This window comes from Copadichromis virginalis, linkage group LG23 (assembly GCF_057382275.1).
Source record: "Copadichromis virginalis isolate Kocher_CV1m ecotype Utaka linkage group LG23, C_Virginalis_male_GT1.1, whole genome shotgun sequence".
NCBI classification, from domain to species: Eukaryota; Metazoa; Chordata; class Actinopteri; order Cichliformes; family Cichlidae; genus Copadichromis; species Copadichromis virginalis.
In genome coordinates, this window is record NC_140639.1 from 21,682,309 (window position 1) to 21,794,919 (window position 112,611).

Genomic DNA, 112,611 nt, shown 5'->3' on the forward strand with positions numbered 1-112,611 from the left:
AAAGTGCTGCATTTTTGTCGTCTTAATCCGGGCTGAACATCAGAGAGAAAAAATAATGAAAACTTAGCTGACTAGATGTAACTAAAGAATTGCATTTTCCAAATTTATTTATGACATGTATGATAGATTTCATGCTACTGGCGTAAATGTGGGTCTTTCTAAAAGAACTGGTCTTGCTGTCACTTCAGAGGTAAAAAGGCTGAAGTTCATCGGCTGATTCTCTTCAAAGAAGAAATAAAAGTTTAGAATTGTATTTATTGTATTCTGAAAAAGCATGGTGTACATATTAGAAAATATTTTCTGAAATCCTGATTTTGATATTTAAGAAAAGGTGAATGAAAATAATAAAATATTAACATGTTTCCTCAAACGTGTGTACAGTATATGCTTTAATGTCTGTGCCTTTGAACACTGAAAGCAAAAGAAAAGGAGAGTTTCTATTTTGTTATGTTGTAATCATTTTTTCAACTTGAAAACAGTTTAACAAAAACTCAACTGACTCGACTCGGCTTACTGGATTAATTTGCAGCTTCTAACTGTATATCATGATCATGATCAGCAGCTGCAGTTTTCTCAGTTATGTTTTTTATGACTTCTTTTCTGTGTCCGCTGAAAGGTTGAGATGATTCTGTATATGGTCCAGTTTCCACATGGTAAACTATCAGACTGACTGATTGACAGGACAGATGATCAGAGGTTTAATTTTTTTACCACAACTGTTCTCATCATCATTATCAACATTAACTTTGGGACAGAACAATGGGTAGAGTTTCTCAGTGAAGGACCAGCCAGTAAAGGAGTAGATCACATCTACATCATCTACATCATAAAAGGAGACCAGACCCTCCTCATAATCCACAAACACCCCCACCTTCTCAGAACCACGCTGAAGAGAGAGTGGGACTGTGGGATCTTCAAGAGCTCCACAAATGTTTTCATATGCTCCTACTGTCCAGAGACCATTCGCAGGACTCAGTGTGATGACTTCCTTCCTGTTGACTGACTCTCTGACCACTCCTAAAACCCAGTCAGGCTTTTCTTTAACCTGAACCTCAAAGTACAATCTGCCTGAAGAGAAACTCTGCTTTCCTAAAACAAGACGCTCCACAGAAAATCTCTCTGGGTTGTCTGGAAGATCATTCTCCTCTTCACCACAGTGTACTTGTTTTCCATCATCAGACAGGATGAGATAAGGATGTGCTGTATCAGGATCAAGAGTCACATCCACTGCATACTGCTGGACCCTCTTCAGCTCAGCCTCAAACAGCTTCTTCATGTCTTTACTGAGAGTCTCCTTCAGCCGACCCACAGCTCTCACCACAGTCCCCTCATATGATGGTGGATGGATACTGACCTCTGTCCAGTCCTTGGTGGTTGGAGCAGCTTTCAGGCATGAGAAGCCTTGGAGGAGGTGGAGGTGATCTTTAGAGCGTGAGAGCTGCTCCACCTCAGAGCTTCTCTTCATCAGCTCAGAGATTTCCTGTTCCAGATCTGTGATGAAACCTTCAGCCTGTTTCTCTGTTGTTTCCTGTTTATCTTCAATCTCCTTTATGAGCTCGTTCAGACGTCTGTCAACAGACTCCTTCAGAGCAGTGAAGACCTGAACACCTTCTGCTTTCTCTCTGTCTGCAGCATCTTTACTCATCTTCACTGACTCTTTGATCTCCTGAATCTTCAGTCGTCTCTTCTGGATCATCTGTTCAATTTCAGCCTCAGTCTCCCCCAGCTCTGCCTTCTTTCCTTCATATTCTTCTCTCAGAGGAACAAACTCATGAGTCTTGTGGTCAAAAACACAGCAGAGCATGCAGACACATGTCTGATCGTTCTTACAGAACAGCTCCAGAGGTTTATCATGCTTCATACACATCATGCCTTCCAGGTTCTCCTCAGGATCGATCAGCTGATGTCTTTTCAGCCGTGAAGCTGTCAGGTGAGGCTCCAGGTGAGTCTGACAGTAGGAGGCCAGACACACCAGACAGGACTTCAGGGCCTTCAGTTTGGTTCCAGTGCAGATGTCACAGGGAACTTCTCCTGGTTTGGCAGCTTGTTGCTCTGAGCTGCTGCTGCTGACTTTCTGCTGAGTTTCATGTCTGAACTGAGAAACCATCTCAGAGATGAAAGTGTTGATGTGCAGCTCAGGTCTGACTTCAAATGCCTTTTTACACACAGGACACTGACACCTCTCACTGATATCCCAGTGTTGACTGATGCAGATATTGCAGAAGTTGTGTCCACATGGTGTGGAGACTGGATCAGTGAAGACATTCAGACAGATGGAGCACAGAGACTGATCTTCAGATAAAAGACAGCTGGCAGCAGACATGTCTGCACTGAGTGAGAAAGAAAAGAAAATGTTTTTATTTTAAATTCAGTTTTAATCATATTTAAAGAAGACTTGTTCTGCTTTTTCTTCCTTTCTGTCTTATGTCTCCTTTTCCAGTGCTGGATAGTCAAGATAAACATGATGAAAGTTTGAAATAATAAAGTCAGTGTATGTGAAATTAATCCCTGTGATCCCAAAGTTCACATGTCACACTGCTCTAAATAAAAAGTATCACACTGTTCTTTTAGTCTTAGATCTGTTTGAAGATAGAAATCGAAGGGATGATGTTGAATGTCATCAGTGTGAATGCCCCTGAGAGCTCAAGTTAGTCTCTCTTCTGATTTCTATCCCCAGACCACCGGGCAATGGAGAAAGCTAACCAAGAGGTATAAGCTGCCCTTTGGTGTTTTGCCTCCTTTAACCAGTCCTCCTGAGCTTCAAACTGTCCTGATCAAATACACACATGACTTCCACTGCTCTCTCTACTGGTCTTTCCCCATTAAAGTCTTTACTGGGTTACCAACTACCATAAATCATCTGCTGTCAAAGATAAGATTACTGTTTCCTCACTACAACATCTTGCATGTTGGTAGTTAGGGAGGGCCACATGAGAAGGCCCTCTAAGCAAAATAGGCATCTGGCCAACCACTGGATCCCATCACCAAGATACCGTCCATGTCAGAAAGTCTGACCAAAAAGTCCACAACGTATGTGTCTTTACTATACAAGTCAAAGAAACTCTCACCCCTTAAAATTTAAAACAATGTGAATGAACAAGTTGCTGTGAAAGTGAGTGTCATGAGTTCACTTTTAGACTTTTAAACAGTTCAATCATGATCATCTGTACTCACCAGTGTTGGAGAGAAGCTCTGCTGTGCTGATATGAAAGGATCAGTGAGCTCAGTTTAATGTTCCTTTGAAAAGAAACTGATTCCGCTCAAGTGAATTTCTATTGTTACACATGCTTTTAGTTTCATCCTTCATTAACATCCAACTTTCATCAGTGGAATGTCATCCATCTAGAGTTTTGTGTCACATCTTACTACATTTATTTTAATGGTTTATTTAATTCTAATAATTTACAATACACTGTATCGGTTCACATGGTTCAACAACCAAAGAAACAACAAAGTTTATCAGTTTTCAGCCAATCACAGCTCAAGATTACCAAAGAGTTGTCCAAATAAGAAAACTCATGTTTGTCACAGAAGTGGGTGTAGGGTTGTTTTTGTATTTGATGTTTGATTCCTAAACTGTGAAAGAGGAGAGTTTAAATGTAGACATTTAAAACAGCCTGATCATGGTCACCTGTATAAGCTGTGTTGGACAGAAGCCCTGCTGTGTTGTAGCAAAAGACTCAATGAGTAAAGTTTTAGGTTCTTTTAAAGAGAAATAGATTTTTGCTCAGGTGTATCTCTCACTTTCATTTCTGAATTCTGACGCTGAATTTCTCATCCTTCAGGTTTTCCCCCACCTCTTTCAGCAGGTGAGAGACATTGTTTACCAGTAGACATTCAATTGGAAGTGAAGCTCACTGTAATGTTGTAAATATCTTTAAACTGGTGTTGTAACTGCTTTTTTTTTCAGGGTGGGGTAAACTGCACATCATGCATCTTTACTGACTTTAAAAAAAAATAAGAATTGGGTGCACAACTTTGAACTTATTTAGGTTTTTCTCTAAACGTAGTCAAGTTTACATACAGGCTCAAATATAAACATGCACGCCACTAATAAATGTCTCTTCTGGCAAGTTTCCTTTTGATCAGCAAGCTTTTGAACTCTGGCTAGATATTTGCAGAGACTCTCTTTGGTAGAAATGCAAATGCCAAGAGTTTCCTGATATGGACTTAACCCACACATTTTCAAAGAATTTCACAGCAAATCAGCCCCAGAGCATGATTTATGACAGTTCTTAGGTCCAATTGACTTTTCTCACCCAAACATACTCATCATTGTGTCCGAATAATTCCATCTTTGTCTGATCTGACCATAAAAAATTCTCCAGAAGACATTTAGCTTGTCCATGTAGTCAGCTGTAAATTTTAGTCATTGAACATTGGACACTTTTAAAACCCGTCTGAAAACCCAGTTTTAATCCTTGACTTTTAAATCAGAATGAGCTTGTATTACTTTTATTTATCTTATTTCTTACTCAAATCTTCTAATTTTATGATTCTTTTTCTTAACTCTTATCATGTCTCCCTTTGTTTTTATTTCTCTCAATTATCTTAATTGTACACCACCTTGGTCAACGGTTCTTGTTTTAAATGTGCTATATAAATACATTTATAAATCAGGTTGCTCTTCTCTCACGAACAATTGCAACAGTGCGGTAGGACGAAATCGCACCAATCACAAACTTTTGACCTATTGGATTTGACTTGACTGAACACTGACTATTAAGCCGGCAAGACTGACATATCTGAGCTGAGATAGGATTCTGACTGTTATTATTATTGCTGTCACTGTATTTTATTTTATGTTTTCATTCCTGTTCATGAAATGCTGTTAAATTGTTGCTAAATAGTTTAATACAATTCATAGCAACTTTACCTGTGGCTCCAGTCATTCTTCTCCACGCAACTCACTTTATCCCTCCTACGAATCTAGCTATTGGCCCATTCTCTCCATCTTACTTTAATTTCCCCTACCCTATCCTGTACTTGGCTACAGAAACCTCAAGGCCACTGGATGTTTGAAATTGCTACATGATGATGTGTTTCCCTCTTTATGCACTGAAGCTGGCACGTTCCCTGAGTTTTTCCAGCAAGATGGTGCACCACCACATTATGGGTGCCAGGTCTGAGCATTCCTAGATGAACAGTTTCCTGGAAAGTGGATTGGTCATGTCATGGGCCAGTTGAATGGCCCCCAAGATCTCCCGATCTGACCCCCTTAGACTTTTATCTTTGGGGTCATCTGAAGGCAATTGTCTATGGTGTGAAGATACGAGATGTGCAGCACCTGAAACTATGGATACTGGATGCCTGTGCTGGCATTTCTCCTGCGGTGTTGCTATCAGTGTGTGAAGAGTGGGAGAAGAGGGTTGCATTGACAATCCAACACAATGGGCAGCACATTAACCACTAACCCTCCTATGCAGGGAAAGACACATACACCGGTGGCGAGGCGGCCGCCGATCGACCGGTGGTGGCTAACGTGGAGCTCAATCGTGGATAAGGGAAACCGAAGGCAGGAGAAGCAGGCTGCTGCCGGTCCGAGCGTGAGGTGAACTGAATTTCAGGTAAGAAGTTACGAACTGCACTCTATTTGGGTCAGATATAAACCGAGTTTAGGTGTAGTTTATTTTCGTTGTGCTGACAGTTACAATAACTCGTTCTGCGTGCTAGCTAGCACGACAGCTGTGTGCACCTAAGTTACTGATGTTGAACTTTATGACAGCCTCCCCTGTCATTCTCTCGCCTGTTGAAACTTCAATCATGAAACTGATCAATGATCGGCTTTTCTCTCGTTTGTTCATTGCGCTAAACAACAGCAGCACGGTTAAGCTTGATCAGCTGTTGTTAGAATTCATTTAATTTTAATTTCTAGTATCAGCTGATGTTTGCTGGAGCCACAGCTGTAAAAAAGGGCTGGTCGAAACCAGGAGATGTCCTTACTGAATCATCAGAGCTGAACTGGTGATGGAGAAACAGGTTTACCTTTTAGGTGACATGAATGAGTTGAAGGAAAGTTATCAACTGTTTCTGAGAGACAAATAACACCAAGCTCCTTTTTTTGTGTAGCTGACAGCTGGTAACTGTGCAGGGGCGGATCTAGCAAAGCTTTTGCCAGGGGGCCAGGTAGGGCATTAACAGGGAGAGGGGGACACAAAGATATACTTTTCTTTCTTGCTCTCATATAAAATATTTACCTTTTATTAAATAGTTATCTGAATCTTACAACCAAAGTTTGTATAATAATACACAAGATTGGCTGTAGACCATTGTTAATCATTCAGAACACTGTGTAAAAATAACAAAAAACAAAAAGTGAATGCAAAAGTGCATAAATATTTATTTTACGTGTTTGATGTGTGTGGCAGGGCGTGGTCTGCAGTGCCGCTGCAGGGGAGGTGGACCCACGGGCGTAAAGTCTGTGCTCTCTCGGCTGGTTTTTTTTTGGTGTGTGTTGGGCTGTGAGTTGAAAAGCTACAGCCGGCTGTGTGGGTACACCAACCATGTGTGAAAAGTGGTCCATAACGTAATGCTTCAAAGCGTGTTCATGCAAACATTGTTGGGTCTGCCGTGGTACAATGGGACTTCTGCTCATGAACCTCTGTGCACAGCGTCTGCAAATCGGGGCTGTACGAAGTCACCTCATCTTTACACAAAACTGTAAGCTGTCATCTGTGAGGCGCGAGCGGTGTTTGTTTTTACCATAGTTCATGGTGGAGAATGGCTGCTCTGCTGAGTTTTGCTCTCTGTAGCCGTATGAATGGCAAACTACACTGATTAGCAGCAGCATAGGCAGACTTAAAAAATTTTCTGAAATTTTCGCTTTCTAGTATTTATTTAATATTTCTTTATGTTATAAAAATGACTTTGAATCCTGATAAAAATTCAAAATCATGGGTTAAAAATGAAAACAAGAGAACTAAGAATGTATTAATATTTGTTGACAGAAAAACAGAAACTGTATATGTGCAACCAAAGTGCCGTTTTAATTCAGATGAAAAAAAAGGGATTTATTCATTCATTGTCCATTCAGGATCTTAAAAATGTGATAATAATAATGAAATAATACAAATAATGTAATAATAAGAATGATGTAATAATAATTAATGTAAATCTAAATAATATTGTCCTTCAGAGAAATAGTTTGTAGTCCTGAAGATGGAGAAGTTTACTCCCGCAGAGCGACTGGGACTGTCTGTGGTCATGATGGTTGAACCTCCAACGACTTTCCCAGCTTAGCCTCAGAGTGCTGCTGCTACTGTAGCAGCCACTCTTCTCCTCTGTACTCGTCAGGACTTGCATTGTCACATCTGGGGAACCCAGGCCCTGCTGGAGAGGAGAGCCTAGTCTGGATGCTGACCTGCTGCCTGTAATTATTAGCCTTTTTCAGGCTCTTGTTACGTTCTGGTCCCGGCAAGTAAATAAACGTAACAAATAGTTTGCCCCACTCACTTCCCACCCACGCACAAACCCCAACAACGACACCTTTTTCAAGTATTTAAGCAGCCATTTATTTTCATTGGCAGTGAGCAATGCCAAAACAATAAACAAAACTCCCTATAAAACAATCCCTACTCTTCCCTACACCAAAATAAAAAGAAGCCAAAACAAAAGACAAGTCACTTAACTAACTATCTAACGAAAAACAGGAGAAAACTTGTTCAACAAAAGAAAACGGCTTCTCACGGCTACTAGGCTGCGACAATGAAAGTTATACAGCAAAGGAACAAAAAGTGACCGCCACTTGTTAACTTATTTACAATTATTTACATGGCAAGGCTAGAGGTACACGTGAATACTCCAGCCTGCACTACAATGACACAACACACAACTCCCTGCTCATGGCAAAAAAAACACACGCGGTTCTCAATGGATGAGGGGATGGCACGGCGGGTGCCCCTTGGAGACCATCTGGGCGGGCTACCGGAAGACGGAAAACTGTGAGCAGGAACCGAAAACACCACTTTGTGTGTCAACACAAACTCATCAGCCCGTATAGCAGCAGCGGCGAGAGTCGTAACCTTCTGTTCATTTAAGTAGGTTACCACAGTGTCTGGTAGTTGGTTTTTAAACTCTTCCAACGTCACCAACTCACCCAGGTCATTCAAGGTTTTTACTGCTGTAGCATGACACCACTTATCAAACAGAGTTTTCTTTTCTCTGGCAAACTCCACATAGGTCTGGTTGGCGGATTTTTTCCCATTCCTAAATCTCTGCCTGTAAGCCTCTGGCACAAGCTCGTAAGCACGCAGGACAGCAGCCTTCACCATATCATAGTCAAAACTGTCCTCCAGAGAAAGAGCGGTGCACACCTCTTGAGCTTTCCCCACCAATCTACATTGGAGTAGAAGAGACCACACATCTTTTGGCCAGTGCAGCGCACCTGCGATACGCTCAAACACTGTGAAATACGAATCCACCTCAGTTTCCCGAAACGCCGGCACCATTTTGATGTGTTTACTCGCATCAAAGCCACCACCTGGCATCAAGGCCGGTGGCTGCGGAGATGGCGACTGCGGGGATAATGACTCCGGGGAGGGTGCCTGCGGGGATGGTGACTGGATGGTGAGCCCTGATCCTCAAGTGCATAGCTTCCACCTCCAACTGCTGTTTCTTTAGCTCCACCTCCTTAATGCGCAGCGTTACCCGCAGCTCCTCCGCAGAAGGGCTAGGTGGAGAAGGGAGATTTTTCAGTGGGGCAAAAACACCAGCAACAGACACACACACAGCCTGCACTACAATGACACAACACACAACTGACCGAGTCAACGGGGTTCCAAAAAGCACTCCCAGGTGACTGTCATCCGGACGTTAAGTACTGGAGGTGGTCCATCAATTATCCAGTCCGAAGATATGTAGAGACTCCACCCAGATACCTAGCAGCCACGCCCAGGTGTCCACCTCCTAGGAGAGAAAAAAGGGAAAATACCGCCAGCCATCCTCCGGTGGGAGGCACAACACCAACAAACACATCACTGGGTCATAACAGTTTCCCCCACCCAAAAAAAATCAAACATCCAACCCCACACAAAGATGTTTGATTTACGACCTAGAGAGGGCATCAGCCATAACATTCTCTAAGCTCTTATATATCGGATCTCAATGTTGAAATCCTGTAGGAGTAAGGACCAACGCATGAGGCGCTGGTTGCTGTTTTAGAAATTTTCTAGAAAAGAAACAGACTGGGTGGTCAATGCCATTTTCATCCTCCTGCACGAGCACTGCACCCGCCCCCAAAACACTGGCGTCCACCTCTGAATCCTTGGCCCCTCAGGAACCGCCCAGGGACACCAAAAGTCTCCAGATTGCGCTTTCGCTCCTCTGCCCACGTCAGTCTGAGCCCATTATCAGATGAGATGTTGTCAAAGAAAGACTTTGCTTTGTCATAGTAGCACTTTGGACCAAAATGATCCTCCCCCGAACTCAGCTGCAACCCCACCTTTTCTCTTCCCTCAGAATTCCCATCTTTTAGATTCAGCCCCTCCTGTAACTTCTTCTCAAGCGCCTCCTTAATGAATTGCGCGTTGGAGGAATCAAAATCAAAGTCTGTGTCAAATTTAAGGGGTGGGAGATGGAGCATTAGCCACCATCAGCTGGCCTCTTCTGCGGTTCCTGTGCCGTCGAGGTCCTTGTCTTTTTCTAGCAGGTGGCCTGGTTTCAGCATTTTGCTGCTGACTGTCCTGAAAAGTGACTCTACTTGGGTCTGATTGCATGGTGGCTTCAGTGACCCTTGTGGTTTGAATATTTGCTCTTCTCGTCCCCTTGGGCTGCCTCCTATTCTGCTGCTGCTGTTGCTGGGATCCACTCGCACCTCTCCTCTGCCTAAATGTCTTTACACTGACGGTTTGAACAGCCTTTGATGTGGCACGATCGAAACCACTGTTATCTGTAAGTGGTATATCAACTACTTCTGGCGACGGAAAAACTGTGCCGCCAGCTAGATCGTTTCCCAAGATGATGTCAATACCTGCAACCGGTAACTGGGGTCGCACCCCAAGCTTAACCTCACCAGACAAAAACTGAGATGAAAGCTGCACCAAGTGTAAAGGAACCCGTATTACACACATCCTAACTCCCCAGGCTAACACATCCGCCCCACAACAGGATTGAGCTGAAAACGGTAAGACCCCCTCACGAATGAGCGACTGTTTCGCACCAGTGTCTCGCAAAATACTGACAGGAGTCCGCCGATCTTCTCCTATCAAGGAAACAAAGCCGTTTGACACAAACGGCTTAAACTCCTTATCTACTTTATCATTTTCGGGTGCCATCACCTCCCCCCAGGTAGGAGAGTTTGTCTGTAGAAGGATTATTGGGGAAGGAGATGTACCCTCCCTGGTCATTTCTTTTCTCTTCAGAGCAGGGCAAACCGCAATAAGGTGTAAGGCAGAAACACCAGCAACAGCCCCCAGCTCAACCTCCCCCGCAGGACCCGGCTCACCAAACAACCCCTTGTCCGTCAACTGGACACACAGGAACTCCCTAAGCTCTTTCTTCTTCGCAGGACGCCTGTCTTTTTCAGGCTGTTCTCCACAGGACGCCTGTCTTTTTCAGGCTCTTCTCCACAGGACGCCTGTCTTTTTCAGGCTCTTCTCCACAGGACGCCTGTCTTTTTCAGGGACAATCTTCACCCACAAATTCATAAAGTCCTTGTGAAGGGTCAGTTTCTCAATGATTGTTCGCCCATGGTACCTGTGGAAGATTACAGTTGTCATTAATTTTCATTAATTGTGTAAACTCACAGAAAATAAAACATTGATGCACTTCAAACCCATTTAAAAGTACCCACCTGGCTTCAGGTGCAGCATCCCCTGCCATTCTAGAGGCAGCAATTAGAAATCTTTCAGTGAAGGTTCCTGTTTTCAGGGTGACGGCTGCTCCAAGTTTGTCAGCCAGCTGGTGCAGGTGTTGAGCCGTGCTATTCCTCACTGCAACACAGCGATGGCTGAGCAAGGACAATATTAGACACACAACTCAGTGAACATGATCTCTCTTTCATGTCTTCTAATAAAATCACTACAGCTTCTTCTCTCCTCTTACGTCAGTCCTGTGTTAAACAGAGCGCTCAGAATCCGTCCATGGCTGCAATTTTCCACCATGGCATCAAGCGCCAGATTGACCTCCTGATGTAGAAAGTTGTTGTTGGTCATTGCAAGCTTCAGCAATAGAGCTCGGCCTGTTGTTTCAACTTCTGGGTCCATTGTTCTCTGGAGCTGAATGTAGAGCTCATTGATGGCATGTATGGCCTCAAAGGCTATTGCTGAGCGTTGGTTTTTCACCTAAAATGTGAGTGAAAATCATCAGTTGAGGCTGTAGTATGCACTTGAAGGGAAACTAGCTGCATGAAACGCATATAAGAAACATAAAGTGTGCAATACCTCCTCAATGAGGACCAGACACACTTCATGTAGTTTAGTCTTCAGGATGTCCGAGTGGTGCTTTGCCAGAGACTGAATAGTTTGCAACCCCTGTCTTTATTTCTTTATTTACACAACACAACATTGAACACGACTTCAGGAACACCACAAATAACACAGCCACATTATGCAGCACTGTTTCTGTGCAGTATTTAATGTCTCCTTACTACGTTTCTTACCAGTCGTCTGAAGACAGCAGACTAAAGCTGTGGGACAGGCTCTCTACAGGTGTAGCTACAGGCGGGAGTTTGACCCTGCTCTCTCTTGGATTATTCTGACTGCACTGACTGTCTGCTTTCTTGTCTGATAATCAACGAGGTTAGTAAAAAGAAACTGTCATTTCTTCTAATTCGAAGCATGATGCAGTGATTAATTGTTCATTAAAATCTTTTTAAAAAATCTCTTAATTTAAAGTTTGATTATTCAGCATCTTCTACAGTTACTGAGGAAAACCACTTACCGTCTATAGGGACGACTTTTGCACGGCGCAGCAGCGTCCCAGGCCGAGGTCCTCGTTTTTGCGGTATGGGAGGGAACTGTTGGAGGTTTTGGAGTCAAAGGCTTTACTGCAGTAAATGTTTTGGCTGGTACTGTGTGTCCAGGTGAGGTTACAATCCCATCCTGGAAATGCTGCAGTTTTTCCAAAATAGGCCCAAATTTGTCTTTTGCTGTCAAGACTCTTATTCCACGAATGACCTTCGTGTCTGTTTAGACAAAAAAATAACTAAATAACTACAAATTGACATCTTACAAAAACAACAATAAACATTTTTCTTCCTGATTTTTTTTTCTTCAAAAAAGCATATAAAATGAATGGACAGCAAGAATGTGTAATTTAGCATTAAAATAGATAATCTACAGTGTCAAATTTTAAAATCTAAACTAACTGATTAACAGCAGGTGTAACCACTAAAGAAAAGCATCACCTTTGAACCGACCTGCTCCTGAATGTTTAGCAGAGAAAACATGCAATTGCGATGGACAAGCTGCTCGAGGAGGTGGAGGAACTGGAGTGAGCGGTGTCATCTCAACAGGACTAACAATGAAAGGAATGGCCCTCAGATCACTTGGTGTGTGTGTGTCTGCAGAGCTGAGGCTACTCAGACTTCTTTCAGGGTCCTCCTGATTCCAAAAGGGGTCATCCAAACAGTTCCAGCTTCCCTGGACTATCTCTGGAGAGCCTGCGCATTGCTCAGGTAAAGGTGGGAGTTGCACAGCATAACCTCTGGGTCTCTGTGCGATATGCAATGTGTCTGCCTGTTGAAAGAACACATTTGTCTTACTGCTCTGAGCTTTGTGAAAGTCCAGGATCCTGGACTCTGTGGTGAAGCGCTGACAGTTGCTCTGTCTACAGTGACTTACACAAAAATTACACTGTGCAAAGCAGCAAAATATAACACATCTCTCAGAAACATTTACATTTGATCAGCAGAGAAGTCAAGAATGAGTATGTTTAGTTACTTACATCTCCACCTGTGCGTCCCCTTGTCCGTCAACTGGACACACAGGAACTCCCTAAGCTCTTTCTTCTTCGCAGGACGCCTGTCTTTTTCAGGCTCTTCTCCACAAGACGCCTGTCTTTTTCAGGCTCTTCTCCACAGGACGCCTGTCTTTTTCAGGCTCTTCTCCACAGGACGCCTGTCTTTTTCAGGGACAATCTTCACCCACAAATTCATAAAGTCCTTGTGAAGGGTCAGTTTCTCAATGATTGTTCGCCCATGGTACCTGTGGAAGATTACAGTTGTCATTAATTTTCATTAATTGTGTAAACTCACAGAAAATAAAACATTGATGCACTTCAAACCCATTTAAAAGTACCCACCTGGCTTCAGGTGCAGCATCCCCTGCCATTCTAGAGGCAGCAATTAGAAATCTTTCAGTGAAGGTTCCTGTTTTCAGGGTGACGGCTGCTCCAAGTTTGTCAGCCAGCTGGTGCAGGTGTTGAGCCGTGCTATTCCTCACTGCAACACAGCGATGGCTGAGCAAGGACAATATTAGACACACAACTCAGTGAACATGATCTCTCTTTCATGTCTTCTAATAAAATCACTACAGCTTCTTCTCTCCTCTTACGTCAGTCCTGTGTTAAACAGAGCGCTCAGAATCCGTCCATGGCTGCAATTTTCCACCATGGCATCAAGCGCCAGATTGACCTCCTGATGTAGAAAGTTGTTGTTGGTCATTGCAAGCTTCAGCAATAGAGCTCGGCCTGTTGTTTCAACTTCTGGGTCCATTGTTCTCTGGAGCTGAATGTAGAGCTCATTGATGGCATGTATGGCCTCAAAGGCTATTGCTGAGCGTTGGTTTTTCACCTAAAATGTGAGTGAAAATCATCAGTTGAGGCTGTAGTATGCACTTGAAGGGAAACTAGCTGCATGAAACGCATATAAGAAACATAAAGTGTGCAATACCTCCTCAATGAGGACCAGACACACTTCATGTAGTTTAGTCTTCAGGATGTCCGAGTGGTGCTTTGCCAGAGACTGAATAGTTTGCAACCCCTGTCTTTATTTCTTTATTTACACAACACAACATTGAACACGACTTCAGGAACACCACAAATAACACAGCCACATTATGCAGCACTGTTTCTGTGCAGTATTTAATGTCTCCTTACTACGTTTCTTACCAGTCGTCTGAAGACAGCAGACTAAAGCTGTGGGACAGGCTCTCTACAGGTGTAGCTACAGGCGGGAGTTTGACCCTGCTCTCTCTTGGATTATTCTGACTGCACTGACTGTCTGCTTTCTTGTCTGATAATCAACGAGGTTAGTAAAAAGAAACTGTCATTTCTTCTAATTCGAAGCATGATGCAGTGATTAATTGTTCATTAAAATCTTTTTAAAAAATCTCTTAATTTAAAGTTTGATTATTCAGCATCTTCTACAGTTACTGAGGAAAACCACTTACCGTCTATAGGGACGACTTTTGCACGGCGCAGCAGCGTCCCAGGCCGAGGTCCTCGTTTTTGCGGTATGGGAGGGAACTGTTGGAGGTTTTGGAGTCAAAGGCTTTACTGCAGTAAATGTTTTGGTTGGTACTGTGTGTCCAGGTGAGGTTACAATCCCATCCTGGAAATGCTGCAGTTTTTCCAAAATAGGCCCAAATTTGTCTTTTGCTGTCAAGACTCTTATTCCACGAATGACCTTCGTGTCTGTTTAGACAAAAAAATAACTAAATAACTACAAATTGACATCTTACAAAAACAACAATAAACATTTTTCTTCCTGATTTTTTTTTCTTCAAAAAAGCATATAAAATGAATGGACAGCAAGAATGTGTAATTTAGCATTAAAATAGATAATCTACAGTGTCAAATTTTAAAATCTAAACTAACTGATTAACAGCAGGTGTAACCACTAAAGAAAAGCATCACCTTTGAACCGACCTGCTCCTGAATGTTTAGCAGAGAAAACAGGCAATTGCGATGGACAAGCTGCTCGAGGAGGTGGAGGAACTGGAGTGAGCGGTGTCATCTCAACAGGACTAACAATGAAAGGAATGGCCCTCAGATTACTTGGTGTGTGTGTGTCTGCAGAGCTGAGGCTACTCAGACTTCTTTCAGGGTCCTCCTGATTCCAAAAGGGGTCATCCAAACAGTTCCAGCTTCCCTGGACTATCTCTGGAGAGCCTGCGCATTGCTCAGGTAAAGGTGGGAGTTGCACAGCATAACCTCTGGGTCTCTGTGCGATATGCAATGTGTCTGCCTGTTGAAAGAACACATTTGTCTTACTGCTCTGAGCTTTGTGAAAGTCCAGGATCCTGGACTCTGTGGTGAAGCGCTGACAGTTGCTCTGTCTACAGTGACTTACACAAAAATTACACTGTGCAAAGCAGCAAAATATAACACATCTCTCAGAAACATTTACATTTGATCAGCAGAGAAGTCAAGAATGAGTATGTTTAGTTACTTACATCTCCACCTGTGCGCTTTCTCTGAATCAAATCTTCAAAGCGATGGAAAAAGTTATCTGATGTCTTTTCAGACATGCCTGAGATAAAAAGTGAACAAATTGTTTAGAAATAGAAAGTTAGTGAGTGCTGCTCAGTGTGTGAGTGGCAAGTTCTAACTGAGCTGCTCAGTAAATAACTGTTATGATGTGGAACTCACAGAGCATTTTTTGAAAATATTCATATATATACACTATTTTGTGATTACAAAAATATCAGACATGTCTAAATCAAAGGCAGCTTATGATCTCTAATTATGATCTTTAATCAACAAATTTAAATAGACGTCCTAATCACAGCTTCTAAAACTAGACAACACTATACTGATAAATTCATATAAAACAGCAAAAAGGAGATAAAAGCACTGTCATAAATAGAGAAATAAGTACAGTAAATAAATAAATACAGTTTTTTAAAAATACAGAAAAAAAACATGTGTCATTTGTTACAACGACAACAAAATAGCAGCTTGGACAAAGCTGTTTCTTCAAGCTTCGCCTGCATTTAGGGGCTGCAAACCTCTGTCCCACAGGAAGAAGCTGAAATCCTCCAATAAGGGGTGGGAGTCATTTAAAGTAGAGTAACTCATCCTCTACAACTGCCTAGTATTCAAGGACTCTATGTTAAGATGCTCTAACATGGTACAGTACCTTCAGAAACGCCTCAAATTTCTTAGATACTGAAAATTAAATCTCTTCTCAGGAACCTTTTCTCCATTCAGTAGAAGTAGATCTAGTATTCATTTTAAAGTTCTAATGAAGACAGCAGACTAAAGCTGTGGGACAGGCTCTCTACAGGTGTAGCTACAGGCGGGAGTTTGACCCTGCTCTCTCTTGGATTATTCTGACTGCACTGACTGTCTGCTTTCTTGTCTGATAATCAACGAGGTTAGTAAAAAGAAACTGTCATTTCTTCTAATTCGAAGCATGATGCAGTGATTAATTGTTCATTAAAATCTTTTTAAAAAATCTCTTAATTTAAAGTTTGATTATTCAGCATCTTCTACAGTTACTGAGGAAAACCACTTACTGTCTATAGGGACGACTTTTGCACGGGGCAGCAGCGTCCCAGGCCGAGGTCCTCATTTTTGCGGTATGGGAACTGTTGGAGGTTTTGGAGTCAAAATAGGCCCAAATTTGTCTTTTGCTGTCAAGACTCTTATTCCACGAATGAACTTCGTGTCTGTTTAGACAAAAAATAACTAAATAACTACAAATTGACATCTTACAAAAACAACAATAAACATTTTTCTTCCTGATTTTTTTTTTCTTCAAAAAAGCATATAAAATGAATGGACAGCAAGAATGTGTAATTTAGCATTAAAATAGATAATCTACAGTGTCAAATTTTAAAATCTAAACTAACTGATTAACAGCAGGTGTAACCACTAAAGAAAAGCATCACCTTTGAACCGCAATTGCGATGGACAAGCTGCTCGAGGAGGTGGAGGAACTGGAGTGAGCGGTGTCATCTCAACAGGACTAACAATGAAAGGAATGGCCCTCAGATCACTTGGTGTGTGTGTGTCTGCAGAGCTGAGGCTACTCAGACTTCTTTCAGGGTCCTCCTGATTCCAAAAGGGGTCATCCAAACAGTTCCAGCTTCTCTGGACTCTCTGTGGAGAGCCTGCGCATTGCTCAGGTAAAGGTGGGAGTTGCACAGCATAATCTCTGGGTCTCTGTGCGATATGCAATGTGTCTGCCTGTTGAAAGAACACATTTGTCTTACTGCTCTGAGCTTTGTGAAAGTCCAGGATCCTGGACTCTGTGGTGAAGCGCTGACAGTTGCTCTGTCTACAGTGACTTACACAAAAATTACACTGTGCAAAGCAGCAAAATATAACACATCTCTCAGAAACATTTACATTTGATCAGCAGAGAAGTCAAGAATGAGTATGTTTAGTTACTTACATCTCCACCTGTGCGCTTTCTCTGAATCAAATCTTCAAAGCGATGGAAAAAGTTATCTGATGTCTTTTCAGACATGCCTGAGATAAAAAGTGAACAAATTGTTTAGAAATAGAAAGTTAGTGAGTGCTGCTCAGTGTGTGAGTGGCAAGTTCTAACTGAGCTGCTCAGTAAATAACTGTTATGATGTGGAACTCACAGAGCATTTTTTGAAAATATTCATATATATACACTATTTTGTGTTTACAAAAATATCAGACATGTCTAAATCAAAGGCAGGTTATGATCTCTAATTATGATCTTTAATCAACAAATTTAAATAGACGTCCTAATCACAGCTTCTAAAACTAGACAACACTATACTGATAAATTCATATAAAACAGCAAAAAGGAGATAAAAGCACTGTCATAAATAGAGAAATAAGTACAGTAAATAAATAAATACAGTTTTTAAAAAATACAGAAAAAAAACATGTGTCATTTGTTACAACGACAACAAAATAGCAGCTTGGACAAAGCTGTTTCTTCAAGCTTCGCCTGCATTTAGGGGCTGCAAACCTCTGTCCCACAGGAAGAAGCTGAAATCCTCCAATAAGGGGTGGGAGTCATTTAAAGTAGAGTAACTCATCCTCTACAACTGCCTAGTATTCAAGGACTCTATGTTAAGATGCTCTAACATGGTACAGTACCTTCAGAAACGCCTCAAATTTCTTAGATACTGAAAATTAAATCTCTTCTCAGGAACCTTTTCTCCATTCAGTAGAAGTAGATCTAGTATTCACTGGAGGTACCCAGGTCCAAGAAAAAGCTCAGAGGGGTCAGGGCCCTCTCTATTGCTGCTCCTAATCTCTGGAACAATCTGCCCCAGCACATTAGGCCCCTTCACTGTCCACTTTTAAAATGCGTCTTAAAACCCATTTTGACTCCTTGGCATATGACACTGTATGACCCTGAGTTTATTGTTTTTAATCTATTGTACTCATTTTATTGTTTTTAATTCTAATGATCATTTTATACTTTTTATTTTGGGCTATTTGTGCTCATTTTATTATTTGCTGTCACTCTTATTTATTTATTTTGGGTAAATCTTTTTATTCATGTATCATTTTTGGCATGCCAAGTGTACAGCACTTTGTGTTCAGCTGTGTTGTTCTGAAAGTGCTATATAAATAAATTGCTTGCTTGCTACAGTGACACATGCTGGGCAGTTTTGTGGTTAAGCCTTTCTCAACCCCGAGGCAAGTTATTGAAATGGCAACGGGAGGAAACAACCCGGCAAAATAACACATGACAGCGAGATAAATTTATATTGGCATGTGTATTCAGAGTGTTACCACTATTCTAGGATTTCTATTGTCAGAATAATATTTGTGACTTTAGACCTTTATTTAAACTGTAGACTTGCTTGAACTTAAGAAAGTAGAAGGTTGGTTTGTTATGCTTCAAGGTTGGATTTTATTAATGAAAACATTAAAGGGAAAAATGTTAACAAGCAAACAAACCTTACTAAAAATGTTCATGTTATTCATTGCATTATACAACATAGTGAAGAAAGCTGCAAGCTTGACTAAAATTCAAGTATTAGAGAGCTCCATTAGCATCTAGTCTGGCTTCACTCTACAAGCCAGGACAGGTTTGCGTGACTGGAGGCTCAGACTGTGTATGCAACCCATAAAACTGGATGGAGCATTGTTTGACATATAATATTAATTCAGCAGTGGAGTTCTCTGCCAGGGCATGACTGACATTTATGAACATCGCTGTGAGGCATTTTATCACTCTTGGAGCCATATAGAAAATATTGCAGCTCCTCTCCCTGTCAGATAATGGCACTAATTTCACCAGCATGGTTTAAACCTCTGTGACTGCTGAAGGGCAAGAATTACTGGTTCTTTGTGCGTCTTAATCCTTACCAAATAATGAGAAAAAGTCTGTCATTTTTCACGGCTTATAATTCAAAAGGTGGGCTTTTTCAAACCCCACATTAAAACAAATGTTTCTTTTTTTGGCATGTATTCATTTATTTATTTATTTTTGATGCATCATTCCAAAGTAGTTATGCAATATAGAAAAACATCTGCAATGAGGTAACCAAGAAGGTCACCAAGGGACAGTCGCCATGGCATTTTGTCCTGATTGTGTCAAGAGCGTGGCTGTAAGCATAAAGGAAGAAAAATTCCATCCATCCATTCGCTTCCGCTTATCCTTTTCAGGGTCGCGGGGGTCACTGGAGCCTATCCCAGCTGTCATAGGGCAAGAGGCAGGGTACACCCTGGACAGGTCGCCAGTCTATCGCAGGGCCAACACATAGGGACAGACAACCATTCGCACTCACATTCATTTGCACATTCACACCTAGTGACAATTTGGATTATCCAATTAGAGGCTTGTTGCTACCTAGTTAGCGATGCTACACACCTGTTACTGTGTATTTTTCAATGATTCAGCACTCCTTGGATTTTTAGACAGTAATGAGATCATGTGCACACTCCACAGAGGTCCAGAGTCCAAATGTGACCTCTAGCACCAAACGCTTGCTGCAGCTGTTGGTGTCAGAGGTGACGCACAAGGTATCAGGTTTTCTGTGTGATTACTTTTTCATATAGGACCAAGTATGTTTGGATAGCGTTTTGCCCTTGAAAACTGCCGTTGAATATTAGACATTGTTGTCTAATGTTATAAATGTATTGATGTGAAAGGTGTAAGTGTGACAAATATGGAATAAGATAGGAAATGAGAAAGGAGGCAAATACTTGTTCACAGGGCTATAGTCTGTAAATGGTCTTCTTTTGGCTATAGTAGATCTTTTACTTGTTCCTTTTTTAATTGTTTGCTAAAATAGTTTTTTCCATCATATTGAGTATAGAGGAATGCAACTGTGAGCTTTAGCAATTAGCCCGTTTCAACAGGACCGTGATCCCGATGTGTGAGACAGCAGGGTGCTGCCACTGGTGTTGTAATGTGTGATTTAGTTCCTCCTAACATTTCAGGTTGCTTCCAGTATCTATCCTCTGTGATTACTGGCTCTTTAGACAGATTTAATAGAAGTGTGTGAGCTATTGGCTCAGTATAAAGGGTCAGTAGTGTTTTCATGTCACCTATCCATCCTCCATTTAGTCACCCAAAGCATGTAGTAAATACTGCTCACTTTTATTCACCTTCTCTTAAATCCAGAAAAATTCCCACTTGTTAACGTTGAGTGTGTGTGTGTGTGTGCGTGTGTGTGTGTGTGCGTGTGTGCGTGTGCGTGTGTGTGTGTGCGTGTGTGTGTGTGTGTGTGCCAGTTGCAGCCTCCAAGTTGAACACCATCACCAAATCCAACCTGGGTCAGTGTGTCAGCAAGTACGACCTGCTGGTCTGGTTTGAGATCAGCGAGCTGGAGCCCACTGGAGAGTGAGTATCCATCTGGAGTGTTATATTCACGCACAAGCTTTAAAGGAACCATAAAAATGATCTCCAGGAAGAATATTATAAGTTGGGATGTTGTGTCACCTCCTCCCTCCATGCACAGGTACATCCCAGCCATCGTGGATCACAGTGGAGGCCTGCCCTGTCATGGTACCTACCTGCTGCACCAGGTACAGGATTGGTGCACATGTTGTTTCCTTATTACTCACACAGTGGTAACTGCTTCCTTTGTACACAGTTGAATATCTTCTTTTAAAGCGTAATGTTGCTCTAGCTGTGCTCACTGTGATCCTGAGCTCCTGTTATGTTTGCTGCAGGGGATCCAGCGGAGGATCACAGTGACCCTCATCCACGAGAAAGGCAGCGAGCTCCATTGGAAAGATGTTCGTGAGCTGGTTGTAGGTGAGCAGCCTGCCTTTAGGGTCTAGTCGTGCTATACCTCTGTGTAGAAAACAAAACCCCAAAGCACCGAAACAATGTTTTATAGTGTTTGTGTGCTTTTGATAGAGGAAGACAGGACAGAACATCATTAAAGGGATTTGACTTTGTGAGATCACCCTGAAAACGCACCACTCGGTTCACTCTGAGATATTTTCAGTCTGGAAAGATGAATCTGTCGGGCTTCAGGCTGCTTCTCACTTTAAGCAGTTCATGCTGTAGCTGATGGACCAAAAATGACATTTGATATTTTAGACATTCAGCTGCTGACTCTGAAGCCAACAGGCTCTTGAGTGTGGATGATTGTTTTGGTACTGGATGCTGTGATCAAACAGCTGTTCTGATCTGTCTTCATTCATGCCTGTTGTTATTAAGCCTCCTAAGCTCCAAACCAGTAAAAGCAATCTTTGGAGGCAACACCCTTTTTAGTACTTTGCTGTATTTGTTTGTGATTGTGTGACACTGAACCACAGTGCTATGTATATCCTCTGTAACACTCAGACGTTTCCAGATCAGTGTTTCCCCCTCAGCTGTTTCTCACTATAGAGTCTTTCCTCTGTAACAATGAGGCACCAGCAGAGCATATCTGGCTCCCAGTCTGTGGCTGATAGTGCCCCCTGCTGTTAATAACAGGAACAGTGTAACCTTGTATGGAGCTCATAGTGATGGTCTGAAGATTGCTGCTGCAAGGCAGTAATTTGTATCCATGTGTGCTGTCTATTCTGAGCATATGCAGTTATGTGAGCTCTCAGGTTTTATGTATCAGGACATAATTAAAAACAATCAGGTCCTTAGTAGGTCTTAATATGAGGTAAATGCAACCTCAGATGAACAGCACAGAACACATTATACCAGGTCATTATTTATTTAACACACACTGAGCCGAAATTCAGATGTTTCAAAAACTAAGACATCCAAGACTATTTCCATAATTATTTAAGAGGGTCAGTATTAGCCAAGTGCTAATCAAGTGCACTAGATCATCAGTAAGTGTAACCACTACTGTCAGTTTGCTGGTGTGGCGTATTCAGGTAAGTGGTAACATACTGAGGAGGAGAGAAGCAGTTGTTGATACCCATGAATGTGGGAAGGCTTTGAAGTCGATCATTTTACAGCAAGAAAGATTATTCGCAAGTTAAAAAATCAAAAATTATCTTATATCTTATCTAACTATGAAGATGATGTTCTGGATAATCTCTACATGGACTTTTGGTATGTGTTTTACTATAGAAGATGATCAGTAATCTGTCTCATTCTCAGGTTTTGCAGCTAAACTCATCTGATTTATAACTAATTTACAGATAATCTGGGATGGAACAGATGTTGACCTGGATCCTCAAACTCCTGGAAAGCCACTGACAGGTCAAAATAAGTAAGCATATAAAACATGAAGTGTTTGTGAGGTTCATCTGCAGCACCTTTGTCTCTGTGAAATGTTTGCTAATTTAACATTTTCCCTCCTAAACAGGAAGGAGTTTGTGGAGGCCTATGTGAATCATGCCTTCAACACATCAGTGGAGAATCTGTTCCAGGAGTTCAAGCGAGGCTTCTTCCTGGTGTGTGAGCAGGATTTGGTGAGGCTGTTTCGACCAGAGGAGCTGCAGGGAGTGCTGGTCGGCCAGGACGTGCATGACTGGGAAAAGTTCAAACAGGTACAGTCAGCCAAACAGACACAGGCTGTAGTTTCACAGCTGTCCTGTAGCACAATAACTGTGTACTGCATACTGTCAAAAGCATTCAGTCGGCTGCTTTAACACAAATATGAACTTGAGTCACATCTCAGTCTTAATCCAGACTTTTGTATGATAGTATAATATAATAGTCAGCCCACCCTTCGCAGCTATAACTGCTTCCACTCTTCTGGGAAAGCTTTCCACAAGGTTTAGGTGTGTTTATGGGAATTTTTTGACTATTCTTCCAGAGGTGCATTTGTGGTGTCAGACACTGACGTTGGAGGAGAAGGCCTGGCTCACAGTTGCTGCTCTAATTCATCCCAAAGATGTTCTATCAGGTTGAGGTCAGGACTCTGTGCAGGCTAGTCCAGTTCTTCTACACCAAACTCACTCATCCATGTCTTTATGGACCTTGTATTGTGCACTGGTGCCCAGCCATGTGCACACATGCCCACACTTTACACTTGGCACAGTGCAGTCAGACAAGTACTTCTGGCAACCACCAAACCCTGACACATCCATCGGATTGCCAGTCAGAGAAGTGTGATTCGTCACTCCAGTAAACACATCTCCACTGCTTTAGAGTCCAGTGTTGAGATGCTTAAATCACTCCATCTGACGCTTTGCATTGTGTTTGTCAGTGTAAGGCTGGGATGCAGCTGCTCAGCCATGGAAACCAATGAAGTTTGGACATCTGTAACAACAGCAGACTGCAGATATTGGTGACTTAAGTGCACTATGAGCCTTAGCATCAGCTGACTAGCTGTCATTTCCAATTACTTCCACTTTGTTATAATATCACTAACAGCTGACTATGGAATATTTAATAGCGAGGAAATTTCATGACTGGACTTGTTGCACTGGTGCATCCTATCACATTACCATGCTGGAATTCATTCAGTTCCTGAGAGCGACTCGTCCTTTCACACATGTTTGTAGAAGTAGTCTGCATGCCTAGGTGCTTGATTTAATACACCTGTGTCCATGGAAGTGATTGGAACACATTAATTGAATGATTTGGATGTGTTAGGGAATACTTTTGGCAACATAGTGTATGCCTGACCTTACAAACTCTATGATTATAACAGTCATTTTCACTGTTTTCAGAACACAAGTTATGGTTGGAGATATCATGACCGCCACCCCACCATACAGATGTTTTGGGAGGTATTTGATGAACTAACTGAAGAGCAGAGGAAAGATTTCCTTCGTAAGTACTTGCTGAAGCCTCCATTATGATATGTTACTGAAATCACACTGTATCATATAAAACATTAGATTTTTCTGCGCTTTACCAAGATACATTAGAGAGCAGCATTGTTCTGATTAATATACTGTAAAGCTGCTTCTAGCTGGTGGACTGAGCCGCCTCACCTTTCACCTGGCTCACGTCACACACCTGGAGAGACTCGACCTCCACCTGTGTTGCCTCACGCGAGATGATCTAGAGGCTCTGAGTCAGTTGCTACCAATCTCACACGCCGGACACTAATCGCATGCTCGCTGCAGCAGTCATGTGACTCGTTGTTTTTCAGTCCAGGTGCTGCCCTCTCTCACTGCACTGACCGAGCTTGATGTGTCATCCAATAAGGAAGTGGGAGGTGTGGTCCACCTGCTGGTCTCCGCCCTCCCTGCGACACAAATGAGGAGGCTGCCATTCAACAGCTGCTACATGAGCAACGAGTCCTTCACTGCTCTGGGTAACACACACACACACACACACACACACACACACACACACTTGTTTATTTATAGAAGTTTTCCTTCAAGTCATTCTCCCTGAATACCTCTTCCACCCTCTAGCCTGAAATGGTGAAAACTTTGTGTTTATGCATCAGCCCTGGCGGTGTCCTATCTGCGCACGGTATATAATTCCTGGTGTAAAGTGGTTGGCGGTCACTTGGCGCTCCTGCTGGATGCTCTGCAGCCATCAGTCGTCAGCGAGCTCCGTCTTTGCAGCTGCGAGCTCACCACTGATGACATGCAACATCTGGGTAACTAACACACAATGACATTATACTTTTTCTTTTTTGGTCTGTAGTGGATCATTAGGCTGCATAAATGTATATTAAGACAAGTAAAGCCTGAAGGAAATTGATATTTCTTTCATTTATTTCATGCTGCCAGCATCTGTAGCTGTCGTATAAAACAAAACAATGAAACTATTCGGTGTTATTTTTGTCTCCATCAGAAACATTGTGAACAAAACAGTAAAGTGAACAGGCATAAAGTGATCAGTTATCAATGGGTCCTCTTCCTCTGTGCAGCTGCCGTGTGCAGACGGGGCTGTCTCTCCTCACTCCGTGCACTGGATCTGTCCTACAACAGCTTGGTGGGAGACAACGGTTGGTGCAGTCTGTTTGCAGCAGGAGGTCTGGGCTCTCTGGAAGACGTGGATGTCAGTTTGCGACCTTCAACCTCTGCTCCGTGCTCAGCCTGGCTGCCCGCTCTGCTCCGAGCTCTGCCTCAAATGCCGGCGCTGGCTCGACTGGCCATGCAGAGGTGGACAGCTGACTGTCAGGAGAGAGAGCAGCTGAGGTACTGTCTGAAAAAGAGGAGCGTCCTGCTGGAAAGGGATCCAGATTTACAAGACACATCATCAACATGTAAAGGGAACAGTCAGGAGAGCCTAGAAGAGAGTCAGCCTGAGGAGATTGGAGCGGACCGCACTGGAATTTACTGTCAAAGAGCGACCCACTTTGTTGCTTTATTATTATTTTTTTAAGTCTCTGTTACCACAAGAAGGTCAGTGTTGACGTCAGCTGCATCACGTCTGATGTAAACTGTGTCACACGTGATGGTTTCAGGGAATACTGGGAACTTACAGAGTTAAGCACAGCTGGTGTGGGTTATCATATTTGTCGTCTCTCACCTTGGTTGCAGGGTCTGGGTCTTTCGAATGCAGCAGTCCTAACACTTGAGACACACATGCCGAGAAGTGGGGATACCTGGAAATGGACAAAGGCTTTCAGCAGAGTTTTAAAGCAGCTATTCAGGAAAAGAGCTGTGAATTATCTGCATACCTTGTTAGGTAATCAGCTATTTTGGGGTTCTTTAACAAATCAACCAAAAGGTCGACTGAGTATTTTCTCGTCAGAGTACCTTCACCGTTCACGATGATGTTGAGCACAAGCTGGAGCGTTTGATGGATGTTCTTTGCATCAAAGAGCTACGAGGAAATCCCAGAGAGTAGAGACAGGATATTATGTGAATCAGCATGAATGTTGTTTGTTGTTCAACAGATAAAAACAAGAAGAGAAAATAGAAACAAAGTAAAAAAGGAACAATTGTTTCTGCCGTTAAGAAAAAAAATTGAGTCATGGCAGAGACCTGCAGAAGTCTTGAGTCTCATTTGATGACATTTTGTCAGATTGCCTTGTAATTTAAAAAAAACAAAACTGTTTTTTGAGCAAAAGTTCTCCAGGTTTTTTTGGAGTTCTTTCAAAGTTTTCTTATTTTTGGACGTTAGCTGCTTTTTCACTCTTTTTCAGTCCAGTCTGTGCATCTGAACATTTACAGAAAGATTTCTTTGTTTCGTCTTTAGACACTTTGTTAAACGCAGATCCCAGCAGAGTTCACCTACCTTCTCTCCAACCTTCTCAGGTTTTGTGGATATTATACATGGTTATGCTGAGAATATGTCGGCTACTTTCCACTGGAAATGCCTTTTGGTTAAACTGTCAGCGAGGAATTTGCACTGTTACATTTTTATATAACTTTAATGCAAAAAAAACAGCTGCTTGTTTAAGTGAAAATACACTGATGGGGTTTTTTTCTATTCATGAACAGGAGTGTGATCAGTTTAATAAAAGAAAAAATAACCATAACCAAGATATGAGGGGAAATCTTGGACAAATACAAGCAGACTGGAGCAGCCAGCGTTCAAAACACCGACGTTCAAGGTAACAGAAGGTTCCCGAGCCACATCCACCCAGCTGGTTTCTGTGTTTCTTGTGTATTTGTGTACACTGTGACTTCATGGCTGTCTTGGGCTCCAGCTCTTGTTTTGGTGTCTCATTAATTTGATTTAATGTCCTGCTTAGTGATAACATCACTCTTGGCCTCCCTGCACTGGCTTCCAATTGAATTTAGGATTCATTTTAAAGTTCTTTTATTGGTTTTTAAATCTTTAAATGGTCTGGCACCTGCTGAAGCCCTATGTCCCCACTCGTTCGCTCCGGTCAGCTGAGCAGCTGTTGCTCTCAGTCCCCAAATCACGGCTGAAACTGAGAGGAGACCGAGCGTTCTCTATCGTGGCTCCTAAGCTTTGGAATAATCTTCCTCTTCACATTAGGCAATCGACATCAGTGCTGGTTTTTAAATCCAGATTGAAAAAGCATTTTTATTCACTGGCTTTTGACTCAGTGGTTGACTGACTTGTATTTTATTGTTTTTCGCTATGTTTATTATTGTATCGTATTTATTATTCTTATGGTATCTATTATGTTTCTATTGTTCAGCAGTTTGGTCAGCCTTGTGTGTTTTTAAAGTGCTATATAAATAAACAATGATGATGATGATGAACATAGTAACGTGTGTTGGGTTGCTCTGTCTTCAGACTCACTGTCAGACTGATTAGACAGTGAGTCTGAAGGTGAGAGTCCTCACTGCCCACGCATGTCTTTGGGTCTGACCAACACCGTTTCCTGTGTGTCATTCCCCCCTCGCCTTCCCCCCATCCGTCCTGTCTGCACTGACCTCTCCAATAAAGACAAAAGGCCTCATTTTCTGAAACTCTTCCTATCCCATCACCTTGCGAAGAATCACTTCACCATGTTGATTAATAAGGACGGTGGGAATGGTTTGAAGTCTCGTCACAGAAAATGTGCCAAAGGCAAAGAATCTGAGCTTGAAATAAAATGAAATGAAAGATCAGCCCCACACAGGGGTTAAATTCAGATGGAAACTCTTATCACACAAAGAGAACAAGCGAATAAATATATCTGAGTGTGGCCCCTCGACTGTCACAGTGTAGCTGACATTTGATCTTATCATGTGTTAAAGCTATTTTAATTACTGAAGAGAACCAGTGTCAAACTCAGCCCAAGTATGGTTGTACGTTAATCCTTAAAGCAACAACGTTTTTAAAGTTGCAGCGTCATTTTTACACCACACCTAAAATCCCACTAATCGTCCGGGCTCTTCACCCTATGACCACACGCTGGGGTATCTAACACCACATGACCCAAATGGAAACTATGTCAGCTGAAAGAAACCCATCGAAATGTGCAACACTTAAAACTTTGCCTGATTGGAGCATGGCTTCAAATACAGCCCTGAAAACAGACAGGCGGTCGTTGGCATTTCGCCCTCGTTCCTGAGAGACTACATCGATGTATCAGTCAACAAATGAACTACTGTGGCGTCACAGCTGGGTCCTTCTCTGTGTCGTTTATAACACAGAGAAGGACCCAGCTGTGACGCTGAAGTGGTATCTTTAAATTAGCTGTAGGTGTGAATGCTTGTCTGTCTCTCTGTTAGCTTTGCAACAGACTGGTGATATTCAGAGTGCACCATATGTCTGGTATTATTTCCCTTCCAAATTAGTGCTTCCTCTTAGTTGCTGATCTAAATTTGTTTCCTTTCATGTTCAGGCCGTGTTAGTGTTGTCTCTGTGTGTAGCAGGTTTTGTCTCCATGTTTGTTTCACTGTCTGCCTGTCTGTCTCTGTATTCTGTACTTCTGATAGACGTCTAATTTTGCCAGTCCCTCTTTTTGTGCACCTTGTACCTTGTCACTCTCTGTGACCGCGTCTCACTTTGCCAGTTCCCATGTATTTAATCAGTTAATGGTGGTCTGAGTAACCCTCACCACTTTGTTCTCCAGTGTCTTTGTTCCTGTTCATCCTACATATTTTCCCCCATTTGTTATTTATTTCTGCTGTTTGCTATTTATATTTTATTCCTGCACAGTTTGCTTGAAGCACTCATATTTTGTCTATTCTATTCATGTGGATCTTATCTTTCTATTTCCTTGCTTCCTTTTCTGTTTACTTTGCTTCTTGCCCGTGTTTCGTCCTTTTGCGGTGTCTGTGTTTTTTTTTATCCTATGGTCTCTTTTAAGTTTGTTTGTCTCTTTACTTCTTCAAACTGAATTCAAAGTGGAGCAAATGCTATATAACATTCTCATAGTCTCATTCACACTAACGTTGGTTCTGTATCTTGTAACCAAAGGAAGCTTCAGCATGCAGACTGGAGCCAGCGATCAAAACACGTGCTTCCTATTTTATTTTGTTGGTTATGTTGAGTTTTGCTGTAACTGTCTCGTTACTCCTGATTTGTCCCTGCCGTCTCCTCTTCCCTAATAACCGTCCTGTGTGTTTATTGTTTAATCTTCTCCTTTCATCACCCAGCTTCACTGGTCATGTTTCCTAGTGTTATCCCCCAGTATAGGTTTCTGAGTTTCTCAGTTCCCTGTCAGATATTTCATATCATTCTCTCCGTCCAAAATAAACAGGCTGCCTTTAGTTTATCCTTGCCAGCCTGTGAGTCTGCATTTGGGTCTTCTTTTTTCATAACAAATGATCATACTCCCCGCAGATTGTGATAGTGACACCTCCAGGCCATGCTGCAACTCTCTGGAGCTTTCCGCTCTTCAGGAACTCTCTCTGCAGGAGGGGGAGATACAGGAGAGGTGGAGGAAGATCTCAGCCTGGGAGTCTATTGTCTTATGTAGTCTGGAAGATGAGTGGATGGTGGGGTGGGTGCAGTTTTCTCTGTGGTGGGGTTGGGTGGACTGTCCCGGGCTCTGTGGGGCCGGGAGGCGCTGCTGCACTGGGCCCCGGTCTGGATGGGCCTGGGCCCCCTTTCCCTGGCGGGGCGCGGAGTATGGGGGTGTCACCAGGGTGCAGAGGAGGCTACCCCCGCTCTGTCCCCTTCTGGCTGCCTCTGCCTCAATTTTATCCCACAACTTAGACATTCACATTACTCACACTCTCATTACACATACATATAGGATCTTGGGGGTGGGCACAATACATGGATACATGGATACACGATACATGTACACCCCACCCCTGGTGTCGTTGCCCACCTCTCAATTTTAAATACACGTAGACATTGAGGGCTAGCAGGAGGGACTATGCGCTTACCTGCTGCTCCTTGGCAGGTAGCTCCATGCCCTCCTGGGTTTTAAATGCACCTTAGAACACACATGCATCAACACTACAATGAGCGGGTTGAGGGAGGTTTGGAGTCTTCTCTCACCCCCATTCTCTGCGGCCTGCTGGAGCGGGGGGGCTAGGAGGAGGAGTTGGCCGTCCGACTGCGGTCTGGAGTGTGGGGCCTCCCTGCTGCTGCGGAGTTGGGGTGGTCTGCCTCTCCCCACCGCAGGGAAAAGGGTAACACCACCTGGGTCTGGGTGCAGTTCCCCCTCCAGGGGCAAGGGTACCTAGACCCGGTTCGTAGAGTACGCTTGGGGAGTGTGATCGTGTGTACAGCGTCTCTTTATGTCTGTCTCCACGTTGGTTGAGTGTGGAGTAAGTGTATATGAGAGCATGAGGGTGGGAATGGATGTTTGTGTCTGTGTGTGCCTGTATGTCTGTGTCTATATGTCAGGTTGGGTATCAGACGCCACCTCTCTGGGGACATCTCAGGCCCTCCAAGGTTTGGAGGCCTATCTCCCCCTACCACCACTTCCCCTGCCAGTGGCGGACTCCCTCAGACATCGGTGCGTTGGTGGTTCTTTGTGTCCGGGGATGCGCGTCCAGGTACACACCGGCTCACTCCTTGGCGGCCGCTTATCGGGGCCTGGAGCCTGGGGCTCGCTCGGGCCACTTCGGAGGTGGGGGTGCCCCCGGCCTCTCGGCCTGGGGCTCGGTCACTCAGGCACGGCTGGCTGCCGGCGGAGCTCACGGGCGCGTCACTGCAACTCCCCCTGGCTTCTGCTCCGCGGCTGCTGAGTGAGCCCTCATCTGGGACTCTCCTCAGCTCTTTCCGGGACAGTGGCGCGGCTGCCCCTCTGTTGGTCTTCCTTGGTCTGTTGTGTTCTGGGGGCCTCTGGATGTCTGGAGTTTTGATCTCCTCCATACCTGCTTCATGCCCTGGAGGACGGGGCTGTGGCCCCCCCACACCCTCTAGCAGATCATTACATGAAGGAACCTTTTTAAAAAACAAGCGCGTCCATGCTCACAGGTGCTCACACACACAAACTTCACCCTTTTTGGCTCCTACCTCAAAGCACACTGTGTTCTGTTGATCTTATGTGCTGCACAATAATGTTTAATATTTAGTATTTACTGTCATATTCCCATATATCATTGTGATGTTGTTTATTCTATTACTCTTGTTCTCTTCTGCTTGTTTTCTTTTTTCTTTCTCAACAGGTGATCCAGGTGATTAATAGATGCATTTTTTTTTCTTTTTTTTTTCTATGGTTTTGTGTCCAGATATCAGCGCTCACCTGGCTGGTACCAAGAAGGTTCAGCAAGTGCTCCCCAGACCTGGAGTCCTGGACAGATTCTTCCCAGACCAGCCTCAAGCTGTGCAGCAGATCCGAGCGACATTGGCTGACCTCTACACTCTAGACATGGTGAGAAAAAGGGCACGGTTTTTTCATTGTTTGGAAAATTTGGCATTAGATAATCCTCACCTGGGTGTTGCTGTTCAGTGTAAGCAATATCATTTGCATTTTATTCCTCTGATTTATTTCTCTGTGGCGTTTATGAACTCGTATTTCTTAGGCTGGCTTTTAAGGAAGGAGAAAAGGTATGTATCAGTTGGCTGGGAAGAAAGATGGAGGTGGAAAGGATGTGCAAGCTATGGGACAAAGTTGCTGAGACTAGGTTAAAAAGAGGTGAGGATCAGTGAGCAGGAGTGTGGCTTTGTGCTGAAAAGAGCACAACAGATTGTTTGGAGAGAAGGTGAAGGAAAGTCAGCTGAAGCAAGACAGTTTGTGGAGTTTGTGTTGGACTGTATGTTATGCTGGGAGCCTGGGGATTAGTGCACTTTGATTCCAAGTTAATACTAGCTAGTGTTTCTCACTGGTTTTTGGGTGGTGGAGTAAAAGGGATTGGTTGGTGGCTGTTTCTAATGTTAGCCTTTTCTTGGTTTTCTTACAGGCAGGGTAAAGACATGGTGATGAATGAGTGTGTGGGCCGTCTGCTGAGGACCAAGAGCTCAGGACAGTCAGACGGGGGCGTCGCAGCAGGAGTCACCGTGCTCGACAACCCTCTGCTGTCCTGAGATGTCACACTCCTGCCTGCACATACAAACCACACTGAAGTCAAAGTTCCACCTGCACCTCCACCTGTTCTTGCAACAGCATGAAAACTGACAGAGGTGAGACAGCAGAAAAGTTCTTGTCTATTTTATTTTTTTTTTTACTAAGTTAAGGAATTAAGTTAAGAAGAGTGATTAAATAAATAGTTTCTTGCATTTTTGATTTAATGATTGTGTTTAGGATTATTTCAGAAACCTGTTTAGAGGATCTTTGTAAGCCTGTATTTACTTTAAAAGAAGGGAAGCACTTCTTCATCCTACAGAAAAGGTGACACATTACAGATGAGTTCATAAAAAGTGTCTCTGTCACTCTTTCAAGGCTCTGTCACTTTTTCTTTTGTACTGGAACAGCATGGTAAAGTAGGCCTAGGCTGCCATCTTGTGGCAGTGTGTTGTTACTACAACATATGAAATTGTGTTTCTATTGGAAATATAATTCAGCGCCACTGAGCCGCTCTCTCAGTTACAAACTGAACCTGTTTTGTAGACGTATAAATCACTAAGTACAGTGAAGCTTTTGGTTTTGTAAAAGTGTTTCTTATTCTAAATGCATGTTGATTTTTATCAGGGTGAAGAGCAGTTAGCAGTGCATTCATGGACATCTTTAAACTATTAATTGAAGAATCTTTGGTCATGATGGCATGAACTAGAAGCGTGAGCTCCAGGTGAGACTGCACAGAACAACAAGTGTCCTTAAACTGCATCAACTGATGACGTCTTACAATTTTATTCCACTGTGTGTTTTTATCATTGAATGTTTCTGTCTTTGTGTACATGTAACGCAGACACTAAAGCTGAGCCAGAACTTCATGCTGAAGAGAAGGATTCTTTTAAAATGCATGGGGGAGCAAGCGAGTCAGATACCAAGGGCACGAAGATGAAGCAGGTCTGATCGGAAACCGTTTATTTCCAGGCCAGGGAGCACAAATAAAAACACCCTTAAAAGGTTCCCTCCTGCTCAACGGCGTCACTCCCTACGGAGAGAAGATCTACATGACCTTATCTGCGTATCTGGAGGTCAGCCGCTGCTCCGCCGTGTTGTACCTGTTTGTACGTGTTTTTAAGTCTCTTGATGTCATCGTGTCTAACGCACACCCTTTATCTCCTCTCTGCAGCTGGACCATTGCATCCAGCCTGCCATTATCACCAAAGACATCTGCACGGTCTTTTACTCCCGAGACGCCAAGATTTCCCCACCCCGTTCTCTCAAGAACCTCTTTGGGACTGGATACTCCAAAACTGCTGACTGGTAAATCTGGGCTGCTGCACTGTGGCCATCTCTGTTTCACAATCAAAGATATCTGCCCTGTTCCAAAGTTTCCTTGTTCAAAACTTCTGCTTCATTATAGCAACCGAGTGACTGGGATCTACGAGCTGAGCTTGTGTAAGATGTCTGACACTGGAAGCCCAGGTGAGCGGCCATGAAACATGTTTAAAGAACGGCAGCTGTTTTATCATAATTCTGTGGAGAGCTTCATCCTAATGAGGGCTCATGTCCTGAGCAGGGATGCAGAGGAGGAGGAGGAAGGTCCTGGACACATCAGTGGCTTATGTGCGTGGAGAGGAGAACCTGGCCGGCTGGAGGCCCAGAGGAGATAGCCTCATCCTAGAGCACCAGTGGGAGCTGGAGAAGATGGAGCAGCTGCAGGAGGTGGGGCCTTAAAAGATTCATAAAGAAATAAATCTGTTTAATATCGTAGAGGGAAAAATGACTTTTCAGCTCAAAGACCAAAGTGCTATTCTAAAAAGTTTTTTCTTAGAGTACAGACTTTACATGACTAACCTCCCCTCTTCTCCCCACCTCACATTCGCCCCCATCTTTCGTCCAGGTGGAAAAGACCCGTCACCTTCTGGGAGTGGCGGCTCCCGTGGGAACAGCTCCCACCACCAAGTCCCTGAGTGAGTCTCTGTCCCCCAGCGTGAGCTCCAGCACTCTGTCCACATCCACCTCCGTCTCCTCGCAGATCTCCAGCACCACCTTTGAAAGCGTGAGAAGGAGCTGGCCACCAAGGTGAGAAAAACGTGGGCTTAGTGGGCGTTCTTGTTGCTGCCTTCTTCCTTCTCTGCTCGGAGCTGATCGGTCTTGTTCCTGTTGTGTTGTAGTGCCTGCGCCTTCTGACACACACCTTCAATACTGAATACAAGCAGCTGGTGAACAGCATCAGTGACTGCAAGGTGAGAAATAATATAAGGTGAAGAAATGCGACCAGGGTGAGTAATGCCATATTAACCCAAATACTGTCACTATGACATGTGTCTCACAGACCAAATGTAAGTCGACACTCATGTTCTCTAGTTCAAGCAGAAATGATGTGGATCGATTCAAATTCCTGAGCCTGGATGATTTCAGCTGGAAACAAACCAACTCTGCTTCTTCCTCAGAAAAACAAGCGCTCTCTTAAAAAATAAATAAATGAATAAAATCTCTTCTTTTCAGATCTGTTGTGTCCAAGAAGGGTTTTCTAAGCTTCGTGGAGCCTCGCTCTAACTCATGGGGGAAGCATTTTGTGGTTGTTCGCCGGCCCTACGACTTCATCTACAACAGCAACCAGGACCCCGTGGAGCGAGGCGTCCTCAACCTCTCCACAGCACAGGTGGAATACAGCGAAGACCAGCAGGCCATGCTTAAGGTTTGAGGCAGGATAGAGAAAGGCTGGATGTAACACGTTTGTCTTTAATGAGAATTCATTCAAATTGTTTTGGTGCACGTTGATTGATGAAATGGCAAATGGACTGGGATTTATCATTTGAATGAACATGAATATAATGTGATGTTTTCTTTTCAGACGCCCAACACATTTGCAGTGTGCACAAAACATGGAGGCATCCTCCTGCAGGCCACCAACGAGAACGACATGAAGGACTGGCTGTACGCTTTTAATCCTCTGCGAGCAGGAACGATAAGGTACACACACACAGACACACACGCTCCTCTCACACCACAGTCAAACGTGCAGCTTCTGCACCCTTCAAAAACATTCCCTTCTTCTCACAACGTAAAACTCTCCCTGCAGATCTAAGCTGGCGAGGCGGCGCAGCCTTCCTCCAGCAACCCCGCTGCCAGCTCAGCTTTCCTCCTCTCTATTCCCTCCCCTCAGCTTTTTGTGTTTTTGTTTCGATGACAATGTTTGGGTCTAATTTTGTTCCGCTTGGTTGTCATTCCCAAACTCGCCTAACTAAGTAGCATGTTGTAGTAGTCTGCTTGTGTGTGCACGACTCTTTAGAAACTTTCCGTTTGCCCGTCATCTGTACAAAAAAAATGTCTCTATCAGTGTTATTTGTCTCCTGAAATGAGTTTCATTCTATTTTGGGGGTTTTTGCTGTTGGTTTTTTTAATAAATTAACATGCTCGCATGATACCTGCAGCAGTCCTCAGGAGAAGACCAGGTTTGCTCAGTTTAAAACAAAAATGAACCAAATCAGCCAGCTTACATTTGAAACCATGAAGGAAAAATCTACAGTTATCTCCAAGTGACGTGTTAGTTTATGCTCTGTGTTACGACCCGGCTCTGCTAGGCGACAGCGGACGTAACATAAACGAGCCCAGAGACTAGGGGGTTAGATAAAAAGAAAAACATAAGGTTTATTAACACAACTGAAAACCGTTAGTGAAACAACTCACTAGGCAATAGAGTGATTTTAAACAAACATAACAACTCCAGTAACACCAATAACACCAGTAGAACACTACTCATCTAAACATCTCACAGGAGGCAACTCAAAACAAAGGCTCAAATGGCAGCAGTGCAAAGGCAGGAGGGACCGTCTCCACAGTCTGTTCAAATCAACAAGTCCCTCCACGAATGAAGAATCCTCAGCCTTTTATCTTCTCAGGTGATTGCAGGCAACTGTGTCATTGGTCTGTCGTACTCAAGGCTCCCTCAGCAGCCAATGGTGTGAGTGGTCTGGCACGCTCTGACCTGAATGAAGGTGGGGCGGGCATAGGTCCGGGCCAGCCAATCCCCCGTGAGTCCTGGAACACGTTGATTTCCATAGAGGAAGGCGGGGCCACCCCTCCCCTTAAAGTACCACCTATGTTGGGCAGAAGCAGACATTAAAGAGTGTGAACAAAAACAAAGAACAAACACAGCAAAACATGTTTACAAGCGGGACAGACCATCAGCTAAAACATTTTCAGACCCCTTCTTATGGTGAATACTTAAGTTGTATTCCTGCAACAACAGAGCCCAGCGCATAAGGCGCTGGTTATGATTAAACATGCGAGTAAGGAACACAAGTGGGTTGTGGTCGGTGTACACAACAAGAGGTAACATGCTGGACCCCAGGTATACGTGAAAGTGCTGAAGAGCCAACAACAAAGTCAGGGTCTCCTTTTCAATGGTGGAGTAGTTTAACTGATTTTTATTGAACTTGCGGGAAAAGTAACAAACGGGGTGGTTCAAACCCTGCAAGTCTTCTTGCAACAGCACTGCCCCAGCCCCGACAGCACTGGCATCAACCTCCAGTTTGAATGGTCGTGTCAAATCAGGTGCAGCTAACACAGGAGTGTGGCAGAGGAGGGCTTTCGCACTCTCAAAAGCATCTTGACACTCACTTGACCATATAAACTCAACTTTTGGGCTGAGTAGGTCAGTCAATGGCTTGACTACTGAGGAGAAATTTTTACAAAGGTTTCTGTAGTAGCCCACCATCCCTAGAAACCTACGCAACTCACGCCTGGTGGTAGGTGTGGGAAACTCTTTAATCACTGCCACTTTGGCATCTATGGGCCGGACCTGTCCACGTCCCACCTCCCTGCCTAAGTACATCACTATAGCTTTGGCAAACTCACACTTAGCTAAGTTGAGAGTTAGAGTAGCTTGAGCCAAACGGTGAAATACCTGCTGTAACGTTTCCAAATGATCTTGCCATGTTTCAGTATAAATTACTAGATCATCTACGTAGGCACTGCAGTTGGACAGGCCACGGAGGACTTTATTTACCAGCCTCTGGAAGGTGGCAGGAGCGTTACACATGCCGAAAGCCATGACTGCGTATTGTAGAAAATCATCAGGTGTAACAAAGGCAGAGATGTTAGAGGCACGTTCAGTTAAAGGGACCTGCCAGTAACCATTAAGAAGATCTAATTTAGTGACATACTGAGCAGTCCAATACTGTCCACACAATCCTCAACTCTTGGGAGAGGATGTGAGTCAGCCACAGTCACAGAGTTCACCTTCCGGAAGTCTGTAATAAAACGGGGTGAGCCATCTGGCTTAGATTCCACTATACAAGGCGAGCTCCAGGGGCTTTGACTGGGCTTCGCTAAGCCATGTTGCAGCAGATAGTCAGCCTCCTGTTTCATGAGCAAGCGCTTATGGGGGCTGGCTCGATAAGGATGCTGCTTAATAGGTTTAGCTCCCTGGACATCAATATCATGCTCTAGCACCGTAGTGCAAGTTGGCACATCCCCGAGTAAACAGGTGTATTCCTTAATCAAGACAGTAACACAGAGACAGAGGGGTCAGAGTCAGGAGCTGTGATAAGAGGCCTGGTGGTGCCGACCTTTTCAATAAAAGGTGATCATCATGTCTGGCGATTATACCTCAGCAGAGACTTTGTTTGGTGAATGACACAGGTCAGAAATAATAGAAACAGAAACAAACTTCAGAGTGACAGACGAGCAACCACACACAGCAGCGCCATCTTGTTACCAGTCAGGTGTGAAGAGCAGTTAGACCAAAGGTTCATTCAAGACTTTTTATGTGAAGGGAAGGATTTTAAACTGGATTCTGGATTTATCAGAAAATCAGTTCAGCTCGATCTGTTTCAGGATGGCTGAGTGGTCTAAGGTGCTGTGTTTAGTGCTCACTCTCCCCTGGAGGTGTGGGTTTGAATCCCACTCTTAGCAGTTTCTGCTTCATTGTCTTTCTCGGTGTTCACATCTCCTCATTCCTGAAATGGTCTGCTCACATTCACGTCCAGTCCAAAAAGGCTAGGCAAGCGCCTGTACCGTCTCCGACAACTCAGGAAGTTAGCAGGTTTTTCCAGTGGTCCTCAGAACTTTCTATTCAGGCGCTGTGGAGAGCATCCTCACACAGAACATCACTTCCTGGTGTGGGAATAACTGTGTCCAGGATTGAGAAGCAGAGTGATCCGTGCGTCAGAACGCTGCTGCGTTACAAATGCAAATACAGTATGATCCACAAATATAACTTCCCTACAGGACATTTACACCAGGAGATGTTGGTCCAGAGCATCTCAGATATTAAAGGACTGGTCCCATCCCAGTAACAAAATGTTTCGACTTCTGCAATCAGGCAGAAGGTTCCACACCATCGGGGCCAAAACAGACACTCGAGGAGGAGCTTCTCTCCTCAGGCCGTACGAGTCCTAAACCAGAACACGCCCCCACTCCCCTCATAGCATCAATAAGTGACTGAAACAGGACCTTATATCAATCTGTTCACACTACCCTGGTCGCATTACTGTTTACACTTCTCTGGTCACTCAGTTGAATTACTCTGTTTATATTACTCTGGTCACTTGTTTACTTGCACAGCTCTGTCAATACGTTGCTGTGCTAATATGGCACAAGACACTTTAACACTCCATTTGCACAAAGTACATTTTCAGATTTTTGATTTAAAATTTCCAGACTTTTAAAATCTATTTACTTATTGTATATAATGTCTTTTTTTGTACAGTCAAAGGAGCAGTTCAGGAGACTTTTCACTGTTTGCTTTGTAATTTAATGACTATGCATGTGACAAATAAAAAATCTTCAGTCTTGAACGTTATGCTCTCTCTTTCTAGGCCCTGCCAGTACTCTCGCTCCAGCATTTTGGATCAGCTGAAGGCTTTTGAGGGAGTTTTTATGACATCTGAAAATAGCAAATTACAGTTTCCCAGGACTTGCATGAACAGTTCAACAGCAAAGCCCCAAAAACCAAACAGGCTCATCAGGGATTTGAACCCAGGACCGCTTACACCCAAAGTGAAAAGGGAAAAGCTTCCTTAGGCATTTTCCAGGTCACAGCAGAGGTGTGCTTGCAGGCGGAGGAGGAGTGAGGTGCTGAGGCTGCTCCTGCTGCCCTCCAGCGAAGCCCAGGTGGCAGCTCTCAAACCTGCCCACAGCAAAGAGGAGCAGCTTCAATTACATGTTTCTTAGATTGTCACAAATAAGCTTTCGTCTAATTTTCAGACTTTTAATTTTAAATTAAGAACCAATTTAGGTGGGTTATTTAGAGCTTCCAATGAGGTGCATGTGTTTAGATCATGGCGGACAAAAAAAGAGTACCTGAAGAAAAACCCTGCAACATGGAGCATGCACCCACCTGCAATCAACACAGTGGCATGAGCATATAGTCATACAGATGAGCATGACAGCGTCAAGCTTCATAACCAGAAACCTTACACCACAAATTAAGTCACATTTTGACCCTAAAATCTGAATTTTGCAGTTAAAATCATCACATAATTTTCATCTGTAATATTTTATTTCACTTGGTACATAAGTTACATGTGTGCATAATGCACTGAAAGAGATTCCTTCGTGGTACTGAAGTACTGATGTTTACTGATGTTTATTTTTGGCCCTTTTGTGTATCAGTAAAACTGATGTGCGTTCTTCCACATGCATATTGTTAAAGTCGTGTGAGAGAGTTACACATTTATAATATATGATACATAACTGTGTATTGTAGTAGTTCTGTGTACAAGTTTGAATTGAATTCTCTTATTTAATCTAAAATAAAACTCTGTGTTATCTTGAATAACAAATAATTACCTTAGAAAAACTTTTTGGAGAATTTAAATGGTAAACAATAAGAACAAGGCCAACAACATCCTTCATATCAGATCTGTTAGCTGTCCCTGTATGAGGGACTATGGGAACATGTGTGCAGCTGCAGAGATTCTTTCAAATGGAGCCTAAACAGCATGTGGCAGCTGAGAGGCTCTATAGACAACACGTGGGCTCGTCCAGGATTTGAACCCGGGACCTCTCACACCCAAAGTGAGAATCATACCCCTAGACCAACGAGCCACACAAACAGTCCAGCAAGTCTTTTTTCACAAAGTCTCACATCAGAGCAACTAGATGAAGAAGAATGTGTGAAAGATTGTCTTGAACGCTCAGAGAATCATCTGTTTGTGTGCTTGATTCTAGATTTTATTCTAGGATTAATTCAGTAGAGATTTATTGGACATACTATAAGGACACATTCTATTTAACTTGAATTCTCAACAACAACAATGAGGGCTGGCCCTAAATAAATAAAGTTAAAATAAATCATATCATACTAACTGCTCTGTGTGTACTTTTTAAAAGAATCTTCTATCATTTGAATATAGCAGACATGCTTTATAAAAGCCTAGTATATATTATTTTCTTTCTTCCCTTAAACTGAAAGAATTACAAGTATGTAACTAGTATAGCAAGTTGAGAGTCATACTGTACCAAAAGAAAACAAACCTCTTCTGCCAAAGAGGAGGAGTGTAGAGATTAGAATATTATTTTACTGTTACTATTCATAACATTATCATTACTGTTGCATTACGTATCATTTATCATTATCATTTCATTAGAGCATTTATTGAAACTGTTGATGTTACATTAAAGTTTGTATTTCAGGTGTGAGCATAATTACATAATAATCTTTCATTGCAGGTGCAACTGTAACCATGTTATCCATATTGCATTTTGTGCTAATTAAAGAGTTGAAGCTCGGTCAAGTTAATTAATGGTCTGAAGCTTCGGTCAGCGCGACGTCTGGCCGATCAATAGGAAGTTAAGGTGACCTGGAGCCATGAAAGAATTGCATACATGCTTACAATACAATACACTACATATAACCTGTAAACAGAATAGAGGCCTGTGTGTGTTCAGCAGCCTGCTGCATTGGAGTTTGCCTAGTAACAGATGACTCGAACGGAGTCAGGAAGTATACTTCTAAGATGTCTTTGTTTGTCGAGTGAGGTCATGCACTGAGGTCAAGACACATAGTCTGCCTGAACACACATACACAGTATATAGACTTGTTTTGCTCGAAACTGCAAAGTTGTTTTACCTGCATACGTGACAGTTTAGTTCCACAAATAAGTGAAGTGCAGTAAGTGAAATAACAGGAAGCATCTGGCGGTGGCGGAGGAACAAAGGAAGGAACTGTTCTTTTTTAGAATATGTCCAAGGTCGGAATTACTGGAACTGATGCATGTTTCTTATCTGCTTTGACGCATGATGCTTGTCATCGACTATGTTATATATATGACTGCTCGTTTACTGTTCTGGGGAGATCGAGGCTGATGTTTTGCAGAGCTCATCTTTCCCACACACGTGTGTGCTTTAATAAAATCATTGTTTTGACGCACAATGGACCTCCAGTCGTTTGTCTCTTACCTCAAATACGAAATCAGGACACTTCTTAAACACTAATAAAAATATATAACATAATTCACAATCCACTTATGACACGTTTTATGAAGTGTCAAACTGAAAGAAAAGCGTGTTTTGTCATGGTATGTCATAACAATAGCTGATGGGCTTCTATTCCTATAAAGCAGACTAGACAAACAGAAACCATCTGTCACGGTCCCCGTGTCTCTCTGGTTGGCCCACGCTCGCTACAGGTTTTGTTGTTGTTAGTTTTGGGTTTTTTTGTCTCTCCTCCTCCTCTCTGCCTGGGTGGAGCTCATTACGGGCTCTCACTCTTGGCCCACGCACCCCTGTGGATGGTGTCCACCTGCGGCTGATCCGGCTGATTTCCCCAGCTGCTATTTAAGGCAGTGGCACAGAGCAGCTCACCGCTGGAACGTCGAACCACCTGAGTTCGTGCTCGCGGCATATTCAAAGAAGGATCGCTTACACGTGTTTTATGTTGTGGAACTAACCTTGACCTTCTGTCTGTAGATTCTGGACCGAATCACCGGACCTGATCTCAGATGCACTCCCTGATGTACCCACAGTGTCTGTGCATTTAGGATACACAGACAGCTAGTATAAATCCATGCACGCACATGCATATTCTGAATATAGTCTCTGTTTCGTTTTGTTCACTGTGGAAGGTCTTTCAAGGTCACAGTAGTTCATGTAAAAGAAGCTGATATTTTCATGTAAGCAGAACGTGACTTTTTGGAATTCAAATGAAAGAGGTGCTTTGACTCAAAACATATTGCAGGCAGATTTTCATGCAACATCTCTTAAACTTAGAAAGTTCTCTTTGTACATTTCTTTACAAATCTTTATTTCCTTAAATCCTTATTGATACTTTCTCATGTGTTTCAGAAACTTTGATGGCAGCGGCACAGTTGACCATGAGTGGTGTCACAACTACCGAAGGCTTAGTTAGGATTTTGCTGTGTCTGCTCCATCTTTCAAGTTCACTGATAAACAAGGGCGAACTGGTAAACTGACTGTTAACTTTCTTTTTGTTGTTGTTGTTTTAATAAAGAATGTAACTTTTAATTAACCACCTTTACCATTAAATCATGACCGTCCGATCACTGGTTAAGCTTTTCTCCTTACTTTTAAAATGCTCATTTTGTCCCAGTTACATGTTTCGCACGCATGTTTGTTGACGTTCTTTCTGGTTTTGCAGGAGGAGCTGAAAGGAAACGTTGAAAAATTACAAAAGGAAACAGCAAGAAGGAAGGTGAGTCTGTCAATGACATGGATGTTGACAGACTCCAAACAGAAAAACATGCTTTGCTATGACAACTAAAACAAAAAAACAATTTCCCATCATACAAAAGTCTGTTTGCACTCTTTACACTACATACTTTTGTATATTTTGTTACATTAATTTGGTTTATTTTTGTCCTCCAGGCTGAAAATAATTTAGACAAAGCCTATGTTCCTGCTGTCCTTGATGATGTTAAACGTCTCATGGATCCTTTGTACGAACTTTTGAAGTCAGTGAAACGTTTTACATCACTGCTTACACCAGTGCTGGATTTAATGGATGACCTACAGACTTTCGTGGGAGCCGGCAAGGAGTACATGAATAAGTACTTTGAGACAACAGCTGCAGAAATCAATCACAATGAAGAGAACCTACGCAGAGTTATGGCAACACTAACACAACTAGAAAAGAATAAAGATGAACTGTAGCATATTAGTCAGCGTCTGTCTCTGGTAAATGTTCTGTGAAACATCTCTTTCATACTGCGCTGCTTCTAAATCAAAGCTAACTGTACACTTGATTTATAAACTTTGATGAGAAAAAAATCTTTTCTTTCTTTCTTTCTTTCTTTTCTTTGTTATATCAGGTCTAATGCGAACACAAAACACAAAGTTGAGATTTTCTCTGTTTAGAAATCACATTAAATCTGACAGTTGTTAATGATTCATATGTAGAAACACTTTCATGTGAATAAAAACATTCAAACTGTTATTATTGCAAATTGTGACGTTTGTAAGAATAGAAGCGGTGGCTGATTGTTCTCTAGTGTTTGTGTGTGTCTCCACCGCAGCTCGATAGAGCGCACCGCTCCCTCGCAGCGAAGCCGCCCGTGGGACGCCCACCTCGCCCGGTGATCATCCGCCTGCACCGATACCAGATCAAGGACCTCATCATCCGAGAAGCTAGGAGGAGAGGGAAATTCGACTACCGAGGCGTGCCTATCCGAATTGTGGAAGACTACAGCCCCGAGGTCCTCAATCAGCGGGCGCAGTACAAGGACATTATGTCGGAGCTCTACGGGCGAGGCCTGAGGCCGGCTCTCCTCTTCCCAGCACGGCTTCGCATAACGCAGGCCAGAGGCGCCAGAAAGTTTTTCAGCTCCGTGGACCAGGCTCAACAGTACATTGAGAGGCTCCCAAAGGCTCCGGAAGCCCCGTGAAGAATTATTACTGATAAAACAATGGCACCAAATGCAGGTACCAAACATTCCATATAGGTATGGAGGCGCAGTCGGGATCCACGTAAGACGTTGCTTTTCCTCTCCGAGTGTAGCGATGTAGTCTGAGTGCTATAGCACTGAAATGCTGATTATTACTTTAATTTAACTCGATAATCTTATTTTGTTTTCTTTGTTAAATAAGGAGACAACCTCATTGACTTCTACCCGTTGGCTAATGACGTAATACCTGTTGCACGGAGACGGGGAGTTTTGTTATCTACTCGTAGCCTTCTGTCTGTTCTTATTCAATAATTCAGTTATAACAGTAGTACTTATTGAACTACATCATCTTTTTGTGTTTGGTTGTTTGTTTACATACTTGGACTCTGCTTTGAAACACTCCAGCAATTACATTTGGACTTGGTGGCTGATACAGTTTCGAAACTTAACAGTATTATAAGGGGTTTCAGCTTACTATGCTATGGCCACCGGAGCAGTGGTTCGACTGCTTCAATACCTAGGTTATTGGTATCATAGACAGGAGGAGTAACACTCTAAATATGTTAAGTTTGAAGAGCTCGCTGCTTGTTCTTGTTCTTTTTTTTGGCAGCCATTTTCTGTTGTGGGGAGGGTTTGGGGAGGGTAAGGGTCACTGCTTTGAACCTCATACACTGTTCTTTTTTTTAACCTGTTCTGAACTAATTTCCACCCACTGTAAAGTTATTCTGTTCTTATCATCTAAGGCCAGTGTGCATAGTTTCTTTGCTCTACAAATCAGATGAGTCTGCAATTGAACTTTCTAAGCTGGAATGTTAAAGGTCTAAATCATCCAGTCAAGAGACGGAGGGTTTTGTCACATGTTAAACACCGTAACACTGACGTGGCTTTCCTGCAGGAGACCCACGTCAGGGCCTCTGATAATGTCCGTCTCTTCTCCCGTTGGAGGGGCCAGTGTTTTCACTCACTTTTCCAAGCTAGGGCACGTGGGGTCTCTATATTGGTCAGGCAGAACATTCCCTTTGAGGCCCACAATGTCATAGCAGACAAATATGGTAGATATGTCATAGTCATAGTCCTCAACATGAAGAAGAAGGCTTTCAGGAGCAAAGTGAAGGAGGAGATGAAAGCAGCACAGCGGGAGGTGAAACGCTGCCTGAGGGAAGCAAAGGACACCTACAGGAGGAAGGTGGAGCAGAAGTTGGAGAGGAACAATATGAGGGAGGTCTGGAATGGTGTGAAAACCATCACAGGCCACAACACCAAGAAAAGCACAGTGGTGGTGACTGTGGAGAAGGCAAACGAACTCAACAACTTCTTCAACAGGTTTGACCAGCCCACAACCCCCCCCACCCTCACCCTCACCTTCACTACAGAGTCCTCTCCCCACTCTCCTGCCTCCCTCGCTTCCCCCCCTTCCTGACACCATGACACCCCCCTCCTCCAATCCCTCTCTCAGCAGCAAGACATCTCCCCCCCTCCCCTCCTCCCAAACACCTCCCAGTGTCACAGTGGATCAGGTCAGGAGGCAACTGAGGAAGCTTCGCCCCAGAAAGGCAGCAGGCCCAGACAAGGTGTGTCCTAGGATGCTTAAGGCGTGTGCTGCTGAACTTGGGGAGCCGCTACAACGAGTCTTCAACCTCAGTCTGTGACTGGGGAGAGTGCCCGCCCTATGGAAGACATCCTGCATCGTCCCGGTCCCCAAAAAGAACCGGCCCAATGAGCTGAATGACTTCCGACCGGTGGCACTGACGTCACATCTTATGAAGACTCTAGAGCGGCTCTTCCTCAACCTCCTCCGACCACAGGTACAACATGCCCAGGACCCACTACAGTTTGCATACAAGGCGGGTGTCGGAGTGGAGGATGCCATCCTGTACCTCCTACACAGAGCCCACTCACACCTGGATGGGGGAAAAGGCACGGTCAGGATCCTGTTTCTTGACTTTTCCAGTGCCTTTAATACCACCCAGCCCTGTCTGCTCTAGGAGAAACTGAACAGGATGGAGGTGGACCCCTGCCTGGTGGCTTGGATCTCCGACTACCTCACCGACAGACCACAGTACGTCAGGCTGAAGGACATCACGTCTGACACTGTGGTCAGCAGCACAGGAGCACCACAGGGAACTGTGCTGTCCCCTCTTCTCTTCACCCTGTACACCTCTGACTTCTGCTACAACTCAGAATTATGCCATATTCAGAAGTTTGCAGATGACACAGCCATCATGGGGTGTATCTGGGATGATCAGGAAGAGGAGTACAGAAGTCTGGTGAGGAACTTTGTCGCATGGAGTCACACAAACCACCTGCAACTCAACACCTCAAAGACTAAGGAACTGGTTGTGGACTTCGGGAGGTCCAGAGAAGGTCCACTGCCGGTTCAGATAGAGGGGGAGGAGGTGGAGGTGGTCAACAAGTACAAGTACCTCGGGCTGTGGGTGGACAATAAACTGGACTGGTCATGCAACACAGAGCACCTGTATAAAAAAGCCCAAAGCCGACTGTACTTCCTCAGGAGGCTGAGGTCTTTTAACATCTGCAGGAAGCTCCTGAGGATGTTTTACCAGTCGGTGGTTGCTGGAGTACTTTTCTATGCTGTGGTGTGCTGGGGGAGCAGCACAGCAAAGAAGGACTCATCCAGGCTGGAGAAACTGATCAGGAAGGCTAGCTCTGTGGTCGGCATGAAGCTGGACACTCTGGTGACAGTGGCAGAAAAAAGGACATTAAAGAAACTGATGGACATTATGAACAATGCTGGGCATCCTCTGCACACGGCCATAAACAATCAGAAGAGTCTGTTCAGTGACAGGTTGCTTCTCCCCAAGACAAGAACTAACAGACTTAAAAACTCCTTTGTCCCACACGCCATCAAACTGTTTAACTCCTCTCTGGAGGGGAGAGGGAGGGGAAACAGGAGGACAAAGGAGGGGGGAACAACTAAGCTGTAGTGCCTCTTCACCTCACTGTACAATACCTTGTGCAATACTTTTTGTAAATAGTCAACAGTGCAATAGACTCAATACTTGAAATGTGCAATTCACTTGTATTTTTATTTTTTATTCCTATTTATTCTATTTATCCCCTTTGTATATTTTATTTATATTTGTCTCTGTATTTATATATGTGTGTGTGTGTGTGTGTATATATATATATATATAACAATTCTGTAACTGTAACTTCGGTCGTTGCTGTGCTTTTTTTGGAAGTCGAATTTCCCAGAGGAACCCACCCGAGGGATTAATAAAGTTCTATCTTATCTTATCTTATCTTGTCAGTGGGAAACTGTATAACAGTCTTGTTGCTCTAGTAAATGTGTATGCTCCTAATACAGATGACGAGAATTTCTTTAAACAACTATTCTCCTCTTTGCCCGACTTAAATGTCTACTCTCTTTTTCTGGGGGGTGATTTTAACTGCTGGTTAGACCCAGCCCTGGATCGCTCATCCACTAAGAGCAATGTTTTAAGCAAATCTGCATCTGTCATTCATGCCTTTCTATCAGAATATGGAATGTGTGATGTTTGGCGTACTCTAAATCCTCATAAAAGAGATTACTCCTATTTTTCACATGTGCACCATACATATTCAAGAATTGATTACTTTATCATTGACACTAATTGTCTGCAGCAGGTCCACTCCTGTGCCTACCATAGCATAGTTATTTCAGATCACGCCCCTCTTACTTTGTCTCTGTCTCTTCCACATCCTCCTGTTAAAGCTGCACAATGGCGTTTCAACTCGACCCTCCTGTCGGATGAAAATTTTGTAAAGTTTATCCAGGATGAGATACGCTTTTACTTTGCCACCAACTCTTCCCCAGAGACTTCCAGCCTTGTCGTATGGGATGCCTTTAAGGCGTATATCAGAGGCCAGATTATTGCTTATTCGGCAAGAATTAAAAAACAGTCCACCCATGAAAGGAACAAGTTAATGCAACAGATTAAGGAGACTGATGAACAGTATGCTCTCAAACAGAGTCATGAAATATTTAAAAAGCGTGTAGAACTTAAAACAAGACTTGACCTACTCACAACGTACTCGACTGAACGTTTACTCTTACATGACAAATCCAAATTTTATATGCATGGTGACAAACCTGATAAATTACTGGCGAGCCTTCTAAAAGGTTCTCGGGCAAGGCAAAGTATTCTTAAAATTCGACAACAAATTCAAATTCAAATTCAAATTTTATTTGTCACACACACACAACCATACACAGTATGACATGGGGGTGAAATGCTTGTAGCTGTACAATGCCCGACCATTAAATGACAGAAGAAAAGTTTTACAATATTTACAATTTACTACAAAAATTTACAAATTAACTTAGGAATTTACAGTAAAAATGTGCAAATAGCAGAAGAGATTATAAAGATAAGGATTGTAAATTATAGGAATTATAGGATTATAGGAAATGTGTGGTGGTGCGTGTGGTGACGTGTGTGAGAGTCCAGTCTTATAGTGACGTGTTTGGGAGAGTCCAGTCCTACACCTGGTTCAGGGCCCGAATAGCCTGGGGGAAGAAGCTCCTCCTCATTCTCTCTGTTTTGGCCTTAAGGGAGCGGAAGCGCTTCCCAGACCTCAACAGTGAGAAGAGTCCATTGTTGGGATGGGAGAGGTCCATCATAATCTTCCTAGCTTTGGACTTGCACCGCTTGGTGTAGATGGACAGCAGGTCAGGGAGCTCTGATTGAATGATGCGTTCTGCCGAGCGCACCACCCTTTGCAGATCTCGTCTGTCCTGCTTGGTGCTGTTCCCAAACCAGGTGCAGATGTTTGACGTCAGGACGCTCTCGATGGTGCAGGAGTAGAAGTTCTTGAGCACAAGATGGCAACATAGTCACAGATCATGAAAAAATCAATGAAGTGTTCAGGGATTTTTACTCACAGCTTTACACCTCAGAGTCCCAAACTGACTGTAATGCAATTAATGAGTTTTTAGCTAAACTTAACATTCCTGAAATTCCAACAGAACTTAAAACAAGGCTGGATGAACCCATCTTCCAGTTAGAAGTTTCCTTGGCTATAGCTTCGATGCATTCTGGTAAGTGTCCAGGTCCGGATGGCTTTCCGTCAGAATTTTTCAAACACTTCTCTTCATTACTGTCCACGCAGCTTAGTGCAACCCTCACGGACTGCAAGGAACAAGGATCTCTTCCTCAATCATTCTATGAAGCCTGTATTACACTTATTAAAAAGAAAGGAAAAGATCCGTTGGAATGTGCCTCCTATAGACCCATTTCTCTACTGAACACAGACGCTAAAATATTAGCCAAGATACTTGCCCGTAGACTAGAAATAGTTCTTCCAAAAAATTATTTCGAAAGACCAGACAGGCTTCATTAAAGGTCGTCATTCATATTTTAACATAAGGAGGCTATTTAACATAGTCTACTCCAGCTCTACAGACTCTGATGAATGTGTGGTCTCGCTTGACGCTGAAAAGGCCTTTGATTGAGTTGAGTTTGATTATCTCTTTGCAGTCCTTGATAGATTTGGCTTTGGAGCGAAATTTACTTCATGGATCAAATTACTCTATTCTCAACCATCTGCTACAATACGAACTAACCTCCAATTGTCAAAACCCTTCAAACTTCACAGAGGCACACGCCAGGGATGTCCTCTCAGGCCCCTGCTTTTTGATCTGGCCATAGAACCCCTTGCCATTGCGTTCCGCAGTTGCAAAGAGGTACACGGCATTTGGAGAAACAATACAGAACATAAGGTCTCGCTCTATGCAGATGATCTCCTGCTCTTTATTTCTAAGCCCTTAGCCTCACTACCATCTGCATTGAATCTGCTTAGTCAATTTGGTCAGATTTCAGGGTATAAACTGAACCTTAATAAAAGTGAGCTCTTCCCGCTAAGTAGCAAAGCCAGTATGTTAGACTTCACCTGCTTGCCCTTCAGAGTTGAAAGGACAAAAATTACATATTTGGGAATCACAGTGACAAAAAAACATAAAAACCTTTTCACAGAAAATGTGAGTGCATTGCTGAACCAAGTGAAGCGGTCCCTTACCCACTGGACACCACTCTCTATGTCTCTGGTAGGACGTATCAATTCAATTAAAATGACCATTCTACCCAAATTTCTATACCTTTTCCAGGCCATACCCATTTTCATTCCCAACACTTTTTTCAATAAGCTGGACTCTGTCATCTCATCTTATCTATGGCAGGGTAAACGCCCAAGGCTCAATAAGATGCATCTTCAAAAATCTAAAATTGAGGGTGGGTTTGCACTTCCCAACTTTCGTTTTTATTATTGGGCTGCTAACATACGATGTTTGGTGTTTTGGTATTTTTACCATAATCGGAGTGGTTGTCCTGACTGGGTCACTATGGAATTGCATAGTGACAACAGTATATCCTTACTAGCTGCACTTTGTTCTCCACTCCCATCCTCTTCATTCAACTTCATTCCCAACCCTGTAGTGGTGCACTCATTAAAAATATGGGGCCAGTTTAGGAAATATTTTAAACTTTGTGACTTCTCCCTCCTCAGCCCCATTGCATCTAACCATTTCTTTAAACCTTCTACCCAGGACGGTGGGTTTGCGGAGTGGCACAGAAGTGGAATAACTTGCTTTAAGGACCTATTCATAGCCAACAAACTAGCATCATTTGAACAACTTGCTAATAAATATATTCTTCCACCATCACACTTTTTCAGATACTTGCAAGTCAGGCACTTTATTTGTTCCCAGATTTCAGGCTCAAGCCCTCCACCAGAGCCTACACTACTAGAAACTATTCTACAACTCAATCCAACCAATAGAGGGCTGATTTCCTTGCTTTACAATAAAATGTTAAATTTGACACATACCTCTTCATCCAAGCTCAAGACACTGTGGGAAGAAGACTTAAACATGACAACCTCTGATGAAACATGGGCCTCTATACTCAAACATGTCAACACTACATCACTATGTGCCCGCCATTGTTTAATCCAGTTCAAAGTGGTGCATAGAGCCCATTTCTCAAAATCCAGATTATCCCGTATCTACCCTGAAATCACTCCATACTGTGACAGATGCAAAACTGCTGAAGCCTCACTGGTCCACATGTACTGGTCTTGTCCCAATCTCACTCAGTTCTGGTCAGAGGTTTTTCGTACCCTGTCCAGAATTCTCAGTGTGACGCTGGCCCCCGGCCCCCTTCTTGCTCTGTTTGGCATCAGTGGGAATGAGGTGCTTCTACCGGCCTCTAAAAAACAGGCATTATCATTCTGTTCCCTGTTGGCCAGAAGGGCAATCCTACTGAGCTGGCGGGACGCTGCCCCTCCCACTCACAAACAGTGGTTATATGACCTCATGGCCTGTCTAAAACTGGAAAAGATAAGACACTCACTTCAGAACTCCACTGGGAAATTTCAAGACATGTGGAGACCCTTCCTTGATGCTTTTCAAAATCTATAAGAATTTTTCAGCGAACTCTCTTAAGTCAGGTGTGGAAATACAGTGTGCGGGTGCAGGCAGTGACCTGCGTGGGAATGAATGGGATTGTTTTGCAGGGATTATGTTACTTTGGGATATATTATACATTTGTTTATATTCTTTTTTTTTCTCTTTCTTTCCCTTTTTTCTTTTTCTTTTTTTTTCTTTTATTTCACAGCCGAAGATACATTTTTGGACTCATTTCACAGCTTAAATGTACTACTTAACCTTAATGTACAGACCACCTGGGTCTGGGTGCAGTTCCCCCCTCCAGGGGCAAGGGTACCTAGACCCGGTTCGTAGAGTACGCTTGGGGAGTGTGATCGTGTGTACAGCGTCTCTTTATGTCTGTCTCCACGTTGGTTGAGTGTGGAGTAAGTGCATATGAGAGCATGAGGGTGGGAATGGATGTTTGTGTCTATATGTCAGGTTGGGTATCAGACGCCACCTCTCTGGGGACATCTCAGGCCCTCCAAGGTTTGGAGGCCTATCTCCACCCACCACCACTTCCCCTGCCAGTGGCGGACTCCCTCAGGTGTCGGTGCGTTGGTGGTTCTTTGTGTCCGGGGGTGGGCGTCCGGGTACACACCGGCTCACTCCTTGGCGGCCGCTTATCGGGGCCTGGAGCCTGGGGCTCGCTCGGGCCACTTCGGAGGTGGGGTGCCCCCGGCCTCTCGGCCTGGGGCTCGGTCACTCAGACACAGCTGGCTGCCGGCGGAGCTCACGGGTGCGTCACTGCAACTCCCCCTGGCTTCTGCTCCGTGGCTGCTGAGTGAGCCCTCATCTGGGACTCTCCTCAGCTCTTACTGGGACAGTGGCGCGGCTGCCCCTCTGTTGGTCTTCCTTGGTCTGTTGTGTTCTGGGGGCCTCTGGATGTCTGGAGTTTTGATCTCCTCCATACCTGCTTCATGCCCTGGTGGATGGGGCTGTGGCCCCCCCACACCCTCTAGCAGATCATTACATGGAGAAACCTTTGGAATGCAAGCATGCTGATCCACACAGGTATGCACACAGGTGTACACACGGATATTCACAGACGCGGACTACAGCTTTCTTGGCTGCTGCCTCAAAGCACATTGTGCGCTGTCTATCTTGCGTGCTGCACAATATCGTTTATTATTTAGTATCTACTGCTAGCTAGTTTATTGTGATGGTGCCGTTTTTTTTATTATGTTGCTCTTTGTTGTTTGCTTTCTCTTCTGTTTTTTTTCTCCATACAGGTGACCCAGGTGTTTTTTTGGTTTTTTTTGTTTGTTTTTTTTCTTTCTTCCCCCCCTTCTCACCGTCTCTTCTCCCCTTTGGTTTTCTTTCTCTCCCTCTCTTTCTTTCATTCTTTCTCCCTGTCCTATCCCCCAGTCATGTCTGTCCCGTTTGTAGCAACTGTAAATAAAATAAATTCATAATTATAATAAAGGTCAATCAAATGGACCAATATCGCAAGGCCATGATGATCCACTTGGTAAAATAAATCCGCTTGGCATCTTTCTTGGCCTTAAGACAACAATTCTGATGGCTATAGATCCAAACGGGACACACAAAAAAAAAACCTTAATGTACAGATCATCTGTAATCCTTCTCTTTTCTTTCTGTCTATATGTATAATATATATGTTGATGTTTATGTGTACAAAAGGAAACCTCTTAATAAAAAAGACATTGTTTAAAAAAAAAGTGGGATACTTAGATGCCGGTTAAGTGGAGCTTCCTGTTAAGCTGCGGGAAGCGCTTATAAATTAACATAAGACTTAGAAATCGGGCCGCTGTCCTGGACAGAGAACGGTCAATTGAACAGCAAGGTGGGCAAACCTGGGCTTAGAGGCTTTTAAATCTGTCGAAAAGGTAGGATGACCGATATCGGAGGCAGAGGAAGTGACGTTGAAAATGTTTGTTTTCTCTTTGATCTTTTAGTAGAATAAGCGGTTATAATGCACACTTTCTTACACATACTGAAAAAGTGCTCATGAAGAGATGATCTGTTGTGAAAGGTGACTTAGAGTGCAGTAAAAGGTCAATGCATGCACGCTTATGGTCACAGATATTACGTAGATTTATTTCTAGGGTAGAGGTGAAACATTTTGCTTTGTCTTTGCTTAGCAAGTAGTGATGCAGAAGGTGTTAAAGATATTCATGCCATGAATAAGTCGACAGGAAACATATGGAGAGTGAGACACCTACAGTGGGGCAAAAAAGTATTTAGTCAGCCACCGATTGTGCAAGTTCCCCCACCTAAAATGATGACAGAGGTCAGTAATTTGCACCAGAGGTACACTTCAACTGTGAGAGACAGAATGTGAAAAAAAAAATCCATGAATCCACATGGTAGGATTTGTAAAGAATTTATTCGTAAATCAGGGTGGAAAATAAGTATTTGGTCAATAACAAAAATACAACTCAATACTTTGTAACATAACCTTTGTTGGCAATAACAGAGGTCAAACGTTTACTATAGGTCTTTACCAGGTTTGCACACACAGTAGCTGGTATTTTGGCCCATTCCTCCATGCAGATCTTCTCGAGAGCAGTGATGTTTTGGGGCTGTCGCCGAGCAACACGGACTTTCAACTCCCGCCACAGATTTTCTATGGGGTTGAGGTCTGGAGACTGGCTAGGCCACTCCAGGACTTTCAAATGCTTCTTACGGAGCCACTCCTTTGTTGCCCGGGCGGTGTGTTTTGGATCATTGTCATGTTGGAAGACCCAGCCTCGTTTCATCTTCAAAGTTCTCACTGATGGAAGGAGGTTTTGGCTCAAAATCTCACGATACATGGCCCCATTCATTCTGTCCTTAACACGGATCAGTCGTCCTGTCCCCTTGGCAGAAAAACAGCCCCATAGCATGATGTTTCCACCCCCATGCTTCACAGTAGGTATGGTGTTCTTGGGATGCAACTCAGTATTCTTCTTCCTCCAAACACGACGAGTTGAGTTTATACCAAAAAGTTCTACTTTGGTTTCATCTGACCACATGACATTCTCCCAATCCTCTGCTGTATCATCCATGTGCTCTCTGGCAAACTTCAGACGGGCCTGGACATGCACTGGCTTCAGCAGTGGAACACGTCTGGCACTGCGGGATTTGATTCCCTGCCGTTGTAGTGTGTTACTGATGGTGACCTTTGTTACTTTGGTCCCACCTCTCTGCAGGTCATTCACCAGGTCCCCCCGTGTGGTTCTGGGATCTTTGCTCACCGTTCTCATGATCATTTTGACCCCACGGGATGAGATCTTGCGTGGAGCCCCAGATCGAGGGAGATTATCAGTGGTCTTGTATGTCTTCCATTTTCTGATGATTGCTCCCACAGTTGATTTTTTCACACCAAGCTGCTTGCCTATTGTAGATTCACTCTTCCCAGTCTGGTGCAGGTCTACAATACTTTTCCTGGTGTCCTTCGAAAGCTCTTTGGTCTTGGCCATGGCGGAGTTTGGAGTCTGACTGTTTGAGGCTGTGGACAGGTGTCTTTTATACAGATGATGAGTTCAAACAGGTGCCATTCATACAGGTAACGAGTGGGGGACAGAAAAGCTTCTTACAGAAGACGTTACAGGTCTGTGAGAGCCAGAGATTTTCCATGTTTGAGGTGACCAAATACTTATTTTCCACCCTGATTTACGAATAAATTCTTTACAAATCCTACCATGTGGATTCATGGTTTTTTTTTTCACATTCTGTCTCTCACAGTTGAAGTGTACCTCTGGTGCAAATTACTGACCTCTGTCATCATTTTAGGTGGGGGAACTTGCACAATCGGTGGCTGACTAAATACTTTTTTGCCCCACTGTATATAGGGCAAAATGTGGTTGAGCTTGTAACTGAATGTGTGCCTGCAAAAGTAACAGTGTTGTACAAGACGTGCTCGAGATGATCAGATAAGAGAAGAAGAGAGCGAGCAACAGGAAACAGCTGGAGGGAAGACGGTGAAAGCGGCTCTTTAAGTGTGTTAAAGGTTGTCAAAAATATCGCTTACACAAATAAATAAAATTGAAGATTAAATACATAAAGGATAGAACCCAGAACATGATAAGTTGAACCAACTTTGAATAATTAAGAGAACAATTGATGAATACATTAGATTACTGAGGCGTACCAGGGGGAGGAGTTTTTTTTTATACTTTACAGCAGCGGTCCCCAACCTTTTTTGCGCCACGGACCGGTTTATGCCCAACAATATTTTCACGGACCGGCCTTTAAGGTGTTGCGGATAAATTCAACAAAATAAAACTAGTACCGGTACCGAAAAAAAGAAGATTTATTCATAACACACGTGAAAAGACCCAGGAAAACCGAGTTAACGATAAAAACACTAACAAAATAACACTGAAAACCGATAAAAACCCTGAAAACCATACATTTCACACCTGAGCCTCAACTCTCGCGGCCCAGTACCAAACGACTCACGGACCGGTACCGGTCATGTTAAAAGAATGTTGGAAATTTGATCAGAATACGGTGAAAATGAGAGAAACAGACATTTTTCTCAGATCATTGTGTTAAATTGTCAAAATCCCCGTGTTCTCTTTAAGACTATCAGCTCTACTCTAAACAACCCTGAAAGCCTCTGCTGACACGTGTCATCAGTTCCTTTCTTTCTTTGTAAACAAGGTCGAGTCTGTCAGGTCAGCAATAGAACTTCCTACAGATGACCCATCAGTGTTTATTCCATGACTGTAAACATGTTTCCATTTGTCACTTCAGTCTTTACTCTGAAATACAGGAAATGACATCATGGCTCAAAATCTTTGTCGTTCAAACAATTCTTTATTTAACATTTTTTTAACTTTATTTAACAAAATACATTCAATAAAAACTTCAACTGAAACTGATTTTTAATCCAACCACTGAAAAAAAAGGTAACGACTGAACACAAACAGAAGAACAATTTATAAAGATTAACATTGAACTATAGGAACAGTTTGATTCATAGCCTCATTAGAACTTTAACTTAAACTTAAGGAGAGCCGACCTGAACTCTGTGGAGCCTGATCTCCAGGGTTTTAAGTTGGACTCTGAAACCAGAAGAGGATGTTTCTCTCTCTTCAGATTCGCTGTCGTCCTGTGATGGGAACGGTTTCAGCCCTGCGTGATCGCGCTGATGTTTGCACAGAGCAGATGATGAAGTGAATGTTTTGGCACAGTGGTAACAGTGAAACAGTTTAGTAGTAACGTGGGATCGTTTGTGTGCAGAGTATGAACTGAGATTACTGAAGCTCTTGTCACACTGCTCACAGCTGTAGTTTCCTTCCATGTGTGTACGTTCATGCTCGTTACGACTACCTGACTGTGAGAAGCTTTTGTCACAGTGTCTGCACTTGTATGGTTTCTCTCCTGTGTGGACTCGTTTGTGTGTTTTAAGCTGACTTGCAGTGGTGAAGGATGACCCACACTGATCACAGAGGTGCTTTTTGACCCCACTGTGAAAGAGTTCATGTTGTTTTAACTCAGCTGATGTGGGGAAGCTTCTCCCACATTCTTTGCAGTATTTCAGTTTGTCTCCAGTGTGTTTACGTTGATGTATTTTTAGGCCGGCTTGCAGACTGAAAGTTTTTCCACAGATGTCACAACGAAAGTCTTTCCCACCACCACAGCGATGACAGGGTTGAGAAGTGGATCCATCTGTGTCGCTCTGCTTCTAAACAAAGACACAAAGACCGTGTAAGTCAGTCCTTCAACACTTTTATCCTGAAAGTCGCCTGAAATAAAGAGCAGACGTCCAGTTACATTTTACTGTTTCGATTAACACACTCAGTTTACTGGGCTACAATAACTACAATACTACCACCATAATACTACAGCAATACTTATTTAATATTACAGTAACCTCTGACTTACACTTAAATGAAATGAAAACCTGAATAATGGCTCAGAGCTACTCTTCGGTGCAGTAGAAGTGCTAACATGCTAACACAATTTAATGAGCAGACTTGTTCCAAACAGTCAGACTGAACTTACAAGAATAAAATAAAAATACAAACCTCACAGTAACTGCACTTGTAGAGTCTCTTTCTGGTGTGGATCTGTTGGTGTTGTCTCAGGTACTGTGGAGTTTTAAAAGTCTTCTCACACAGGTCACATTGATAAGGTCTCTCCTCAGTGTGGGTAAACATGTGGCGTTGTAACTGTGTGTCTGTTGTAAAGTATTTGCCACACTGATCACACCAGTACACATCTTCTCCAGAGTGAATGCGTAGGTGTATATTTCGGTACCCTAGCTGGCTGAACGTTTTTCCACAGATGTCACAGCTGTATGCCTTAATTCCAGAGTGGGTAACTAGATGTCTCTGTAAGTGGCTACTGTGAGTAAAAGCTCTGCCACACTGATCACAGCTGTAAGCTTTAACTCCACTGTGGACGACTTGGTGTGTTTTCAGGGAATTCTTCCAGGAAAACGACTTTCCACACAAGTCACAGCTGAACGGTCTCTCTCCAGTGTGGATGAGCTGATGTTGTTTTAGTTTAAACTTCCAGGTAAAATCCTTCCCACACTCGTCACAGGTGTTTTTTTTCTCTCTCTTTCTTCTGTGAGGTTTGTCGGCCTCCTGAGAGCGCTGACTTCTCGGTCCATGTTGGTCCTGCAGTGACAGAGATACAAACAGAGGCAGTGAGTGAAATGCAGTCATTAAACAAACTGAAGCTTCAAACTCCCTCCATTAACACTAGTTTTAAACCTGAAGGTGGAGTGTGGCACCAAACACCTTAAAGGTCTCTTATCCCCACCTACTGGTAGTAGTAACACATTACATCCAACCTGCTGTTAAAGATAATTAATCATTGTTCAAACACTCTAAAATCATGCCCAGCCCTCCTGCCTGTGCACAAATATTAATGCTAACACACTCAGAATAGTAATAAATGTTTACCAGGTCTGTACTTTTTTATATTTCCTGTTTGTTTCCTATTATATATTTCTATAATTGTATAATTTATTCGATAATAATAAATCATATGTAACAGTTACTAGCTTGGTTCAGTGAAGGATGATGTCAGAGTCTGACTGTAACCTGACGTTTTTTTTTACTTTTACTCGCTACATTAAAAAAAAAAAAATCTGTATTTTCTACTCCTTACATTTTCAACACAGGCTTGTTACTTTTGGTTTAAGTCATTTGAGGGGAGTTATTTCATCACTGCGGGCATCAAAGATCAAATTGATTTGAGCCTAAACAGTAACACATGAAATCCAATCCTGCATCATACACCAGGCTGTGTGGTAAAGTCCTATAAATGGAGCATGTAACGATCACTGTAACACAAACCGTAAATTTTATCTGAGTTTAAAGGTTTAAATCACCGTCAATTTCATCCTTCTATGATTCAGAGTTTGGCGACATCCTTATCATACAGAGTTCCGTTGGCTGAGTTGGGGAAAAGTTCTCAATAGAGTTTTTGAGCTCAGCAAAGAAATCTGTCAGTTCATGGTGTGAGATTATTATATTATCTTATGCCACGTTATACCCCTAATTAAAGATAGTGAAATTATTATGTAGTTTTAGTTTGCATTATTCTCCTGACTTTGAAGAAGGTGACAACTATTACAGTTATTAAACTGATTTGTATTACATTAGACTGCTGATTTATTGTGAATGAGTGATATTGTTTTATGATGCATTATACTGCTGAGGTATAAGAAATACTGTTTTCAGAGAGTCATGGCCTTATTTGTCTGATTAGAAGAGAACAGAGCATACCGGAGAGGTTTTCTGCCCCATCTCATCAGGAGGAGATAAAACAGGGAGCCAAGGCCGTCACTTAGGCGCCGTAAGAGAGAAAGAATGTGAATGTTTAGGTTTTATGACTAGGTGGAGGGGGGCTGAAGCTATAAGAATGTGAGAAACACTCAGACGCTTCGAGATCAGGCGGACACCCTCCCGCGCTCATCTCCCCTCCGGATGGTTTATGCTCAAAAGTGTTGAATTGTATGGAATAAAAGATTGTTGATTGAGCATTTATACACCGAGTATTGTCCTTCCTTCAGCCCAAAGATCAAAAGAATTGGGAGATTTAACAATGGACATGGCATGTATGATGCAGTGAAGGCATTTCAAGTGAAGCTGTCACAAATGCACCAGTGCAACCTGTCTCACTTTCCCTGTTGCCAAGTAATGTTGAACCAAGTCGGCGCACTTTGCTGATAAACTGAGCGCACTGAGTTCGCGGCGCTTTGGTGACTGTGAAGCACAAAAAGAGAATTTCAAGCTTCTTCTTTACGTGGAAACTGCACCTGTGCAGATTCAGATGGAGCTGCAGTGTAATGGTACACTCAAGGCAAAGTACGACACTGAATGGCCTGCACAGTTTATTAGTTCCATTCCTGCAGCAATGCCCCAGCTCCGTCTACATGCAGCTCCAACCTTGTGTATGTTTTCATTTATTTTTTCTGGGGTTTTTGCAGCATGTTCATATTTCTAACTTGCATAATTTTGACAGGATATATTTTTATGAAGATCAAAACATTTAAAGTTAAAGTTGATTTTTTAAGTTTATTTATTCTGGAATAAAATTCCTGTCTGTTTTTATTCATATTTCTGTTTAAAAAACATGGTTTTAGTGTGTTCAATAAATGTTTATCTTGTTTGGCCCGCGACCTAAAGTGTGCCTTGAGTTTTGCTCCCTGTGCAGTTGAGTTTGACACCCCTGGTGTAGAGGATGGAAATCAGCCAGGACAACTCATGAAACATCTGCAGACATCTGGTTGAATTCAGTTGTGTACATCCACAGAGAGCAGCAGGTCAGCTGATCACATCCTGTACATTAAGAGCATCGACTGGAGCTCTCAATAGAAATGATTGTGAGCTGTGACCCTTTTCCCCACACTGAGCCACTACAGCTGATTTTAGGGTTGAATCCTGCTGAATCCCACTTTAACCTCTTCCCTGCCCATTTTCCTCTTTAGAGGCAAAGTCACCCTCTACAATGTAGGCATTGTATTATTACATGAATATTACATTACATTAATATAGCACAAGGTTCAGTTAGTTTTGCATAATATATATATCAGTACTTCATCTTTTACCCCTTTAAGACCTACCATAGAACCAAGAGCTTATGTTTATATTTTTACTAGAGATGGCACGATACCACTTTTTTATGTCCGATACCATAAATTTGGATATCTGCCGATACCGATATGAATCCGTATTTTTTAATCAACAGAACTGGTTTTTTTTTAAATATCTTGCTGTTTTTGTATAAGTTCATACTCAAGTTAAAAAACAAAACACTAAAGCTATTCTGTTATACCTGTATGCAAAAAATACACAGCACCCAAATATTTCATAGTTCAGTAATAGTGATCAATCTAATACACTTAATCCTACTCCATCCTCCCTATTCTGGTATTTTAAGGAGTAAGTAACCTAAATAATAGGGCTCTAAAACTCCCAGCAAAAAAAAAAAATAGATAGGGAATCACCCACCCTCCACTTCATGATGCTTAATCAACATAATCAACTTTAATTTGATGCAGTGTGAAAAAAGATTCACAGAAATCAATTATTTTTCAAGAATAATTAAATAGATTCAACATCTTTCTTCAACAGAATTGCAGACTGCACAGATGGTACCTTCCCAAAGGAAAAAGTAGTAAAGCTTACTAGGGTATATTAGGCTTAGTTACTATATACAGTCATGGACTTCTATACATTTTACATCAGATTAAAACTTTGGGTGTAAGATTCAGATAATTATTTATTAAAATCTAGACATTTTAAATGAGAATAAGAAAGAAAAGGATGTCTTTGTGCCCCCTTTTCCCTGTTAATGCCCTATCGGCCACCCTGGCTAAACTTTGCTAGATCCGCCCCTGCACAGTTACCAGCCGTCAGCTAGAAAAGGATCCTGGTGTAGAAAGTAATATTAAATAAATTCTAACAACAGCTTATCAAGGTTAAACGTGCTGCTGTTGTTCAGCTGCTGGTTTCCTCTTTCTGGCGCGAAGTGGGCAATAAACAAACAAGAGAGACGGACTCGCGACAGAAAAGCCGATCAGCTGATCATGATTTCATGACTGAAGTAGCAGCAGGAGAGGGAGGGGGAGAGAAGAGGCAGTCGCTCCATATATGTTCCATCGCAGGAATGCTTTACAAACATTCAGAGACGAACTTACACACTTGCTTTACTTCTCTCTGGGATAACTTCCTCGGAGATGAAATGCCGGATTGGTAGCGAGGCTACAAATACACACAGCCGCTCTATCACGTGATGCATACTGCTCCGACGTGCTACGGTTATGAGCCGAGTTACGCCATGTCGCAAGTTTTGTGAGGTGCTTTTTTGAAATTTAATGGATCGGATTACATTTTTTATTTCTCTCCGATATCAGATCCAGTAATTTACGTCAGTATCGAACCGATACCGATACGTGATATCGGATCGGTCCATCTCTAATTTTTACATGCCCTTAATGCAGGGCTCTAGAGTGCGACCAATTTGGTCGCAAATGCGACCTGCGAACTTTATATGCAGAACATTGTAGAATATTTTGAAGGTTATCTGCTATAAAAAGCCAGACAAGGAAAATCTCCTTCATGTTTTTCTGTGTTTTATTCTCAGTTACTTTCACACAAAGGCATCTGCTGTGATGTTCACAATTCTGAAGAAGTCAGTACTGATAAATGATCAGAATTATAATATTTCTGACTGTCTGAGGCTAAGTTGCATCGAATCGGGACTTTGAAAACCGGAATCGAATGGATTATAGAAATCAGTGATGATACCCAGCCCTAGTGAGCAGCCTAGGCACGACAGAAGTGGATGTAGCTGTAATAGGAAAAGAACTATTGCTAACTTTTCTGTTAAGTTAAGGCCTGATCCTTCTGAAATTCATAGCCAGTGCTCTGACACGGTGTCATCAATCTTTGAATGCTGAAAAAGCACAGTGTATCCAGAAAAACACATTATATTATATAAATTATTATAAAATTTGTGTGCGCCTAACTTTTGTGCTGGTACACCTAACTTTTTAAAGTTAGGCGTACCGGCAAAAGGTTAGTCTAGAGCCCTGCCTTAATGCCATTTTGGGGAGCATTTCAAGTTGCTATACATCAATATGACCATTATATCCCAAATGTTAATAATATCTATGCATTAAGTCCATAGTAACTACATAAAGTGCAAAAAAACTGCAATAAAATACAAAAAAATTTAAATTGTTTTTGTTTTGTTTTTTATACATATTTGTAGTTAGAAAATTGTATCCCTCAAAACTGTAAATTTAAAAAAGTTGCACATTGTTTCCAACCACAGGAAATTTGTTTTTGAGCATTTTTGAGGAAAAACAAAAATAAATATTATAATGCAAATTTGCAAACAAACAGCATGTGCATCAAAATAAACTATTACCAACAGTGCAGTTTGAGTTCTAAGCATCCCAGAAACAATACAGAAAAGAATAAAGTCAAACATGACTTTTAAAAACACCAGTATAGGTGTCGCTGAAGGCAGGTTTTGGCAGGTAAAGTTGGACATGTGATAGTTCGCGCTGGCATCTATTCCAACATAGGAAGTGCTATGAACAGCAAAGCGTGTTTCTGGTATATTATGTTTTTTTGCTGCAAGTGCTTTTTATGCAATTTCTGCAAATACATATGTGGAAGGAAACGTGACCTAGGGCAAGCTGATGGCATAAGATGTAAGTACAGCTATTCCTAAATAAAATAATTGTGTTAGCTTAAGTGCAGTTCTACCGGGATTTTAAAATTGTTACGCAAAACGGAGCATTCCTGCTCCAATAGGCCTTAAAGGGTTAATGGAGTATTTCTTAACACTAGTATCTGTCACCTTCTTTGTCGAACTCATTGTTTTCTCTGCAGTGGCTGAGCTGAGTCCAAGTAGCGTAAATGTTCCCCTGCTGCTCCGTCAGACTCTTCTCCTCCTCCTGATCAGCTGGGACACAAAACAGAACTTTGTTAGGCTCCACACTGCACTGAAGAGTCAAAGTGTCTCATATGTTCATCTGAGAGCACAAACAACAAATTTTAGCTTCCCTGGGTGAGCAACTTGTTTAAAACATACACAAAAGGTTTGAGCACCGATACCAAATTCAGCAGTATGGCACACCAGTACCAGGAGAGCAATTCCTCTTTAAAAAAAGCCCTGGCAAAGAACAAAAACAGAACAATCGATGGACCTGCATAAACGAGTACAGTGTTTCCCAACCATTGTGCCGCGGCATATATACGTGTGCCGTGAGAACTGATCAGGTGTGCCGTGGAAGATTATCCTATCTGAGTGGGTGTAGAAATCTGAGCCATGATCTGAGTAACCCTCATCACTCAGTCACACTCCGATTCTCTACTTATATCAAGTCCATTGCACTACTTTCAAGCATTCTGCAACCTGTCCTCTAATTTATTCTTACTGTCTTACTATTTATATTGTTTTCCATGCACAGTTGGTGTGGAGCACCCACAATTTAGTTGAATATGTACAAAGACAATAAAAGACTATTCTATTCTATTTTAAAAACTCTGCAGTACTTTTAAAACACAGATCCCCTCTTGGGGTTCGAGGCTGTATTTGTTTTAAAAATGAATCTCTGGTATCTCTGGCCTATCATTATTATTTTGCTAACAGTTAATCAGGCTCATTTACTGAATACTGATCAGAATTTATCAAATTATCTTTGAAATGATTCTAACAACAGGCCTCTCAGAGTGAGGCCAGTTTTTACAATCACATGCCCTGTGGGCTGACACAACTTTGCGCTGATAAGACAAAGGCAGCTGTGTTTTAGTCTGGAATACATTTATTTTTTACCTTTCTTTTAAATTGATTTCATTATAGCACTTTTACCGCCAACATATTTGGATTTTTTGGCGCTGGAAGTGACCTTATATTGATGATGGCTGGCGTTAGCTAGCTAGCTAGCTAGCTTGGATAGCACGCTGCATTCAAAAACTATGCAGGTGCCACACAGTGACAGAGATGCTAACTAGCGCTTAGTAACAGACTAATAAAATAATAGAAACTCTGATTACACTTAGCTAATTTAAAAGCTTTCTTCTAATAATAACACTGTTTTCTTCTCTGTGTTTCATTAGCATTTGTTAATATTTTCTTGTAAATTAGTTTATAGCAGCTTGACTTGATGTAGAGGCTTTTTCTTTCAACTGGTTCACAAATAACTGACAACAGAGACCGAGGAGAGCAACAGAAAACTTCACTCAGGAGCTAAATTCAAGATTGACTGAACTCAGATCAAAGTTACCTTAGTGCTTCACTTTAGATGAGGAAGAAAAATAAACTAAAACACAAACACAATGAAGCGGGAACTTCGCGGCTTCTTCTTCTTTGGGGTTTTTCTTTGGCGGTTAGAGCTTTAAGGTGCATTACCGCCACCTGCTGGACTAGATGGTTCTTAAACTAAAACTAGACATTTAAAAGTATTTTAATAAACAATAAAAACAAAGACAAAATGTTTCAGTGTGTTATATTCATGAACATAAACATCAGATGGCTTCAGCTTACGCTTACCCCCATTTATTTAAGAGATTTTGCTCTCTGCAGGCGAGGATTTTTTGTTTAGAGGATCTTTGTAAGCCTGTATTTACTTTAAAAGAAGGGAAGCACTTCTTCATTCTACAGAAAAGGTGACACATTACAGATGAGTTCATAAAAAGTGTCTCTGTCACTCTTTCAAGGCTCTGTCACTTTTTCTTTTTGACTGGAACAGCATGGTAAAGTAGGCCTAGGCTGCCATCTTGTGGCAGTGTGTTGTTACTACAACATATGAAATTGTGTTTCTATTGGAAATATAATTCAGCACCACTGAGCCGCTCTCTCAGTTACAAACTGAACCTGTTTCTTAGACATATAAATCACTAAGTACAGTGAAGCTTTTGGTTTTGTAAAAGTGTTTCTTATTCTAAATGCATGTTGATTTTTATCAGGGTGAAGAGCAGTTAGCAGTGCATTCATGGACATCTTTAAACTATTATTTGAAGAATCTTTGGTGATGATGGCATGAACTAGAAGCGCGAGCTCCAGGTGAGACTGCACAGAACAACAAGTGTCCTTAAACTGCATCAACTGATGACTTCTCACAATTTTATTCCACTGTGTGTTTTTATCATTGAACGTTTCTGTCTTCAGGTTTCTCTCAGACCAAGATTGAATGTGATGACAAGGGTGATGAATGGTGTGACATGTGCTGCTGGCCCACAGAACCAGGTGAGTAAGCTGTCCATGTGCTCTGCAACAATGAGGACATCCAACACTCTCAGTTAAGATTAGTTTTCATGATTGTTGCCTCAAGGCCTGAGATCATGGTGGTGGGCTTGTGATGGACACACATGGCTGAAACCTCTCCTGTAGAGGCTAAGCCCAGGCTTGAAACCACTGGGGTGTTCGTTGGCGGGGGTGACGCGATGTCACTGGTATGCATGAATTTATTAAACTTGATACAGTCCAATAACTCCAGCCTTACTCATCTTGTCCTTCAGATTCTTTATTTCTAGGATTTAACAGCAGCGCAGCGGTCACAAACTGTTTGCTTCCTCCCGATCAACAACACAGCTGCCGCTAATTACGTGTGTCTACCTTAAATATCTTCACAAACTCAAAATGTGACCTCTAGCACCAAACGCTTGCTGCAGTTCTTGGTGTCAGAGGTGACACACAAGGTATAGCACAGATGTCGTTATACTGCTCCAGCTGTGTATTGCTAGCTGTGGGGAGGCTTTTTATCTTGTTTACAGCATCTCTCCTGAGCAGGAAGCTCTGCCAGCCCAGCTCGGCTCTGAGCCAGACGTTATAGTATGAGTGGACCAAGATGATGGTGCTTCCCATCATACTCCACTCGCCAAATACACTCTCTGATGCACCACAGCACACCGCAACCTGGTGAGGTAACAAATCACTGACAGTGAGGCAGAGACAGTGCTGATGCATTACATGACAGTGTTGGTTTACAGTCAGAACTTAGCAAAGAGTTGCTGTACGTGTGTGTGACACATACCAGAACCTCCAGCAATCTGTAGGTCCCATTTACACAATATATGACTTCATCCATGTTCTCCACTGGAGCTTTATGAAACTCCTCCACCATGAAGAGAACAACAGGTCAACAGAGTGCCAAGCACCTGGCGGTAGAGTGTTTCAGAGTTATTATGGAATTAAAAAACAAGCAAATATACATGTTTAATTATTATTGGCCTGAACTGTTTGGGTAGAGCAAGTTTAAACTATTTAATTTAATGTTTTTGCACACTGCGATGCGGTTGTGTGTTACCTGGAGAGAGGTGAGGATTGAGGAGGAGATGATGATGAGAAGCCAGAAGTCCGTGTGGAAGAACTGGCAGATCATAAAAGCCATGTACGCTGGAAAGATCAGCAGGAAGGGACAGAGAGAAACTGCACGGAAGTGCTTCCACAAACTCCTACGGGACGGGCAGCAAAACCAGCGTATGAGAAAGCAGTCAGGTTGATAACAGGCTTTGCAAACACACATTCAGTCAGATTACATTTATTGATGTCAAAAAGACAAACTGCCTGTTTAAGAATGAAGAAAGAAGGACAGTACACCGTAGTATTACTTAACTTATGATGTTAGCATGAGTTGTACTGATGACCATAAATAATGAATTCTGTGATAATTAACTAACTGCCCATAGTTATTAATAGTTGTTTATGATCAGTAAAAAATAAAACAAACAGTGGGACACAGAGTTTTCTTAAAAATAAACACATGAAAAAAGTCTTTGGTATATTATCTTAATTGCCTCTAGATGCTCCCAGGGCTAGGACTCAGCTATCTCCAGCATGGACTGCAGGATGGAAGCAACAACAATAAAGAGGATGATAGAGAGGAGGAAGGCTCTGTGGATGACCTGCAGCTCAATGAGGCCAGTTTGGACAGCAAGGATTAGCAAGGTGATCCCTTCAGTCATCCCCCTGCACAGAGAGGAAACAAATTAGAGCAACACACCACAATTATATGCCTTGGCTTTGCACTCAAGTTGGAGATCATATACACGTTTATCCAGACTTGACCTTTGGGTATACAATGTCAATTATTTTATCCTATTAGACAGTTGTGTGAAATGCAGACATCCTTAAAGAACAGTGTAGTAGCGGCCGGTAATAAACCAGTCCTCATAAAGGAACAGTGCTCTTTAATGAATTCAGCACAGACTTTACATCGTAGAGGTAACAGGGAGACACAACAAGTTATCAGTTAGCCATCTAACTATACTCTAAAACTTTTCCAACTCCACTTTACTCTTATTTCACGACACCACCCTCTAGTGGTGCAATATGGTACGATCATTACAGGACAACATCTCCTCTCTCTTTATGAAAAGAGTTCACCAAATAGCGTAGTACAGAAATAAAGTAATTCACTGTTTAGCAAGTCACACATACACTTGTGAACTTAAATGTCGCAATAGTTATACCATCAGAATACTACAACTAGCAAAGTTTAATAAGCCTGAAACTATATTGCACTCCTACGTAAAATGAAAAGAAATTATTATTCCAGTTTTTCCATGACAATTTTTTCTTAGTGCATTGGTGGCAGAAAATCAGTTCTTTTTAAACTCAAGATAGAACAAGTAATAACATTTCTCTAATGTTCTTTTTCAAGCAACCTATTATGCTACAATATAGTCTTTGTGCCAGCGAGGCTTGTACTTGACGCGTGGCAGTCTTCTGGCAGTAGGTGAGCCAGTCTGAGTGTGGTGCAGCCTAGCAGCTCAGTAGGTAGAGTGGTGGCCCCATGATCGGAAGGTCGGGGGTTCGACTCCACTGAACGGCTACCCTGAGGTACCCCTGAGCAAGGTACCGTCCCTACACACTGCTCCCCAGGCGCTGCACTGGTGGCTGCCCACTGCTTCACTGGGTGAATGGGTTAAATGCAGAGGAATTATTTCCCTATGGGGACTAACAAGCTCACTTTACACTTTACTTACTTTTACACAGTGTCAGCGTTCTTTTCAGTCACTGGGCGACAGCGTGCTAGATGAGTGGCATTCCAACTCTTTCCATCACTCAGCAAGAAGGCATTCAAGCCTTTGGCTTTTGTTACTGTTACAGGAGGGGTAAATCTGGGATGTCCTTTGGGAACATGGTGGGGTTTCCTTATCCTCACACTCTCTCCTGGTAGAAAAGAAGGTTTCCGTGCGTGACGCCTACCATCAGTGTAACGTTGCATTTTCAACTGATATTTCTGAACTGAGTGACGTGCAACGTATCCAGTGGAGACACAGCAGGAGGCAAAGGGAGTACATCCAGTATAGTACGCATCTTCCTGCCACACAGGAGTTCTTAGGGAGAGGGAAGTAGAGGGAAGTAGTTGCATGCGGTGTTGCACAGTAAACTTGAAGCCAATCCAGCACAGTCGCCTTCCATGGTTTCGACTGCTGGATTGATGTCTGGATACAGGTGCGGAGGGCACGATGAAACCGTTCGATTGCTCCGTTTGCAGCTGGGTAGTAGACAGCGTAGGCTTGAAGCCACTGAGGTGGTTGTTAGCGGGGGTGACGCGATGCTTCTGGTATGCATGAATTAATTAAACAGTCCAATAACTCCAGCAGTACTTATCTTGTCCTTTTTGGTCTTTGTTCCAAACATTTTAAGATAAAAGCGCAGCGGTCACAAACGTTTTGCCTTCTTATGATTAACAACACACCTGACGCTGATTACGTGCGTCCACCTTAAATACCTTACATAAACCTACCATACAGGAACTTAAAAAGGTGGAATCCTCAGTGGTGCTTGGTGCCACACCCTCAGGGACTTTAATGTTATATAAAAACACTGACAGCTCAATATCTGCCTCAGTCACTCTCCCTGATCCAGCTGAGTCACCAATAGGAAAAATCTGCTTTTCACAGGAACTTGGTAACAGCAATAAGAGAATACGTAGTTTATTCCAAGAAGATATCGTCTCTCTCCCATATATAACATCTTATTGGAACCGATATGTTCCAGATATCAAGTGGAAGACAGTCTGGATGGTCCCCCATAAATATTTGATTGTAAATAAGGTGAAAGAAGTCTCATTTAAAATTCTACATAAATGTTATCCAGCCAGTCACTACATGGTCAAATGTAAAAGGGACATAAATACTAATTGTACTTTCTGTGGGGATCATCCAGAAACTGTGACGCATCTTTTTTGGTACTGTTCTTTTACACAGAGATTCTGGAAGGAATTTAGCAGGTTTGTTATTGTCCATATTTTAAGGGAGTTTTCTTTACGATGGGAAAATGTTTTATTCTGTTTGTTTAAGTTCCCCAAGAAGTATGAGAAATGTTTTTTATGATGAATTTGTTCATACTTTTAGCTACATTTTTTATCCATAAATGTAAGTTTACTAACAAAACACCATATTTCTGTCATTATTTTAAGGATGTGGAAATGTACATACAATCAATATCAGACTCCACCAACACAAAGGCTCTCAAAACAATACATGTATGTGTATTCTTATAATTGTTACCTTTTTCTTTTACTCTTGGCTTTTTGTGTTCATGTTCTGTTGTTTTGTATACTTCATCTGTTCGTATGTTGTATACTCATTGTTTGTTAAATAAAGTTTAAAAAAAAAAGAAAAAACTTAAAAAGGTTACCTCTAGCGGCAACATGAGGTATCAACCCAAAAATGGCTCCTACAAAAATAATGTCTTCTTTCAACTGGGATTAAGATTGTCTCATTTCCAGCAGGTGGCACCACAGTCCTATAACCCTCATAGAAAGTCCTTGTATCCTATTATTATAGATGGTAGATTTATAAATGGCCTGTATTTGTATCGCGCTTTTATAAAAACAATGAATGAATTTCCTGCTGCACTTAAGATAATATAAAGATATAGAATCAATAGCAGCCAATCCTAAATGGGCCTGAAAAATAAAAATATGTTAAAGACACAAGTGATCAAAGTAGAAGTACCCATCACATAATATAATAAGAATAGAAGAATTGGCCTGCTATTTACAGCAACATACTGCTGTGATGGTTTTATTAATAGCATGAAACCAAACAGTAAAACCCAGAGATAGTGCTGCTTAATACTGAATAGAAATTAGACTGGAAGAACTGGAAACAGAAAATAATGTGGACGGTGGACAATCCGGTAATAATGTCTCAACTGAACACAACACAACTGATCCCCAAGGATTTACAGTGGAGATCATTTAAAGTTACATTATGCTTACCTTGTGTCTGCTTCTCCACCCAGCTGTTGATGTGGACCCTGGCCTCCTCTGCATTTCCTTTGAAGTCCACAGACTCGAGCTCAGCGTTGTAATGCTTTTTGGTGCCTTTTAAAAATTCCTGGAATTGTGAAAATAAGTCACTCGAAACAGATTCAACAAACTACGGAGACTTCAATCAAGTTCAGTCACTGTGTTAAAACATTTTCAGTCCTTTGGATGCAGTTGAAGCTTGAACTAACCAGTCAGCCTTTGTCTAATAAAAGATTAAAGCAAATAGCTTGTTGGATGCCAATTTAAGTAGCCAGCATAGAAAAATACACAGATTGTGGGTAAGCTGGTTTGTAACGTTTCGGTTCAGATGGCAGCAGTTTTTGCTGACAAATGTAAGTTTTAGTATTTCTAAGTATTAATAAATTACTGTTTTACTTCTTTATATATTTCTTTATACTATTTGCAAATATTTTAAAAGTTTAATCTGCTGTGATGACTGGAACACAAAGGAGAGAAATGGTGCCTTGTCTCTTGTTATGAACTGTAAATAGCTAAGTGCTTAGAGCAGCTGGTCCTAGCACACTTCAAATCCTGTCTCCCCCCCACCCTGGACCCCCACCAATTTGCATACCGCCAGAACAGGAGCACAGAGGATGCAGTCTCCATCGCACTGCACTCTGTCCTCTCACACCTGGACAACAACAACACCTACGCCAGAATGCTGTTTATAGACTTCAGTTCAGCATTCAATACAATCCACCCCTCACAACTCATCAGGAAACTGACAGACCTGGGCATCAGTTCCCTCATCTGCAAATGGTTACTGGACTTCCTGACCAACCGCCCCCAACATGTCCGGCTGGATAACCACTGCTCATCTACCATCACAATGAACACCGGTGTACCACAAGGCTGTGTGATGAGCCCTTTCCTCTACTCCCTCTTCACCCACGACTGCAGACCTGCTGATGGTTCCAACACCATCATTAAGTTTGCAGATGACACCACGGTGATTGGCCTCATCAGTGACAACGATGAGGCCGCCTACAGGGAGGAGGTGGATCGTCTGGCTGAGTGGTGCGACACAAACAACCTGCTGCTTAACACCGAGAAGCCCAAGGAGCTCATCGTGGACTACAGGAGGAATGCTGACCCACATCCACCCATCCACATTAAGGGGACGGCTGTGGAGCGTGTGAGCAGCTTCAAGTTCCTGGGAGTCCACATCTCCGAGGATCTCACCTGGACGACCAACTGCTCCAAGCTGGTCAAGAAGGCTCACCAGCGCCTCTTCTTCTTGAGGACTCTGAGGAAGAACCACCTGTCCTCAGACATCCTGGTGAACTTCTATCGCTGCACCATCGAGAGCATCCTGACCAACTGTATAACAGTCTGGTACGGGAACTGCTCTGCCTCGGACCGGAAGGCGTTGCAGAGGGTCGTGAAAACTGCCCAGCGCATCGCCGGAGCACCACTTCCTGCCATAAAGGACATCTACAGGAAGCGGTGTCTGAAAAGGGCTGGGAAAATCATCAAAGACCCCAGTCACCCATCACATGGACTCTTCACCCTCCTGCCCTCTGGGAGGCGCCACAGGAGCCTCCGGACTAAGACCACCAGGTACCGGAACAGCTTCTTCCCCACAGCTGTCAGACTCCTGAACTCTGCCTCCTGACATCTGACCCACGTTAAACTCATGCACTGAACATACACACCCCCACAATGGACAACTGTACCCTCAAACACACAATAATAACATGGAGTGAACCACCACTCACAACCACTAGCACTTTATATAGCCTCTGTAGAAACTATCTACACCCTCACTTATCTTAACTGAACTACTGTATAGCTCTGTGTAAATAATCATTCTGTACATTCAATAATCTTTAATCCTACAACTGTTTACAACTTGCATAGTTGCCGGGGATTCCCATGATGCATTGAGTTTTTCCTTTCCAGTCACCTTTCTCACTCACTATGCATTAATAGACCTCTCTGCATTGAATCATATCTGTTATTAACCTCTGTCTCTCTTCCACAGCATGTCTTTATCCTGTTTTCCTTCTCTCACCCCAACTGGTCGCAGCAGATGGTCCCGCCCCTCCCTGAGCCTGGTTCTGCTGGAGGTTTCTTCCTGTTAAAGGGGAGTTTTTACTTCCCACTGTCGCCAAAGTGCTTGCTCATAGGGGGTCATATGATTGTTGGGTTTTTCTCTGTATCTATGAAGCGCCTTGAGGTGACTTTTGTTGTGATTTGGCGCTATATAAATAAAATTGAATTGAATTGAATTATCTGAAGAAGAAGCAGAGTTGGTTTGTTTCCAGCTGAAATCATCCAGGCTCAGGAATTTGAATCGATCCACATCATTTCTGCTTGAACTAGAGAACATGAGTGTCGACTTACATTTGGTCTGTGAGACACATGTCATAGTGACAGTATTTGGGTTAATATGGCATTACTCACCCTGGTCGCATTTCTTCAATATCAGGCACCAAGTTCAGGAACTCGTTCTTTTGCAGCCCGCGCAAGGTAGGAGGTCTCCAGAGTGGGAACCATCGGGAAGTTTTCACAGTCTGAGCAGGAGGGACTGGAGGCACGTGAGCTGTTCTCAGGGGTCCTTTAACACAAATCACACCAAGTTAGAATCAAATAGATAACCTGTCAATAACCGTTTGCAGATCGAGGTCAATGTTCCTAAAAATATGTTTACTTCTGGCCCATGGAGCCACAGCGCGAGTCCGACAGAGAGGGGCAGGTAGAGGAAGGGGTGAGGGTGGCACTGCTGAAGCTCGTCACGGATGGATCACGTCCGATCGGTGAGATGAGAGAAAGCTGAAGTGAAACAACAGCAGGATGAGGTAGACGTCAATATAGGAACTCCCTGATGTGACACAGAAAGGCTATTTTTTTATTTCTTTGTATTATTTCTCACCTTGCAGTCACTGATGCTGTTCACCAGCTGCTTGTATTCAGTATTGAAGGTGTGTGTCAGAAGGCGCAGGCACTACAACACAACAGGAACAAGACCGATCAGCTCCGAGCAGAGAAGGAAGAAGGCAGCAACAAGAACGCCCACTAAGCCCACGTTTTTCTCACCTTGGTGGCCAGCTCCTTCTCACGCTTTCAAAGGTGGTGCTGGAGATCTGCGAGGAGGCGGAGGTGGATGTGGACAGAGTGCCGGAGCTCACGCTGGGGGACAGAGACTCACTCAGGGACTTGGTGGTGGGAGCTGTTCCCACGGGAGCCGCCACTCCCAGAAGGTGACGGGTCTTTTCCACCTGGACGAAAGATGGGGGCGAATGTGAGGTGGGGAGAAGAGGGGAGGTTAGTCATGTAAAGTCTGTACTCTAAGAAAAAACTTTTTAGAATAGCACTTTGGTCTTTGAGCTGAAAAGTCATTTTTCCCTCAATGATATTAAACAGATTTATTTCTTTATGAATCTTTTAAGGCCCCACCTCCTGCAGCTGCTCCATCTTCTCCAGCTTCCACTGGTGCTCTAGGATGAGGCTATCTCCTCTGGGCCTCCAGCCGGCCAGGTTCTCCTCTCCACGCACATAAGCCACTGATGTGTCCAGGACCTTCCTCCTCCTCCTCTGCATCCCTGCTCAGGACATGAGCCCTCATTAGGATGAAGCTCTCCACAGAATTATGATAAAACAGCTGCCGTTCTTTAAACATGTTTCATGGCCGCTCACCTGGGCTTCCAGTGTCAGACATCTTACACAAGCTCAGCTCGTAGATCCCAGTCACTCGGTTGTTATAATGAAGCAGAAGTTTTGAACAAGGAAACTTTGTAACGAAATGCCAACGACCGCCTGTCTGTTTTCAGGGCTGTATTTGAAGCCATGCTCCAATCAGGCAAAGTTTTAAGTGTTGCACATTTCGATGGGTTTCTTTCAGCTGACATAGTTTCCATTTGGGTCATGTGGTGTTAGATACCCCAGCGTGTGGTCATAGGGTGAAGAGCCCGGACGATTAGTGGGATTTTAGGTGTGGTGTAAAAATGACGCTGCAACTTTAAAAACGTTGTTGCTTTAAGGATTAACGTACAACCATACTTGGGCTGAGTTTGACACTGGTTCTCTTCAGTAATTAAAATAGCTTTAACACATGATAAGATCAAATGTCAGCTACACTGTGACAGTCGAGGGGCCACACTCAGATATATTTATTCGCTTGTTCTCTTTGTGTGATAAGAGTTTCCATCTGAATTTAACCCCTGTGTGGGGCTGATCTTTCATTTCATTTTATTTCAAGCTCAGATTCTTTGCCTTTGGCACATTTTCTGTGACGAGACTTCAAACCATTCCCACCGTCCTTATTAATCAACATGGTGAAGTGATTCTTCGCAAGGTGATGGGATAGGAAGAGTTTCAGAAAATGAGGCCTTTTGTCTTTATTGGAGAGGTCAGTGCAGACAGGACGGATGGGGGGAAGGCGAGGGGGGAATGACACACAGGAAACGGTGTTGGTCAGACCCAAAGACATGCGTGGGCAGTGAGGACTCTCACCTTCAGACTCACTGTCTAATCAGTCTGACAGTGAGTCTGAAGACAGAGCAACCCAACACACGTTACTATGTTCATCATCATCATCATTGTTTATTTATATAGCACTTTAAAAACACACAAGGCTGACCAAACTGCTGAACAATAGAAACATAATAGATACCATAAGAATAATAAATACGATACAATAATAAACATAGCGAAAAACAATAAAATACAAGTCAGTCAACCACTGAGTCAAAAGCCAGTGAATAAAAATGCGTTTTCAATCTGGATTTAAAAACCAGCACTGATGTCGATTGCCTAATGTGAAGAGGAAGATTATTCCAAAGCTTAGGAGCCACGATAGAGAACGCTCGGTCTCCTCTCAGTTTCAGCCGTGATTTGGGGACTGAGAGCAACAGCTGCTCAGCTGACCGGAGCGAACGAGTGGGGACATAGGGCTTCAGCAGGTGCCAGACCATTTAAAGATTTAAAAACCAATAAAAGAACTTGAAAATGAATCCTAAATTCAATTGGAAGCCAGTGCAGGGAGGCCAAGAGTGATGTTATCACTAAGCAGGACATTAAATCAAATTAATGAGACACCAAAACAAGAGCTGGAGCCCAAGACAGCCATGAAGTCACAGTGTACACAAATACACAAGAAACACAGAAACCAGCTGGGTGGATGTGGCTCGGGAACCTTCTGTTACCTTGAACGTCGGTGTTTTGAACGCTGGCTGCTCCAGTCTGCTTGTATTTGTCCAAGATTTCCCCTCATATCTTGGTTATGGTTATTTTTTCTTTTATTAAACTGATCACACTCCTGTTCATGAATAGAAAAAAACCCCATCAGTGTATTTTCACTTAAACAAGCAGCTGTTTTTTTTGCATTAAAGTTATATAAAAATGTAACAGTGCAAATTCCTCGCTGACAGTTTAACCAAAAGGCATTTCCAGTGGAAAGTAGCCGACATATCCTCAGCATAACCATGTATAATATCCACAAAACCTGAGAAGGTTGGAGAGAAGGTAGGTGAACTCTGCTGGGATCTGCGTTTAACAAAGTGTCTAAAGACGAAACAAAGAAATCTTTCTGTAAATGTTCAGATGCACAGACTGGACTGAAAAAGAGTGAAAAAGCAGCTAACGTCCAAAAATAAGAAAACTTTGAAAGAACTCCAAAAAAACCTGGAGAACTTTTGCTCAAAAAACAGTTTTGTTTTTTTTAAATTACAAGGCAATCTGACAAAATGTCATCAAATGAGACTCAAGACTTCTGCAGGTCTCTGCCATGACTCAATTTTTTTTCTTAACGGCAGAAACAATTGTTCCTTTTTTACTTTGTTTCTATTTTCTCTTCTTGTTTTTATCTGTTGAACAACAAACAACATTCATGCTGATTCACATAATATCCTGTCTCTAATCTCTGGGATTTCCTCGTAGCTCTTTGATGCAAAGAACATCCATCAAACGCTCCAGCTTGTGCTCAACATCATCGTGAACGGTGAAGGTACTCTGACGAGAAAATACTCAGTCGACCTTTTGGTTGATTTGTTAAAGAACCCCAAAATAGCTGATTACCTAACAAGGTATGCAGATAATTCACAGCTCTTTTCCTGAATAGCTGCTTTAAAACTCTGCTGAAAGCCTTTGTCCATTTCCAGGTATCCCCACTTCTTGGCATGTGTGTCTCAAGTGTTAGGACTGCTGCATTCGAAAGACCCAGACCCTGCAGCCAAGGTGAGAGACGACAAATATGATAACCCACACCAGCTGTGCTTAACTCTGTAAGTTCCCAGTATTCCCTGAAACCATCACGTGTGACACAGTTTACATCAGACGTGATGCAGCTGACGTCAACACTGACCTTCTTGTGGTAACAGAGACTTAAAAAAATAATAATAAAGCAACAAAGTGGGTCGCTCTTTGACAGTAAATTCCAGTGCGGTCCGCTCCAATCTCCTCAGGCTGACTCTCTTCTAGGCTCTCCTGACTGTTCCCTTTACATGTTGATGATGTGTCTTGTAAATCTGGATCCCTTTCCAGCAGGACGCTCCTCTTTTTCAGACAGTACCTCAGCTGCTCTCTCTCCTGACAGTCAGCTGTCCACCTCTGCATGGCCAGTCGAGCCAGCGCCGGCATTTGAGGCAGAGCTCGGAGCAGAGCGGGCAGCCAGGCTGAGCACGGAGCAGAGGTTGAAGGTCGCAAACTGACATCCACGTCTTCCAGAGAGCCCAGACCTCCTGCTGCAAACAGACTGCACCAACCGTTGTCTCCCACCAAGCTGTTGTAGGACAGATCCAGTGCACGGAGTGAGGAGAGACAGCCCCGTCTGCACACGGCAGCTGCACAGAGGAAGAGGACCCATTGATAACTGATCACTTTATGCCTGTTCACTTTACTGTTTTGTTCACAATGTTTCTGATGGAGACAAAAATAACACCGAATAGTTTCATTGTTTTGTTTTATACGACAGCTACAGATGCTGGCAGCATGAAATAAATGAAAGAAATATCAATTTCCTTCAGGCTTTACTTGTCTTAATATACATTTATGCAGCCTAATGATCCACTACAGACCAAAAAAGAAAAAGTATAATGTCATTGTGTGTTAGTTACCCAGATGTTGCATGTCATCAGTGGTGAGCTCGCAGCTGCAAAGACGGAGCTCGCTGACGACTGATGGCTGCAGAGCATCCAGCAGGAGCGCCAAGTGACCGCCAACCACTTTACACCAGGAAATATCCACCGTGCGCAGATAGGACACCGCCAGGGCTGATGCATAAACACAAAGTTTTCACCATTTCAGGCTAGAGGGTGGAAGAGGTATTCAGGGAGAATGACTTGAAGGAAAACTTCTATAAATAAACAAGTGTGTGTGTGTGTGTGTGTGTGTGTGTGTGTGTGTGTGTGTGTGTGTGTGTGTGTGTGTGTGTGTGTTACCCAGAGCAGTGAAGGACTCGTTGCTCATGTAGCAGCTGTTGAATGGCAGCCTCCTCATTTGTGTCGCAGGGAGGGCGGAGACCAGCAGGTGGACCACACCTCCCACTTCCTTATTGGATGACACATCAAGCTCGGTCAGTGCAGTGAGAGAGGGCAGCACCTGGACTGAAAAACAACGAGTCACATGACTGCTGCAGCGAGCATGCGATTAGTGTCCGGCGTGTGAGATTGGTAGCAACTGACTCAGAGCCTCTAGATCATCTCGCGTGAGGCAACACAGGTGGAGGTCGAGTCTCTCCAGGTGTGTGACGTGAGCCAGGTGAAAGGTGAGGCGGCTCAGTCCACCAGCTAGAAGCAGCTTTACAGTATATTAATCAGAACAATGCTGCTCTCTAATGTATCTTGGTAAAGCGCAGAAAAATCTAATGTTTTATATGATACAGTGTGATTTCAGTAACATATCATAATGGAGGCTTCAGCAAGTACTTACGAAGGAAATCTTTCCTCTGCTCTTCAGTTAGTTCATCAAATACCTCCCAAAACATCTGTATGGTGGGGTGGCGGTCATGATATCTCCAACCATAACTTGTGTTCTGAAAACAGTGAAAATGACTGTTATAATCATAGAGTTTGTAAGGTCAGGCATACACTATGTTGCCAAAAGTATTCCCTAACACATCCAAATCATTCAATTAATGTGTTCCAATCACTTCCATGGACACAGGTGTATTAAATCAAGCACCTAGGCATGCAGACTACTTCTACAAACATGTGTGAAAGGACGAGTCGCTCTCAGGAACTGAATGAATTCCAGCATGGTAATGTGATAGGATGCACCAGTGCAACAAGTCCAGTCATGAAATTTCCTCGCTATTAAATATTCCATAGTCAGCTGTTAGTGATATTATAACAAAGTGGAAGTAATTGGAAATGACAGCTAGTCAGCTGATGCTAAGGCTCATAGTGCACTTAAGTCACCAATATCTGCAGTCTGCTGTTGTTACAGATGTCCAAACTTCATTGGTTTCCATGGCTGAGCAGCTGCATCCCAGCCTTACACTGACAAACACAATGCAAAGCGTCAGATGGAGTGATTTAAGCATCTCAACACTGGACTCTAAAGCAGTGGAGATGTGTTTACTGGAGTGACGAATCACACTTCTCTGACTGGCAATCCGATGGATGTGTCAGGGTTTGGTGGTTGCCAGAAGTACTTGTCTGACTGCACTGTGCCAAGTGTAAAGTGTGGGCATGTGTGCACATGGCTGGGCACCAGTGCACAATACAAGGTCCATAAAGACATGGATGAGTGAGTTTGGTGTAGAAGAACTGGACTAGCCTGCACAGAGTCCTGACCTCAACCTGATAGAACATCTTTGGGATGAATTAGAGCAGCAACTGTGAGCCAGGCCTTCTCCTCCAACGTCAGTGTCTGACACCACAAATGCACCTCTGGAAGAATAGTCAAAAAATTCCCATAAACACACCTAAACCTTGTGGAAAGCTTTCCCAGAAGAGTGGAAGCAGTTATAGCTGCGAAGGGTGGGCTGACTATTATATTATACTATCATACAAAAGTCTGGATTAAGACTGAGATGTGACTCAAGTTCATATTTGTGTTAAAGCAGCCGACTGAATGCTTTTGACAGTATGCAGTACACAGTTATTGTGCTACAGGACAGCTGTGAAACTACAGCCTGTGTCTGTTTGGCTGACTGTACCTGTTTGAACTTTTCCCAGTCATGCACGTCCTGGCCGACCAGCACTCCCTGCAGCTCCTCTGGTCGAAACAGCCTCACCAAATCCTGCTCACACACCAGGAAGAAGCCTCGCTTGAACTCCTGGAACAGATTCTCCACTGATGTGTTGAAGGCATGATTCACATAGGCCTCCACAAACTCCTTCCTGTTTAGGAGGGAAAATGTTAAATTAGCAAACATTTCACAGAGACAAAGGTGCTGCAGATGAACCTCACAAACACTTCATGTTTTATATTTACCTCATATTAAGACCTACTAAGGACCTGATTGTTTTTAATTATGTCCTGATACATAAAACCTGAGAGCTCACATAACTGCATATGCTCAGAATAGACAGCACACATGGATACAAATTACTGCCTTGCAGCAGCAATCTTCAGACCATCACTATGCGCTCCATACAAGGTTACACTGTTCCTGTTATTAACAGCAGGGGGCACTATCAGCCACAGACTGGGAGCCAGATATGCTCTGCTGGTGCCTCATTGTTACAGAGGAAAGACTCTATAGTGAGAAACAGCTGAGGGGGAAACACTGATCTGGAAACGTCTGAGTGTTACAGAGGATATACATAGCACTGTGGTTCAGTGTCACACAATCACAAACAAATACAGCAAAGTACTAAAAAGGGTGTTGCCTCCAAAGATTGCTTTTACTGGTTTGGAGCTTAGGAGGCTTAATAACAACAGGCATGAATGAAGACAGATCAGAACAGCTGTTTGATCACAGCATCCAGTACCAACACAATCATCCACACTCAAGAGCCTGTTGGCTTCAGAGTCAGCAGCTGAATGTCTAAAATATCAAATGTCATTTTTGGTCCATCAGCTACAGCATGAACTGCTTAAAGTGAGAAGCAGCCTGAAGCCCGACAGATTCATCTTTCCAGACTGAAAATATCTCAGAGTGAACCGAGTGGTGCGTTTTCAGGGTGATCTCACAAAGTCAAATCCCTTTAATGATGTTCTGTCCTGTCTTCCTCTATCAAAAGCACACAAACACTATAAAACATTGTTTCGGTGCTTTGGGGTTTTGTTTTCTACACAGAGGTATAGCACGACTAGACCCTAAAGGCAGGCTGCTCACCTACAACCAGCTCACGAACATCTTTCCAATGGAGCTCGCTGCCTTTCTCGTGGATGAGGGTCACTGTGATCCTCCGCTGGATCCCCTGCAGCAAACATAACAGGAGCTCAGGATCACAGTGAGCACAGCTAGAGCAACATTACGCTTTAAAAGAAGATATTCAACTGTGTACAAAGGAAGCAGTTACCACTGTGTGAGTAATAAGGAAACAACATGTGCACCAATCCTGTACCTGGTGCAGCAGGTAGGTACCATGACAGGGCAGGCCTCCACTGTGATCCACGATGGCTGGGATGTACCTGTGCATGGAGGGAGGAGGTGACACAACATCCCAACTTATAATATTCTTCCTGGAGATCATTTTTATGGTTCCTTTAAAGCTTGTGCGTGAATATAACACTCCAGATGGATACTCACTCTCCAGTGGGCTCCAGCTCGCTGATCTCAAACCAGACCAGCAGGTCGTACTTGCTGACACACTGACCCAGGTTGGATTTGGTGATGGTGTTCAACTTGGAGGCTGCAACTGGCACACACACACACACACGCACACACACACACACGCACACGCACACGCACACACGCACACACACACACACACACACACACACACACACACACACACTCAACGTTAACAAGTGGGAATTTTTCTGGATTTAAGAGAAGGTGAATAAAAGTGAGCAGTATTTACTACATGCTTTGGGTGACTAAATGGAGGATGGATAGGTGACATGAAAACACTACTGACCCTTTATACTGAGCCAATAGCTCACACACTTCTATTAAATCTGTCTAAAGAGCCAGTAATCACAGAGGATAGATACTGGAAGAAAACTGAAATGTTAGGAGGAACTAAATCACACATTACAACACCAGTGGCAGCACCCTGCTGTCTCACACATCGGGATCACGGTCCTGTTGAAACGGGCTAATTGCTAAAGCTCACAGTTGCATTCCTCTATACTCAATATGATCGAAAAAACTATTTTAACAAACAATTAAAAAAGGAACAAGTAAAAGATCTACTATAGCCAAAAGAAGACCATTTACAGACTATAGCCCTGTGAACAAGTATTTGCCTCCTTTCTCATTTCCTATCTTATTCCATATTTGTCACACTTACACCTTTCACATCAATACATTTATAACATTAGACAACAATGTCTAATATTCAACGGCAGTTTTCAAGGGCAAAACGCTATCCAAACATACTTGGTCCTATATGAAAAAGTAATCACACAGAAAACCTGATACCTTGTGCGTCACCTCTGACACCAACAGCTGCAGCAAGCGTTTGGTGCTAGAGGTCACATTTGGACTCTGGACCTCTGTGGAGTGTGCACATGATCTCATTACTGTCTAAAAATCCAAGGAGTGCTGAATCATTGAAAAATACACAGTAACAGGTGTGTAGCATCGCTAACTAGGTAGCAACAAGCCTCTAATTGGATAATCCAAATTGTCACTAGGTGTGAATGTGCAAATGTATGTGAGTGCGAATGGTTGTCTGTCCCTATGTGTTGGCCCTGCGATAGACTGGCGACCTGTCCAGGGTGTACCCTGCCTCTTGCCCTATGACAGCTGGGATAGGCTCCAGTGACCCCCGCGACCCTGAAAAGGATAAGGGTCGCCTGCACCAGCTGGCTGACATACACAGTCTGAGCCTCCAGTCACGCAAACCTGTCCTGGCTTGTAGAGTGAAGCCAGACTAGATGCTAATGGAGCTCTCTAATACTTGAATTTTAGTCAAGCTTGCAGCTTTCTTCACTATGTTGTATAATGCAATGAATAACATGAACATTTTTAGTAAGGTTTGTTTGCTTGTTAACATTTTTCCCTTTAATGTTTTCATTAATAAAATCCAACCTTGAAGCATAACAAACCAACCTTCTACTTTCTTAAGTTCAAGCAAGTCTACAGTTTAAATAAAGGTCTAAAGTCACAAATATTATTCTGACAATAGAAATCCTAGAATAGTGGTAACACTCTGAATACACATGCCAATATAAATTTATCTCGCTGTCATGTGTTATTTTGCCGGGTTGTTTCCTCCCGTTGCCATGTAAACACAAAATAGTGTATATATATGAATATTTTCAAAAAATGCTCTGTGAGTTCCACATCATAACAGTTATTTACTGAGCAGCTCAGTTAGAACTTGCCACTCACACACTGAGCAGCACTCACTAACTTTCTATTTCTAAACAATTTGTTCACTTTTTATCTCAGGCATGTCTGAAAAGACATCAGATAACTTTTTCCATCGCTTTGAAGATTTGATTCAGAGAAAGCGCACAGGTGGAGATGTAAGTAACTAAACATACTCATTCTTGACTTCTCTGCTGATCAAATGTAAATGTTTCTGAGAGATGTGTTATATTTTGCTGCTTTGCACAGTGTAATTTTTGTGTAAGTCACTGTAGACAGAGCAACTGTCAGCGCTTCACCACAGAGTCCAGGATCCTGGACTTTCACAAAGCTCAGAGCAGTAAGACAAATGTGTTCTTTCAACAGGCAGACACATTGCATATCACACAGAGACCCAGAGATTATGCTGTGAAACTCCCACCTTTACCTGAGCAATGCGCAGGCTCTCCACAGAGAGTCCAGAGAAGCTGGAACTGTTTGGATGACCCCTTTTGGAATCAGGAGGACCCTGAAAGAAGTCTGAGTAGCCTCAGCTCTGCAGACACACACACACCAAGTGATCTGAGGGCCATTCCTTTCATTGTTAGTCCTGTTGAGATGACACCGCTCACTCCAGTTCCTCCACCTCCTCGAGCAGCTTGTCCATCGCAATTGCGGTTCAAAGGTGATGCTTTTCTTTAGTGGTTACACCTGCTGTTAATCAGTTAGTTTAGATTTTAAAATTTGACACTGTAGATTATCTATTTTAATGCTAAATTACACATTCTTGCTGTCCATTCATTTTATATGCTTTTTTGAAGAAAAAAAAAATCAGGAAGAAAAATGTTTATTGTTGTTTTTGTAAGATGTCAATTTGTAGTTATTTAGTTATTTTTTTGTCTAAACAGACACGAAGTTCATTCGTGGAATAAGAGTCTTGACAGCAAAAGACAAATTTGGGCCTATTTTGACTCCAAAACCTCCAACAGTTCCCATACCGCAAAAACGAGGACCTCGGCCTGGGACGCTGCTGCCCCGTGCAAAAGTCGTCCCTATAGACGGTAAGTGGTTTTCCTCAGTAACTGTAGAAGATGCTGAATAATCAAACTTTAAATTAAGAGATTTTTTAAAAAGATTTTAATGAACAATTAATCACTGCATCATGCTTCGAATTAGAAGAAATGACAGTTTCTTTTTACTAACCTCGTTGATTATCAGACAAGAAAGCAGACAGTCAGTGCAGTCAGAATAATCCAAGAGAGAGCAGGGTCAAACTCCCGCCTGTAGCTACACCTGTAGAGAGCCTGTCCCACAGCTTTAGTCTGCTGTCTTCATTAGAACTTTAAAATGAATACTAGATCTACTTCTACTGAATGGAGAAAAGGTTCCTGAGAAGAGATTTAATTTTCAGTATCTAAGAAATTTGAGGCGTTTCTGAAGGTACTGTACTGTTAGAGCATCTTAACATAGAGTCCTTGAATACTAGGCAGTTGTAGAGGATGAGTTACTCTACTTTAAATGACTCCCACCCCTTATTGGAGGATTTCAGCTTCTTCCTGTGGGACAGAGGTTTGCAGCCCCTAAATGCAAGCGAAGTTTGAAGAAACAGCTTTGTCCAAGCTGCTATTTTGTTGTCGTTGTAACAAATGACACGTTTTTTTTCTGTATTTTTAAAAAACTGTATTTATTTATTTACTGTACTTATTTCTCTATTTATGACAGTGCTTTTATCTCCTTTTTGCTGTTTTATATGAATTTATCAGTATAGTGTTGTCTAGTTTTAGAAGCTGTGATTAGGACGTCTATTTAAATTTGTTGATTAAAGATCATAATTAGAGATCATAAGCTGCCTTTGATTTAGACATGTCTGATATTTTTGTAAACACAAAATAGTGTATATATATGAATATTTTCAAAAAATGCTCTGTGAGTTCCACATCATAACAGTTATTTACTGAGCAGCTCAGTTAGAACTTGCCACTCACACACTGAGCAGCACTCACTAACTTTCTATTTCTAAACAATTTGTTCACTTTTTATCTCAGGCATGTCTGAAAAGACATCAGATAACTTTTTCCATCGCTTTGAAGATTTGATTCAGAGAAAGCGCACAGGTGGAGATGTAAGTAACTAAACATACTCATTCTTGACTTCTCTGCTGATCAAATGTAAATGTTTCTGAGAGATGTGTTATATTTTGCTGCTTTGCACAGTGTAATTTTTGTGTAAGTCACTGTAGACAGAGCAACTGTCAGCGCTTCACCACAGAGTCCAGGATCCTGGACTTTCACAAAGCTCAGAGCAGTAAGACAAATGTGTTCTTTCAACAGGCAGACACATTGCATATCGCACAGAGACCCAGAGATTATGCTGTGCAACTCCCACCTTTACCTGAGCAATGCGCAGGCTCTCCAGAGATAGTCCAGGGAAGCTGGAACTATTTGGATGACCCCTTTTGGAATCAGGAGGACCCTGAAAGAAGTCTGAGTAGCCTCAGCTCTGCAGACACACACACACCAAGTGATCTGAGGGCCATTCCTTTCATTGTTAGTCCTGTTGAGATGACACCGCTCACTCCAGTTCCTCCACCTCCTCGAGCAGCTTGTCCATCGCAATTGCCTGTTTTCTCTGCTAAACATTCAGGAGCAGGTCGGTTCAAATGTGATGCTTTTCTTTAGTGGTTACACCTGCTGTTAATCAGTTAGTTTAGATTTTAAAATTTGACACTGTAGATTATCTATTTTAATGCTAAATTACACATTCTTGCTGTCCATTCATTTTATATGCTTTTTTGAAGAAAAAAAAATCAGGAAGAAAAATGTTTATTGTTGTTTTTGTAAGATGTCAATTTGTAGTTATTTAGTTATTTTTTTGTCTAAACAGACACGAAGGTCATTCGTGGAATAAGAGTCTTGACAGCAAAAGACAAATTTGGGCCTATTTTGGAAAAACTGCAGCATTTCCAGGATGGGATTGTAACCTCACCTGGACACACAGTACCAACCAAAACATTTACTGCAGTAAAGCCTTTGACTCCAAAACCTCCAACAGTTCCCATACCGCAAAAACGAGGACCTCGGCCTGGGACGCTGCTGCGCCGTGCAAAAGTCGTCCCTATAGACGGTAAGTGGTTTTCCTCAGTAACTGTAGAAGATGCTGAATAATCAAACTTTAAATTAAGAGATTTTTTAAAAAGATTTTAATGAACAATTAATCACTGCATCATGCTTCGAATTAGAAGAAATGACAGTTTCTTTTTACTAACCTCGTTGATTATCAGACAAGAAAGCAGACAGTCAGTGCAGTCAGAATAATCCAAGAGAGAGCAGGGTCAAACTCCCGCCTGTAGCTACACCTGTAGAGAGCCTGTCCCACAGCTTTAGTCTGCTGTCTTCAGACGACTGGTAAGAAACGTAGTAAGGAGACATTAAATACTGCACAGAAACAGTGCTGCATAATGTGGCTGTGTTATTTGTGGTGTTCCTGAAGTCGTGTTCAATGTTGTGTTGTGTAAATACAGGATTAAGAAAAGACAGGGCCTGCAAACTATTCAGTCTCTGGCAAAGCACCACTCGGACATCCTGAAGACTAAACTACATGAAGTGTGTCTGGTCCTCATTGAGGAGGTATTGCACACTTTATGTTTCTTATATGTGTTTCATGCAGCTAGTTTCCCTTCAAGTGCATACTACAGCCTCAACTGATGATTTTCACTCACATTTTAGGTGAAAAACCAACGCTCAGCAATAGCCTTTGAGGCCATACATGCCATCAATGAGCTCTACATTCAGCTCCAGAGAACAATGGACCCAGAAGTTGAAACAACAGGCCGAGCTCTATTGCTGAAGCTTGCAATGACCAACAACAACTTTCTACATCAGGAGGTCAATCTGGCGCTTGATGCCATGGTGGAAAATTGCAGCCATGGACGGATTCTGAGCGCTCTGTTTAACACAGGACTGACGTAAGAGGAGAGAAGAAGCTGTAGTGATTTTATTAGAAGACATGAAAGAGAGATCATGTTCACTGAGTTGTGTGTCTAATATTGTCCTTGCTCAGCCATCGCTGTGTTGCAGTGAGGAATAGCACGGCTCAACACCTGCACCAGCTGGCTGACAAACTTGGAGCAGCCGTCACCCTGAAAACAGGAACCTTCACTGAAAGATTTCTAATTGCTGCCTCTAGAATGGCAGGGGATGCTGCACCTGAAGCCAGGTGGGTACTTTTAAATGGGTTTGAAGTGCATCAATGTTTTATTTTCTGTGAGTTTACACAATTAATGAAAATTAATGACAACTGTAATCTTCCACAGGTACCATGGGCGAACAATCATTGAGAAACTGACCCTTCACAAGGATTTTATGAATTTGTGGGTGAAGATTGTCCCTGAAAAAGACAGGCGTCCTGTGGAGAAGAGCCTGAAAAAGACAGGCGTCCTGTGGAGAAGAGCCTGAAAAAGACAGGCGTCCTGTGGAGAAGAGCCTGAAAAAGACAGGCGTCCTGTGGAGAAGAGCCTGAAAAAGACAGGCGTCCTGCGAAGAAGAAAGAGCTTAGGGAGTTCCTGTGTGTCCAGTTGACGGACAAGGGGACGCACAGGTGGAGATGTAAGTAACTAAACATACTCATTCTTGACTTCTCTGCTGATCAAATGTAAATGTTTCTGAGAGATGTGTTATATTTTGCTGCTTTGCACAGTGTAATTTTTGTGTAAGTCACTGTAGACAGAGCAACTGTCAGCGCTTCACCACAGAGTCCAGGATCCTGGACTTTCACAAAGCTCAGAGCAGTAAGACAAATGTGTTCTTTCAACAGGCAGACACATTGCATATCGCACAGAGACCCAGAGGTTATGCTGTGCAACTCCCACCTTTACCTGAGCAATGCGCAGGCTCTCCAGAGATAGTCCAGGGAAGCTGGAACTGTTTGGATGACCCCTTTTGGAATCAGGAGGACCCTGAAAGAAGTCTGAGTAGCCTCAGCTCTGCAGACACACACACACCAAGTGATCTGAGGGCCATTCCTTTCATTGTTAGTCCTGTTGAGATGACACCGCTCACTCCAGTTCCTCCACCTCCTCGAGCAGCTTGTCCATCGCAATTGCCTGTTTTCTCTGCTAAACATTCAGGAGCAGGTCGGTTCAAAGGTGATGCTTTTCTTTAGTGGTTACACCTGCTGTTAATCAGTTAGTTTAGATTTTAAAATTTGACACTGTAGATTATCTATTTTAATGCTAAATTACACATTCTTGCTGTCCATTCATTTTATATGCTTTTTTGAAGAAAAAAAAAATCAGGAAGAAAAATGTTTATTGTTGTTTTTGTAAGATGTCAATTTGTAGTTATTTAGTTATTTTTTTGTCTAAACAGACACGAAGGTCATTCGTGGAATAAGAGTCTTGACAGCAAAAGACAAATTTGGGCCTATTTTGGAAAAACTGCAGCATTTCCAGGATGGGATTGTAACCTCACCTGGACACACAGTACCAACCAAAACATTTACTGCAGTAAAGCCTTTGACTCCAAAACCTCCAACAGTTCCCATACCGCAAAAACGAGGACCTCGGCCTGGGACGCTGCTGCGCCGTGCAAAAGTCGTCCCTATAGACGGTAAGTGGTTTTCCTCAGTAACTGTAGAAGATGCTGAATAATCAAACTTTAAATTAAGAGATTTTTTAAAAAGATTTTAATGAACAATTAATCACTGCATCATGCTTCGAATTAGAAGAAATGACAGTTTCTTTTTACTAACCTCGTTGATTATCAGACAAGAAAGCAGACAGTCAGTGCAGTCAGAATAATCCAAGAGAGAGCAGGGTCAAACTCCCGCCTGTAGCTACACCTGTAGAGAGCCTGTCCCACAGCTTTAGTCTGCTGTCTTCAGACGACTGGTAAGAAACGTAGTAAGGAGACATTAAATACTGCACAGAAACAGTGCTGCATAATGTGGCTGTGTTATTTGTGGTGTTCCTGAAGTCGTGTTCAATGTTGTGTTGTGTAAATACAGGATTAAGAAAAGACAGGGCCTGCAAACTATTCAGTCTCTGGCAAAGCACCACTCGGACATCCTGAAGACTAAACTACATGAAGTGTGTCTGGTCCTCATTGAGGAGGTATTGCACACTTTATGTTTCTTATATGTGTTTCATGCAGCTAGTTTCCCTTCAAGTGCATACTACAGCCTCAACTGATGATTTTCACTCACATTTTAGGTGAAAAACCAACGCTCAGCAATAGCCTTTGAGGCCATACATGCCATCAATGAGCTCTACATTCAGCTCCAGAGAACAATGGACCCAGAAGTTGAAACAACAGGCCGAGCTCTATTGCTGAAGCTTGCAATGACCAACAACAACTTTCTACATCAGGAGGTCAATCTGGCGCTTGATGCCATGGTGGAAAATTGCAGCCATGGACGGATTCTGAGCGCTCTGTTTAACACAGGACTGACGTAAGAGGAGAGAAGAAGCTGTAGTGATTTTATTAGAAGACATGAAAGAGAGATCATGTTCACTGAGTTGTGTGTCTAATATTGTCCTTGCTCAGCCATCGCTGTGTTGCAGTGAGGAATAGCACGGCTCAACACCTGCACCAGCTGGCTGACAAACTTGGAGCAGCCGTCACCCTGAAAACAGGAACCTTCACTGAAAGATTTCTAATTGCTGCCTCTAGAATGGCAGGGGATGCTGCACCTGAAGCCAGGTGGGTACTTTTAAATGGGTTTGAAGTGCATCAATGTTTTATTTTCTGTGAGTTTACACAATTAATGAAAATTAATGACAACTGTAATCTTCCACAGGTACCATGGGCGAACAATCATTGAGAAACTGACCCTTCACAAGGACTTTATGAATTTGTGGGTGAAGATTGTCCCTGAAAAAGACAGGCGTCCTGTGGAGAAGAGCCTGAAAAAGACAGGCGTCCTGTGGAGAAGAGCCTGAAAAAGACAGGCGTCCTGTGGAGAAGAGCCTGAAAAAGACAGGCGTCCTGTGGAGAAGAGCCTGAAAAAGACAGGCGTCCTGCGAAGAAGAAAGAGCTTAGGGAGTTCCTGTGTGTCCAGTTGACGGACAAGGGGACGCACAGGTGGAGATGTAAGTAACTAAACATACTCATTCTTGACTTCTCTGCTGATCAAATGTAAATGTTTCTGAGAGATGTGTTATATTTTGCTGCTTTGCACAGTGTAATTTTTGTGTAAGTCACTGTAGACAGAGCAACTGTCAGCGCTTCACCACAGAGTCCAGGATCCTGGACTTTCACAAAGCTCAGAGCAGTAAGACAAATGTGTTCTTTCAACAGGCAGACACATTGCATATCGCACAGAGACCCAGAGGTTATGCTGTGCAACTCCCACCTTTACCTGAGCAATGCGCAGGCTCTCCAGAGATAGTCCAGGGAAGCTGGAACTGTTTGGATGACCCCTTTTGGAATCAGGAGGACCCTGAAAGAAGTCTGAGTAGCCTCAGCTCTGCAGACACACACACACCAAGTGATCTGAGGGCCATTCCTTTCATTGTTAGTCCTGTTGAGATGACACCGCTCACTCCAGTTCCTCCACCTCCTCGAGCAGCTTGTCCATCGCAATTGCCTGTTTTCTCTGCTAAACATTCAGGAGCAGGTCGGTTCAAATGTGATGCTTTTCTTTAGTGGTTACACCTGCTGTTAATCAGTTAGTTTAGATTTTAAAATTTGACACTGTAGATTATCTATTTTAATGCTAAATTACACATTCTTGCTGTCCATTCATTTTATATGCTTTTTTGAAGAAAAAAAAATCAGGAAGAAAAATGTTTATTGTTGTTTTTGTAAGATGTCAATTTGTAGTTATTTAGTTATTTTTTTGTCTAAACAGACACGAAGGTCATTCGTGGAATAAGAGTCTTGACAGCAAAAGACAAATTTGGGCCTATTTTGGAAAAACTGCAGCATTTCCAGGATGGGATTGTAACCTCACCTGGACACACAGTACCAGCCAAAACATTTACTGCAGTAAAGCCTTTGACTCCAAAACCTCCAACAGTTCCCTCCCATACCGCAAAAACAAGGACCTCGGCCTGGGACGCTGCTGCGCCGTGCAAAAGTCGTCCCTATAGACGGTAAGTGGTTTTCCTCAGTAACTGTAGAAGATGCTGAATAATCAAACTTTAAATTAAGAAATTTTTTAAAAAGATTTTAATGAACAATTAATCACTGCATCATGCTTCGAATTAGAAGAAATGACAGTTTCTTTTTACTAACCTCGTTGATTATCAGACAAGAAAGCAGACAGTCAGTGCAGTCAGAATAATCCAAGAGAGAGCAGGGTCAAACTCCCGCCTGTAGCTACACCTGTAGAGAGCCTGTCCCACAGCTTTAGTCTGCTGTCTTCAGACGACTGGTAAGAAACGTAGTAAGGAGACATTAAATACTGCACAGAAACAGTGCTGCATAATGTGGCTGTGTTATTTGTGGTGTTCCTGAAGTCGTGTTCAATGTTGTGTTGTGTAAATAAAGAAATAAAGACAGGGGTTGCAAACTATTCAGTCTCTGGCAAAGCACCACTCGGACATCCTGAAGACTAAACTACATGAAGTGTGTCTGGTCCTCATTGAGGAGGTATTGCACACTTTATGTTTCTTATATGTGTTTCATGCAGCTAGTTTCCCTTCAAGTGCATACTACAGCCTCAACTGATGATTTTCACTCACATTTTAGGTGAAAAACCAACGCTCAGCAATAGCCTTTGAGGCCATACATGCCATCAATGAGCTCTACATTCAGCTCCAGAGAACAATGGACCCAGAAGTTGAAACAACAGGCCGAGCTCTATTGCTGAAGCTTGCAATGACCAACAACAACTTTCTACATCAGGAGGTCAATCTGGCGCTTGATGCCATGGTGGAAAATTGCAGCCATGGACGGATTCTGAGCGCTCTGTTTAACACAGGACTGACGTAAGAGGAGAGAAGAAGCTGTAGTGATTTTATTAGAAGACATGAAAGAGAGATCATGTTCACTGAGTTGTGTGTCTAATATTGTCCTTGCTCAGCCATCGCTGTGTTGCAGTGAGGAATAGCACGGCTCAACACCTGCACCAGCTGGCTGACAAACTTGGAGCAGCCGTCACCCTGAAAACAGGAACCTTCACTGAAAGATTTCTAATTGCTGCCTCTAGAATGGCAGGGGATGCTGCACCTGAAGCCAGGTGGGTACTTTTAAATGGGTTTGAAGTGCATCAATGTTTTATTTTCTGTGAGTTTACACAATTAATGAAAATTAATGACAACTGTAATCTTCCACAGGTACCATGGGCGAACAATCATTGAGAAACTGACCCTTCACAAGGACTTTATGAATTTGTGGGTGAAGATTGTCCCTGAAAAAGACAGGCGTCCTGTGGAGAAGAGCCTGAAAAAGACAGGCGTCCTGTGGAGAAGAGCCTGAAAAAGACAGGCGTCCTGCGAAGAAGAAAGAGCTTAGGGAGTTCCTGTGTGTCCAGTTGACGGACAAGGGGTTGTTTGGTGAGCCGGGTCCTGCGGGGGAGGTTGAGCTGGGGGCTGTTGCTGGTGTTTCTGCTTTACACCTTATTGCGGTTTGCCCTGCTCTGAAGAGAAAAGAAATGACCAGGGAGGGTACATCTCCTTCCCCAATAATCCTTCTACAGACAAACTCTCCTACCTGGGGGGAGGTGATGGCACCCGAAAATGATAAAGTAGATAAGGAGTTTAAGCCGTTTGTGTCAAACGGCTTTGTTTCCTTGATAGGAGAAGATCGGCGGACTCCTGTCAGTATTTTGCGAGACACTGGTGCGAAACAGTCGCTCATTCGTGAGGGGGTCTTACCGTTTTCAGCTCAATCCTGTTGTGGGGCGGATGTGTTAGCCTGGGGAGTTAGGATGTGTGTAATACGGGTTCCTTTACACTTGGTGCAGCTTTCATCTCAGTTTTTGTCTGGTGAGGTTAAGCTTGGGGTGCGACCCCAGTTACCGGTTGCAGGTATTGACATCATCTTGGGAAACGATCTAGCTGGCGGCACAGTTTTTCCGTCGCCAGAAGTAGTTGATATACCACTTACAGATAACAGTGGTTTCGATCGTGCCACATCAAAGGCTGTTCAAACCGTCAGTGTAAAGACATTTAGGCAGAGGAGAGGTGCGAGTGGATCCCAGCAACAGCAGCAGCAGAATAGGAGGCAGCCCAAGGGGACGAGAAGAACAAATATTCAAACCACAAGGGTCACTGAAGCCACCATGCAATCAGACCCAAGTAGAGTCACTTTTCAGGACAGTCAGCAGCAAAATGCTGAAACCAGGCCACCTGCTAGAAAAAGACAAGGACCTCGACGGCACAGGAACCGCAGAAGAGGCCAGCTGATGGTGGCTAATGCTCCATCTCCCACCCCTTAAATTTGACACAGACTTTGATTTTGATTCCTCCAACGCGCAATTCATTAAGGAGGCGCTTGAGAAGAAGTTACAGGAGGGGCTGAATCTAAAAGATGGGAATTCTGAGGGAAGAGAAAAGGTGGGGTTGCAGCTGAGTTCGGGGGAGGATCATTTTGGTCCAAAGTGCTACTATGACAAAGCAAAGTCTTTCTTTGACAACATCTCATCTGATAATGGGCTCAGACTGACGTGGGCAGAGGAGCGAAAGCGCAATCTGGAGACTTTTGGTGTCCCTGGGCGGTTCCTGAGGGGCCAAGGATTCAGAGGTGGACGCCAGTGTTTTGGGGGCGGGTGCAGTGCTCGTGCAGGAGGATGGAAATGGCATTGACCACCCAGTCTGTTTCTTTTCTAGAAAATTTCTAAAACAGCAACCAGCGCCTCATGCGTTGGTCCTTACTCCTACAGGATTTCAACATTGAGATCCGATATATAAGAGCTTAGAGAATGTTATGGCTGATGACTATCCAGAGTTGGGACCAGGAAGCAGAGTTGCAGTCTTACACGCTTCTCTGCAGCTTCTCTCCTCCTGCTACCCCCCCAAAAACCCATCTCCATAGAGACTGTGTCAGCTTCCAAAAAGACAAAAAACAAACTAAAAACCAGCAACAAACAACTTAAACATAAACAATCACAAAGAAAGAACAATACAGTATCCACATCTGAACCAAAGAGTAAAACAGTGAAATGTGGATTATTAAATATTAGGTCTCTCTCCTCCAAGTCTCTGTTAGTACATGACTTAATAATTGATCAACAAATTGATTTACTCTGCCTTACAGAAACCTGGTTGCAGCAGGATGATTATGTTAGTTTAAATGAATCAACACCCCCGAGCCATTCTAACTACCAGAAATCTCGAAGCACAGGCCGAGGGGGCGGTGTGGCAGCAATTTTTCACACCAGCCTATTAATTAATGAAAGACCAAGACAGACTTTTAATTCATTTGAAAGCCTGATGCTTAACATTGTCCACCCCAGCTGTGAAACTCAGAAACCAGTCTTACTTGTTATCATCTATCGTCCACCTGGGCCTTACACAGAGTTTCTGTCTGATTTCTCAGACTTTATATCTAATTTAGTTCTGAGCTCAGATAAAATAATTATTGTGGGTGATTTTAACATCCATGTAGATGCTAAAAATGACAGCCTCAACATGGCATTTAATCTGTTATTAGACTCAATTGGTTTCTCTCAAAATGTAAAAGAACCCACCCACCACTTTAATCACACTCTAGATCTTGTTCTAACATATGGCATCGAACCTGAACATTTAACAGTGTTTCCTGAAAACCCTCTGCTGTCTGATCATTTCCTGATAACATTTACTTTTACAATAATTGATTACACAGCGGTGAAGAGTAGACTTTATCAAAGTAGATGTCTTTCTGAAAGCACTGTAACTAAGTTTAAGAATATAATCCACCCACTGTTATCATCTTCAATGCCCTGTACCAACACAGAGCAGAGTAGCTATCTGAACGCTACCCCAACAGAGGTCGATTATCTTGTTAATAATTTCACCTCCTCACTACGTACGACTCTGGATACTGTAGCTCCTGTGAAAACTAAGGCCTCAAATCAGAAGTACCTGACTCCGTGGTATAATTCTGAAACACGTACCCTAAAGCAGATGACTCGTAATCTGGAGAGGAAATGGCGTGTCACAAATCTAGAGGATCATCATTTAGCCTGGAGAAATAGTTTGCTGCTTTATAAGAAAGCCCTCCGCAAAGCCAGAACATCTTACTATTCATCACTGATTGAAGAAAATAAGAACAACCCTAGGTTTCTCTTCAGCACTGTAGCCAGGCTGACAAAAAGTCAGAGCTCTTTTGAGCCAACCATCCCTTTAACGTTAACTAGTAATGACTTCATGAACTTCTTCACAAATAAAATTTTTATCATTAGAGAAAAAATTACCAATAATCATCCCACAGATGTAATATTATCTACAGCTACTCTTAGTACCATTGATATTAAGTTAGACTCTTTTTCTCCAATTGATCTTTCTGAGTTAACTTCAATAATTACTTCCTCCAAACCATCAACGTGTCTTTTAGACCCCATTCCTACAAAACTGCTCAAAGAAGTCCTGCCATTAATTAATTCTTCGATCTTAAATATGATCAACCTATCTCTAATAATCGGCTATGTACCACAGGCCTTCAAGCTGGCTGTAGTTAAACCTTTACTCAAAAAGCCATCTCTAGACCCAGCAGTCTTAGCTAATTATAGGCCAATCTCCAACCTTCCTTTCATATCAAAAATCCTTGAAAGAGTAGTTGTCAAACAGCTAACAGATCATCTGCAGAGGAATGGTTTATTTGAAGAGTTTCAGTCAGGTTTCAGAGCTCAGCACAGCACAGAAACAGCTTTAGTGAAGGTTACAAATGATCTTCTTATGGCCTCTGACAGTGGACTCATCTCTGTGCTTGTCCTGCTAGACCTCAGTGCAGCGTTCGATACTGTTGATCATAATATCCTATTAGAGCGATTAGAACATGCTGTAGGTATTACAGGTACTGCACTGCAGTGGTTTGTATCATATCTATCTAATAGACTCCAATTCGTGCATGTAAATGGAGAGTCCTCTTCACACACTGAGGTTAATTATGGAGTTCCACAGGGTTCAGTGCTAGGACCAATTCTGTTTACATTATACATGCTTCCCTTAGGCAGCATCATTAGAAGACATAGCATACTTTTTCACTGCTATGCAGATGACACCCAGCTCTATCTGTCCATGAAGCCAGATAACACACACCAATTAGTTAAACTGCAGGAATGTCTTAAAGACATAAAGACCTGGATGGCCGCTAACTTTCTGCTTCTTAATTCAGATAAAACTGAGGTTATTGTACTCGGCCCTGAAAATCTTAGAAATATGGTATCTAATCAGATTCTTACTCTGGATGGCATTACCTTGGCCTCCAGTAACGCTGTGAGGAACCTTGGAGTCATTTTTGACCAGGACATGTCCTTCAACGCACATATTAAACAAATATGTAAGACTGCTTTCTTCCATTTGCGCAACATCTCTAAAATTAGAAATATCCTGTCTCAGAGTGACGCTGAAAAACTAGTTCATGCATTTATTACTTCCAGGCTGGACTACTGTAATTCATTATTATCAGGATGTCCAAAAAACTCACTGAAAAGCCTTCAGCTAATCCAAAATGCTGCAGCAAGAGTCCTGACAGGGACTAGAAAGAGAGAGCATATTTCTCCTGTTTTGGCTTCCCTTCATTGGCTTCCTGTTAAATCCAGAATTGAATTCAAAATCCTGCTCCTCACATACAAGGTCTTAAATAATCAGGCCCCATCTTATCTTAATGACCTTGTAGTACCATATCACCCTATTAGAGCGCTCCGCTCTCGCTCTGCAGGCCTACTTGTTGTTCCTAGAGTATTTAAAAGTAGAATGGGAGGGAGAGCCTTCAGTTTTCAGGCCCCTCTTCTGTGGAACCAGCTTCCAGTTTGGATTCGGGAGACAGACACTATCTCTACTTTTAAGATTAGGCTTAAAACTTTCCTTTTTTCTAAAGCATATAGTTAGGGCTGGACCAGGTGACCCTGAATCCTCCCTTTGTTATGCTGCAATAGATGTAGGCTGCCGGGGGATTCCCATGATGCATTGAGTTTTTCCTTTCCAGTCACCTTTCTCACTCACTATGCATTAATAGACCTCTCTGCATTGAATCATATCTGTTATTAACCTCTGTCTCTCTTCCACAGCATGTCTTTATCCTGTCTTCCTTCTCTCACCCCAACCGGTCGCAGCAGATGGCCGCCCCTCCCTGAGCCTGGTTCTGCCGGAGGTTTCTTCCTGTTAAAAGGGAGTTTTTCCTTCCCACTGTCACCAAAGTGCTTGCTCATAGGGGGTCATATGATTGTTGGGTTTTTCTCTGTATCTATGAAGCGCCTTGAGGCGACTTTTGTTGTGATTTGGCGCTATATAAATAAAATTGAATTGAATTGAATTGAATTGATGCCCTCTCTAGGTCGTAAATCAAACATCTTTGTGTGGGGTTGGATGTTTGATTTTTTTTGGGTGGGGGAAACTGTTATGACCCAGTGATGTGTTTGTTGGTGTTGTGCCTCCCACCGGAGGATGGCTGGCGGTATTTTCCCTTTTTTCTCTCCTAGGAGGTGGACACCTGGGCGTGGCTGCTAGGTATCTGGGTGGAGTCTCTACATATCTTCGGACTGGATAATTGATGGACCACCTCCAGTACTTAACGTCCGGATGACAGTCACCTGGGAGTGCTTTTTGGAACCCCGTTGACTCGGTCAGTTGTGTGTTGTGTCATTGTAGTGCAGGCTGTGTGTGTGTCTGTTGCTGGTGTTTTTGCCCCACTGAAAAATCTCCCTTCTCCACCTAGCCCTTCTGCGGAGGAGCTGCGGGTAACGCTGCGCATTAAGGAGGTGGAGCTAAAGAAACAGCAGTTGGAGGTGGAAGCTATGCACTTGAGGATCAGGGCTCACCATCCAGTCACCATCCCCGCAGGCACCCTCCCCGGAGTCATTATCCCCGCAGTCGCCATCTCCGCAGCCACCGGCCTTGATGCCAGGTGGTGGCTTTGATGCGAGTAAACACATCAAAATGGTGCCGGCGTTTCGGGAAACTGAGGTGGATTCGTATTTCACAGTGTTTGAGCGTATCGCAGGTGCGCTGCACTGGCCAAAAGATGTGTGGTCTCTTCTACTCCAATGTAGATTGGTGGGGAAAGCTCAAGAGGTGTGCACCGCTCTTTCTCTGGAGGACAGTTTTGACTATGATTTGGTGAAGGCTGCTGTCCTGCGTGCTTACGAGCTTGTGCCAGAGGCTTACAGGCAGAGATTTAGGAATGGGAAAAAATCCGCCAACCAGACCTATGTGGAGTTTGCCAGAGAAAAGAAAACTCTGTTTGATAAGTGGTGTCATGCTACAGCAGTAAAAACCTTGAATGACCTGGGTGAGTTGGTGACGTTGGAAGAGTTTAAAAACCAACTACCAGACACTGTGGTAACCTACTTAAATGAACAGAAGGTTACGACTCTCGCCGCTGCTGCTATACGGGCTGATGAGTTTGTGTTGACACACAAAGTGGTGTTTTCGGTTCCTGCTCACAGTTTTCCGTCTTCCGGTAGCCCGCCCAGATGGTCTCCAAGGGGCACCCGCCGTGCCATCCCCTCATCCATTGAGAACCGCGTGTGTTTTTTTTGCCATGAGCAGGGAGTTGTGTGTTGTGTCATTGTAGTGCAGGCTGGAGTATTCACGTGTACCTCTAGCCTTGCCATGTAAATAATTGTAAATAAGTTAACAAGTGGCGGTCACTTTTTGTTCCTTTGCTGTATAACTTTCATTGTCGCAGCCTAGTAGCCGTGAGAAGCCGTTTTCTTTTGTTGAACAAGTTTTCTCCTGTTTTTCGTTAGATAGTTAGTTAAGTGACTTGTCTTTTGTTTTGGCTTCTTTTTATTTTGGTGTAGGGAAGAGTAGGGATTGTTTTATAGGGAGTTTTGTTTATTGTTTTGGCATTGCTCACTGCCGATGAAAATAAATGGCTGCTTAAATACTTGAAAAAGGTGTCGTTGTTGGGGTTTGTGCGTGGGTGGGAAGTGAGTGGGGCAAACTATTTGTTACGTTTATTTACTTGCCGGGACCAGAACGTAACAAGAGCCTGAAAAAGGCTAATAATTACAGGCAGCAGGTCAGCATCCAGACTAGGCTCTCCTCTCCAGCAGGGCCTGGGTTCCCCAGATGTGACAATGCAAGTCCTGACGAGTACAGAGGAGAAGAGTGGCTGCTACAGTAGCAGCAGCACTCTGAGGCTAAGCTGGGAAAGTCGTTGGAGGTTCAACCATCATGACCACAGACAGTCCCAGTCGCTCTGCGGGAGTAAACTTCTCCATCTTCAGGACTACAAACTATTTCTCTGAAGGACAATATTATTTAGATTTACATTAATTATTATTACATCATTCTTATTATTACATTATTTGTATTATTTCATTATTATTATCACATTTTTAAGATCCTGAATGGACAATGAATGAATAAATCCCTTTTTTTTCATCTGAATTAAAACAGCGCTTTGGTTGCACATATACAGTTTCTGTTTTTCTGGCAACAAATATTAATACATTCTTAGTTCTCTTGTTTTCATTTTTAACCCATGATTTTGAATTTTTATCAGGATTCAAAGTCATTTTTATAACATAAAGAAATATTAAATAAATACTAGAAAGCGAAAATTTCAGAAAAATTTTTAAGTCTGCCTATGCTGCTGCTAATCAGTGTAGTTTGCCATTCATACGGCTACAGAGAGCAAAAGTCAGCAGAGCAGCCATTCTCCACCATGAACTATGGTAAAAACAAACACCGCTCGCACCTCACAGATGACAGCTTACAGTTTTGTGTAAAGATGAGGTGACTTCGTACAGCCCCGATTTGCAGACACTGTGCACAGAGGTTCATGAGCAGAAGTCCCATTGTACCACGGCAGACCCAACAATGTTTGCATGAACACGCTTTGAAGCATTACGTTATGGACCACTTTTCACACATGGTTGGTGTACCCACACAGCCGGCTGTAGCTTTTCAACTCACAGCCCAACACACACCAAAAAAAAAACCAGCCGAGAGAGCACAGACTTTACGCCCGTGGGTCCACCTCCCCTGCAGCGGCACTGCAGACCACGCCCTGCCACACACATCAAACACGTAAAATAAATATTTATGCACTTTTGCATTCACTTTTTGTTTTTTGTTATTTTTACACAGTGTTCTGAATGATTAACAATGGTCTACAGCCAATCTTGTGTATTATTATACAAACTTTGGTTGTAAGATTCAGATAACTATTTAATAAAAGGTAAATATTTTATATGAGAGCAAGAAAGAAAAGTATATCTTTGTGTCCCCCTCTCCCTGTTAATGCCCTACCTGGCCCCCTGGCAAAAGCTTTGCTAGATCCGCCCCTGCACAGTTACCAGCTGTCAGCTACACAAAAAAAGGAGCTTGGTGTTATTTGTCTCTCAGAAACAGTTGATAACTTTCCTTCAACTCATTCATGTCACCTAAAAGGTAAACCTGTTTCTCCATCACCAGTTCAGCTCTGATGATTCAGTAAGGACATCTCCTGGTTTCGACCAGCCCTTTTTTTACAGCTGTGGCTCCAGCAAACATCAGCTGATACTAGAAATTAAAATTAAATGAATTCTAACAACAGCTGATCAAGCTTAACCGTGCTGCTGTTGTTTAGCGCAATGAACAAACGAGAGAAAAGCCGATCATTGATCAGTTTCATGATTGAAGTTTCAACAGGCGAGAGAATGACAGGGGAGGCTGTCATAAAGTTCAACATCAGTAACTTAGGTGCACACAGCTGTCGTGCTAGCTAGCACGCAGAACGAGTTATTGTAACTGTCAGCACAACGAAAATAAACTACACCTAAACTCGGTTTATATCTGACCCAAATAGAGTGCAGTTCGTAACTTCTTACCTGAAATTCAGTTCACCTCACGCTCGGACCGGCAGCAGCCTGCTTCTCCTGCCTTCGGTTTCCCTTATCCACGATTGAGCTCCACGTTAGCCACCACCGGTCGATCGGCGGCCGCCTCGCCACCGGTGTATGTGTCTTTCCCTGCATAGGAGGGTTAGTGGTTAATGTGCTGCCCATTGTGTTGGATTGTCAATGCAACCCTCTTCTCCCACTCTTCACACACTGATAGCAACACCGCAGGAGAAATGCCAGCACAGGCATCCAGTATCCATAGTTTCAGGTGCTGCACATCTCGTATCTTCACACCATAGACAATTGCCTTCAGATGACCCCAAAGATAAAAGTCTAAGGGGGTCAGATCGGGAGATCTTGGGGGCCATTCAACTGGCCCATGACATGACCAATCCACTTTCCAGGAAACTGTTCATCTAGGAATGCTCAGACCTGGCACCCATAATGTGGTGGTGCACCATCTTGCTGGAAAAACTCAGGGAACGTGCCAGCTTCAGTGCATAAAGAGGGAAACACATCATCATGTAGCAATTTCAAACATCCAGTGGCCTTGAGGTTTCTGTAGCCAAGTACAGGATAGGGTAGGGGAAATTAAAGTAAGATGGAGAGAATGGGCCAATAGCTAGATTCGTAGGAGGGATAAAGTGAGTTGCGTGGAGAAGAATGACTGGAGCCACAGGTAAAGTTGCTATGAATTGTATTAAACTATTTAGCAACAATTTAACAGCATTTCATGAACAGGAATGAAAACATAAAATAAAATACAGTGACAGCAATAATAATAACAGTCAGAATCCTATCTCAGCTCAGATATGTCAGTCTTGCCGGCTTAATAGTCAGTGTTCAGTCAAGTCAAATCCAATAGGTCAAAAGTTTGTGATTGGTGCGATTTCGTCCTACCGCACTGTTGCAATTGTTCGTGAGAGAAGAGCAACCTGCCCTTCTGGGCCAACTCAGAATGGCTGTGGTTCGGTTCAAAGGGAAAGGTTCGCCATCTTCCTCGTCAGGAAGAGATCCAGGTCTCACGATCCCATAAAAAAACCTAGCCTGTAAACAACAGGACTATTACTAATTCAGTTCACACTCTAATGATATACATGGCCATGTGTAAATAATGTAAGTGCTATAACAAAACAAGCACAAAACATTAATTCTAATTTCTAACTATAGTCTATACAGTGCATCTTAATCATGAATGCAATCTTTAAGTCACAATCAGCTTATTCTATCATCAATGTGCACATTTCTATCAGAAATCAGAAATAAACCATAAACTATGGTAGATTTTTTTTACAGTATTGCCCTTTAACTGAATTAAAGGAGCATTGCTTTACACTGCATAGCAATGAAGCAATATATTATTTACACTCAATGTACAGAATAAAATTATGAAAAGAATATACAAAAACCCACAGGCTGTAGTTTTACAGTATGTGGTAACGTATCAGCACAGTAAGAATACACACAGACATCTATCCAGTGCCGCTCGAGCATCAAATGTAACAAAATAAAGTAGATTCATGACCTTTAAGATCAACATTAACTTATTCCATCATCTAATTTTAGTGCATTTAATATTCAACAAGTAATACTAGAACATCATCAGCACACAAGCTGAGTGCTCAAAATGGCTGAACTCCGTGAGAAACCCCGTGTCACTACCCGATCCGTACCGCTAGAAAATGATCATTTATTTTTGACGATTGAAAAAAAAAAATATCTAGCTGGTTAAATAAATTTCCAAATGCAAAATTATTACTAGGTGGAGACTTTAACTGTATTATGGATGCTGAATTAGATAAATTTCCTCCAGGACATTCGAAAAGAATTAATACCACATTGAAGGCTGTTATGGTACGCCTGAAACTTACAGACATTTGGAGATTCAAATTTCCTCAGTCCAAAATGTTTACTTGGTGCAACAATTCTAACTCGAGACATTCAAGGATAGACTTTTGGTTAGTCTCAGAGAGCTTTGACAGCAATAGCATAGATGTAGGTGCTTGGCCTTCTCCAGCAACAGATCATAAAGCCATATATATTAAAATAAATCTAACTTCTCTACCTAATTCTTCTGTTGTTAAATTTACATACTGGAAACTCAACAGCTCATTATTACAAAAAGACGATGTGAAAAAGGATCTTAAAGAACTGATCTCAAACTTTTGGTCTATAGCTCAAGAAGATTTAAAATATGGTAATAACTGGGAATTATTAAAATTTGAAATTGGCAAATATTTAAGAAAGATTGGCAGCCTTAATGCAAAATCCAAAAGATTGGAGGAAGAAAATATAATTTCTCAAATCACACAGTTATCTAATAAACGAATTGACACTTTAACTGAAGAGGATAAAATGAACCTTGCTAAATTACAAGATAAATTAGATCGTTTATACACAGACAAAGCAAAAGGCGCTTTTATCAGATCAAGATCTAAATGGCTTGAAGAAGGTGAGCGTAACTCCCATTACTTCTTCAGTTTAGAAAAGAAACACTCAAGTATAAATAATATTAGCAAATTAATGATAAATGGAGTTATAACAGAGGATTACAGATTAATCTCTAAATATTGTAGTCATTTCTATAAGGAAATTTATAGTTCTACATTTTCTCAGGAAGATGCAAATCATCTCTTAGAATCGCTGAATGTTAAATCTATCAGCCAAGAAGAATCTATATTATGTGATCAACCCATCTCATTAGAAGAAGTCAAAGTTGCAATTGGGCTATTGAAAAATAATAAATCTCCAGGTACGGATGGTCTTACTGCTGAATTATATAAAACTTTCTCTGAAGAGTTGTCTCCCTTTCTTCTTGAGGTATTTGCAGAAAGCATAGGAAACCAACAGCTTCCCACTACGATGAATCAAGGTTTGACTACATTGATCCCGAAGCCTAATAAGGACCTATTAATGATTGATAATTGGAGACCGATTAGCTTGCTAAATAATGACTATAAAGTATTTGCTCTAATTATAGCTAACAGACTTAAGATGGTTCTTGACTCTGTTATTCACTCAGAAAAATAAAGGTGCCAACTGGAACCAAAAGTGGTTCTTTAGACTGATGCCATAGAAGAACCTTTTTTGGTGCCACAAAGAACCTTTCAAACAATGGTTCTTTGAAGAACCATTTCTTTCAGTGGTTCATTGAAGAACCTTTAAAGGTGCCCCAAAGAACCATCAAGAAATGGTTCTTTGGGGCACCTTTAATGGTTTTTCAAAGAACCTTTTTAAAAATGGTTCTTTAAAGAACCATTTTTAAAAAGGTCCTTCAAATGGTTCTTTAAAAGAACCATTTTAAAGAACCTTTTTTGAGTGGTTCTTTAAAAAAACATTTTAAATCTTTCAAAATAAAATGCATCATAAATTGAATTTGAGTAGGGTAAAAATAAATACGAGCACAGCATAGACATATATTAATGGTTTGTCATTTTGTAGTTACCAAAAGACAAAAAGGCATTTTAACCCTCAGCACAACATCACTACTAATACATGTCACATATTAGTGTTTTAAACAGTAATAATTAAATATATTTGCTATACTATAAATAAATATATATATAAATACTATAGCTACAGATAACACAACAATACATGTATTGTTTAATTAATAAAACATCAGAAAGTGATAAAACACATTAGAAATAGCAATAGCTTCATAACAGACCAATAAATCAACACATTTTCATCAGCAGATGTTTGCATGTTCAGTAAAAATATTTCAACAACAAGTTTATGATTAAAATGATCAATGAACTTTAGCATTACGCTATGTAATGTACGTTTCATGTTGTACTCATGGTCCTTTGTTAGTCCAGTTTAGGATAATGTCTCTGACGTATGTTTCATATCAAATACAGGGAGTGCAGAATTATTAGGCAAATGAGTATTTTGTCCACATCATCCTCTTCATGCATGTTGTCTTACTCCAAGCTGTATAGGCTCGAGAGCCTACTACCAATTAAGCATATTAGGTGATGTGCATCTCTGTAATGAGAAGGGGTGTGGTCTAATGACATCAACACTCTATATCTGGTGTGCATAATTATTAGGCAACGTCCTTTCCTTTGGCAAAATGGGTCAAAAGAAGGACTTGACGGGCTCAGAAAAGTCAAAAATAGTGAGATATCTTGCAGAGGGATGCAGCAGTCTCAAAATTGCAAAGCTTCTGAAGCGTGATTATCGAACAATCAAGCGTTTTATTCAAAATAGTCAACAGGGTCGCAAGAAGCGTGTGGAAAAACCAAGGCGCAAAATAACTGCCCATGAACTGAGAAAAGTCAAGCGTGCAGCTGCCAAGATGCCACTTGCCACCAGTTTGGCCATATTTCAGAGCTGCAACATCACTGGAGTGCCCAAAAGCACAAGGTGTGCAATACTCAGAGACATGGCCAAGGTAAGAAAGGCTGAAAGACGACCACCACTGAACAAGACACACAAGCTGAAACGTCAAGACTGGGCCAAGAAATATCTCAAGACTGGTTTTTCTAAGGTTTTATGGACTGATGAAATGAGAGTGAGTCTTGATGGGCCAGATGGATGGGCCCGTGGCTGGATTGGTAAAGGGCAGAGAGCTCCAGTCCGACTCAGACGCCAGCAAGGTGGAGGTGGAGTACTGGTTTGGGCTGGTATCATCAAAGATGAGCTTGTGGGGCCTTTTCGGGTTGAGGATGGAGTCAAGCTCAACTCCCAGTCCTACTGCCAGTTTCTGGAAGACACCTTCTTCAAGCAGTGGTACAGGAAGAAGTCTGCATCCTTCAAGAAAAACATGATTTCCATGCAGGACAATGCTCCATCACACGCATCCAAGTACTCCACAGCGTGGCTGACAAGAAAGGGTATAAAAGAAGAAAAACTAATGACATGGCCACCTTGTTCACCTGATCTGAACCCCATTGAGAACCTGTGGTCCATCATCAAATGTGAGATTTACAAGGAGGGAAAACAGTACACCTCTCTGAACAGTGTCTGGGAGGCTGTGGTTGCTGCTGCTCGCAATGTTGATGGTGAACAGATCAAAACACTGACAGAATCCATGGATGGCAGGCTTTTGAGTGTCCTTGCAAAGAAAGGTGGCTATATTGGTCGCTGATTTGTTTTTGTTTTGTTTTTGAATGTCAGAAATGTATATTTGTGAATGTGGAGATGTTATATTGGTGTCACTGGTAAAAATAAATAATTGAAATGGGTATATATTTGTTTTTTGTTAAGTTGCCTAATAATTATGCACAGTAATAGTCACCTGCACACACAGATATCCCCCTAAAATAGCTAAAACTAAAAACAAACTAAAAACTACTTCCAAAAACATTCAGCTTTGATATTAATGAGTTTTTTGGGTTCATTGAGAACATGGTTGTTGTTCAATAATAATATTCCTCAAAAATACAACTTGCCTAATAATTCTGCACTCCCTGTATATGTCATATCAAAACAAGCCCACACCTGCAGTTGTTTCAGTTTTTCACTGGTGTTTCCTGTCAGCTGGTCAACCTCACTCAGGCAGACATCCATATCAGCCAAACAAACGACAAGTTCCTCCCTTTGTGCTTCAAACCCCTCCCACTCTGAGACAAGGAGCTGAAAGAGATCGAGAAAAGAGTCAATTATAAAGAAGAGAAAAGTGAAACCCTCCTCAGAAGGTCTGACTCGCATACCTGCAGTTGACCTGTGATGGACTCCAGTTTGGCGTTCACGTCATCCCTCGCCGATGCCAACAGCCGAGTCTGCAGGGTGCCCTGGAAGAGCTGAGTTAATGTTCCACTCCTCCTGGTCAGGCTCTCCAGCTGGATGAGCCGAGGTCTCCCCTCTCGCCGCTGCCTCTGAACACAGAAACACAAATTGCATCTGAAGCAGGAGGTGCAGATTTTTTTGCTATTCTTTTCTAAATGCAGGCTTGATCACGTGGAGGTATTTGGAAAACTTTTTTGGCCAGCGGACAACTGTTGTCTTGCAGAAAGTCAAATCAAACATATGCGATACACAATCAATTCACAAGAACACATAAAAAAATAAGTCCAGTTCTTGCCTGATTTCAAGTGAAATCTGCATCAAAACAGGGTGACAGAAGTAAAACGAGTGCACAAAGCCTCACTTTTTACAAGCCTGCTATTACAGTTCTCCTCTATGCAGACGACTTTCCTGTTTTCAAGGCACAACTTGGATCTGCTGTACGAATCTTATGGATACACACTAAATGAAACAATAGTGTGCATGACTCCAGATTCTGATCCCTCATCCTAATATGGTCCCAACATAGCAACAGCAATAAAGAAAATGTTGAGGCTTCAAAATACAAAGTCCATAAACCAATGGCTGACATGGGTTTTATCATAAGGGTGATAAATATACAAATTTCAGTCTGTCTTAGAGATTTGATGTTCATTTACCTGCAGATGCACTATACGTACCTGCTCCATGGTTTTTCACAACATTTTGCACATCACTATTTAATACAGGAAGTACGTGAACTAAAACAAGTCATCGTTCTTTGTGAGAGGACCATATTAATGAAACAAACCTCAATGACATCATAGGGATCCCTAAAGATGCTCCTGCTGCTTCTCTTCCTCCTCATCCTAAGCTTCCTTCTCCTTGTCCTCGCCTTCCATCCAATTGTAATTCAACCTAATTGTGTTTCTCCCCCTCCTCTTCCTCATTTTGTTGGAGCTGTGAACACAATTAATGTGAATCTGGATTAATTTGTGCAAACAAGAAAAATCTACAGCTTTTTGGTCAGAGGTGCTCTTGTGATTTAAGCCGGGTAGAGTAGATTTATGTGTTGATGCTACCTGCTTCAGCTCTGGCTGCTGAGTGATATTTACACCCTGGCTGGATTACAAACTTTAACCATGTGCTGAACTTTGGCCCGGCGTTGATACCTCTTGTTAGTATAACGACCTCTTCTTAGCTTGTATGTATGATGGTGGATAAATGAAATATACAAAAAAATTAACTATATTACAAAAGAACATCTACCTTGGAAACATCAAATGACCGGAGCATAACTTGTCAACTAGTCCGAAACTAAGTTATGCAGGAAGACACACCTTCTCATGTCACATTTCTATTCATTTCTATATAATTCGATTAGACAATAAAGAGTCATCTAATCTAATTATTCATTCAAAACACTTATGCATAGCTGTATTTTATAAAGCTCATACAGAATTCAAGGTACAGGTTCATGTGAGTATTTAATGTACGGCTCAGATCTACAGAATTTCAGAGTTTCTAGAGCAGACACAGAGCTCACGTCATAACAGGCTTCAGGCGCCATTTTAGTGACTTTAACAATATATTACATTTTAATTTCGGTCTAGCTGACATTAGGTTATGTACGCAGCACGCAATTGAACCACATATTTTAGAAGCCAAAGGTTCAAATTAGCTGGGAGCAGCTTCACTTAATTATAACAGTGGTTTTGTTAAGAAAACAGTTGGATACTAAATTGCGTTGACCTCAACGGCTAACGTATCTAGCTAATCGCTACTGTTAGCACAACATCAACAGCAAGCTACAATGACGAGTAACAAAAATAAAACCGTAATAAGGTTTTAATGAAAATGTTTTACCTTTTCTAACAATCCCAGAATCCACAGCTTCAAAGTCCAGCAGGTACTGAAGACTGTTATCTGTTTCGCTGTCACAGTCCGTGAGTTTTTTTTTCCCGAAGGTCAAGGCCCGCCGCTCGCACACTCTGTCTGCGCATGCGCATCCCAACGACTGACCCCCTCCGTCCGCTCCCGGGAGGTTACAGTATGACCTGTTCTGACGTCACTCTCTCTCCCTGTCATTTATTTGGCTCGAAACACATATTAACAAATTGCTCAGTGATGAACAACTACTCAGATCATTTACCTAAGCAGTGTGCTTTGTCAAAACGAAGTGTGTGTTTATTACACTGACATTCTGTTCTGCAATTGTTATTTACTTGTATCTTATAATTTGACTTTACATACTGCTGGGTGGTTTGTAAAGTTTACAATAATTAGTATTATCATTATGCTGTATTTTCAAAAATATATAATAATCTCAAAAGTAATGCCTTGGAGTAGAAAATGGTAATGCTTTATTAAAATTTAAAACTAAAGTACAGTATTTGAATGTGTGTATTGTGTCTACTGTTTGCAAATATTTCTAACTTTTATTTGAATATTCAGTTTCCTACCATCTTCTCTTAAAGGGTAATTGCCAGGTATCCCGCCCTTCCCCTTCGCACACACATGCACACAAAGAAAACACACAGTATAATTCACAGCCTCATTATAGTGAATAAATATTTATGCCATTTACACCATCAAACTTAGATTGCTAAGGATAAAGAACCTTTTGTTCTTTAAAGAACCATTTGTAATAGCTGAAGAACCATCCACAAAATAAAAAGGTTCTTTGACGTATGATGGTTCTTTAAAGAACCATAAAGACATCTGAAGAACCACTTAAGAACCATAATTTTTCTGAGTGTTGATGAAACACAATCTGGCTTTATGCCCAAAAGACACATAACTAACAATATCAGATTGGTTTTAGATGTTCTGGATTATTCTGACCTCATAGATTGCAATGGTTTCATATTATTTTTAGACTTCTACAAGGCCTTCGATACGGTGGAGCATGAATTTATATTTCAAGCTCTGGATAAGTATGGTTTTGGCTCTTACTTCTCTACAGCGATTAAAACATTATACCATAACAGTAACAGCAGTATTAAATTAACAAACGGTACTTCACCCAGATTTAACATACAAAGAGGGATAAGACAAGGCTGTCCCATTTCTCCATACCTGTTTTTGTTAATTGCCCAACTATTGTCTAACCATATGAAATCAAGCAATGTAAAAGGTATATCGCTAATTGGCAAAGATTTACTCATAACACAGTTAGCGGATGACACTACATTATTCCTAAAAGATGAACATCAAATCTCTATTGCTATTGACTCAATCTCTATATTTTCCAAAGCTTCTGGATTATACTTGAATATTCCTAAATGTGAACTTATGGCGATAAAAGACTGCTCGAAAACAGCTTTGTGTAACATTCCACTTAAACAAGAAGTTCGTTATTTAGGTGTCATAATAACCAAGAACCAGGAAAGTAGAATAACTCAAAATTTTTATCCTATTCTAGAGAAACTCAAACACAGATTTAATCAGTGGCTCTTAAGAGATTTGTCGTTAAAAGGCAGAGTATTAATAACTAAAGCAGAAGGCATCTCTCGTCTTACATACGCTGCATTGGCATTGCACCTTGATAAAAAGCTTATAAAAGAGGTTGATAAGTTAATTTTCAACTTTATCTGGAAAAATAGGACACACTACATTAAAAAAACAGTTCTTATGAACTCCTATGTCAACGGAGGACTTAATGTGTTAGATTTTAACACTTTAAATAACACATTCAAAATAAATTGGTTGAAGAATCTAATTACTAATCCTACGTCCATTTGGAATGCTATACCTGTGTTCATGTTTTCTAAGTTAGGTGGCACTGAATTTTTCCTTACTTGTAATTTTGATATTGATAAAATCCCGTTAAAGATCTCTGCTTTTCATCGTCAAGCTTTTTTAGCTTGGACCCTTATTTACAAGCATAACTTTAGTCCACACAGTTATTATATCTGGAATAATAAGGATGTTTTATTTAAAAGAAAATCTCTCTTCTTAGATAGTTGGTTTAGGAATGACATTGTTTTAGTCAACCAATTATTTGACTCAAATGGTATGCTTTTCTCCTATGAAGAATTTTGTTTACACTTCAATTTAGCTATAAATCGTCATGATTATACCAAAGTATTTGGCTCAATACCATCAGGGGTTTGTATGCTGTTTAAGAATCAACCTAATATCACTTCATTCCACGGGCCGTTGACATCTCCCATACAAACTTTTGTTGGCAAGATTTGCTTTTCTAAGCAATCTAAAAACAACAATAAATCGATTAGAGCTTTATTTCAGAGTACCATAACCACGCTACCATATGTTATTTTTTTCTGGAACCGGCTGTCAGATGGTATTATGTGGAACGAAGTTTGGAAGCTCCCTAATCAGTTTTTAATTACCAACAAAATTAAAGATATTTCTTATAAATTAATACACAGAATTTATCATTCTAAAGATTATCTTCAAAGCAAATTCAAATTAGACATTGATACAAGCTGTAGCTTTTGTAAAACTTCCAAGGAATCTACTACACATCTTTTTTGGTTTTGTAACCTTGTACAAGATTTTTGGCAGAGCTTATGTGTTTTTATTTCAGAAAATATATTTAAAGGATTTGTACTGTTTTGGAAATATGTTTTGTTTGGTCTGCACAAAAATCAAAAACAATTCAATTTTGATAACAGATATATGATTAACTTGTTACTTTTAATGGCTAAATTTCATATTCACAAGTCCAAATATTTAGGAAGACATCCCTCTTTCTATGTATTCTCCTTTGAACTTGTACAGTATCTTAACTCTATTAAGAACTCCACTAACCCAAAAGCTATAAAAACTATTGGTGTTTGTGAAAAAATCAAGATCTTTCAATCACTTTGTTCTTTGGCTTGATTAGTTACTTCCCCCTAGCATGTTTCTATTGTTGTTTTTGAATGCTGTTCTTGTATTTGTTTATCTATGCATACAATTCTTCTGTAAGTACATCACCATTATTGTAATACTGCTTAATTCCATTTTGTATTGTACTGATGTTTAAATAAAGATTTTGGAAAAAAAAAAAAAAAACCCGATCCGTACCGGAAACCCAATCGGTACCCCGCATGCGCGAAAGGTTTCTACTTCCGGTCGTAGCGTTTTACGATAGTTAAAGGTCAGAGTATCTGTTAAGATGTTAAGAATAACAAGTATATCTTAAAATGTTTGCAATAATGAAGCATTTCAGTACAATGTAGACAAAAACGAAAAATAAAAAGATAGTTACGGATCAGGACTCCCCGATCCTTACTGCGCATGTGTAAAGTCTGACCGTATAAATCGAGTCTACCCGATCCGTACCGCGCATGTGCAGATGTTTTCTTCTTCTTCTGTTCGTTTAATGGCAGTGTACTCCCCAGTGTACGAGGATACCGCCACCTGCTGACCGAGCGAATAAACCCTATTGTAAACTGAATTAGCGTCATTACAAACGTGTGTTAAATTTGATTTAGCGATAGTCGAGTGTGTTTATGCTTGTCTGTGAGGAGAGGATTGTTGGAATAGTGATGATGATGTGCGCTATCACTGTCAATTGTCAGTAAACACTTCATCTGGCTGATGAATCTACACGTGAGATATTACAAAGTCTGCATTATTAACTCTGTAATTAGGCGCCATTCTCCTTATTTTACGGTGCTGTTGCTCAATCGGGGGACACTCTCTGTTGAGGAGAAAAGCATGAATTTCTTTGTATACCGATTATTCATTGTTTAAATGTCCCGGGCAGTCGAAAAGGAGGCAGAGCTGTTGAGAAATGCTAGGAGCTAACTGGGCGCTAACCGTATCATTCAAATATATTGGATGTCGCAATGTTGGCAGAGAGGAAGTGACGTAAGATTCGCGCATGCGGGGTACCGATCGGGTTTCCAGTACGGATCGGGGTTTTTTTTTTTTTTTTTTTTTTTTTTTATTAGTAATATAAACATACAAACAAAATGCACCATATATTACAGATTCAGAGAATAAACATTTCTGACATATTAGCAACTTTCATATATAGTGAAAATAAAATATAAAGATGGGGTCACATAAATTAAGTACGGCTCGGGTAGTGACACGGGGTTTCTCACAGAGTTCAGCCATTTTGAGCACTCAGCTTGTGTGCTGATGATGTTCTAGTATTACTTGTTGAATATTAAATGCACTAAAATTAGATGATGGAATAAGTTAATGTTGATCTTAAAGGTCATGAATCTACTTTATTTTGT

At 42.2% G+C, this 112,611-nt stretch overlaps 10 protein-coding genes, 1 long non-coding RNA gene, 1 other non-coding gene and 3 pseudogenes across 31 annotated transcripts; 5 read left to right on the forward strand and 10 right to left on the reverse strand.

Annotated features, from left to right (window-relative positions):
* Positions 1 to 531: 531 nt before the first annotated feature.
* LOC146680799 (E3 ubiquitin-protein ligase TRIM39-like) lies at positions 532 to 2,323 on the reverse strand. The gene has a single exon (XM_085448522.1). It carries the CDS (start codon positions 2,321 to 2,323, stop codon positions 662 to 664), a length of 1,662 nt encoding a protein of 553 aa, XP_085304648.1. The 3' UTR covers positions 532 to 661.
* A 5,210-nt stretch (positions 2,324 to 7,533) lies between these two features.
* Positions 7,534 to 10,343, reverse strand: LOC146680800 (uncharacterized; annotated as a pseudogene). Its single transcript, XR_014917892.1, has 2 exons — positions 8,762 to 10,343; positions 7,534 to 8,668 (listed from the first exon to the last, which is right to left on the reverse strand). The product of XR_014917892.1 is annotated as an uncharacterized LOC146680800 (transcript).
* A 130-nt stretch (positions 10,344 to 10,473) lies between these two features.
* LOC146680801 (TOG array regulator of axonemal microtubules protein 1-like) lies at positions 10,474 to 12,402 on the reverse strand. 2 transcript variants are annotated; one of them, XM_085448087.1, is made up of 7 exons: positions 12,344 to 12,402; positions 11,878 to 12,121; positions 11,597 to 11,720; positions 11,379 to 11,480; positions 11,041 to 11,279; positions 10,790 to 10,945; positions 10,474 to 10,692 (listed from the first exon to the last, which is right to left on the reverse strand). In XM_085448087.1, exons 5-7 carry the CDS (start codon positions 11,199 to 11,201, stop codon positions 10,551 to 10,553), a joined length of 459 nt encoding a protein of 152 aa, XP_085304213.1. In that variant the 5' UTR covers positions 11,202 to 11,279; positions 11,379 to 11,480; positions 11,597 to 11,720; positions 11,878 to 12,121; positions 12,344 to 12,402; the 3' UTR covers positions 10,474 to 10,550. The 2 variants fall into 2 exon arrangements, with proteins under 2 accessions (XP_085304213.1, XP_085304214.1); XM_085448088.1 differs by having other exon boundaries at positions 12,356 to 12,384.
* On the reverse strand, positions 12,392 to 17,458 carry LOC146680802 (TOG array regulator of axonemal microtubules protein 1-like). Its single transcript, XM_085448085.1, has 12 exons — positions 17,279 to 17,458; positions 16,773 to 17,070; positions 16,398 to 16,550; positions 15,333 to 15,409; positions 14,794 to 15,124; positions 14,328 to 14,571; positions 14,047 to 14,170; positions 13,829 to 13,930; positions 13,491 to 13,729; positions 13,240 to 13,395; positions 12,883 to 13,142; positions 12,392 to 12,674 (listed from the first exon to the last, which is right to left on the reverse strand). The coding sequence occupies exons 9-11, from the start codon at positions 13,649 to 13,651 to the stop codon at positions 13,001 to 13,003; spliced, it is 459 nt and encodes a 152-aa protein (XP_085304211.1). The 5' UTR covers positions 13,652 to 13,729; positions 13,829 to 13,930; positions 14,047 to 14,170; positions 14,328 to 14,571; positions 14,794 to 15,124; positions 15,333 to 15,409; positions 16,398 to 16,550; positions 16,773 to 17,070; positions 17,279 to 17,458; the 3' UTR covers positions 12,392 to 12,674; positions 12,883 to 13,000.
* A 2,739-nt stretch (positions 17,459 to 20,197) lies between these two features.
* Positions 20,198 to 34,541, forward strand: LOC146680803 (kinesin-like protein KIF1B; annotated as a pseudogene). Its single transcript, XR_014917860.1, has 15 exons — positions 20,198 to 20,201; positions 20,476 to 20,668; positions 20,787 to 20,853; positions 21,001 to 21,085; positions 22,153 to 22,159; positions 22,590 to 22,773; positions 25,678 to 25,732; positions 31,180 to 31,322; positions 32,855 to 33,028; positions 33,127 to 33,260; positions 33,361 to 33,422; positions 33,517 to 33,662; positions 33,841 to 34,022; positions 34,115 to 34,186; positions 34,449 to 34,541. The product of XR_014917860.1 is annotated as a kinesin-like protein KIF1B (transcript).
* LOC146680804 (leucine-rich repeat-containing protein 31-like) lies at positions 22,590 to 27,314 on the forward strand. 4 transcript variants are annotated; one of them, XM_085447966.1, is made up of 7 exons: positions 22,590 to 22,773; positions 23,043 to 23,155; positions 23,902 to 24,004; positions 24,330 to 24,494; positions 24,633 to 24,788; positions 25,062 to 25,539; positions 25,678 to 27,314. In XM_085447966.1, exons 3-6 carry the CDS (start codon positions 23,950 to 23,952, stop codon positions 25,517 to 25,519), a joined length of 834 nt encoding a protein of 277 aa, XP_085304092.1. In that variant the 5' UTR covers positions 22,590 to 22,773; positions 23,043 to 23,155; positions 23,902 to 23,949; the 3' UTR covers positions 25,520 to 25,539; positions 25,678 to 27,314. The 4 variants fall into 4 exon arrangements, with proteins under 4 accessions (XP_085304092.1, XP_085304091.1, XP_085304093.1 ...); XM_085447965.1 differs by having other exon boundaries at positions 23,043 to 23,138; XM_085447967.1 differs by lacking the exon at positions 23,043 to 23,155.
* Positions 34,542 to 39,926: 5,385 nt separating the features above from the next.
* Positions 39,927 to 39,998, reverse strand: trnap-ugg (transfer RNA proline (anticodon UGG)). The gene has a single exon. It is a non-coding gene; the product is annotated as a tRNA-Pro (tRNA).
* Positions 39,999 to 55,925: 15,927 nt separating this feature from the next.
* LOC146680806 (uncharacterized) lies at positions 55,926 to 64,973 on the reverse strand. Of its 2 annotated transcripts, XM_085449386.1 has the most exons (4): positions 64,429 to 64,973; positions 63,000 to 63,104; positions 57,197 to 57,793; positions 55,927 to 56,853 (listed from the first exon to the last, which is right to left on the reverse strand). In XM_085449386.1, the coding sequence occupies exons 2-4, from the start codon at positions 63,015 to 63,017 to the stop codon at positions 56,173 to 56,175; spliced, it is 1,296 nt and encodes a 431-aa protein (XP_085305512.1). In that variant the 5' UTR covers positions 63,018 to 63,104; positions 64,429 to 64,973; the 3' UTR covers positions 55,927 to 56,172. The 2 variants fall into 2 exon arrangements, with proteins under 2 accessions (XP_085305511.1, XP_085305512.1); XM_085449385.1 differs by lacking the exons at positions 63,000 to 63,104; positions 64,429 to 64,973 and having other exon boundaries at positions 55,926 to 56,853; positions 57,197 to 57,903.
* A 606-nt stretch (positions 64,974 to 65,579) lies between these two features.
* On the reverse strand, positions 65,580 to 70,440 carry LOC146680807 (uncharacterized). 2 transcript variants are annotated; one of them, XR_014917852.1, is made up of 4 exons: positions 70,381 to 70,440; positions 66,451 to 67,112; positions 66,178 to 66,301; positions 65,580 to 66,059 (listed from the first exon to the last, which is right to left on the reverse strand). It is a non-coding gene; the product is annotated as an uncharacterized LOC146680807 (long non-coding RNA). The 2 variants fall into 2 exon arrangements; XR_014917851.1 differs by lacking the exon at positions 70,381 to 70,440 and having other exon boundaries at positions 66,451 to 68,017.
* A 2,875-nt stretch (positions 70,441 to 73,315) lies between these two features.
* Positions 73,316 to 74,126, reverse strand: LOC146680808 (kinesin-like protein KIF1B). The gene is made up of 4 exons (XM_085447617.1): positions 74,071 to 74,126; positions 73,831 to 73,976; positions 73,471 to 73,652; positions 73,316 to 73,378 (listed from the first exon to the last, which is right to left on the reverse strand). The coding sequence occupies exons 1-4, from the start codon at positions 74,090 to 74,092 to the stop codon at positions 73,363 to 73,365; spliced, it is 366 nt and encodes a 121-aa protein (XP_085303743.1). The 5' UTR covers positions 74,093 to 74,126; the 3' UTR covers positions 73,316 to 73,362.
* Positions 74,127 to 74,960: 834 nt separating this feature from the next.
* LOC146680809 (leucine-rich repeat-containing protein 31-like) lies at positions 74,961 to 79,693 on the reverse strand. 6 transcript variants are annotated; one of them, XR_014917850.1, is made up of 8 exons: positions 79,532 to 79,693; positions 79,167 to 79,262; positions 78,301 to 78,403; positions 78,054 to 78,158; positions 77,811 to 77,975; positions 77,487 to 77,642; positions 76,450 to 77,213; positions 74,961 to 75,691 (listed from the first exon to the last, which is right to left on the reverse strand). XR_014917850.1 is itself a non-coding variant. In XM_085447613.1 (8 exons), exons 2-7 carry the CDS (start codon positions 79,182 to 79,184, stop codon positions 76,756 to 76,758), a joined length of 1,005 nt encoding a protein of 334 aa, XP_085303739.1. In that variant the 5' UTR covers positions 79,185 to 79,262; positions 79,532 to 79,693; the 3' UTR covers positions 74,961 to 76,597; positions 76,736 to 76,755. The 6 variants fall into 6 exon arrangements, 5 of the variants coding, with proteins under 5 accessions (XP_085303739.1, XP_085303738.1, XP_085303740.1 ...); XM_085447613.1 differs by having other exon boundaries at positions 74,961 to 76,597; positions 76,736 to 77,213; XM_085447612.1 differs by having other exon boundaries at positions 74,961 to 77,213.
* A 3,078-nt stretch (positions 79,694 to 82,771) lies between these two features.
* Positions 82,772 to 87,266, forward strand: LOC146680810 (uncharacterized). Its single transcript, XM_085447364.1, has 11 exons — positions 82,772 to 82,962; positions 83,171 to 83,468; positions 83,692 to 83,844; positions 84,829 to 84,905; positions 85,114 to 85,432; positions 85,667 to 85,906; positions 86,064 to 86,187; positions 86,304 to 86,409; positions 86,509 to 86,747; positions 86,843 to 86,998; positions 87,096 to 87,266. The coding sequence occupies exons 1-11, from the start codon at positions 82,888 to 82,890 to the stop codon at positions 87,235 to 87,237; spliced, it is 1,929 nt and encodes a 642-aa protein (XP_085303490.1). The 5' UTR covers positions 82,772 to 82,887; the 3' UTR covers positions 87,238 to 87,266.
* Positions 87,267 to 87,755: 489 nt separating this feature from the next.
* On the forward strand, positions 87,756 to 91,376 carry LOC146680811 (TOG array regulator of axonemal microtubules protein 1-like). Of its 2 annotated transcripts, XM_085447362.1 has the most exons (11): positions 87,756 to 87,926; positions 88,150 to 88,389; positions 88,547 to 88,670; positions 88,787 to 88,892; positions 88,992 to 89,230; positions 89,326 to 89,481; positions 89,579 to 89,870; positions 90,079 to 90,397; positions 90,632 to 90,875; positions 91,033 to 91,156; positions 91,273 to 91,376. In XM_085447362.1, exons 1-7 carry the CDS (start codon positions 87,827 to 87,829, stop codon positions 89,718 to 89,720), a joined length of 1,107 nt encoding a protein of 368 aa, XP_085303488.1. In that variant the 5' UTR covers positions 87,756 to 87,826; the 3' UTR covers positions 89,721 to 89,870; positions 90,079 to 90,397; positions 90,632 to 90,875; positions 91,033 to 91,156; positions 91,273 to 91,376. The 2 variants fall into 2 exon arrangements, with proteins under 2 accessions (XP_085303488.1, XP_085303489.1); XM_085447363.1 differs by lacking the exons at positions 91,033 to 91,156; positions 91,273 to 91,376 and having other exon boundaries at positions 87,756 to 87,914; positions 90,632 to 90,844.
* An 838-nt stretch (positions 91,377 to 92,214) lies between these two features.
* On the forward strand, positions 92,215 to 99,264 carry LOC146680812 (uncharacterized; annotated as a pseudogene). Its single transcript, XR_014917824.1, has 2 exons — positions 92,215 to 97,491; positions 97,585 to 99,264. The product of XR_014917824.1 is annotated as an uncharacterized LOC146680812 (transcript).
* A 1,201-nt stretch (positions 99,265 to 100,465) lies between these two features.
* On the reverse strand, positions 100,466 to 108,468 carry LOC146680813 (uncharacterized). 5 transcript variants are annotated; one of them, XM_085448858.1, is made up of 7 exons: positions 108,278 to 108,468; positions 107,494 to 107,612; positions 107,223 to 107,371; positions 106,360 to 106,524; positions 106,148 to 106,282; positions 101,600 to 101,746; positions 100,466 to 100,828 (listed from the first exon to the last, which is right to left on the reverse strand). In XM_085448858.1, the coding sequence occupies exons 3-7, from the start codon at positions 107,277 to 107,279 to the stop codon at positions 100,700 to 100,702; spliced, it is 633 nt and encodes a 210-aa protein (XP_085304984.1). In that variant the 5' UTR covers positions 107,280 to 107,371; positions 107,494 to 107,612; positions 108,278 to 108,468; the 3' UTR covers positions 100,466 to 100,699. The 5 variants fall into 5 exon arrangements, with proteins under 5 accessions (XP_085304984.1, XP_085304982.1, XP_085304983.1 ...); XM_085448856.1 differs by lacking the exon at positions 107,494 to 107,612; XM_085448857.1 differs by having other exon boundaries at positions 107,223 to 107,612.
* Between the last annotated feature and the right edge of the window lie 4,143 nt (positions 108,469 to 112,611).

Bases quoted from the DNA above. Each gene is read 5' to 3' on its own strand.
- LOC146680799 (XM_085448522.1), bottom strand. From the start codon at position 2,323: ATGTCTGCTGCCAGCTGTCTTTTATCTGAAGATCAGTCTCTGTGCTCC.
- LOC146680801 (XM_085448087.1), bottom strand. From the start codon at position 11,201: ATGGACCCAGAAGTTGAAACAACAGGCCGAGCTCTATTGCTGAAGCTT. The intron at 10,946-11,040 runs GTAAGAGGAGAG...GTCCTTGCTCAG, and splicing joins CTGTTTAACACAGGACTGAC to CCATCGCTGTGTTGCAGTGA. The intron at 10,693-10,789 runs GTGGGTACTTTT...AATCTTCCACAG, and splicing joins GATGCTGCACCTGAAGCCAG to GTACCATGGGCGAACAATCA.
- LOC146680802 (XM_085448085.1), bottom strand. From the start codon at position 13,651: ATGGACCCAGAAGTTGAAACAACAGGCCGAGCTCTATTGCTGAAGCTT. The intron at 13,396-13,490 runs GTAAGAGGAGAG...GTCCTTGCTCAG, and splicing joins CTGTTTAACACAGGACTGAC to CCATCGCTGTGTTGCAGTGA. The intron at 13,143-13,239 runs GTGGGTACTTTT...AATCTTCCACAG, and splicing joins GATGCTGCACCTGAAGCCAG to GTACCATGGGCGAACAATCA.
- LOC146680804 (XM_085447965.1), top strand. The intron at 24,005-24,329 runs GTAAGTACTTGC...GTTGTTTTTCAG, and splicing joins GCAGAGGAAAGATTTCCTTC to TCCAGGTGCTGCCCTCTCTC. The intron at 24,789-25,061 runs GTAACTAACACA...TCCTCTGTGCAG, and splicing joins TGATGACATGCAACATCTGG to CTGCCGTGTGCAGACGGGGC.
- LOC146680806 (XM_085449385.1), bottom strand. From the start codon at position 57,841: ATGACTGCATTTCACTCACTGCCTCTGTTTGTATCTCTGTCACTGCAG. The intron at 56,854-57,196 runs GTTTGTATTTTT...GTCTTTGTTTAG, and splicing joins ACAAGTGCAGTTACTGTGAG to AAGCAGAGCGACACAGATGG.
- LOC146680808 (XM_085447617.1), bottom strand. From the start codon at position 74,092: ATGTCTGACACTGGAAGCCCAG. The intron at 73,977-74,070 runs GTGAGCGGCCAT...TGTCCTGAGCAG, and splicing joins GTCTGACACTGGAAGCCCAG to GGATGCAGAGGAGGAGGAGG. The intron at 73,653-73,830 runs GTGGGGCCTTAA...TCTTTCGTCCAG, and splicing joins AGATGGAGCAGCTGCAGGAG to GTGGAAAAGACCCGTCACCT.
- LOC146680809 (XM_085447613.1), bottom strand. The intron at 78,159-78,300 runs GTAAGTACTTGC...AGCTGCTTCTAG, and splicing joins GCAGAGGAAAGATTTCCTTC to CTGGTGGACTGAGCCGCCTC. The intron at 77,643-77,810 runs GTAACACACACA...TTTATGCATCAG, and splicing joins CGAGTCCTTCACTGCTCTGG to CCCTGGCGGTGTCCTATCTG.
- LOC146680810 (XM_085447364.1), top strand. From the start codon at position 82,888: ATGTCTGAAAAGACATCAGATAACTTTTTCCATCGCTTTGAAGATTTG. The intron at 84,906-85,113 runs GTAAGTAACTAA...TTCTTTCAACAG, and splicing joins GAAAGCGCACAGGTGGAGAT to GCAGACACATTGCATATCGC. The intron at 85,433-85,666 runs GTCGGTTCAAAT...TTGTCTAAACAG, and splicing joins TGCTAAACATTCAGGAGCAG to ACACGAAGGTCATTCGTGGA.
- LOC146680811 (XM_085447362.1), top strand. From the start codon at position 87,827: ATGACACCGCTCACTCCAGTTCCTCCACCTCCTCGAGCAGCTTGTCCA. The intron at 88,671-88,786 runs GTAAGAAACGTA...GTGTAAATACAG, and splicing joins CTGCTGTCTTCAGACGACTG to GATTAAGAAAAGACAGGGCC. The intron at 88,893-88,991 runs GTATTGCACACT...CTCACATTTTAG, and splicing joins GTCTGGTCCTCATTGAGGAG to GTGAAAAACCAACGCTCAGC.
- LOC146680813 (XM_085448856.1), bottom strand. From the start codon at position 107,279: ATGAGGAGGAAGAGAAGCAGCAGGAGCATCTTTAGGGATCCCTATGAT. The intron at 106,525-107,222 runs GTTTGTTTCATT...TTCTGTGTTCAG, and splicing joins ATCCCTATGATGTCATTGAG to AGGCAGCGGCGAGAGGGGAG. The intron at 106,283-106,359 runs GTATGCGAGTCA...GATCTCTTTCAG, and splicing joins CCATCACAGGTCAACTGCAG to CTCCTTGTCTCAGAGTGGGA.